At 36.3% G+C, this 111,072-nt stretch overlaps 4 protein-coding genes across 10 annotated transcripts; 3 read left to right on the top strand and 1 right to left on the bottom strand.

The window, feature by feature from the left end:
- The first annotated feature begins 7,926 nt into the window (after window positions 1-7,926).
- LOC134541482 (uncharacterized) lies at window positions 7,927-18,746 on the top strand. Of its 2 annotated transcripts, none has more exons than XM_063384966.1 (3): window positions 7,927-8,121; window positions 9,947-10,057; window positions 15,019-18,746. In XM_063384966.1, the coding sequence occupies exons 1-3, from the start codon at window positions 8,098-8,100 to the stop codon at window positions 15,277-15,279; spliced, it is 396 nt and encodes a 131-aa protein (XP_063241036.1). In that variant the 5' UTR covers window positions 7,927-8,097; the 3' UTR covers window positions 15,280-18,746. The 2 variants fall into 2 exon arrangements, with proteins under 2 accessions (XP_063241036.1, XP_063241037.1); XM_063384967.1 differs by having other exon boundaries at window positions 7,946-8,112; window positions 15,019-17,340.
- Window positions 18,747-25,586: 6,840 nt separating this feature from the next.
- On the bottom strand, window positions 25,587-39,353 carry LOC134541541 (cyclin-dependent kinases regulatory subunit-like). Its single transcript, XM_063385055.1, has 3 exons — window positions 39,162-39,353; window positions 32,569-32,696; window positions 25,587-26,425 (listed from the first exon to the last, which is right to left on the bottom strand). The coding sequence occupies exons 1-3, from the start codon at window positions 39,218-39,220 to the stop codon at window positions 26,334-26,336; spliced, it is 279 nt and encodes a 92-aa protein (XP_063241125.1). The 5' UTR covers window positions 39,221-39,353; the 3' UTR covers window positions 25,587-26,333.
- On the top strand, window positions 34,322-38,786 carry LOC134541539 (uncharacterized). Its single transcript, XM_063385054.1, has 2 exons — window positions 34,322-34,390; window positions 34,913-38,786. The coding sequence occupies exon 2, from the start codon at window positions 34,916-34,918 to the stop codon at window positions 37,142-37,144; it is 2,229 nt and encodes a 742-aa protein (XP_063241124.1). The 5' UTR covers window positions 34,322-34,390; window positions 34,913-34,915; the 3' UTR covers window positions 37,145-38,786.
- A 2,207-nt stretch (window positions 39,354-41,560) lies between the features above and the next one.
- LOC134541689 (nucleoporin SEH1) lies at window positions 41,561-110,279 on the top strand. 6 transcript variants are annotated; one of them, XM_063385309.1, is made up of 7 exons: window positions 41,561-41,821; window positions 44,545-44,701; window positions 48,025-48,286; window positions 52,572-52,805; window positions 54,491-54,648; window positions 58,795-58,930; window positions 104,944-110,277. In XM_063385309.1, exons 1-7 carry the CDS (start codon window positions 41,711-41,713, stop codon window positions 105,026-105,028), a joined length of 1,143 nt encoding a protein of 380 aa, XP_063241379.1. In that variant the 5' UTR covers window positions 41,561-41,710; the 3' UTR covers window positions 105,029-110,277. The 6 variants fall into 6 exon arrangements, with proteins under 6 accessions (XP_063241379.1, XP_063241377.1, XP_063241378.1 ...); XM_063385307.1 differs by lacking the exon at window positions 104,944-110,277 and adding an exon at window positions 96,674-99,405; XM_063385308.1 differs by having other exon boundaries at window positions 41,578-41,821; window positions 44,493-44,701; window positions 104,944-110,279.
- Window positions 110,280-111,072: the final 793 nt, after the last annotated feature.

Raw genomic sequence — 111,072 nt, 5'->3', positions numbered from 1 at the left:
TCTACTTTTTACATGTGGCCGTATTACTTTGACAATACGAATCAATTAACTCCCTTAAAAAAAACTCCCTTACGGGCGATAGTTTAACGTGAAAACGTCATAAAAAAACATTGATGAAATGATTGCATACTTTTATGAATAAAATTGAATCATTTCTATTGAATTATCACTATTTTGTATGGATACAAACAAGGAGTGAAATGAAATCTACAATTTAAATGATAAATTTACTTTTATTTGCACTCGTTAATTCAAATATGTTTATTACTTTAACGAAGAGATTATTTTAACTATAAATTTTATACATGTTTTCTATTTAACTTCTTCTAATCTGTGTTATTCTGTTAAGGATAGGACGATGATAGGAAAAGTAGGAAACGAATGGGAGTGTTTCAAGTTTAATGTGCCTCGAAAAAGTCAAATCGATGGTTGTTCCAATCGAGTGGAAGAGAGATAGATGCGACGCAAGCGTACAATGAGCGTAATGGGAAACAGCGTAACGGGACAATGTGCGTAACGGGACACTTTTTCGTGCGTGCAGCCGGCGTTCATCTATTTATTAGACGTTTTCACGTCAAAAAAGTTTAATGGCGACTTACAAACTAAAGCAGTGGTGAAATTCTCAAACCCAGGCCATTAGGGACATAATTATTCCTCATGCCGCTTAAACACAACTGTTAGTCTCACTTGAAATATACCAGTACAATTATGGCACCAATAAATCCACATGATTACTAATAGCATTATAAAATAGCTCTCAAACAAGAATTAAAATTATGAAAGAGTCATTTCATACCTAATAGCATCCCTACAAAAAAGAAATATTTCAAAGCGAAAGCAATTACCCAGGCATACATATAGTGCATCCCACACAACTTGTCAACCCCTCTACACCTCCCCTTCAGTTGGTAAATATATCCATGCCACACAATGGGCAGTCACCTCCACATCTCTCCATGAACCTCGTACATATCACCACATCACACACTGGGGTAAAGAGTCAAAGGTACACTTCCCCCTGGCTTCACACAGCACACTGTGTTCAGTCCCCTCCATACCTCAGCATGAACCTCGTACATTTCACCACGACCCCACAACCTGGGTACTCAGACACGCTTCCCCCTGGCCCCACTCACACATCCATACCACACACTGTGTTATGTCCCCGCCACACCTCTTCTCTTGCCCCTGTACCTAACTCCTCGCCGCACACTGGGATCAGTCACCTCTACACCTCACCATGCGCCTCGTTGCATATCACCACCACACACTGAGTAGAGTCCAAGACACACTTGTGAACACTCATTATGAATTTCGTGCATATCACCCACCAATCACTGGGTTGAGTTCCAGTAACACTTTCCCCCGGCACCATCAATATCTCTCCACCAAACACAGGTTCAGTCACCTGTACACCTACCCGTGAACATAGTACATATCACCACCACACCACACCACACCCTGGGAGGTAGAGCCCAGGCACACTTCCCCCTGGTCACTTACACATCTCCCCACCACATGCTTGTTCAGTCACCTCCACACATTCCCACGAACCTCATACCTAACTCCACGCCAAACATGTTGTTAGGTCCCTTTATGCCCCAGTGCACATCTCATCACCATACACTGGGTTCAGTCACCTCCAGGCATCACCATGAAACTCATACGTACACACGCTGGGTGAAATCACAGGAACACAACCCCCTACCCCCATACATATCTCCCCACGTCACACATGATTCAGACCCTTCCACATCTGCCCCTGGCTCCGTACATATTTCCACGCCACACCATTAAAAAAATATATTTGGAAGACTCGCGCGGCAACAATGTTTAATCGGGTAAATTTTACTATTTACACTGTTATATGCTTTAATTAGCCATATTTTTAAAATAACTTCCTAAGTTGCAAAATATTTTTTTTTACAGTATGACTAGTCAAATTCATTCGATTTAATTTTTTTTACCACGTAAGTCTTCCAAATTATATTTCCACCCCATAAATTATATCATGTCTAAATTTATTTCGAATTGTTATATATAGTAGAGTTATTTTGCGTCACAAAAATTTCTAGTAACAATATATAATAATATGGTGCAGTGTGAGTATTAAAACCCTTTTGAAAAAAATGCGAATAGCTCGAAAACTACGACAAATTTTAATTTAGTTCTTCGATACAGAACCGTGATTAATTGGCCCATCGATAATTTCCAGTTGACGCCGTTTCAATAAACAACGTTTGCATATAATTTAGTTAAAATTTTGTTTTTAATAAGACAAATTTGAACATTTTTATTTTTGCGTACCACTGTATGGTGGGTGTCAGTTATTTTCATAGTGGTATAAATATATAGAGAGATGAATGCATCATAACACTTTGTGAAGGAAAGCAAATCTAGTTAGTCAGCTTGTTGGACGTGTAGCAAGAGTCGTTGCCGTAGGCAAGACATTTGAAAAAAAAAATTTAAATGAGGGGTCCGTATAGTTAAAAATACCCTTAGTATGACGATAAAAAAAAGAGGGGGGGGGGGGGTTGTCTGCAAAGTCTGTTTACGGACGATAATTTTACGTGATAACGTCATATAAAAGTTTTTAAATTGCTGCTTTTAAAAGGCCCGCCTTAACCTGTTTGATATTAAAGAAGATTTTATCGCACGGTGGTCGGCCGGTTCTTGCACGCTCGGCACGGGCTGAACGTGACAATGAGTCATGATTTTTTTTTGTGCGTGCAGCCGGCGTTCATCGATTTATAAGACGTCATCACGTCAAAAGGCTTTCAGGAAAATTTTTGAAAGGTTATGATGTGTTAGATGGGTTGAATGTCCATTGTTTATCGTGTAAATGATCCCCTGTGACCCGAGTGGTAATTCCCGTCTCTGTGTTTGTCCTGGTGATAAGCTCGTATCAAGCGCACGAGCATCGAGGTCGGAGCTTCTGTGGCGCCACACCGCCGCTGCAATGCTGCCTCGCGGTTCCACCGTGACACTCTTCCGGGGTGACGTCATCGCTCCCGGCAATAAGGAAGGGTGCACTAATAACTAAAATAAATATATTAAATTATCTAACAGTAAAACATTTTTAAAAAGGGGGGGGGGGGGGGGTTGTCTGTAAAGTCGGTTTACGGACGATAATTTTACGTGATAACATCATAAGAAAACATTGATGAAAAATTGCATAGGCCTACTCTTTAATTTTCAAATATAATTCCCAGTTTTTGCAAATTTAATTTAAATAATTTGTTTAAATATATTTACGTAAAAAAGATTAACTGAGATAAGCAGTTAATTGATAATGTTTTTAATGTATGTTGTAACAGTTAGTATACTTAAGGAATTATAAACTTAGTTAGTGCTATGCAAACTTTTGATAGGGGAAAGTAAGTTCGTGTTGTATAAATGTAAATTTAAGTCAGACCAGATTGATTGAACCTCAAGATGCAACGACAGTAGGCATGAGTGACGGCACCAGAAGTCAGATGTTCATCTAGAGGGTCTTGGATCTGGTGTCAAATACAGCATTGGTGGGCGCTAGGCAAAAATAACACTCAGCTGTTAAAATCAAGAGGGGCGGCAGGTAAGTGATGGCTGACAGAGCTCTCGTAGCTGTGCGTGGCTGCATTAGAATTCAGCTGTACAGCTCAAGAACGGCGGTTGAGGCGTGAGTGCCTTTAACTGGTGGCAGATGAAGTGGTGGTAGATGCACTTGATAGAATGAGAAGTCAGATTTTATCTCAAAAGGGATGGCAAAGTAGTGTGTGCCTGACCTGGGGGCAGATGCAGTGATATTAGGCATGTGTTACTGCACCAAAAGTCAGCTGTTTATCTCAAGAGAGGCGGCAGAGGAGTTTGTAACTGTACTGGTGTCAGATGCAGTATGTGTGATGGCACGGGATTTCAGCTGTTATTCTCACGAGGGGAGGGGCGACAGGGGAATATGTAGCTGGAACCTGGTGCCAAACGAAGCTCTAGTAGCCGCGCATGACAGCATGAGAAGTAACCTTTTATCTCAAGATTTATATCTGAAGTGGGGCATCAGAGTAGTGTGTGCGTGGTATTGTTGGCAGACGCAGTGCTAGTGTGCGTGCATGACGGCACAAGAAGTCAGCTGTACATCTCATGAGGGGCAGCATGGGAGTGTTAGCCTGGACCTTGCGACATTTGCAACAATAGTAGATGTGCGTGACAGCATAAGTCAGCTGTTCATCTCAGGAAGGGTGGCAGAGAAGCGTGTGCCTGGACCTGGTGGCCAATGCAGCACTAGATACACGCATTACTGCACAAGAAGCATGCCGTTCACATAAGGAGGGGCAGCTTAGAAGAGTGTGCAATTCCCTGGTGGCATGTGAGCATCAGAAGGCATGCGTGATAGCATGAGAAGTCAACTTATCATCATTAAGTGGGGCTGCATGGCAGTGTGTGCCAGGACCTGGTGGCAGGCTCAGCTATAGTAGGCCACATTTCGGCAAAGGAAGCCAAATGTTAATCTCAAGAGGGAGGCAGGGGTGAGTGTGCCTGTACCTGGTGGTAGATGCAGTGCCTTAAGACACGTATGACAGCACGAGATTAAAGCTCTTAATGTCAAGAGGGGTGGCACGGAAATGTGTGCTAGTGAAAATACTTTGAGTAAGTGTATTTTGTTCGTATGGGGACACTGGGTCCTGGGTGGGGAGCAGGGAGCCACGGCGGCCATCTTGGATTATGTCACTTCTGGTGGCGATCTTGGATGACCTTTGACCTTTGACCCAGACGGCCATCATGGATCCACCATCTTGGATACCGCCATTTAGTTTTCTAGAACATTCTGGCATCTTGACATTTGGACTCCATTTTGAAAATTCATAATAATTAACCTAGAAATTCGGAATGTTTTTGAAATTTTATAAATAATATTTAATAAAATTTTTATTTAAAAATTTGACGACTTCAATTTTCAAATACCCACTCCCGTACGTTTAACTTTACGTTACGATGACAACATTTAACACCTCACTCCTGTGCGTTGCACTTTTCGTTACGATGACATCATCGAACACCCTACATTTATGCGTTAAACTTTTTGTTACATTCACCATCAAAAAATATATTTATTACCATGATAAAAATAAAAATGAATAAGCTCTGATTAAATTATACAGTCATCGTCTGCTAGAGGCTGCTTTTTTGTTTAGTATAGTCCACCATCTTGTTTTCGTCTGATGGATATCACCACTGAGTGTCGGTTCCTCAAGTACGTCAGTATATAAGGATGTGTTTATATTTCCTAACAGTGTTGTTATGAACCTTATGGACCAAAAAACCAAAAATTCACACCTAATTCACAGAAAATACACAAAATCCACAGTTATTTTGTATATGACCACCATTTTTACTTAAAGACATAATAATTTATGATGTTTACATGAATATTTTGAGATATCTGTAATCTATCAAATTAATGGTTTCATCATTGCGGATGCGATGTTTATAGTAATAATACTAAATAACTGTTCTTCCAACAAATATTTTTTTTTATTTACTCCATCATACTTGCCACAGAACCAGAAATGTTTCAGCGTCCTCACTCACAAGTAATAATCTATTATACCTAAGCATGATCGTGTTTGTGTCTTCATATTTAAAATCTGCATGGAAGCAAATGTTTTAATGTTTGCGTAAATATTTACATTTCTCACCTTACATAATATATATTTCAGACAGCTATCCTGTTTAGTAGAGTCCAACATCTTTATTTCATCTGATGGTTATCATCACTGAGTCTCGGTTGCTTAAGTACGACAGTGTAATAAGGACGAGTTTTTATTTCCTACTAGTGTTGTTATGAACCTTATAACCCAAAATCCACAAAATACAAAGAAATTTTTGTTTATGATGGTGGTTGTGTTCACCATTTTTTCTTAAATACATTATATATACATTATATATACATTATATATATGCCACATTAAATTAAATACATTATATATTAAATACATTATATATATATGTATATATATTAAATACATTAAATACATTATATATATAATGTTTGCGTGCATAGTCTGAGACATATGTTATCCTATATCAAATTAATCGTCTCATCGTTGCGGATGCAATGGTTAATGTAATAATGCTATTTTTTTTTTTTCAAACAAATATAAATTATTTATTAGGTCATCATAGACGACACAGGACCAGAATTTTTTAGTCTCCTAACACCCACAAGTAAAAATCTCTTCTAAGCATAGTATTCCTTTTTAAAAGTTGCATGGAAGCAGATATTGTATTGTTAGTGTGTGTGTATAAATATATATGTATATATATATACATATATATACATACTCATTTAACCCTTCTAAGCAGAAACGTGTTTTCATATTCCTGATCAAAAAGCTGCATTGAAGCAGATATTTTAAATATTTGTGAATATATCCGTATCCCTAAAATTTTTATTAAAAAAAACACACATGCATCTTTAATCGTGCACGATAATATTACGCTACAGACCAATATGACGACTCACATTTGTACAGTATTAGAGACGAGAGAGGCCATATCCATCACATAACACTTCACGTTTCAACTTGATGTCTGATGAAATTAATTGAAGAAAGATTAATTGAAAAATACATCATTTATTTACCTATACATTCGATTCTTGAATAGTTTGTTTAGACAGAATAAAAAAAATTGATATATTCTATTCATCTGTCAGTTAGATGTCAGCTATATTCAAGTATATAGCTGATCGAAAGTTAGTTATAAATCAATTATAAAGTTTTTATTAAAAAAACAAACAAATAAATACAAAAGCGAGTCAGAGCTACATTGTATCGGGTAAAAATTTAAATCGTTTAGTGAACGTAATTCATTTTTTTCTGCTGTTGGGTCTCTTTTTTTCGTCTTTTTCGTTTTCTTCATCTTTATCTCCTTTTTGTTTTCTTCTTTTTTTTCACATTTGTATGCATTGTCATCCACTTCTGAGCTAATGTCCAAATTTCAAGTATCTAGCTCATCGGGATGTTAGTTCAAAATCCATTACAAAATTTCACCCGGACAGACATACAAGAAAGCGAGTTAATAAAAACATGATAAAAGCGGCTTCGAGCAGTTAGCAAAATCGTAATTGTTGTAACAAAACATTGCACAAACTATTCCAACCATTAAAAAAAAGCAAATGCAGAAAACATGGGGGAAAAAAGTAGGTAGGCCTACATTCTAAATGGCTTAATTACCCGTATCACAAATGCGCTTACGCCGTAGAGTCAGACACTGTCGCTAGCATGCGCTGCATATTGGCGACTTTTCTTTATTGTCCTATTAGAGCCCGTCTACAATAGTCCGAACCTGTGCGTGGTCCGTGTCCTTATCCGAATGTGAGTGACGTCACTTTGTCTCACCGAAAACTGCCCTGTCCACAATTGCGATGTCCGATGTCCGAATGTATTGATTTATAAAGTTACCAGAGCGCAGTAAATGTGCCAAACCAAATGTTTTTGTTTATTGTTTTGATGCTTTGTAGTGTGAGATTGAACTTATGAAAGTTGTGGGAGTTCAATATTATATATTTATCCAGTAAGGCAAAGTGGCTCTTCTTGACTTACAACACCTTCCATTTCCTTCAATAACAAAAACAAACACCACGTTTTCAAACGGGAACCGGAAATTCCAATATCGTGAGTGTTCTGTTCTTTGGGACAAAAAGTTCAAATTGGCGAATGTCTTCGGACCAGGTAGGTTCGGACCTTCACCCATTTGACGCATGACGTCAGAGGGTCACGTGGACCAATCAGCGACGAGTGTCCTTCGGACACAGTTTAGGACATTGCTATTTTAGACGGGCCTTTTACACAATTTGATAACAGGCACATTGAAAATAAAATTGTAGTTATTTTATTGCTGCATGAAATTTTTTCTTTTGCAAGTGAGCTCCACACAATATATTCTTCTATGATAAATATAGGTAATCAAATTTAAAAAAAAATACAAAATACAAAATTTTATGTGCAATTAATTCATCTTGCTTTGAAATGTTTGAAAAATAAAAATCTTAAGTTTTCCAAAGTTTTCACAAGAATTTCAGTTAAAATTAGTGTTTTTTTTAAACACTCGGTTTTCACTATGAGAAGATTGAAAGTAAGAACTGTAAGTGTAGTTATAACCCATGTTTATTTATTTAATTAGCATTACTATTAGTTTTAGTTTTGTTGTCTGTACACTTGGCTTTCATTTTCTTAAGCATATTTCGTAAACACGCCTGAATCTGTAGAAGTAGAAGTTTTTTCCTCGATTAAACTGTGTAAATAATAAGCTATAATATATAAGTATAAATATAATGTAATATATGTAAACTATGATTTGGGTATAAGTCAAATGTTTCAGTTGGGTACCTTTTCCATTAAAACAGGATCGCATTTATTTTATATAATTTTTTTTGGTAAATTTTCATTATAAAGAAAAAAGTTAAAAATAACTCAGATCAGTGGCGTGTATTCAATAGACGCTAGGTAAGCAGTGCTTACCCTGTTGTTATGCTGCTTGGCGTAATGTCTGGTAATTTCATCTCGTGTGCCAATGCGATGCGATCACCGTAGCGGGCGCGTCGGGTAGCGTGTCACCCGGTTGTCATGGTAACGTGCAGGGGCATAGCCAGGGGGGTTTTAGCTTTGAATATATATACTGTATAGAAGTCGCGAGTGGATAGGATTTACTCTACGTTTTTCAAAAGCGTATGATGAGCAGCTTGGGAACTTCACCGCTGCAGTGCGCTGCCGTAACGCCCTGTATCGTCTTAGTTGTTATTTACGCGTTAGAGCGCAGCGCTGTCGCCCGCTGTCATTCCCCGCACCCCTCATCCATCATTGACTGCAGCTCAACGTCGTTCTACGGGAGGGGGAAGGGGTGTTTGAAGAGTTCGAAACTTGACCGCTAGGGACCACCACAAGTCGATGCCCTAGCGATGGTGGCGATTGCAGCGGTGAATTAACCAACTACCTCAAAGCCGTATTAGAAATTTTAACCTGGGCTGGCGACTTCTATACAGTATATATATTCAAAGGTTTTAGGGGTACCAACCCCCCCCCCCCCCCCTTAGCACCAATTCTTTAATGAATTTCTTATTCATCACTCAAACAAATTTCATATTAAAATTAATAAATTTTTTACCATTAAAATATTTTAATTTAAGTACTTAAAACTGCTAAAATAGCACTATTTTACACCTTAAAATCCAAAATTTCCCGGGGGAGGACCCCCGGACCATCCCGCTTTAATACAGGGGGGGGGGGGGGGGCATGCTTCTTAACACCCCCCGCCCGTACACAAATCCTGGCTACGCCACTGGAAACGTGAAAGCCGGGCGGGTGTGCATTCTGTTAGATGTAGGAGACGTGTCTTGTAGAAATGTACTATGAAATGCCCACCTGTGTGACGCGACTGTTGCAGCACCTGCCGGGCCACTCTGACGGAAAGCCCTGCACCCCGGTGTAGGAGACGTGTCTTGTAGAAATGTGCTATGAAATGCCCACCTGTGTGACGCGGCTGTTGCAGCACCTGCCGGGCCACTCTGACGGAAAGCCCTGCACCCCGGTGTAGGAGACGTGTCTTGTAGAAATGTGCTATGAAATGCCCACCTGTGTGACGCGGCTGTTGCAGCACCTGCCGGGCCACTCTGACGGAAAGCCCTGCAGCCCGGTGTAGGAGACGTGTCTTGTAGAAATGTGCTATGAAATGCCCACCTGTGCGACGCGACTGTTGCTGCACCTGCCGGGCCACTCTGACGGAAAGCCCTGCAGCCCGGTGTAGGAGACGTGTCTTGTAGGAATGTGCTATGAGATGCCCACCTGTGTGACGCGACTGTTGTAGCACCTGCCGGGCCACTCTGACGGAAAGCCCTGCACCCCGGATGAAGGAGACGTGTCTTGTAGAAATGTGCTATGAAATGCCCACCTGTGTGACGCGACTGTTGCAGCACCTGCCGGGCCACTCTGACGGAAAGCCCTGCAGCCCGCAACTGTGTCTGGTCCACGCCGCGGAGGTGGACAAGGTGACGGCCGGCAAGAGCGTCAAGATGGCCACCCGGGTACGTTATAGCAGCAGTTTTACTATAACCCGAGAGGGTTGGCTTGTAACAGTCAAATCACTAGTTTACTTATGAGTATATTTTTTTCAAGAAGCAACTATATTTAATGTGCGGGAAATTTTTGATGTCATGAATTTTATGTGCGTTATGGAAAAATGATGAGAGTGCATTTTTATGATGCGTGCGCACCATGCACAGATATATTTACTGGTGACGCCGTCCCCGTTGCCTGATCTGAATTTACGTAAATTTACACTAGTGGGTTAATTTTGAATCTCAAGGGTGGGGTTCCTGGCCTCGTGGCTGCAGGCAGGGATGCGGCGACAAAGGACTCCCCGGGCTGTTAAGGCCTCCCAGGACGCCTGATTAATGAAATGCACACGTGCTTGTAGTCGTTTTATTGCGTAGCACACTCTACATGTCGCACGATCACGTAACTGGCCGCTTCATCGTCGACCTAAGCTCCGCGCACGATGAACCTGTCCTGGTTTATGCGAAAGTCCGCGGACGTAACGCGAGGTGCGTGAGTGATAGGTCCCGCCAATTACTTATGAAAACACATTACACTATAAGGGTGGTAGGTCCCGCGAATTTACTTATGAAAACACATTACACTATAAGGGCGGTAGGTCCCGCGAATTTACTGTGGAAACACATTACACTAAACCACTGTGGTACGTCCCGCACTGGAGGATATGCACAGGCGGCTAGTCCGCGTGGTGGCGAGGGCCACGTTAAGCTGGGTACGGACACGTGGGGATCTTGAACGATATCGTACACGTGGCCGTGGCAAGTCCCAGTTGATGACTCGTCCGAATGTTTGTGGTCGCGTTTGGCGCAGGGCCGCCCTGCGTGGGCAAAGAACTATGTCCCGAGGTGGGGCGTAATAGCGTGAGGCGCAGGTGCCACTAGGGGTCACCTAATTAATTACGTAGGAAATAGAAAGTCCGTGAATGGACTACACACTTTATTAATAGACCGCGCGAGATCGCTAACGGCCGGTTTGGGCCGACCGGGGAGCTGATAGAAAAACGATTGGACTATAATTACCTATTGCAGTTACAGAATGTTGGCGCGAAAGTTGAAGGCTCCCCGTGCGTGGGCTGCCGGCCCGGGCGAGTGCTGGATGGCGACTGCCTAACCTCCCTGGCCGCCGGGGCCAGGGAGGGGGGAAATTCCGCGGGAAAACTGCGGAGCGCGGGAAGATGACTTCGGCCAGTTTTGTGAATTAAAACCCTTTATAAAATGATTATTACATTAACATTGATTATTGATGGTTTTAGATTTATTAGTTTCTGTTTATATTATCGAATGCATGAATAAACAATACCCTTGCGCAGTGCCACACCCGGCCGGGCGCTTTGCACACGTAGGAGGCCGTGACTGACGTCACGCCGTTCGGGGCACTGCACTACGTTGCGCGCGCGGGCGCGTTCGGGGCGCGGCACTTATCAGGTGTTGAGGACACATAACGGCCTGTGCTCTCAGAGGGAGCACTGACGGCGGCGTCACTGGAATATGGCGGATTATCGTGTGAGAACATAATTCAATATACAGATCTTTAATAAGGGGGGGGGGGGAGGCAAGGGTCCCTGACCCTGAGCCACCCACCAATGTAGGGGTAAATAACACATAACAGAAAAAATACATGTCTCTTTGCTCTGAACTGTTTATAATGATAGGAAACATCATTTAACAAGAATCTCTATACATTCTATCTTACTTCTCTAGCTTGATAAGAAATGTTAGTTAATAATCCAACTTTTTGACGTGATAACGTCTTATAAATCGATGAACGCCGGCTGCACGCACGAAAAATTGTCACGTCCCGCCTGAGCCGAGCTTTTAAACATATTTTTCGTGATTATATTTGAACAAATTATTTAAATTATTTTGCAAAAACTGTGAATAATATTTAAAAATTAAAAAGTACGCAATTTTTCATCAATGTTTTCTTATGACGTTATTATGTAAAATTATCGTCCATTAACCGACTTTACAGACAAACCCCTTTTTTATTTTAATTAGTAAAAATTATTAAAAATCATAATTCGCTTTTGTACTTGCCTGTTTTTCATAAACATATTAAATTTTGTTACAATTGCTTATAATTTATTAATTTACACAAGTTATAATTATTCACCATTAAATGTTTAGTATGATTTTACTTGAAAAACTCAAGTTTTACTATATTAAAAATTATTTATTAATACTGAATAGGAATATGATCATTGTCCTAGCATGTAGGTTTGATTTTCTAACTTTTTCATAGATGGCAGCAAAATCACAATGTCAAAACAGAACTAGTCTTCCAGAGAGTAGTGATGTTATGAGTTACTATGACAAGTAATACGACTCATTTATGTGTAGTGTACTTTTTTAAAAGTTGATTCTTATTAGTAGTACCTATATAAATGGGCAATAGCCGCCTGGCGCTGGCACACGGTGCCTGGTGCCAGTCCACCATCTTCGATTGTAAAGTCACGGCGGCCATCTTGGATGACATAGACTTTGGGCCTTGACCCCGGCGGCCATCTTATATCTGCCGTCTTGATCTGCCATTTTGTTTTCTGGAACTTTCAAGGCTATTTGGAATTCCTCTATCTTGCTTTCTTGAACTTTCCGCTTCTTGGAATCGAATGCCCTACTCCCTAATTTTTCATTTTATGTTATGGTCGCCATCTTCAAAAAACGTAATTTCTATGCTAGAAAACCAGAAAAAAAATTTAAAATTCATAAAAAAATGAATAAATACAATTAAAAAAACATATTTAAAGACACCATTTCACATAGAGCTATGGTCGCCATCTTAGATTCTAGAAACATTGTATGTTTCGTTATGCCTGCCATCTTGGATATGTACGATTTCATAGTTGCACTTTTCGGTATGCCTGCCATCTTGGATATATAATGTTGCAATTATCATTATGGTCGCCATCTTGAAAATGGGTAATTATTATTAGATTTTAATAGGAAAATATTTTAAAATTTAAAATAAACAAAAATGCATAAAACAATCCACCATCTTGTATTATGACATCATGGTCGCCACCTTGAAAATATGTAATTATTATCAGATTTTAATGGAGAATATTTTGATTTTTATAAAAAAAATTAAGTAATCAAATTTAAATTAATTATTATTTTTTAATGCACTTACATCATTGAGTCCATGGTTAAAACCCGGTAAGGGCAAAACTTTAAACAAATTATGACAGACCCTACCTCCATGGAAGCCGCCAGCATACTGACCTCCCACCACTAAACACTAATGCCAAGGTATATACCGTCAGCTAGTATGATGTCATGTCCACCATCTTGTTTTCGTCTGCTAGAGTGCACTGCCACCATGTTAGTTAAAATTTTACCCACTAGAGTGCAGTAGGTAATTATTTATTATTACTGTGGCACCTGCCATCTTGACATTTGGGTGCCATCTTAGAAATTCGTGATAATTTAACATTAAATTCGGAAAAAATTCCAAAATTCGTTAAATAAATTTGCAATCAATATACTGATAGGCCAGCCAGGAAACTATCTAATAGCGAATGGTATTGTGGAGGAACTGGGGGGATTCGTGGTACCAAGGTTCTCAATGCCGGAAGAGTGTTTCTTTTGGGTGGGCGGGTGGTTATCGCAGGACCATCTGTGCAGTGGCGCTCGGTGGCAGGGACGAATAACTAAACTTATTAGCGCCGACTGTAGTTGGCAACCATGTTGCTAGGTGGCGCTCAGACGCCGCGGTACATCCCATCGTTGAAAGACAAGGCCTAGGGGAGTGCGCTGCCTGGCGGTACAAAGTGGAGTTAAATGTCTTTACATTTTTTCCAGAGGGCACTGAGAACTAGATTAGAATGAGGCTTTGGTCGGGGGCCAATGTAGGTCAGTTGAGTGTGGTAAAGGGGCTGAGGCGGTGACTATGCTGGGTTGGTGGCCCCAGCCGCTGGTCGGTGCCGAAGCTCTAATACACTCCCGATCAAACAAAAAGGAGCGATCCCTAACAGTTCTGTTTTTCTTAAAGCTCTGGAATGTTATTAAAAGCTAACTGGAACGCTAGCCCCACCCTACCCTATTAGGGCGCATATGTGGGAGGGGAACATGAGAATGCCGGCCGTAAGGTCGGAATAATCAGTAGGTAAAGATAGAAAATCGCTGGGAGGGAGGAGTGCCAAGGAAGGGTTCCAGGTTCCGCGAAGCACAGTGAAAAACCGAGGTGGTGAAGGGGTGGGGGAGGATTCTTCCACCGGCAGGCATGCAATGCCTGAGGTGCTGCGGCAGGCCAACAGAGGATACGCGCGCCCTGACGAGAGATGCAGTGCCCAGCAGATACCTTAGCCACTCTCGTGCCCCGAGTGAGCGCACAAGTGCAGGAGCGTGCTGCTGGTGGCTAGGACATTAGGGACATGCAGGGAGACAGGGGGAAACAGGAATCACACTTCTCACACAGCTTGGGAAGAAGAAAACTTGGCAGGTCCATGTAGGCACAGTCCAGCATCGCAATCATCCTGCCTCACTAACACAGTTACACCCCTGACTATGTGGGCCACTTCGAGTCTATCTGTCGAACGATGTCTAACAATGCTGTTTCAAAGTTTTGACGAGGTTAAACCCAGAATTATTTAATCTATTATTCAAGTCTCAGAAAGGCATGTGAAAATGCCTCTTCTCCAATCAGAGAAGTCCCACAACATTCTGCATCTAGCGGTTCGCAACGTAGATTAATAATAGATTAAGACCACCAACAAAAGCTACACAGTTAATAATGTTTATCTCCAATACTGAACTGCTCATTTATCAAACTACTACCATAGACATAATGACTTCAACAGAGACCTGTGTATTTTATAATAAAGTTTTTATACGTATGCACATGGTATTGTTAGCATCATATGGAATTAGCAGCCAATCATAACAATTCCTCGCTAGTGTTGAGTTGTGCTAGGAGTGTTGGTGTGCTGCAGGTGTGGCAGATGTCGCGGCCACCTCGCGGGTTCAGCACGCCACCGCCCGTGGTGACAGCTCGCCAGGTGCAGGTGACCAGAGCCCAGCTGACAGGCAAGCTGGACCCGGAGGAGGACTTCCCCCTGCGGTCCGTCAGCAGCATCCTGGGCCATGCCTTCACAGCCACCTGCAGCTCGCAAGAGGGCCTGGGCATGTCCTCTGGCAGTCAGGCCACCGTGCTGTCGGTGACAGTGCACCAGCATGTCCCCTCGCATGACTAGACCAAGGCCCAGTACGCCAGCATGCTGGACCCAAAGGACGACTTCCCCCTGCGGTCCGTCAGCAGCATTCTGGGCCATGCCTTCACAGCCACCTGCAGCTCGCAAGAGGGCCTGGGCATGTCCTCTGGCAGTCAGGCCACCGTGCTGTCGGTGACGGTGCACCAGCATGTCCCCTCGCATGACTAGACCAAGGCCCAGTACGCCAGCATGCTGGACCCAGAGGACGACTTCCCCCTGCGGTCCGTCAGCAGCATTCTGGGCCATGCCTTCACAGCCACCTGTAGCTCGCAAGAGGGCCTGGGCATGTCCTCTGGCAGTCAGGCCACCGTGCTGTCGGTGACGGTGCACCAGCATGTCCCCTCGCATGACTAGACCAAGGCCCAGTACGCCAGCATGCTGGACCCAGAGGACGACTTCCCCCTGCGGTCCGTCAGCAGCATTCTGGGCCATGCCTTCACAGCCACCTGCAGCTCGCAAGAGGGCCTGGGCATGTCCTCTGGCAGTCAGGCCACCGTGCTGTCGGTGACGGTGCACCAGCATGTCCCCTCGCATGACTAGACCAAGGCCCAGTACGCCAGCATGCTGGACCCAGAGGACGACTTCCCCCTGCGGTCCGTCAGCAGCATTCTGGGCCATGCCTTCACAGCCACCTGCAGCTCGCAAGAGGGCCTGGGCATGTCCTCTGGCAGTCAGGCCACCGTGCTGTCGGTGATGGTGCACCAGCATGTCCCCTCGCATGACTAGACCAAGGCCCAGTACGCCAGCATGCTGGACCCAGAGGACGACTTCCCCCTGCGGTCCGTCAGCAGCATTCTGGGCCATGCCTTCACAGCCAGCTGCAGCTCGCAAGAGGGCCTGGGCATGTCCTCTGGCACTCTGGCCACCATGCCATCGGCTGTTCAACATGCTTCTGCCCCACTAGACCATCCACGGTGATGTTTCCATCTCAGTGAAAACAATATTAAACCATAAACTGGGTTCCCAGCAACACCGATACGTTCCTTTTTGTTTTAACCCATCTTAAATCCTCATTCAAGCCAGGTCATCAATTTGATTTAGCAAATAAATTCTTAAATTAGCATAGAGAGAAGCTAACCAATGCCATATTACATTCAGATAGTTTTAGATCACATCACTGTGTTATCCTTTGTTATTGGAAATACGAATTGGCCTAGGCAAACAGTTGAGTACACATGGATAAATTTTCTGTTAATCTTAATAATAATTAAGCCCTCCGATATTTCAAAGTTTTAGTAAAATTAATTAAATATCTAACTAGAATTGTAATCTGTGTCCCAAAATGGCTAATCATTTCAATAATAAACTTAAATTTATTTGTATGGCTAAAAATCTATTGTTTTCAACACACCACGTGGCTTCTCTATCTACACCAAAAATGTCGTCAAATTGGGCTCAGTAGTGTGGTATTTGGGTTTATAAATATAAATGTTCTTACGCTTTATAATATCAGATTTTTCTATTGTATTATTTAGTCAATTTATTAATCGTGACACATGCTGTAATAAGTCATAGAATTTATTACCTAGTTATATTTGTGTTAAGAATTGTAGTTCAAATATCTAAGAATATATGGGCACAAAAACTAAAGGATACTAATATACGCATTGTATGTTTATACCTATTTTGTCATAGACTATTGAATTCACATATTGATCCTTCTTAATGGTAAATAGCTATATTACCAAACACACAAGATAATGATAGTTAATAACAGGATCATTTAAACAAGCAAATTGTTCCATTATTACTAACACTCCATCAAAGAAGAATAAAATTGCATAACATTAACAAGCAAGTCAAACAATTCTATGTTTAATTTTTGAGTACCGTGTTTTCTCGTATAATCGTCGCACATTTTATTCTAAAATCAAGTTTGAAAAGTAGGGGTGCGACCATTGTGCGGAAAAAAAATTTTTTTGTTAGGTAAAGTTATTCATAAAAACAAAACCCGTTCACGGAAAGTACGTTTATTTAAAAAAAAAAGGCGGAGTATACAAGAGCACGCCAAACAATCTATATTAATAATTCCTTAAACAAAAACCTTTCTTCAACTTTAAATAGAAAAACCAAAACACTAACGCGAACGCAAGCCACTTGAATCTGACGTGAGTACACACTTGCCACGAAAGAATGTGGGCTATCAAATGTAGTTAACTCAGCACCTGACAGAGAGCGCGCGTTGTATGCACTCGGCGAGATATCAATATTCGACTACGTGCGCGCGCTCTATACGGGAAGCAACATAACCAAACATGAATGATGCACTGGCTAAATTTTTATAAGCGGTACGCCACGGCAACACAGACAATCAGATAAAGGAAATAACGTTTAAAAACGTCTTTAAAATAAAATTTACACGTCAAACAACTTTGTATTTCCGTTAATTAAATAAATAAGTGGTAATGACCTAAATTAAATTTTAGATTATACCTACACCGCGGCGACGCAGACGATCAGATAAAGGAAATAACGTTTAAAAACGTCTTTATAAGAAAATTTACACGTCAAACAACTTCGTATTTTTTCTGTTAATTTATTAAGTGGTAATGACCGAATAAATATTAGATTTATAATTTAAAATACATCGTTTTATACGGAAAAGATACCTACACAAAGCACTCGGCATCTACTAGCGCGAACAAAAACATCATGCGACGTTTACGCGAGAAGTTTTTTTATCCCAATTTGACAGCCTAAAATATGGTTGCGACGATTACGTGCGTGCGACCATTGTGCGATAAAACACGGTAACATTAAAACATTTTGGAAAGTATTTAATAAACATGTTTTTTAATTATTCAGAACAAATAATGAGATTGAATTGTGATGTGATTGGAATTGAAATTGTACCTACTCAATATTCAACATTAATTGTTTATCACTTAAGATTTAATTCCATCTGTAAAGAATCATGACTCATTTAAATCTGGAGTTAGGGTGGACCCAGATTACAAGGGCAAATGTTTTCTAATATACAAATATATTTCACGGTGACCAATAGTTTGGAAATTGTAGTATCGCTTTAGCACAATTTTAACTTTATCAGTACAGAGATTATACAATATTTCTCCAGCTAGTTAGTTTATCGGGGAGAAAAAGTATTAATCCTCAAGACTACTGGTATGCTAGTGAGTTTTCAGCCAAAACTATTTGTTATTAACCTGATATTAAGTTCAATTTTTAGAAGTTCTTGAAAAATAAGGATTATTAATTACTTATACATTCATACTTTTATTCACATCTAAGCAAGATATCCTATATTCAGTAACATTTGAGCTTCTAAATTATATCTTCATTAATAAAGTCTATGTACATAAGCATACATTAGAAACAAACTTACATACATTAAGGTAGATATATCAATTCGAACCTAAATAAAGTTATTTGTATAACTGCCCTATAAGTTATTCATATTTAATTATAAATAAAAATCATGATTAGTATGATGATATAAATGCAAATTCAGCTTTAGGCTAGTTTAGTGACACAAAGGCAGCCATAACAAAGCCTATCATTCATATTTCCTGCCTCTCTATACTTTCTCCACACCTTGGACAAGCTTATCTGTGTGAAATTTAACCAATTGGCAACATCTTACTGCGTATGGCCTGCCGAAAGTAAAGATACTATCTGAGTTCTCTCAAACATTTCTATTAGTCTATGTGGAATGTCACTGCAAGGCTGAACACAAACTGATTGTAGTGTTAAGTCAATAAAATGTTCGGTTGCTGGAGTTGGTATGACTGAGAAAAAGAGAGCAGAGTGTAAATGATGGCGGAATAAAGGAGTGCGGTGTTATCATGTGGACTGGCATTATTACTGTATTTAAGTCAACAGGTTATGGGCCCAGTCCCGGCGTAGATTCGAGTTATTGAATAAGTAACCGAATAAGCGAACGCTGTATAAAGTTTGTCACGAATGTGTGTAGAAAGTGGTAATTCATGAATAGGAAAGTCGGTGTTTACAACTGTTGACGAAAAGCACTTGCCACGTTTGTATATCGTAACTCCCGTCATGGAATCGGAAAATTCGGGTCGTCTTCTGAAGTTAGTGGATGAAAACAATTGGAACATTTGGAAATTCCAGTTAAGTGTGATTCTCAAATCGAAGGAGTTGTTTGATATTGTGTCGGGCGTGGATCCCAAACTGTGTAAAACAGCTGATGTTTCACAAAGTGATTTTGAGAAGAAATTGAAGACATGGTGTATCCGCGACAATAAAGCGCAGGAAGCAATAATTATGCGCATGGAGGCGGGCCCTATGACACACTTACTTACTTGTGAGTCTGCGAACGAAATGTGGGAGAAATTGCTGTCTATATATGAGCATCGTTCGGAGGTGAGTCTACACCAAATGCAACAAAAGTTTTTTAATGTAAAATATGAAGGCGAGGGTATAGCCCTCTTCATCTCGAAGCTGCAGGAACTGGCAGGTCGTTTGAAAGAACACGGAGAAAAATTGTCAGAACAGATGTTGATTACCAAAATTTTTATATCTTTGCCTGAGAAATATAAACATTTTGTTTCGGCATGGGAGTCGGTACCCGCTCAGGGTCAGAAACTTTCGGAATTAACCTCAAGGCTATTGATCGAGGAAGAACGAACTGTAGGAAAAACCAATGTAGAAGATGCTTTATTTACAAAAAGAGCCGAGTCAGGTCCACATAAATGTTTTTCATGCGGAAAATCTGGACACATAAAGGCTAATTGCTGGAAAAACAGAACTCAGAAAACCGGGGAAGGAAATGAGAAGGGAAGTCGGGCTTGTTTTTACTGCAAGAAACCGGGTCATTTCTTAAAGGATTGTAGGTTAAGACTTGCAAAGGACGGAAAGCAGACTTACAAAGGCTCCCAGAGAAGTCATGTAAATGCATTCATTAGTGCAGCATTGATAGAAGAAGGGTTAAACTCGGAGGACTGGTACGCAGACAGTGGCGCCTCGGAGCACATGTGTTCTCAGAGAAACATTTTTTCAGAGTTTAGTAACTTGGAAGAAAGGAGGGAAATTGTAATAGGGAATGGGTCCAAGTTAACAGCAATTGGAATAGGAATAGTTAAAGTGGAAACTTACACAGGAGACAGGTGGGAGCGGTCAGAACTGAGAGATGTTCTTTTTGTACCAGACCTGAAATTTAACTAATTTTCAGTCGGGGCGGTCCTAAGAAGGGGATTCGAAATGACCTGGACCGAGGAAAAATGTGAGTTCATCAAAGAGAATAAAGTTTGTGCAGTTGGATTCCAGGCAGGAAAGTTGTACAGAATGAAATTTAGAGAACCATTGAACTCAGCAGTCACAGCGATTAGTACTAAAGGAAAGTGTTCACTACAGGTGTGGCATGAAAAATTAGCACACCAAAAAGTACAACATATAAAATCATTCCTCCGGGAACGACAGATAACACTCCCAAGCTCAAATGATTTTTTCTGTGAACCTTGTGTCAGCGGTAAGCACCAGAGGCAGTCCTTTCCACCCAGTAAAACCAAATCTACGACAACATGTGAAATCATTCACGCAGATATATGTGGACCAATGGAGACCCCCTCTATGGGGAAGGCAAGGTTTTTCCTGTTAATTGTCGACGACTTTAGCAAATACAGAAGTGTTTACTTCTTGAAACACAAATCCGAAGCAATAGAGAAGATGAGAGCATTCCTGCAGTTAGCCAAAAATGATACAGGAAACAGTGTGAAAATTCTCAGGACGGGTAACGACAAAGAACTAACAAGCCAAGAAATGGTGAGAATGACAGAAAACATGGGTATACGCCACCAGAAAGCAGCTCCCTATTGTCCGGAACAGAATGGGAAGGTGGAGCGAGAAATGAGGACTGTAGTCGAAGCGGCGAGAACCATGTTGCAAGCCAAGAATATGAATAAGAGTTTTTGGGCCGAAGCAGTGAATACGGCGGTGCATGTGATAAACAGAACAGGCAAGAGTTCCGTGGATGGCAAAACCCCTTATTCGTTGTGGTTCAATGCCGAAGCGGAAATCAAACACTTCCAAACCTTTGGAGCGGTAGCCTATGTTCACGTACCAAAGGAGAGGAGGAAGAAATGGGATGCTAAAAGTGTCAAAGGTTTTATCGTTGGATACCAGGAAAACTCCAAAGCTTTCCGGATATATGTTCCTAGTCGGCGAAAGGTAGAGATAGCTAGAAATGTTGTGTTCCAGTGTGAAGAGGCCCAGCCAAGGGTAAATATCGAAGAGAACCAGGTGAAAGACGTTAACCAAGAGGGAGGAGGGGACGCAAACGAAGAGACTAATGATAACAGTGAAATGTGGCTGGAAAGTGGAGGCTGCCCACCTTCATCTCAAGAGGATGGAGTCGAAGAAGATTTCAAAGGTTTTGGGCCAATGCAACGGAACGCTATACCACCTGGACGCCGCGAACTGTATGAAATTTCAGTGTCCGGGGATCCAGCAGAAATGGCAAATAACCGTGGAAACCCATCAGCTGTGGATCAGTTAGTGCAAGTTACCAACCCTCAGACAAGCAAACTAAGGAATCGACTAAGCCTGAGAAAACCACAGAAGTTAGACAGTTACGAAACAAACTTCTGTGCTTCATCTGAACCGACCACCTATCAAGAGGCCATGAAGAGAAGTGATAGTATTAGGTGGAAGGAAGCAATTGATTCAGAGTTGCAGTCTATCGAAGAGAACAAAACCTGGACCAAAGTGATACCTCCGAAAGATAGTCATGTTATTGGGAGTAAGTGGATTTTCAAGATAAAGAACAACGAACGAGGAGTACAATCGCACTACAAAGCTCGTCTAGTGGCGAAGGGATTTGAACAAAACAACATGTCTGACTTGGGAGAAATATTCTCCGGTAGCGAAACTGGCGACTGTTAGAATACTGCTAGCGGTTGCAAATCAGCTAAGTCTGCCTATCTATCAAATGGATGTGCAGAGTGCGTTCCTGTATCGAAGCATAAAGGAGGAAGTGTATATGGCCAAACCGGAGGGAATGGAGTGTAATGGCAAAACCGTATATCGTCTGAATAAGTCCCTTTATGGCCTAAAGAAACCCCCCAAGTACTGGAATGATAAATTCAACCAGGTGATGGAGCAGGATGGATTCGTGAGATCAAAACATGATTATTGCTTGTATGTAAAGAATTCATTGGAAACAAGGTTGTACGTCCTTCTGTATGTTGACGATTTGCTGATTGTGGGAAATGAAGAAAAGGAAGTTCAAAGGGTTAAAATGAACCTGAATGAGCACTTCAAAATGACAGATCTCGGGGAAGCATCGAACTACCTAGGTATTTGCATAGCACAAGACAGAAAGAATGGAATACTCAGACTGAACCAAACGCAGTTCCTGAAATCACTACTGATGAAATATGGAATGGAAGATTCGAGACCAGTTGTCACTCCAATGGACCCATCCATCAAGATAGTGAAGGATGACCAACATCTCAAGGACTGGGAACTGGAAACAAGATGTCGTCAGCTGATTGGAAGCTTGATGTATGCAGCGGTAGGAACGAGACCGGACTTCAGTGCCACAATTGGTTTCGTAAGCAGGTACCAAAATAGCGCAAGCCAAGAACTTTGAAAAGCCCTAAATAGAATCCTACGATATATTAGAGGAACGTTGGATTTGACGCTAGTCTACAGGCGTCAGTCCGCAGTCCCAACTGTGGAGGGATATGTGGATGCAGACTGGGGAGGTGACGAAGGGGACAGAAAATCAACTTCTGGATCTGTGTTCTTAGTTCTGGGTTGCACAGTGACTTGGAGTTCAAAGAAACAACCCTCAGTAGCTCTCTCAACTGAAGCCGAGTATATGGCACTTAGCTATGCAGCTATGGAGGCGGTGTGGCTGAGAGGAGTGCTAAGCGACCTTGGTGTGTTAGGATCGGAAGAACCTGTGGTGATACACGAGGACAATCAAGCAGCCATAAGGGTATCAAAGAATCCGGAGAGTCATAAGAGATTGAAACATGTGGACATACGGCACCACTTCATCAGGGAGAAGATACAAGAAGGCGTAATTGAAGTGCAGTATGTCACCACCCAAAATCAGGTGGCAGATGGACTGACCAAAGCCTTGAACAAATCGTTATTTCAAAAATTTGTGTATAATCTTGGACTTGAGTAAACCCTTTTGATCATGTAATAAGTAGTAGTTGTTGTTGGTGTTTTGTGGTTTGAAAGCAACAAACCTTTTGTGGAAAAGCTAATGTGGTCAAACTAAAACTGGGTTCTCTAGTCGTACAAGGTGACCTACTTTGCAAGGGTCATGTAGTTCATAATGCCTGTGTTATAGGAAAATTTTATTGAGGGGGGGGGGGGGGGGGGGGTGTAGAAGTCAATAAAATGTTCGGTTGCTAGAGTTGGTATGACTGAGAAAAAAGAGAGCAGAGTGTAAATGATGGCGGAATAAAGGAGTGCGGTGTTATCATGTGGACTGGCATTATTACTGTATTTAAGTCAACAATAACCAACCTATATTAATGTGGCATGGAATATCTCAGTACATATACTCATTATGGCACATATCCAAACTTTTCTTACATATTCATAGCTTTAACCACCGTTTATATCCTAATAATGCATGTTTCAATGCACAGCAGAGGTATTCAGAGCAATACAGAAGTAAATCTTCTATTTGAACATTGTTAAACCACGAGAGCCAAGATAGTTGATTTTTCTTTGTTAGTTCAGCAATTAGGATGCATAGCTGCTGGGTCAGACCTCGTGTACTCGTAATGATACAGACATATTCTTGTATTCTGTGCATGGCTCGGACACTGGTGTGTGTGCCAACAGAATTACCAAAGTCATTTGGTGTAAACAATGTCAGTTGCACTTGTAGTGGCAAGTACACTATTGCACTATAACCACCAGTCACTAGTGGGCTCTCCAGGCATCCAAGTTGGTGTACATGTGGTAGCACGTACAAAGTACTCACAAGTTGAGTAGAAGGGTTTTTATTCACTGTGATTTATACAAGGCTGATTAACAATTATGTATATATAAAAAAGATAGCAATAAGCTGTGAAAAAAAGTTCCAACAGCAATTCAATCGGTTTAGTTGCTGACCAGGACACCTCATGGCCTGGCCTGAAAATTGAGAACTTATTTTTGTTTCAAACGCCCACTTAGAACAGTCTACCACCCGGAGTAGGCCTTAAAGAAGTAATAAAATGTTTTAATACGTTAAGAATAGCAGGTGTGAAGGGATCAGACAAGTACGAACATTGAAGTCGGCGAGGTTCATTGATAGCATCCTACCCCAAGACGGCAATCGGAAGAGCCTGGACGAGACCAAGATGTCATGGTGGCTAGACCACCATTAGGTCATTTTATAGTTACATGACAAAGTATTTAACATAGCCACCCTCTTAAACTAATTTAATCAAAATTATTAGGCATTAACACAACATAACTATTGATGTATTTTATATTTAAAATAAAATAAAAAATGATAAAAGATTAACACTTATATTTAAATTACATTATTACACGAGGGGACTGTGGTACAGATGCTAACTATGCCTATTGGCAGGAAGTTTGCAACGCTGGGCCATAGAGGGTGCTGGTCTGAAGTGGAGCGAGACACATCGCGCTTAGCAAGGGTGTAGCTCTAGCCGTCAAGTTTATGGTTTTTAAAATCTTATTACAATTGAAACATATTTCCTGTGTTAATAACATTTTGAAACTCAGAAATGTTGTTAGAGCATCTTCGGAATATTATGCCCAAGCCGTATTACATAAACAAAGCAGTCAATTTATTTTAATTTTAGGTTGCTTAATCTCAAAGCCGTTTATTTGAATGTATTTAGACATACATTAGTACTGTATATTGATATTAATGGGAATAGTGTATTGATTAAAATGTTTGTCAGCAATCACATTTACCTCTGGGAAAGAAAAATTGTTTTTATCGATTCTGTTTTTTCTGGGAATGAATTAAGAGCGTTACTTCAAGGGGCAGGTGTGAATGCATATTTTATGTTGTAATATACTTAAAACCACAAACCAAGAAGTTAAATTCCTGATATGGCATTCCTCTCTATGCTGTTTTTTTTACCACACTCATAATTTTAGTTCCCAGGAACTTATGTTAACAATGCATTTCAATCAAGTTTCTTGTAGTGCAAAAAAATGGCTTAATTTTTTCCCCTTACTATATTTGTATACACTGGCATATCCCCCCCCCCCCCCCCGAGATTAAAAACCCCTCCCTGTGGGGCCACTGGCCTGCTTGCTTGTGCTTGCATAATTGAGACTACGAAAAGAGATTGAAAAACAAAATAATGTCAAAACTATAGTTTATGGAGAATTTACCTTTTTTTATTTAATTTTTTGAGATTATTGTATGCTTATAAAACAAAACATGGGCTGTATACAACACACAAGCCCCGTATCCAGAGATCACAAGTCAGTTAATCCCACATACAAAACTCTCTAGTCGCACTATTATTTAATGTTCAAAAAAATACAAAAGAAATGACACTAATATTTACTATCAATCTAGCACTAGAATAGTGTTACAACCTTATCATCATCCATAATGATACACTTACCAACTACACTTTCTAAAAACAAGGTCCAGTGTCATTAACTTAAAGAAATAAGATTACATATCATTAACTATGTTCACAATATATACAATTTTTATATTAGAAAAAAAAAGCTAACAATTTCTTTGAATTATTGTCTTTACAGTCTGTAAAATTTAGAGCAGAGTACAGAGTCTAAATCACTTCCAATATTTGAAAAAAAAAATCAATAATTAAAAAACCATAAATTGTTGAAAGTTATGATGACAATTTTAATTTAAAAGTTAGCATCCCACAAGTTTGAGTATTAAATGTAAAACTCAAAATTTTGCCACATGCTTCAGCAGTAACTAAAGACACTGTATTTCACTTGCACCTGCGAGTAAAAATGTACAAAAAATAATGTGTGCTGTTAGAAGAACGATGAGCACAAGTATACATAAGACACGATTGATATATCTACAGCTGGTCAACAAACAACATAGGAACACAAAGCACACGCAAACATCATGATGCTCATTTGACGGACACACACTGGGACATGGGATCAACGCCTCCTTGCGATTCAGCTGGCTTGCGCATTCGCCGGAACAGCAGCACGTGTGGCTCTGGAAAACAAGGACGACCTCAGCTCATTGGCTTTCGAGACCAGTCGCTTATTACTCCTAGGTTAAGGTCACGTCCAGGGTACATTATCATTTTTACGGATGTGACAAGCTGGAAGTAAAGAAACCGTATGTCACTTACGACAAAAAGTAGTCGCTAAAAATTCAGGCACAATATAGCACGTGAACGTTTTACATAATTTTAGAACATTATTCTCTGAAATAACTGTAAATGTATTCTTCAGACCTATAATTTATCTTGTAATTTGATTTTAACAGGTGCAATGTAATGATTCAAATGGTAGTCAACAAACACACTCTACGAATGGAAAACTAATAATTAGTTTTAGCATGCATTCTTATGGGGGTAAAAACATATTTGATTAGCGCTCTAGTTTCATAGAATGAATTAAGAACATTACTTCAAGGACTATTATTTGCACAATAGCTTACTCCTTGGTTTATGCCGATCACTTTTTTTGTTTGATGTGAACTTTTCATTTAAATGTTTTGCTAGATGAAGTGAACATATTATAAACAAATTTCTAATTTATATTTATAGTTCCAATATTAATTGATTATATGAATATTTTATAATGACATAAGTTATACCCACATAAACATTTTATTAGAATCATTTGTGAGCACATCTTGAATGTAATGAATTCACCTTTAGCACTTTTCTAAGCTCTATGATAACTCCTGGCGAATGCAACCAACTGAGACCAGTGGCGTAGTCAGGATTTGTGTATGGGGGGTGTTAAGAAGCATGTCCCCACCCCCGTATTAAAACGGGGGGTCGAGGGGTCCTCCCCCGGGAAAATTTGGATTTTAAGGGCGCCATCTGGCTAGAGAGCAAACGCGTGACCGCGTACATAGCATGTCGTTCTTGCTCGGAGCTGAGTGGCGACATTCGGAACTACTCTTATCTCCTCCTTCTCATTGCCCCACCCCACTAGTACCCACCCTCCTCCCCACGCCGACACTGCTGGCCAGATAAGAGCCGCCCTGCCGCCTCGCCATGTGTCTGAATCACTCTGCGTCCTTTAGTTTACCGTAGCCGGCGTGCCAATTGCATCTATGTTTAGTGTAGCGATATAGCAAAATACTTATTTTAGTGGTTGATAGTAACGTGTTAACACTTATTGTGTATATGTCACACAGACAAATGTGACTGCATACGTAAAAAAAAATTCTGTCTGAATTACTGACTTAGAAATACATGTCTGAACACTACTTTACATTGATGGTTGATTACAATGTGATGTTTTCCCGGTTATTCGCAAAACTACTTGAAAACCTCTATGGTGCCACCAGTAGTCACACTGTGAATGAGAATTTTAATTTACACACACACACATATATATATATGTAATACCAAAAATGTTTAACGTTTTCTTTCTTAATTTTTATGTATATATTTTTTAAATTTTCATCGGTTACTAAATTAACAGCATTTCTGCACCAAGGGTGCGGGCAGTTTTATTCAGTCACAAGGGGGTCAAAAATACGTAGGCAAACAGCAAATTTCCAGACTAAAATCAGTAGTAGGGATATTTTAAATACAAATAATTTAAAAGGCACACATTTTTACTAACGGCTGTTACATTTTGAGTTTTCATAATGAAATTTTTTTTAAGTTTAAGAATGTTTGGTATGAAATAAAAAGTAGATAGGTAAGTTTTAAAAAAGTTTGATGACAAATGAAACGAATCTAAATCATCAAAGAAAAATATTTATTCAATAATATTAAATCTTCAAGTAACAAAATAAAAATATACCTTACAGCAAAAAACATTTTCTTCAATGCAGCTGCAAAATAAATTTTTATCATTCAACTTTCTTCATAAGCACTGCACTACACAGTTTTTCAAGTATGACAAATTGAGTAAACGAAATCCATCCCTCTCGGCACAGACTACAGGTTTAGGTAGATTTCGAAGTACCTATCGCTTTATGAAATGTTCAAAAAACTTCTATAAACTTCTGAAACTTTTTAAGCATCCTGTACGTTCTACAATATTCAAAATTGATCATATGAACACTGTCTTATTCCATGGCCCAAAACTATTTTAAAAGATTTAGTTCAATTCATCCAGGAATAACATAGAATGTATTTCATATTACGCCTTCACATTTATTACCTTCTAACACTACTTTTCATACCTTGCACTAATAAGTGGTAAAAAAAAAAATTTGCTCTGGATCATTGTTTATGATGATATGAAGATAGTTAAAAATAAATTTCAACATATTTGATAGGAACTATAAAACTTTTTTCAACCTCTATTATAACTGTAAATAGTTCGTCGTATCGACAATTGTTTCAGCCAAAGGTTTTGGATAATGTTTAGGAATTTTGCAATAAATTATTTCATTTTTGATAGTATATGAACTAAAATGTTATGATTTTTTTTGTCTTTTCACCATTTTTATTCCCACGGATTGCAGTAATGGCTGGCTACATAATATTTTACTTCATATAAACGTTCTTGACAATACGTATATAGAAAGTTAAATAAAAATATGAATGACTTTGATAGTGTACGTACATGGTACGGAAGTTTATTTAGTTCTTTTTATCTCCACATGAGTTTTTTTTTCAACTTCTTGCGGTCTAATCAAAAATTTTTTTAGACCAAAGTTTTAGATAAAAAATAAAAATTTAACATTAATTGTTATATAATTCATTTTTTAAGGTTTTACCATAAATAAGAACGTATTTAATATTGTACATGGTATGGGAATTGAGTTTTTTTTTATATTTCTACCCTTGCTATTTACAACCCCTTAAGCAATCGTTTGGCTTATCAAAAATTGTTTCAGACAAAAAATTGTGTTAAAAATTATTTCATTTACAAACAATACTAACAGATTTGATGATGTGTCTACTAAAGAAGTTAAGAACTTTTCTGTCCTCGAACTCATGTTTTTTTCCGACCCTTGCATTTATGGTTGGTCGTATCAAAATATGTATTCAAAGGTTTTTGGTATTACTCCTACGAGTTATAATACGTTCAAACGATGCAATATTTGTCATACTATGGGATTTAAAGCAATTGTTAAGTTAATCAAAACCTTCCCCATTGTACCGCTTTGGTGGGATTATGCCCATTAAAGAATTCGACCAAATTTTATTACTATATTTTATTTATCACTTTGGAAATTATTTGTGCACAATTAAGGCAGTATCCTGTCCATAAATTGTATATGTATATACACACAAACGTTTTATTCCACGATGGCTTCGGTATCTATAGAACATTAAACGAAAAATTATCTTAAAATTTTCCTGCAGTCGCACTTTGGAAACGGCTTCAATAACAATAGGTAGTCTTTCTTCGAAATACACCTAAGAATCCACAAACCAAACAAAATAGAAGAAGAAAATAATACATAGAGATAACCCACAAAATAAAATTGTTTTTAAATATAGAACTGTGTTAAAGATTATTTAAATTTTTGAATTTATTTGCATACAATCAAAAAATAAACATTTTTTTTCCAACAATGTCCACACCTTTACTTTCTTATTTATGCAGATACCAATTTTACATGTTCTGTTTGAAATCACCTTCTGCATTCAAATTTCTCAAACTCACCACACGCATATGCACGAGCACATTTAAACTGGTTTTCTTGTTAAACATCATTTACCTATCAGAATGACACTTGGCATATTACCTGTATAAATACTAGTCCTATAAAAAGTACATTGTAAAACCCAATATTTAAGTTGAAATTAAATTGCCGTGTTTTCTAAATATCTTCATTGAAGGACTACATCATGACACGTTAGTGTGGTTCTGACAAATAAAATGTAAGATTGAGCAGCGAGCTTGATAACATCTTCAAAAACTTGTTTGTAAATACATATCATAAATCCTTTCAACCCATTACAATCCCTCTACTTATGAATGTGTTAACTCTCTGTCACCGTTATGGAAAGAAATTCAATATTGTTTTTGTTTCCTTCTTAAATATATATATATATGTACGTTATTTATAAATATAGGAACTTATAATATAATTTTTAATACTGTTCTTCTTACATAGTCCACAGACGATACTGAACAAAATTTCTACCTATTATTTACTTAGGTTCTCTCTTATGGGAAGATTGCGGGTGTATCTTGGGTCCACCAACTCTGGCAGTAATGAATTCATGTAGAACTGTATAAGTTTTTCTTCCATTAAACTTTTCCAGAAATGGTCACCTTTTGTAATTTTCTGAAAAAGCATTCCTTTTGGAGTCCAAACGACAAAAAGGCAGAATTGGCGACCTCTAATATGGAGTTATCCCTGACTTTGGTACATGTACATATGACCAATCTTAAGATGCATTTTCCCATCCGTCAGTTCACAAAAATTAATTTTTTTCTCCAGAATTGCCGTTTCAGGAAGCATAGTCTTGGCAGTTGCAGGGTATTTGAATTCAATGATGCCATCACTACCAATGAGCCCATCAGGCGATGCTGCTAGAAATTGTATATTTTCGTCAATGAAAAGTCCTGAAGGAATTATGACTAAGCCCAGCTCCTGTTCCAGCTGAGTGACTGCATGAGATTCGTTCTCAATTCCATATTTAGTTGCTTTGTTTCCAGAGAAGGTTGAATATAAAATAGATTGAACTGTTTTAGAGTGCGGTGTTGTTTCTCTCATTCGACATATTTTTCCGAAATTTGAAGCCATCAGACGCTTTGCTCTTTCACATTTCCACAAGATACAGTGCCTTTGTCCAGTGGTTGATGACTGGATATCCTGAATTTTTTTGCTGTCACACTGCAGTCCTCTCAAAAATTCTTCTTTTTCCTTTTCGTATTCTTCAGGATTCATGTCTGGTAGCTAAGAAACATTGCCATATGTGAGTCTTCTGAAAAGTTAATTTTCTTTTTAGTCTTCTTTGTGGAGTTTTCCGAGCGCCTCTTTTTTTTTTCAGCAGAATTTTTTTTGCTTTTAAATATTTTTTTTGAATATTCACCAGGACTGTGATTTGTGAATTTTTTTGTGAATTTCGGCTTGTTCGTTACCATCTGCATTGCACGAAATCACGGAAAGTTCACTTCTGGTAAGGTATCCACAACGGAGAGAAAAGTTGACTCTTTTACCACTAACAAACTTTGCAACTGTATTATTAAAAGACTAAGCTCTGTTTGTTGTCATGTTTTTCAAGAGACATTCTGCATGATGAACTACCAGATTATTTGCTGACATTATTTCATCCCACATGCCCATACTTTTCATACTTGGAACTATATTCTCTTCTAGGCTTCTAGAACCATCACAATAGTATTCTCGCTCACTGCACTTTGGATGGTCCCCGAATACATGAAATGGTCCATTGTGAATATCACTCCATAATTCCTTTACTCGTTCTTGTTCAGTTATTCCTCCGACAGGGGGAAGAGGAGGAGAAGGGCCACTATCGCCCTGAGCAGGCAAGGCCTCGCCCCCCGCCCCCCCTCACTCGGTGGGAGAGATAGCAGCCGGCTGCCGGTACAGCTAGCTACAGAGGGCGCCACGAGGTGGCTAGCAGTTTCGCCCGTGCATACGTTTACCTTTATTAGTGCCTCAGAAGATTTTCCGCAGTTTCCGCCTGTTTAAATGCAGGAATCAATGCAAGAAGGTCTAGGGCGCATCTGACTGGTGAGTTCCTTTAATTCTGACGATTTTTACTGCACAAAAAAATAGGTTGAAAAAAGCCATTTTCGTGATATTGGCGGGGTCGCAAAAGTGTTAAGGTGGGTATAAAACAACTTATATCAACCAGACCGACGTCGAATGTTCTTTTTATTCCTTTCCTGCCCAAACAAAAATTGAAAATCTCAAGTTCTTTCTAAAGGAGAGATATAGAAGTAAATGTCTGCAGTGGCTTCTTTCCATCGTCCAGACGGCGCCCTTAAGGTGTAAAATAGTGCTATTTTAGCAGTTTTCGGTACTTAAATTTAAATATTGTAATGGTAGAAATTTTATTAATTTTAATATGAAATTTGTTTGAGTGATGAATAAGAAATTAATTATAGATTTGATGCTAAGGGAAGGGGGGGTTTGAACCCCTAACCCCCCCCCCCCCCCCGGCTACGCCCCTGACTGAGACGGCACACCACTACACAAGGACGCAGCGAGAGGCGGCCAGAAGCAGTTACCTGGCGTGTGCATCATGTAGTGCACCCAGCCGGGACTCTGCTGCACCCCGATGTTCCTCCACTCCGTCTCGTTCATCAGGTGTGTCCTGGGCACCAGCTTCGCTATGTCCTGGGGCAGGATCACGTGCCTGCAAGGACCACATCACAGTCGTCTGGCCCCTGGTTCACCATTACGGCGATGCAACTGTCTCTGGTCACATACTGATGGGATTCATCGCTACATTGGTCAAGCGTGGACCCTGCTCATCACGTAACAAAATCGGCCAAACCAATGTAAGGGAACCACGATGGCAAAATGGTCAGACCAGTCGCCTAGGGACAGGATCGCGGCGATTGGCACCGTATAAACCCTTAGGGTTAAAATTTTGAAAAATGATAAAAATGATTTGGTAGCACTTGTATGTTAGTATTAAACCTATCCCTTTAATATATTCGGTGATACAAATTTTTCTTTTTGAAACCTAACACAACTTTTAAAGAGGCAAGTTCTGGAAAATATTTATTATTCATTCGTAACTTCAGCATAATTAGCTTGGAATGTATGATTTATTATAATAAAAAAACCACTTAGGAAAAGAAACTGTAGCTGTTGTTTGTTTATTATTAATAAACATACCTTACCTCTTGCTTTACTAGCTTTCGAAATATTAATTTTTCTTCCCAAATCCAAAATTACACCTGCAAAATGGTAAAGAATGGGTTAATAGTTTTGGTATGTTTATTATTGATACCTACTCAATATCTTCTTATGGATATCTTAATATCTTTGGAGATATAATAATTTTAAAATCATGTTTACCCCTTTTTCACACTCGTAAGGGTGAAATTGTAATATATAGCCAAAAAATTATTGTTAAAAAATGTATTATCAAAATCTATCCAGAAGGTGTTATGTGATGCCAGAATAAACTGACAGACAAAAATTTTAAAAACCAATTCTTTTATTTCTAAATACACAATGTTAATAGTCTCTTTCTATTGATTTTTGATGAATCCATGCATGAATCCCTCATTCTATGTCCACGCAACAATTCTATGTCCACACAGCAATTCTTTTATTCAGATAACAATCATATTATATTATTCTTCATCACCTAATTTTTTTTTGTTAACTCCTTGTATTTACAAGGTCTTCATAAATATGTGGTTAACCAATTTAAATATTTTTAAAAACTTTTTAAAAAATTCTTACAAATTTTCACATCTATTATACATGGTGGGGAGGGAAGGGGGGGACAAAAAATGGATTTTTGTCATAAAAATGTTTAACCCCAATTTTGTTTAATTCCTTCAGACACCTTCAAAGTACTCTCCATTAGATGTGATGCACTTAAGTCTTTTTTACCACTGTTTCAAGCATCTCTGGAACTCTTCAACTTTGATATTCTCCAGTGCTCTTTGCGAAACTGTTTTTACCGCCTCCACGTCATCTCGGGAACAGGAAAAAATTGATCCATATACCGATATTTCAGTAGTTCACATGTAATTAACTGTTTTAACATACAAGAGGTTAGGTAAGCATGCATTCCACATTAAATGAGCCTCAAAGCAAAAAATTAAATTCAAGATTTATGAAACCACAGTCAATTCACATCAATTATTAGTGAATTAGGTATGTAGTCATGAAACAATAACTGCCAATTTTGTCTTTTTTGTTTATGTCTTGACTGTTAACTTTCTGTATGTCTCATTAAGGCTGAGATTAAAATTTTCTTCTCATGTTGGAAGCCCTGGTTTGGATAAACACAAACAACTCCTGCCATTTCAGAGCCATTAATGTATCAATGAAACATTGGACTACAACATCTGTGTACTTGAAAAGGTATTTAAAAAACAGTACACTTAATAATAGATCTATTTTGACAAGTATACACAGTGTAACACCCATTACACAAAATATAGAAAAGTTTATATAATACTTTAACCTCCAGGAGTAAATCATTTCCTTTCTGTGGGAGTGAGGTTAAGTCCATTTTCATTACATAAACTAAAGTATATGTTATACATTATAGTTTTATTTATAGAAAATAGGTGTAACGGGTGTTACAAGTGGCTGTAATAGGTTGTTACATAATAATTTCTCATGATTATTTACCCATGTTTTGGATAGGACATTTGGAAAAATATTTACTACAAAAAAATGATTTTTCATTAATTGTTTCAAATTTATTTGTTTGTTTTTTGTTATTGAAATGTAAAAACTAAAGACAGTATAAGTTAACCTTGCTGAAAACATGTCATCTTTTTAAATAAGTTTGCCTACATAATTTTTCAATGTTATGATCTTTAATTAGTTTTATTACCTATTATTCATGTTAATAATCATTGTGTCTCTTACTTTCAGGTAATGGCGCCCACTGAAAAGAAGCCAACTAGGATGGAGAAATACAGAACCAAATTAAAATCAGATCCAGAAAAATGGAAGCAGTACTTGATGAAAGAAAGAGAGCGTGATAAGGCAAGGAGGTTACAATTTAAAGAAAAGATAGGAAAAGACAAAAGACTGAAGGAACAAAATAGAAAGAAGATCCGAGACAGAGTGAGACTACACAGACAAAAATTGAAACTCCAAAAAAGCTCTTCATCTACAGGTACTATGTCAGAATCTCCATTAGGTAGTTTTAAGTGTCCACAGTCACTTGGAAAGGCAGTAAATAAAGTAAGACAAATGCTACCTAGCAGCCCTAGCAAAAAGGCTGCAGTTGTAAAAAAGCTAGCAGTAGAAGTAATTGGGTCACATGTGTTGACACATCTACATACGTCAAAGAGAGGCCCTAAGACTTTATCACCTGAAGCTAGGGTTTGTGTACAGAACTTTTTATGCAGTGACGAAATAAGTAGGCAGGCACCGGGTAAACAAGATGTGAAATCTGTAAAACATCCTCAGACTGGAAAAAGAAGGCTTGTGCAAAAGAGGCATATGGTCATGACGGTAGGAGAAGCATACCAGGAATTCAAAGAGAGGCATCCTGAAGTTGTTATTGGTAAATCAACTTTTTATTCTTTGCAGCCACAGTATGTACTTCCCGTATCAGAGACTCCACACAATGTGTGTGTCTGTAAGTATCACAGTAATGTGTGTTACTTGCTTGAAGCACTTTCAAAGTGTATTGTTAAATTTCCAAAAATGCACAAAGTTCTTCTGACAAAGTTATGTTGCAGTATCACTGAAGAAAAATGTATGATGGGGGTATGTTCAAGCTGTTCAAATATAGACTTTGAGAAATTGATTACACACTGCAAAAATGAGATGAAAACTACAATTTCTTGGAAACAATGGGAGAGTGATGACAGTGGCCACTACAAGCTAAACACTTTCTCAGGATACTGTGAGAATGTTCTAAAGCTACTGCTAGACAAGATACCACATTTCAAGATTCACTGCTTTGTGAAAAAGGTGCAGGATAATTATTTCACTGCTTGTAAAAATAATTTGTGTGCAGATAATGCTGTCATCCAGATAGACTTTGCTGAAAATTATGCAGTAGTTTCACAAGATGAGATACAGACAGCTCATTGGAGCCATAGCCAGGTTACAGTATTCACTTGTTGTGTTTGGCTTGCTAGTGGCATTGTTAAGTCTTACGTGGTAGTGAGTGATGACTTATCTCACAGTAAATATGCAGTGTGGTTGTTTCTTGGGGAAATCATTAAAGACATTAAAAAGCATTTTCCCAGCATCAAATATTTGTTCATTTTCAGTGACAATTGTGCCAGTCAATTCAAGAACAAATATACACTTTCTAACATTTGTTACACAGAAAGTGATTATGGTGTAAATACAGAATGGAACTTCTTCGCCAGTTCACATGGCAAAGGAGCTGTTGACGGCATAGGTGGGACGGTGAAGCGTTTTGTGTGGATTGGTGTCAAGGCCAAAAGAATACAGGTTGCTACAGCTAAAGACTTCCATGACTACATTGACAAGAACTTGAAAGGAATTACAAGTGTCTACATAAGCAAGGAACAAGTTGTACAAACATCCGAGTCCTCTCAGCTGTATGACAGATGGCAGTGTGTTTTACCTATACCCAACATACAATCATGTCATCATTTCAGAGTTTATGACCAGAAGAATTTACTGATTGCTAAGACTGCAAAGTCTGAAATGGAAAAAACAAGTATTTGTTATGTTGATGAAGACTTGGTAGAGTGCTGTGCTCCGAAGACACGACTTCACTACGATGACATTTACACCGATTCCGAGACCGAGCACAATACGGAAGAATGTGACATTATTAATGCCTCTCAAAGTGGTATTGAAAAAGAAGATATACACTCAGGTTTGTTTGTTCTTGTACAGGTGTCAACACAATCGAAACGAGCAAGAAATGAAAATAAATATATATATGTAGGGGTATGCCAAGGCGAGATAGATGATGAACAAGATGTCAAGATAATGTTTTTGAAATCTTGTGGAAATGGTAAAGTGTTCAAATCTAATGAAACTGATGTTGCTTTTGTAAACATTAAAGAGTTGATTAGCAAGTTACCGACTCCTGAAATAAAATTGAAAGGAAACAGGATATACTACGAGTTTAGAGACAAAATTAATATTTCAGAGAAAGTTGCATGAAATTGTGGCTTATGTTAGTGCAATTTAATATTTGCCTTTAAAATAGTGACTGATGTTTTAAAATCTGTGTACATGTTACTTCAGCATATAGCATAATGACAAACAATTTTCCTGAAGTTTTCCATCTTTTGTTTAAATATTTGTTGTATACGTGGTTTAGTGCTTTTTTAAAATATTACATCAATAGATATTAAGGATTTGAATTCACTTTTACATTAAATGTTAGCTAAATAATACCTAAAATAAGTATTTATATTTACTTGAGTAAGATTATTAACTGTTTGTACAAAAACAACAAATATTTGGAGTGTGTTAACACCCGTTACAAGTTGTGTAACACCCGTTACGTCTTTCTTATTTGTTTTCTTTATGAACTATTAAATATACGTGAATTATGCAGCATTCCTCAAGACTATTATTCATTTAGCTTTTATATTTTATTTATAAATCAAATATTGGTGTTCATATCTCACAGAGTTTGTTGATTCTTCACTTGCACACGTATAATCGTGTCCAAATTTCGTAACACCCGTTACACTAACTTTAGGCTATATTCCATGTTATCTATGACCCAATCCTTTTTCATAATAATTTGTATGTATAAATTTTAACAAATTACATCTCTTGGTACCATTAAAACATAATTTGCTCTAAATAGTTTCAATATATTTAGTTTTTAGTGTGTGCTAATGTAACACCCGTTACAATGGAATGCCTCTAAGCATTTAAAAAAAATTATAGTTTTTGTTTAAATGCCGTTGATCAAACTTAACCAACCTTTCACTGTCTAACGATTATGTGGACAGAACCTAACCTGACAAAAATATAACATGGTTACCAATAGTACCAAATACAAAATAGGATTAAATTACTCACCTAGGTCTGAGGTGGATATAATTTCTTTTCTACTATTAGAAAATGATAAAATTTTGAACTCACTTGAAAGGACCCCATGGTCAATAAAAAAACTCAATTAAAAAATTACAATTGTCAATCTGATGAAGTTACACGCATCCAGAGAACTATCTGCACACAACAAATCCATAACTCCTGACAATCAAGCTGAATATATCCAAATACACAAGAAAACGTACCATTTGTAATTCCAAAAGCATACCAAACCAGAAAGAAATGATTTATTACAGTATACCTAACTGAATTCAAAATTAACCTATAGGTACAATGAAGTTAAGTACCAACCTTTCATTACATTTGACACTATAAACAACCATAAACAAGTCATTACATATATTATTGCTATACAATTAACAATTATGGTATCCCATCATTTGGCACACAGTTCTGTAACATGTGAAACACAATATTCAACATTACTTATATCATTAGCTTCCAGAAACATCTTCTGGCGAAAAAAAACCTGTCTAAGGTAATAATTCTAAAAGTATTTTTCTTCCGATAATACAGAATAAAAAAAAAACTTTCAGAAACTTAATAAATCAATTTTCCAGTGCTTGTGGAAGATACCATAAAGCTATGGAACATGTCATTAATAAAATCAATGAATATTTTTGATTTACATATTCAAACACACCCTACAATAAAGTGAGAAATTGATAAACTGGGATATATATTTCTTTTTTGCAACGAAACAATCTGTACATGTATTTCTGTCAATGCAAAATGGGAGTGAATTTTAGATTTTGAGATTCAATAACTATTATTCATCCTAAAATTCACCCACGCTGCCTAGTTTAGCAAAGGCCTCATGTGATTAGCCTAACAAGGTGAGGTTAGCCTTATACCGTCAGCAGTATAAGCTTCAAAACCTTTACTGTAATTACGCCACAATTATGTTTTAGTTAATACCATGCTATTAAGCAGAATGCTTCCATTCTCCTCCCCTTCCTCAAAAAAGCAAAAAATTACAATTAGCTATGATAACCTAAACTAGAAAAATCATTTCGAAATACATAACTGTAATTTTAATATAAATAAGCATGTTACCGTTTAGGCTACCAAACTACATGATTGGTTTAATTGTATCATTTTGGCTTACCTGTATTCATACACATCATCATAATACTTCTCTGAGTATTGAATCTGATCTGCCGGCATTTTTATAACTCACAAATATCAGAAAATCACAAAAACCTTTCACAAATAGGCTTATGCAAAATCACCATACAGAGTAATAACTTCAAAACAATAACCGTCAAAACTACCCGCCAAATGTTTGAAAATAAAAAAAACTACACAAAGATAACCAACAATACTAAACACTAACATGTGAACATGATAAAATCGTTGTTCAGCGCTTATTGTGGCAAAAAGTAAAACATATGTCGATCACTCTTTGGAGAGTAAGGGCGCGGTTACACGGGAGTCTGAACTACTTCAGGTGAACATGTTCAGCTGTTGAGTGCGGTTACACACAGTCTGAACATGTTTCGTTCGAGGCCATTTCTCATTTAACTTAAACAGGTTGGCAAAGTAGTTCAGATCGACATATCTTCTACATTAGCCTCTGATTGGCTGGTTAGAATATAAACAGTCTTTTGCAGAAATTCTAGATGGAAAGTGTTTCTGGCACAAGTTCGAGTAATATTTTACAGAATGCAACAAGAAAAAACCAACAGATAATTACATATATTTTTTAATTTATCCTAACCTTAATTTTCTTAAAACTGAGATAGGTACTCTCGCTCAAAATATAATAATAAATTAGTTTAAAAATTTTACTGTGCATGTTTGAATTCCCGATTTGTAAAAAAATATTGAGCAATATGTAAACACATTTCATTTCTGCTGATACTGCTGTATAAACAAGTGAGAAAATCCCGCGTTTTCTGAATGCAATTAAAAAATAGAGATCAACAACACAGTCATTCGTTGACAGTAGACAATCGGTTTTAGAGCTAAACACACTTTTCAGCAACTACCGTGTAACCGCACACTTTCGCGATTGTAAACGTGTTTACTTAAACATGTTCACCTGAAGTAGTTCAGGGTCCCGTGTAACCGCGCCCTTAGTCACGTTTGGAGTAATGGAAAGTTCTTGTTTTAATATTTAAGGGCCTGACAATTTCAACAAATACTATTCATTTTTTTGGTTCATAAAAACTTATTTTATTTGGCGGATACCTGGGTGACTATTATCACAATGAAAACAAAAAACATTTAACAGTTCATAAAAATACTGGGTACATTAAAGAAGCCATGAACATATTATGTATAGGAGTTCAAAGAGTTAAATGTTACCTGTAAATATTTCTGACTAGTTGGTACATCTTACATCAACTTGTTTTGTTAAGTTTTAGAACGCTAATAACATTCCAGTATAATAATATTATTCTGATCTAAGATATGGTGAACCACATGTAAAAAAAAATTAAACCAACATACTAAAGAATCATCTACAGATAAAGAATATCTTGTATTCTTAAAAACACAGTATTAATTTTAGAGAAGAATCAAATTTATTTTGTTGACTTAATTACTTTAGCTGATGCTTTCAGCTTTTACCAATATTTCAATTTAAGTATGATAAATTTCATATAACTATTTGTAGTAGTTAATAGTTATGATATAACTGTTCAACAAAATAAGAGCTTGCCTTTACATAATTCATGACACATTACATCAGCATTAAACTTTAACAAAAATTTTTTTTTCAACATTCTTTAGTTACATACAAAAATAATGCAACGATTAAAAGCAAGGATTAGAAAAATTTTTGCATATAAATGAATAAAATTAGCATAAAAAACCTTATTATTTCTAAGTATCGTAATTTGTGTTCCAAGGGTAAAGTAAACGATGGCAATCTTTTGCCTTAACACGTCCCTTTCCTCTTGAACCAGGTTCGTCAACTTTGATTTCCTGTTCCAATCCTTTGTCGAGTCTGGTCTTCTGTTCCTTGAGTTACTAAATAATGACAAACACACTCACTTATTATGTTTCTAAAAAAAAAAACATAATTTTATTGTCATTCTAATTTCAAAGTTCAACTTATCAGCAGGCAGTACACAATTGAATGAGTGTCAAGTTAATACAATATTACTAAAAAATTTACAATTATATCTGAAACGTCCATCTAACACAATATTAAGACTGGGCTCATCAACTACTAGTGTCATTAATTCAAAAGCCGCTGTTCTCCTTTCTAGAGAAATTCGTTATATTCTCAAACTCATCTGAGTGGCTACTTGATTCAAATGAGGAATATTTACATATATAAGATGCTATGACTGAAAAATATATATTTTTTAGCTCCGCCCATTATGGAACACATTGTTTATATTTCAAATGATAAATTAATTGTCTAAGACTTCCTCATTAAAATCAACTGTGAATCTCCGGTGCACTGTTTGTCCAATTTTAATTTTGTTACTGGTTCTGCGTGTTGTCTTTATTTATATTGAGTCTTTGCTATAGTTGGGCTCTACCTTAATATTCACTCTACGAGTGTAAACAACAATGAACATTGTTATTAATAACAATCAAGCTGTGTAAAACATTTTGTAGAATGTGAGCGTTCTTTGGTTAAGGAAGGGAGTCTTATTTGTTACAGATTAAACATATTATTGGGTATTTTTATTTAATGACATGTTCGAAGCGCAGAGCATTACCGCAGAGCACAAAGATCTTATTCATGATGTTGCTTATGATTACTACGGTCAGCGAATGGCCACGTGCTCCAGCGATCAGTTTGTCAAAGTAAGTATGCTTTGTTGGGTATGATCTAACAGGGAGGGGAATCAGGGTAATATACTAACTTCGCGGCTTTCCCGGAAATTATTAATACAATTCCGAAAATACTTTTTTCGAACACAAAAGACCTTCCTCTATCTACCCCGAAAACAGCGTCTTTAAATTCCTACCGGTGTCTTAGGAATCACCATTTATAGCTTACATTGTAAAACTTTGGTATCGCGTATCCAAATCTATCCATTGATACTAATGGCATAATCTTGAATACATTGCTCGTGTGGTACATGATGCTTGCTGTCTTAAGTACATCGAAAGAAACTGAATATAACAACAATTTTGATGTAACAATAAATTATGATCATATTATCAGATCAAATTAAATTTGAAAAGGTTTTTTTGATTTACTTCCTAACAGTGTTAGTATTGCAATATTTTTTGTCCAGGATCTTTCAACTCACAAAATTAAAACAGCAAGCATCATGTACAACAGGATAATTATAGAGAATCATGCCATCAGGATCACAGTATAAACTTGGATACGTGATACGGAACAGTTCTGCTTACATTACAGTACCTATGCATTGACACAGCCGTTGTCATTTTTTTAACGTTTGTGTACATGGAGTGTCACAGGATGGACAAGCCTAACATTTACAACAGTATTCTGAGGCTGCATTTGTGCATGTTTGGTTTAAATATTACAAATTTATTAAATAGTGAGAATTTTCATTCAGATTAGGATAAATTTTTTTTTTAAATATTGTGGATGGTTGGTTAGGTTAGTAAGCTACATTAAAAATACTCTAAACTATGGTATTATGGTAGTTTAGGAATTCCAATGTAGCATAGCGACGTGTTCACACAAGTCCTTTCCAAGGCCTGAACAGTTCCAGAGTTCATCGAAGGTTACAGAAGTTCGCAGCTCGTATGAATAACTTCATTAGCGGATCAAAACATGCACAAAATGTGTCCACATTGTCTTTCATTTACTTAAGTGATGGAGAAATTAGAGAATAGTCAAGCTGCATTAAAAATACTTTTAAAAAATGTGGACGGTTAATTAGCTTAGGTTAGCTATATAAATAATACTGTGTGTGAAATCATGTGAATTGTTAGTTAGGTCAGGAGAGGTACATCTTAAGTTGGTAATATCTAAGCAACCATTAAAAATATTTAACAGTATTTTTAATGTAATTATACGAACCTAACCAACCATCCACAATGTTATTAAGTATTTTTAAGGTAGCTAACCTAATCTAATTGACCATTCTCACTATTTGACTAAAGTTCTCCAGAACATAAACATACAGACCCACAACGGAAAGTGGCAACGTCAATGCACAGGTATTGTAATGTAAGCTATAAACAATTATTTCTCAGAAACCAGTTGGAATTTTTCAATGCTGTTTTCAGGGTAAATACAGGGACATCTTTAGTGTTCGAAAAAGAATTTTTGGAAAATTCATTATAAATTTTTGGGAAAGCAGAAACGTAAGAATTTTACTCAAGAGGGACACTCCTGAATAATGTTAACTGTTTCGCCAGTGATGTCAGTCTTTGTAAAATGACGTTTTGTCTTCTTCGAATTCGACTTGTGTTAGCGGAACATCCCTGCACTGAGACTGTGTGGGTATGGAGTGCCTCCTACACTGGTCCTGGAGTGAAGTTGCTGCAGCACTCCAGTAGGGTGGTCACACTGATTGCACTGTTCTGGCATCTGGCCCTGGGTGTGTTGGCTGCTCACTCTGATTCCTCTGCTAACTCTGGGAATGTAGGTGGTTGGCGAAGCTGCACTTGCCACTCACCGCGATGACTCGTAAAGTCCTTGGCACGTGTCTCAGCTAGTGTTGATTTATACAGACACAGATATACCATTCTGAACATTTTGAATTTTTTTTTTTTATTTTGTATCGCACCTTTAAACTAAAAAAAAAGGTGAGTTGCACTGACCGACTTTGAACTTATAAAGTAAGTGTTGGAAGCAATCTAATTAAATATTGGGGGTACACATTTCAGATACACACTAGATAAGTGTTCTAGAAAGAAGTCTGAACAAAAGGGGCCTATCAGTAAGTATTCAACTAACAAAAAAAATTTGGTTGTCTGTAAAGTCGGTTTACGGACGATAGTTTAACGTGAAAACGTCATAACAAAACATTGATGAAATGATTGCATACTGTTATGAATAAAATTGAATAATTTTTATTGAATTATCACTATTTTGTATGGATACAAAGAAGGAGTGAAATGAAATCTACAATTTAATTGATAAATTTACTTTTATTTGCACTCATTAATCCAAATATGTTTATTACTTTAACGAAGAGATTATTTTAACTTTAACTTTTATACGTGTTTGCTGTTTAACTTCTTCCAATCACTGTGTTATTCTGTTGAGGATAGGATGATGATGGGAAAAGTTGGAAACGAATGGGAGTGTTTCAAGTTTAATGTGCCTCGAAAAAGGCAAGTGGATGGTTGTTCGAATCGAGTGGAAGAGAGATAGATGCACACAAGTTTACAATGAGCGTAACGGGACACAGCATAATGGGACAATGTGCGTAACGGGACCCTTTTTCGTGCGTGTATCCGGCGTTCATCATTTATTAGATGTTGTCACGTCAAAAAAGAAAATTTTTTTTGTGCACATGAACTATGAGCAGTGTTGTTTGTTGAGGTTGTCCAGCCGAGGGCACGGGGGCTCGGAGGTTGAGGCTCGGCTGCCGCAGGTGTGGGACCAGGACGAGCAGGACGGCTGGCTCATGACGGCCAGCTGGAAGGCCCACAGCGGCTCCGTGTGGAAGGTGACGTGGGCTCACCCGGAGTTCGGCCAGGTGCTGGCCACCTGCTCCTTCGACCGCACCGCCGCCGTGTGGGAGGAGATAGGTGAGGCGGCCCCCTTACCAGCTCCAGGACCAAGTTCCCACCTCTTTCGGAAGCCAGGGATTCCACTTGGAATCCGGCAAAAAATTACTGAAATACCTCGGTGATGATAATTTGAAGGGGGAAAATTTGTGCTCCAGTCGGCAATGAATCAGTTGTAGGGATGGGGTAGGCTGCATTTTCTTTGTTTTTAAGAAAATTGCATAATAGGCAAATCATTTTAAAATGTTAGTCAGGAAATTTTCAAAATTTTGTGTCAGGGTAATGTCAGGAAAATTTTATTACAGATTTGTGTGGATGCCCTGGAGAAGGAAAAAAAAATAAATGGATGTGCGTAATGCTTTATAACTTTTACTATTTTATAAACCACGTTATTTTGCAGTCTCGGCATTCTCACCATGAATAAAACACGTAAATTTTTTGTGTGTAAAATTTCATATGTTTATTACATTTCCTTCCCTGATTAGGACAAAATCATATTGGCACTATGTAAAGTGTTAGAAATAATGCATTGCGTTTGGTTATTGATTATTATCATGAACCTAAGTAGCCATGCATTGATTTGCTACAATAAGTGCTATTTATTTAAACAAAGCCAGATTTGACACTCTTCACGAAGCAGTTTAAGAGTGGGTTCATACATGGTGGCTTTCTATGCAGTGGAAGTGAAGGAAGGCGAGTAAATGGCTCCAGACAAATAAATGTAAAACATTTAACATAAGAAAATAAATAACGAATAGTATCAAAAAAATTGTGTGCGTGGATTCCACACGCAACGGAAGTGAAACTTGCTGCTTATATAGGTATAGATAGTGATTAATTATTAGTATCTTTTTATTGAACAAAAGTTAATAATTGAGAATAGTAAGGATGCGGGTATGTCCTCATATAATAAAAAAAAAACTCAGGTAACACTGTTAAACAATACTGATGTATGCAAGTAATTAAATTAATGTTATGCACGAAAGAACACTATTTTCCCTGCGAAGATGGCCAGTGGTGCGGTGCACTTCTATAAGCTCAAACCCAGTTGTGTTGCCCTCTGCCCGAGTTGGGGTCGCGTCAGGCCTGCAGCACTGTGTGGTTAAGCCCCACGTGGGGCCCGCCCGAGGCTGCTCCACAGATCACAGACAGCGCCGACGACCCCGGGGTGGGGATAACTCGACGCGCCACCCCCAAAGAAACAATTGCCCGTGTGCAAGAGCGCGAGGGTGCAAATGCTCTAATGCGTAAGATGGCAAGAGTTGAAGTGTGTGAGTGCACGTGTGTGCAAAATTTCGTGCTATCTCCTCTGTCTGTTCCCCCACCACGTACCTAACTACTATTCCCCTCCACTCCTGGTTCCCCTCATGCATTCAGAAATTTTGTAACGCTCAAAAATTGTTACCCCCTCGGGAAACATGTTTCGCTCTAAAAATCTGGTCAAGTTCACGTTGCAATACCGTACTGGGTAGGTACTTAACACTGGTTGGAATAAAGTGGGGGAAATGTACGATGTCATGGAAGTTGGCCAACGATGATAAATTGAATGGCGAAACAAAGTAAAATATAGTATGTAATATTGGCAACAGAAAAAGCCAAAATAGCACAGTGAAAATTATGGTATGAGTTATGAAGCGATAGTAGCGGTCGTAGTATAAGGAGAAATTAATTAATAGGTAGAACTGAATATATTTATAAAGTGAGTAGAAACACAAAATAAGTATTAAGAAATTTGTTGAAATTTATTGTATAAGTGTGATAATGAGTGTAGTAGCCACAAGAGAAGAGTATGGTCGTGTATATTTATATTGAATTAATATAACGGCACAGTGTAGAGAAAGTATGTGTGGTTGTGAGTATAGTAGTGAACAGGACAGTGATGCTATAGTTTTTAAATGTTTGTGATATTTAGTTGTGTTTTATGTGCATTTTGTTTGATGTGTTAGGTGAGAGGTGTGTTGTGTAATAGTTTCTATGTGTAAGTGAATCATATTAGGTAATATAAAAAAAGGCTCTTTTTTTATAGGTTAGTTTTGCAATTGTTAAAGTGATAAAAACAAAGCGAACGTTTTGGTGAGGGTGGTTATCTAGTAAAAAAATGTTATATACTTATACATTGCGATATGGTAGGGATATTTATGAAGTCGCTGTGCTAAAGTAACTACGACCTGAATGTTCTTACGGTATAAGTGTGGGAATGGGCGTTTTGGACGGGGAAGATTCACCTGCTTGTTTTGAAAAGTTATTGTTTTTGAAAAGCAAATTGGTGTACAAAATATATTTTCAGTATCGTGATCTATACTAGAATAGATAGGGCTGAAGTATATTTTACGATACCGGAGAAGTTTAAATCAGTAAAAAACATTAAACAATTAAAGTATACACATGAGGTATTGCAAAATATACTAAACGGGGCGGGATTATAGTATACAATATATACTGTAGGAAATATATCTTTGATATTGTTTTCTTTACTTGAATAGGTAGGGCTGTAGTATAGAATATGATACCCAAAACTGAATTTTTTTTTTTTGTATTTACATTCAGAGGCATAAAGAGAGCCATTGGAACATCACTTTGAAGGATTTCTCACTTAAAATTATGCATTTTTTGGATGCCTTCAAGATGCTTTGAAATTATTAACAGATCAGTTAACAGAACCTTATTATAAAGGGGCCCACCTACCTGGGCTCACATACGGAGTGCCGAACTCCAGACGAAACCATACGATTTAAAATCTGCTCAAGATATCTGAGTAGTGTCTGTTCACGAAAAGCGATTGAGAATGTACTGAGGGCAGACAATTGGTTCCTTTTTTCCGGATTCACTTTTTAAATCTGTAATTTTTTGGGAGAGTAAAAGGTGCTAAGATGTGATGTGGTTGTCAAAAGTGCTCAGGGGTATTTTATTGCACTTTGAACGTAGTTTCTCTGGCATCTAATGTTACGGTTACCGCTTGGATCTCGTATTTGCCCCGTGCATGACGAGAAGACTGTGTGCCCGTTCGGAGCCTTGTTCTCAGAGGAGACACCGCGCTAGAAGCACCGGCGAGCGTCGCACTCATCATCCCGTCCGACTGGGTGGGCCTCCTAGGAACTGGTTTTTTTTCCCCAGTACTGTAAAACGGGGTGAATAGAAACAGCGGGGTGAATGGAAACAGTCCATTTAGAGATTCAGGAAAACTAAATCTTCAATGAAAAATCATTCTTAACAGTGTTGGCAAATGACTTTAAAAATGTAAGGATTAAAAATTAATTGGTTTTTATTCATAAATGACCTTTTTAGCAGACTGTTTCTATTCACCCCGTGTTACGGTACACGATGACGGAACGCTGTGCGGGCAGTGGGCGAAGGCTCGGCGCCCGGGGACCGCGGCACGAGGCACTGGGTGCGGCGCACCAACCTGGTGGACTCGCGCACCTCGGTGACGGACGTGAGCTTCGCCCCCAAGGCCCTGGGGCTGCTGCTGGCCGCGTGCTCGGCCGACGGCGTGGTGCGCATCTACGAGGCCCCCGACGTCATGAACCTCAGCCAGTGGACGCTGCAGCACGAGATCTCCTGCAAGCTGCCCTGCAGCTGCCTCAGCTGGAACCCCTCCTTCAACCGGCGAGTACCACGCACACCACGCGCACCTGCTCCCGTACGTGATCACGTCTTGCGAATCGATGAGCGCCGGCTGCACTGAGCCGAGCGTGCGAGAACCGACCGACCACCGCGCGAGAGGCTGGCTTTTTAACTAATTGTTTGTGATTATATTCAAACAAATTATTTAAATTAAATTTGCAAATAACTGTAAATAATATTTTAAAATTTAAAAAGTATGCAATTTTTCATCAATGTTTTCGTATGACGTTGTCACGTAAAATTATCGTCCGTAAAGTGACTTTACAGAGTCAACCCCCCCCCCCCCCCCCCTCCTTTTTTATTTTTATTTTATCAAAGTCTGCATTTTGGTGGGTTTTCTGAAAATGATTGTTTAAACATTGAGCCAATTAATAACCTTATGTTTAGTTGTCTACACTCTTAGTTTTCCATAAATGAATTATAAATAATCTATTACTTAAATTAATATCTATAGTTATTTATAAGAAGTTGAAATCAGCCTGTGTTTTGTATTTTTTTCTTGTGCATCTTTTATGTACTTACATTCTTTGTGTGTGTAATTTATGTTTTATTGTAATATGAGGTTAATTTTTGTAATTAAATATTTATTTACATTAATATTAAAAAAAATTTTTCATTCAACTGTTCCCATCGACTGAGAGCACATTAAAGTGAAGGGTAGTTGGAGTTTGACAATAAAATTGAAATGGTTAAATAGAGTTTGACAATAAAATGTATATGTTGGTTTTTTTGAAGAAACCCAACTCAAACCCACATGTCGGGTACATGGCTACCAGGGGTCTGTGTCATGTCAGCTATATGCATAGCCCATTGTGAGGATACATCTCAGCATTTGCCTGCGAAGGGATTTCAGGAGACCAGTATTTTAAACTCAGATTCTCGAGAATGAGAATCGACGATTTGTCACCGCGCCACCTCACCCAGTCCGTAAGGAATTGAATCACAATGGAATTGCATTTTAGATTAATGAGGTCTGAGAGAAGGGTCTTGGCTGCTTTGTGATAAAAGTGGTGAAATTTCATGATGTGCATCGTTCCAGTCTGTGGCAGATCGAAATCATTCGGGAAATATGTTGGATATGGCCAGTTGGTCACATTGAGTCACAACAGGCATGTATGGTAGATGATTACGTCTCTTCTAGTGATGGGCAGAACGGTTCTTTTGACCGAATCGGTTCTTTTGGATCAGTTCCGTGAAATGATTCGTTCAGAACGATTCGTTCATCTCGTTCTTTTCGTTCTTTTCTGTGTATGGGATCTGGCTCTTTTGTCAGGTCTCATAACTCGTTCATCCTTTACAGCATTAGCTACGTGTTTTTGTATTTTAACATTGCTTTTCGTAGCCAGTGAATCACAGTTGCGTATATGAAACAAGATTATTTATATTTTATTACTTTTTAAGTTACAAATATTAATATACAGGCTATTTACACTCTAGTGACAGTAAAGTGTTTACATGTAGACCAACACATTTAGAGAAAATAATACAAAAAATGAATACTACTACTGCGATTCAGTATGAAGAGAGACAAATAAAGTACATTAATTAACCCAAAAATTTAAGTGTGAACATTTGTAGTTACTTTCCCTGTTATTTTTAATTCATACGTTTTTTTTTTTGTAGTTTTTGATTTCCAAATTTGTGTATGTGAATGTGAAAAAGCAATTTTAAACCACTGCTTAACAGTTGACATTTTCAGGTATAGATACTTTTCATGTTACCCTATTTTATTTGATCAGTTATCGTTTGCTCTTGTGAACATGCGCACGCTGTGATTACTAATTCTTCAGACTCCTGACGTCATGAATCATTTCACGAACGAATCAGACCGGGCGCGTGGCCGGTTCTCTCATCTCGTTCTCTCCGCGTTTTCGTTCTTCCGAATCTTTCAAGGTACCGGCTCTCAAAGAGCCGGTTCTTTACATCGCGAACGAATCGCAAGATTTCGTTCTCTCAAAGATTCGTTCTTTTAGAACGAATCGTTCACGAACGACCCATCACTAGTCTCTTCGCACCAAGGCGATCTGGGTTTTGATTTTCAGGCGGGTTAAAATCAGATTTTTCACTAGTGGGAAACATGGGGAGGATTTCCTTGAACTGGTGGAGTTTGTAAAGTACTCCAGTTTTCTGTGCTCTTTCATTCGTCATCCCTTCATATCTCATATGACCTTGATTAGAACAAGATATTAAGCCCTAATTATTTAATTCTATGCAGGCTTGTATTTTGTAAGTGCCAAGTGCAATCCTACACACAAACTTACGCTAGGGTGTCAGTCTTGTTTATCAGCACAGTAGTCAACATAAAAAATCTATTCATGGAAAAAAAACTTAGATAATTTTACAGACCAGAAAACTTTGTGTTAGTGATAAACACTTTGATTTTGATACACAAATTGCTGTTTTTTTTTTTTAAATTTGACACAAATTTCTAAGGAAATAGGTTCTTATTTGATGACTGTTGATTTTCATATCTTTCTTATAGAAACAACATTGTATGGATAAAAATTCTTAGAATAAAAATAGTTGCATATTTATTAATGAACTAAAGTGATCTTCAAATTTTATTGTCAAACTCCACACCGCCTGTTGTGCCACTGTTTTGTAGTACTTTTCCACTCCAACTCCCAGATGTTCATACCCTTCATTTCAATGTACTCTCAGTTAATGGGAACAGTTGAATGAAAAAAATTATACACTTTGCATCTAAACTGCTTCACTTACGTCACTTTTGACAGTTGTTTTTTTTATTTCCTGCTGAACCTCTGCAGGAATGGAGGGGGGAAGGGAGAAAAGAGTGCTAATGGAGTTTGTCGCAGAGTTCCTACCTCTTCCTTTCTCTTCTCTTTCCTGTGGCTGCTAGCAAAGGCTCTCCTCATTTGCCATCTTGTTGCCACGCCATGTTCTTTACGTCTTTATACGTTTGCTTTGTTTGTTTTCTCAACTTTGGCTTTGTGCTGGTAAAACTGTTTTTATAACTGTCAGTTGCTGTTTTGAAAGAGACAGTAAATCACTCTTACTGATGAAAGTGGCACCAGAAAAGCTCTCTCTACCTGAAAGAAGCTAATGACCGTATATTGTCTAATTTTACGTTGACAGTAAAATTATTATGCACCTGTAATTTTAAATGCAGTAAGATAAGAATTATTAAATATAATTTCTGTCAAGTTATTTATAAGCATTAGGCTGTGGTTTAATTTTTTTAAAACTATCTTATATCAGATAAAAGTGCACACAAAATGAAATACTTAACTTTTTGCTGAGAATATTCTATAAATAAAATTACACAGCTTGAAAGAAATAATAATTTTTCCCTTTTCAAGTCTATTAACTGACATGCTCTTTCATATTGGTTTAATATACTAAGATGGTAGCAACATACTTGACTAGTTCTTCAATGCCAGGAATCATTATGTATACTCTGTTAAATATTTTAGCATGTTTAGGTAACAAATGCTGTGGTTGAATCACAAAAAATTCTGACTACAGTGAAATCTCATTACGATGTACCTGTAAACAACCACAGTTTTGGTACTTAATTCTGAGAGTACCGGTAATTTATAATGAACTATTACTAAATGTAAAGCATCTTGTAGGGATATGAAAATTTATACTTTGAAGCGAGAAATCTTTTAATCGGATGTTGCCATGTGAGGACGCGCTGGTCAGTGACTCACAAATCTAACATTTTAATGAAGAGTTCCAACCTTCTCTCGGAAAATCATTTAAAATATTTTCGATTACTGATGGCAGCGTAGGCCTTCTGCAAGACTTGGCGTGCTACTTTTCGCACGAAAAAATGCAGTTAATGCACTGTATTGTGAGTTCAAGGTAACTGCGGGATTTAGCCAGCACATTTAGGTCATTTTTTAAAGTAAAGTAGTTCACTGTGTATAAATTGAAGCGACGAACTGCCTTGATGAGGTTAAAATTTTGTATGGAACTGTGTCATCATGGAATTATGGTTAAAAATAATAATAAATGAACAAAACTTTATTTTCACCTTTTCTGTTTATTTTTGCAATAAATAACATAGAAAACCCTAATTTTTGTTTACTATTTTGAATTACAACTTATAGTGCTAATCCAGTTCTTGAAGTGTTTTTATGATTGTGCAGTCTAGACCAATCATGAGCTAGCTGGAGGTCTGGATTGAAAAAAAAATGGCAAAATCATTACTCATTTTAGTCTCTGGGAAACACACCAGTATAAAAAATAGCATTACAGTTGGAAAAATGTTGTAACAAATATCATGGTTTTGATGTTACAGAAACCACCCTCCAATGCTGGCTGTTGGAAGTGATGATCCCAACGCATCCTCGGGCAGTAAGGTGTTTATCTACGAATACAGTGAGAACATGAGGCGTTGGAACAAGACAGAGAGTTTGTCGACAGTCACGGACCCAGTGCACGATATTGCCTTTGCCCCGAATTTGGGTCGCAGTTTCCATCTGCTAGCGATTGCTGCCAAGGACATCAGAATAGTTACCCTTAGACCCCAGCAGTAAGTTCACATTTAAGCAGACACTTCTTTGTAGGTGTGCGTGAAGCATCGGAAGTTCAAAGTCAAAGTTAAGACTACTTTTCTTTGACTTTGGTAAAATTTGTGTAGAAGAGTAAGATCTTGGACTTTGATAAAAATTAAAAAAAAAAAAAAAATGGTTTGCAGACCCTATTCTTCATTGCATAGGTGTGCAATATCTTTCAAAATTCTGTAAATTGCTCAAAGTATACAAATACATATTTTTGGAACCGAGTTGTTTTACAACCAAATATATGGAAAAAATATTATGCAATTTTGAATATGGGAGTTTTTATTTATTTTTTTTCCCGCATTTCAAAAATTATTTTTAATTAGAAGTAAATTACTGGGAATATATATGGACAGAAAAATTTCACAAATTTGTTTGGTAACAGGTTATACACTACGTACTTAAAATGGTTACAATGTTTACTATGCCTTCAACTGTACTTAAGTTGTCACCCACACACTTGTGTGCTTTATGCCAATGGAATCGCAGTTACAAAAAAAGCTTAATTTTTGAACAGTCAAGTAATGTCACAAAGTCAGTAAACGGAAGAAAAAAAAAATCAGTTTGTCTGTGTACAGGAGTATGGAGGTCTAGCCTAAAGGTTGTTGATTCCTCAGAATTATGTATTTGTGGATGCAGTCATGTTTTAATTGCATTTAAATAAGAAGCTTAAAATTCCAACACCATGATTGCAGTTTAAAAATTTTCTACTTAACTATAAAACTGTATTAACACTAAAATTTCTGCTTATCATTTTATGTAAGTTTATTACTTTTAGGATGCATATGAATATGAGCCATGCGTAGGGACAATATTATATGGTGAGTTGCAATAAAACCAAAAAACTTTGAAAAGCATGTCGGTACACCATAACACCGAAATGTAAGTTAATACAACAAAAATAATGAAATTAACTAGCATATTTAATCAAAAGTCAACTCAGTTTGTAATAATGTAAACTTTCAATATGATTAATGTAATAAATGTGAATTAATTAGCATGGAGTTACTATTAAATTGTATGAATAATTTTTTTAATTTGCAACTATTATTAGTAATAATTTTTACGTAATGACAGTGGTACTTTTTCAAACACACACATGCTTGCTATTTAGTTGTATTGTTCCCAGTATTTTGACATGCATCATCAAAATTACATCGTTTTGGCAAAGTATCATTGAACATGTAAGTGTCGTATTTGTTGAAAACGGTGCTATCTTTATGAATAAACTGAGTTCATAAAAAAAATAACACTGAAATCTTCTATTTTAAAAATAAAACCATAAAATCTTGTCTCTAGCCACGAGGAACATATAACAGAAGAAGGTCTTAAATCCGGCACGTTTGGGATGGTGGCCAGGTTCAGGTTAGCAAAATTTTGCCGGATTGTCAAAACGCCAATGAGAAATACTAGAGAAAAATTAGTAGTATGCTGTACAGTAGTAGTAGTTATACAAAAAGAAAAAAAAATCAGATGTGTGCTGGAATTCTTCAAAAAATCTTAATGGAAATGCACTCATGAAACCAGCTAAGAAACAGGACGCACTGAAATAAACGGTAAGCTGTGAACGAACTGCCGAGGTCATCGGCCTGAACGTGCCGGATGTGTGTGATAGTTCTTGCGAAGCAGACGGCAGTTGCTGGAAGTGGTTGTGCAGGGACAGCACGGAGGCCCAGAGCGGACTCCCGAAGCTGGACGTGGAGGTGGCCGCGCACTTCGACGACCACTACAACACCGTGTGGCGGGTGTGCTGGAACATCACCGGCACCATCCTCGCCTCCTCCGGGGACGACGGCTGCGTCCGGCTGTGGAAAGGTCAGCTGCAGCAGTTGTTTCCAGCCACTCCCCACTCCCACAGCTCAAAGATCTTTCTTTCTGGTTCATTTTATTGGTGATGAACACCTCCCTCCCCTAACAATTTTGTGCCAATCTGGTTTGAAGTTACTACTGATGTGTTGGTTTTCCGTGCTGCCTCTCAGCAATTTAACCCCGATTTTAACTAGAATCGAGAACTGTTTATATAAATCCTGTTGATACTGTCTTATTAATTTTTTTATTTTATTTCTGTGTATTTAATCTGTTGGAAACCAATATTCAGGTTTTTCAAGCAGTTTTAATGGGTGTGCGTAAATAAAATAAATTTAAAAAAATACAAATAAGTTTAGTTTCGTTAACTGTTGTTATGGCATGTACAGTTTAGCACAAACCGTAGAGGTGGGCTCAAGTGCTACTGATAGCATTTCTTTAATGGTTACAATTTTAATTTTCCAAGCATGAGATATAATGATATCCTAAATTTTGTGAGAAAAACCCAGGTTACTGTCCTTCCCACTATGTAAGTGAGTTTATTAAAGATTTATGATGTTTTATTATCAGAAATGATACTTGGTTAGGTTTTCCATCATTATGTAAATAACAGCTGTTTGTCTTTTTGATAATTATTTGTACAGATGCAATGGTTTTAATATTTCTGATGATTTGTTTACTTTATTATAAAAAATCACTTCAGGTTATTTTTATTTAAATTTGCTTACTCATATAACTCATTTAAGTTTTTATGTGCTTTCACATATATTTCTTTTATATTATTATTTGCTAGGGTTCTTTTTCTGAGGGCAGGCTAATTCAATAGTTTTGCCAGTTACATCATTAGTAGAGACAAGATTTTATGGTTTTATTTTCAGGCCAATTTCATTTTTAAAACAAGAGGTTTCAGATTTATTGGTTTAATCTTTTATGAAATCTGTTTACTAAAACAAATATGACACTTAAATGTCTCATGATAGTAATTTCTCCAAAACAGTGTGATTTTGACTGATACATGATACAATTTTACAATATAATGAATTGTAATATGCAAGTCTTAACTTTTCTGAACAAATAAAATAAATATGTTAAATAAAACAGCAAACTTTTTCAATTTTTTTTTGCAAAAATTGTGCTACAAACTTCATGCTAAATAAATTGCTTTCATTGAATTTAATATTTAAAAGATTACATATTTGATAGTTGTCATTAGAGGTAAGTTTTGATTGAAAACGCTGATTGATTTCATGATTTTAATTGCATTTCAGTGCTTTATGGTGTATTACCTTGAACCTCAAAGTTAAATAATATTGACATGCTTTCCGGTGTTATTTCGGTTCCATCGCAATTTACCTATAATCTTGTCTCTAAATCATTAGAAAGACACAGCTATAAATTTTGTGGGGGAAAAATTCATCACGTGATTGTCTTTTGTGGGCAAAATTGCAAAGGTTAATGTTCTGTTTTAACTGCGAAGAAGTGTTTTTGTTATTGGACAAAATTGTAAGTTGCTCTGACATCACACGAGGGCTCGTTATCCTTCCTCAGGAAGAAAGGTCACCCTGTGAGTCATCACTTGGACAACTGCGAGAATAGGTGTGTTGGATGGTGATTCACCAAATAAACTTTTTGTGTCGAGTTGAAAAGAATTTTACGCCTGTGGTCTAGGCCGCGCTGTTATCAATGTTATTTTGACAGTTTTTTTAGAAGTTTTTGACCACAGGCGACAGCGTAGGACCAGTTAAGAGCTGTTTTTGGTAAATCGGTAGCCGCGCCGAGCAGGTCTGTTGGCTCTTTGTACTGTGCGTCGCAAACATACTGTGAGTAAACATTGTGCCGGGTGTTCTTGTGCTATTTATACTATAAAGGTTACTGCATCCTATTATGCCTGCTGTGTTCAGTGTTTGGTAAACAGAAAAATAAATCAGCAGACTTTATTTGTGTTTTCTTTTATTAATGCAAAGCAATCTTCAAGGTAAACAGTCATAACCTTAAAAAAAGAAAAGTACAATTCTACGAAACTGAAATGGTTCTTGACACCCAGAAAAATTCTTCAAGTGTTTATGTATGTGCAATCTAGACCAATCATGAGCTAGTCGGAGGTCTGGATTGTTACATGTCTTTTGCATGGTTTTGACCAAATTTTGCATAAATTTGCAAACATTTTGCTATCATGAAATTTCCAGAACCTGACAATATTTATAGTTTGAGCCTACAAAGGCTGCTTACTTAGCTACTAAAAACTTGTAAGCAAACAACAAAATTAAAGTTGACATGAGATTGGCATTTCAATTAATAAACTTTGTGATATGTAACTACATATGTATTCTAACCAACAGAAGTATATACCAGGAAAATTTTACTAATTTCTATCAATATCTTTTTTGTGCAATCCTACTTTATTAACTACTTGCTCATCCTAAAACTGCTAATCCAAAAATCCAGCTAAAGCAAACAAGTTTAGGGTGGGGAAAATTTTTTTGTATTTTAAAAATTATTTTTGATGTCTTGACCCAATCATCAACATGCTTAGTTTTGACAAGTCACGATCATGCCAGGCTATGACGGCGATCATTCCTTGCACAAATAGAGAAAACACTTGAAAATTATTTAGTTGAATGATGTAGCAGGCTGCCGGATGTTGTAAAATTTTGTCTGACAATTAATTTACCCGAAACGTTAATGGTTGTTTTCAAATAAAAGAGTTAGAAATATAATTTGAAATTTATTCTTCTCCAGTTACAGAACTAGCACTAAAAAAAAACAACTTAGTTTTGCAGTTTGCTCCTTACTGTTGTGTGCCTTCACGAAAGAATGTCCTTAGCGACCCAGGTACTGTGTAACGGAACTAAGTCCTGGTGGACCATCTGGCCACCTTGGGCCCACGCTGCACATTGGAGGCCTAAATTTCTAGTTGAAAGTCCAAAACTAATCAAAACATTTAAACTTATTGTGACATGGCCCCGATCCCAGATGTTTCATTTTCCACCTTTATACTTGAATTTATTTTTGTGAGCCGGCGAACGTCACTACCTATCGGCACAGCACTCTAACAACGACTGACAAGTTGATGCAACTTCCTACAGCACCGCAGGGAGGAGTCAGCCGTGTGATCTCATCGACCAATCACTACACAGCTCTGACGTACAAGGACACAATACCACGTAAAATACATTACCCTCGTATCTAGGCATTTCTGTAAATAGCAAACGTACAAATCACAAGTCCTTTCAATTGGCTGGCACAATAACCTGATAAATTTACCTCTTGCGTAGAAACTATAATACCTGCCATTTTTCTCATCACAAGAATACATACAGAAAGCACCAGATAATATAATTAATTATAAAATTTCTGAAATATTGGGTGCAGTTGTGTTGCGCACCTGTCTTTCGTATTTGGTTTTACCAAAATAATACTTCTCAGTGTTCTAGAAATGTCACAAACAAACTATGAAATACACACGTAGAATTATATTTATAAAGATTTAAATGAAATAAAATACTGAAAATTTAGGTTTACCTAAATAACCCAGCAGGCAACGTGGACATCAATAAAAGCGTATTGAAATGGATTTATGAATAAAATAACCAAATATCAGAAGCTGTTATAAAAATATTATTGCCAATGAAAAACAAATACAAAACTAGGTCACCATTACCTTGAACCTACATAATCAGCTGATGTACTGCCTTACTAAAAATATTATGTATTAGTGGGACTTCACTGTATGTCTGTGAAATTAATTGGTGTAAAACATTTTTTTTTATGAAACGAGGTATTTATTAAGTGGTTTTCACCGAGTGTTAGTAGTTACGATGGGACGTGTGCAGTGATGTAGGGTGATGACGCCTTCCGTTAGTTGAATCATCTGTTCATTTCTGTCCCGGTATCTAATGACAATTGTATTCCCGCTGGTTCCCAGAAATAGTGTTATATAGAGGGTAATGTTATAAACATTTTGGATTATTTATCTACCTCGACCTCTACACGCCAAAAGAGAAATTTTTTTTAAAATTGAATCTGCGTCTGGCACGGAATTTACAAGTTTTCTTATCCATTAGTCCGAGTGTCTGCTTCGTAAGTGACCGTGGTCATGTAGCAGGCAGACTGGTGTGAGCTGCTGGCGAGAGAGGTGGTTGCGTGCGATTGCAGCCAACTACCAGAAGGCGTGGAAGTGCGTGTCGGTGCTGAAGGGAGACGGCACCCAGGCGCAGAGCGACCCCGCCACGCCCGCCGTGCCGCTGCCCGCGAGCGTCGCGACCGGCGCGTCCCAGGGCTCCGGCACCAGGTATCACCAGTGACCCCAGCCTCGTGGCGTGCCGTCACGAGCCCACCGCCAGCTGCTCGCGAATTTAGTGGGTGGCAGGGTACGCGTAAAAAAAAGAATCAATTTTTTTTCCGTTACGAAACAAACGTTCGGAAACGAAGCTCAGTTTAAGTTACAGCCGCAAACGGGTACAAAATGTGAACATGGCGGGCTTCAGGCTGGGGATTACTCGCTGGCCGAGCGGATGGGAGATCGGAGTGCAGTGGCGTTTTTAATCCTCGGCTAGAAGTAGGTGGAACGTAGATGTTTGTAGAGTTAGCCTTAATGCACTGGCGACCTGTAAATGGATGTTTGGTTTGTGTTACGTTCAGGCATTTGGCTTTGGGCGATTAGCGCGGCGTAGACTGTTAGTGAGTATGGTGCTGCGATTTACCGATTCCACTAACAGCGATAGCACATCGGATGTGACCGGTATGTTAATGATGTACGGCCAGGCAAAAAAAAACTGCAGCAAGATCAGTGCGCATTTAACGGCTTAACCAGTGACTCCCTGAACTGGTGGTTTCATACCACGAAGGGTGATGTACACCAAACTGCTTTGGCCGACTCTAAACGCCTGCGTCCGGCTTTGTACGCTATTGTTTGTGCCTGTAACTAACTTAACAGGATTTTTTTCTGGACATGCTTAATTTGGTGTACCATGCCACCCATTAAATTTATACCCTGCAACTAGCAAACCACCTGTATATCTAGTGAAAAAAAAAAATTCATTTTTGTCAAAATGAATTAAAAGTAAAATTTATGTAGACATACAGATATAAGGCCAGTTTCAATTTATAGGTGGTTTTGGGTGAGGTAATATCTTTTGTCAAATGAAATTATTTGCATCCTGCTCTCATGCCATACAGCTGATAATTAATTGGAGATTGATAACTACCATGCCCTAAAGGCCTTAGAATGCGGTGATAAAATGTGAGATCTTTTGTGGATGTTTTAAAAACAATTCTTCAGTCTCCTTTTAGAGTTCCAGAAAGTGCCTGGTTAAGTATGTGCCATAACCATAACATGTAGAAATAAAGACAGTTGTTTATTTTTTATGGTTCGACAAAGAAATATTAGTTGAATCAACATGCAGTATTCCTGGAAAATACTTGTTTCTTAATATTTTGACTATAGAATGTTGTATATCCATGATTGTAATTAGAATATATTTGGGTTTAATACCACAAGCGACCAACTGTCTGATTGGTAGTTTGCCCCCTTACATGAGAGAGGGTAACTTTCCACTAATTTTTTTGGTATGCTGAATACTTAAAAACCTAAATACACCATAAGAAGAATGGCAGTTTTAAAATACTGTGGGGCCTTCAAAAATAATATCTGCTGTTAAGTTGTTACAAAAATTTTTTGTAGCCCTAAACTTACTTACTGAAATTTTGTTTTAGGTAGTTACATATTACACTACCATTATTAAATGTACTGTTCTCATTTAAGGGTAATCTAATTGTACAACAAAAATTGTTTCAATGTTTTAACACCAGAGTGAAGGGCATTTATTTTTTCTATCATAGTGTGCATTTTCTAATTTTATGGCAAAAATTTTTAATACATTCTTGCATTATAGGCCCATTTCCCCCAGAACTTTTCAGGTTATTTATTAATACCCATATTAACACTTACTGGCAAGTTCCATTATATATGATTTGAAATGGCGACAGACCTTAACACAGATTGTAAACATTTCACCATCTACAATGGTGATAAAAATTATTCTAATAAGTGATTACAGCCTTGTATTGCAAACTAGTCACATCCTACAATTTTGTATTTAATTAGTGTAGGCAGTAATCTACAAATATGTTTAGTTTACTCTAGATACTATATTTTTCCAGAAAAAAATAAGTTTCTACATTTGATTGTGAGCTTCAACCAGGATAAAAATATTTTATATGGACACAATCATAGTTAGGTGAGTTATGTGACCACCATCGTTTTCAGTATTTATAGGGACTGTTATACAATCTGCATTAAAAGAGAAGAAGCTATTGTACATTAGTATAGGGCTGTTGTGTATCATATTTAGCTATTTACATGAACAGAACCTGAGGTTTTTATTATTAAAAACCACTTAAAGTGTGTAGGATTGTTATAGGAGGCATTTTAGCTTTTTTAGCTGCTTTCATGCTTGTATACACATTTTGCAAATTCCCCTGCTAGTGGCATTGGTATTTGAATCTGACACACTTTTCAAAACTTGGTGTCTTTTTTCTATGCTTTAGAATTTTAAAGTATGGTAGTTAAAACTGATATTCATTTTTCTTTATAAACAGGTGGTTGACAATTTGTAGGCATGGACACTTTCCCTTATATTTCTACAATGTTGGGATGAGGATTTGTTGGGGGGGGGGGGGGGGGGACTTTTACTCTTCTGTCCATAATAGCTCTAAGTCCTGACTTCTTTACATAGATTATCATAATTACCACATAAAATTACAGTCAAAAATTATTAGAGCAAGGGTATGCTAATTCCATGCCCAACACCAAGTGACCTCATATTTTATATGAATGTGGAATGTTATTTTCCAATTTTCATTGTTTTTTATTGGGTGCCAGAAACTACATTGTCATTTGATGAGGTGTTCAGTACAGTTACATATTAGTTATTACCAGGAAAAATTTACTCTGTATGTATAAGTTTATACCAGAATAAAGACTTAGGTATTTTTACTTATTTTGTTCTAGTGCTAACTATTCAACTCTGACATGTTTATGTTCAGAAAGATAAGCTTTCTGAAGTACACCTATCCCTCACTTAGCACTGCTTCAGATTGTGCGAATTCATTTAGCGCGATGTTAATTTTACTGCCCTAGTCTTGAATAGCACGTCTGTAAAATTCAGTTAGCGCGAAATCTCAGCAGGCAAAAAAAAAGTTGTGCATTACGCCACAAAGTCTGTTTCATTTTCTTTAAACAACAGATGTGTCATGGCATACAGTTAGCCTTATAAAGGGGGAAGAGATGCGCGCGCAGGTCTGTCTACGCTATCGGCTGTTGTACAAACATCAGCTATGGCAAGTTAAATTGCAACAATGGAGTGTACAGGATCAAATGTTTTTACGTCCGCGCGTATGCCGCCGTGCCGTACCATTGTTGCCTGGCCACAGACCGGGCCGTGAACTCAGTCTAGCCAGTGGTAGGGAATTCACTCAAACAAAAGCAACGTTTGTCCATTCGTCTGCCGGTAACTGTATGTGTGTAATCACCTGCTGTTGGAATCATAGTGGACATGGCTTCTAAGTAAGAGCATAATGCATCGTTTTCAAGTATTTGGGACAAAACTAGAAGTATTACGGCGTGCAGATTGTCATGAAGGCTACACTTATGTTGGTCGCACTTGAGTTTTAAGCACGTCAACTGTGCGCACAATCGTACGAAATAAGGACTCTATCAAAAGTTTATATAAGTCTGATGCTGTTGGTTGTACCAGCAGGAATATATTTTTCATTAGATACCGGGTTTGCCTGACAGGATTGGTGTGAACCAGGTGGTGATATGTGAATAAGCACTTTAATTTTTGAAAAATTAAAATGCATTTATCTGTACAGTAATATAGGTTTCACAGTCAGTAAAAGATGGTTTGTAAAGGTACGCGACGTGAGTTGAAGGTCAAGCCCGGACGGGCAAGTCAGCCAGCCGAATGACAATCAAGTACATAACCACGTATCTCCCGTACGCCGTGTCGTATTTGTCATACAAAGTGCGATGGGAGGCATATAAAGATAAATGGTGTTACATATTTATCATTGAGTGTTATTCTACACATTTATATTACGTAAAGTATATTTTCCTACACAATTTTGGAACACATTAAATAAATTAGCCTTGCTATTTATAGAAACTAATGCTTCGGAATACGTGATTTTGAATAACACGAGCATTTTTAGGAACAAATTAGTTGTGCTAAGTGAGGGATAGGTGTATTCAGGCAATAAACAATAATATATTTCACTTTCTTCAGCAGAATATTTCCTATGACGACATGCTTCCGCTTCCACCAAGTCACACAGTATATGTATGTATATAGTACAGGGTTCATATGCCTCCTTAATAGAATTCTTTAAAAAGTCCTTAATATGTCTTTAATTGAATAATAGCCCTTAAAAGTCCTTAGATATCATTAAAAAATCCTTAAAAACTACTAATAAAGACTGATGGCATGCTAATGAATATGCTGGTGTTTGAATGTTCCTTTGTTTCCGACTTGGCAGAAAACAACGCTTTGCACATGCACAGTACAATTGGTGAATTTCGGGCATTGAATTATATATATATATTTTTTTTTGTATCTCATCTTTAAACTGAAAACGTGTGTTTTACTGTCTTATTTGAACATATAAAGTAAATGTAAATGTGATTATATTAAATGTTTAGCATAAAATTTCAGATAGCTACACTATGTTCGGGTTAAATATGTGCTCCAGAGATAATTATGGACAAAAGGGGCGTATCTGTAAGAATTGAACTAACCAAGGAAGTAATTTTTTTTTTGCATTAAATATTTGACATTGTTATTTTCTTGAGGGATTGTGTGATTTTACAAGTAGTTTTCTTTCAGTTGATAGTGGTGAAAGTGATAAAGTTAATGGAGTCCTTAAGAAGTCCTCAATTTGTGATTGCACGAGAGGGTACGAACCATGTAATATCGTGGTGATGTAAATTATAACTAGACTGTATGTTTTTAAAATAAATACACTTACCTTTGCATGTTATGCCAGGGTGTCTACTTGTAACGGGTGTCACAACAATGCCGTAGAACTAAAAGTATCATCTGAGAGGTTTCATTTTATTAGGGAGAGACATTTACCAACTTTATGCCACTGAAGCGTACATTCCATCCGAGAATGCTTTCATGGTATGTAGTGAGATATTCCTTCCCCTTTGCTTGCCCCTCTGTTCTGGAGCTTCTTGTGAAGGCGCGGGGGGGGGGGGGGGGGGGGAGGACACTGAAGGGTTGAAAGGTCTTCAGGTCTCAGCGGCCACCTTGCCTCAAGGCAGTCAAGTTGCGGAAGGTATGGCCAAGTCGGTAAATTATACTATTTGAGACAATTTCCGTTGCAAGGCTGTCTATCGTGCCCAACGAACACAAATGACTGAATAATTGGTCTCTTGACACATTCTAGTAGCTGCCCCTACAGCATACTTGCCAACTGAATTAAGGACGCAAGAGAGGATGGTATTTGGAATCTTGTAGTCGTTCTGACCTGCGGGCTGCATAATGCTGCAGCGGGGCTTCTGCAAAGAGATGGATTGTTCACATCCGTGAACGGGCGGTCGGCAGTAGTTCTTGTCAATGACAGTGTCATGAACGGTTGAGAACGGTTACTTTCCAGGATAGGGCGCCCGCAAGTCGGGCTGGCTCTCTTAGCTGAAGGCCGCAAGTCTCAGAGTGTGGGCAGTTCCGGAGGGGCGGAGGCTGAAACGAGCCCGGGTGTTGAGTTCCGAGGCCCCCCCTCCCCCTCACGCAGCAGTCTTGCAGCAGCACTGGGCTAGGCACATATTGGGATGGTGACTACACACCCAGGTGCTAATAGATGGAGGACCTGTCGCTGCGGTCTGAAAGAGGGAGAGGGTACGACAATGAGGGAATTCTGTCGGCAGTTGCACAAGTGATGCGCGCCAGCAGTTTTGTTGTATCAAGTGGAATCGCCTACATCATATTTTAAAACTTTGATCGCTGTTGTTTCATCTACTTTACAGTGTAGAAAAAAAAACAATGAATGCTTGTAAACACTAGGTACTTCTTCCGTGGTGTTTCGTTTGACATAGCATGATGGGTATCTGAAAAGTAATAAACTGCATGTTTGTCATTTTTAGTTAACCAATCACATTTTCTATGTGAATAATGTCAAACGTTACAATGCTATTGTACCCTGTGCAATTTTTTTTTATTCTAACAAGTTGCACTGTGACCTCAGAGTTTTACATAAAGAAATCATGTACTTTTTATGTACACTTACATTGCAATTTAGTGACTTTACATTATCAAATTTTTAATTTAACATGCTTATTATTCATGTTGTAATTTTACACATTCTTTTATGTGATGTTTGTGTGCATTAGGAAACAGTGGTAGATTGTGTTGACATTGGCAAAGATATTCTTGGCAAATCAGTGATAAAATAAAGTAGGGCAGAAAAATGTACTTTTTAATATGTAAATTTGAAAGAGGGATGAAAATGTGCTAGAGTGCAGAAAAGGATGCATTAGGTTTTTGTTACTATGTATACAACATTCTGAGTAGTCTTACAATGACTAAATTTAACCAAATGACATAAAAATTACAAATCATTGTGAACTTACTTTACTAGCAGAAAACCTTTTTACGTATTTCATAGGTTCCTGTAATTTTTGATTGGCATAGCATCAAAATTAAATGGAATCTGAAAACTGTTGAAATTTGTACTAAAGGAATTAAAAAAATTATCCCCAAAATTCACCAAAATCATGTTGTAAGGACTTTGTAGACAATTCCATATGTGGAACATATAAAAAAAAATTTACCCAACTTAAGTCTGTGCACCATGTGTTTCTCTGGATGAAAAATTAGTCAAGTTGTAGCAGGGATTTTGCAAGTAAATGCTGTAACATTTTCAGGATCAAGAACTGATTGGAGGGGGGAAAAGATTTGTACTACTGAATTTCTGCTTAACATGAGAGAGTAATCTAATGTGATCCTGTGCATCTTTTTCAGGTTTTTGATCTAGCTGAATCAGTAATTATTTTTTTGACTTTTTTTGTACTCCTGCAAATATGATGCAAGTACCAAACGTGGCAGTGCTACTGATGAAATAATATTGTGAACTAATAAGTATTTGTACATAATTAATGTGAAGTTTCTGTTCTGGGCTTTGCATACTTTATACTGTATCAAGTTACATTTTTATATTTAATATTTCTATTTAAATGGAACATATTTACTTCTCCATTGAGTTGTGCAAATACTGATATTATGATAATGAGAGAATTTTTGTGACGGGAATGAAAACAAAAATTCTTTTTTTAAGGTCCACTTCTTAATAGAAACATTTTTCTGAACTTAAAAAAATGTTATTTTGGAATAAAAATAAATTCTCGCAAAACTCATCACAGACATAGAAAATAATTTACATAAAATTGTAAATAATTAACATTTTCATTTATTATTAAATATTTTTTAGATAAAAATCTAAAAATGATGAAATAAGAATAAAACGAACTAAATAAAATATTGTTTTATACTAGAATTATAGTATTACAAAGCTGATTTAAATTTTGTGGTGAACTTTTATTCAAGGTCCACTTTTTGTTCCAGGTTTCTAAAATAGATGAGATTATATTACATTAATGGTCGCCCTACATTCGAGAGCATCTTAAATTTTATGAAATATTAAACTAGAGCATCTTATACTATTTTATCAACCTTCAGTAAAAGTAGCATTTCACATCAAATTCAAAAATGAATCCCCCTATCTCCATTGTTTAAAGCCATGTCTTTGACTTATGAATTGTTATTTATGACAATTAATGACTTAATTAGTTTTTATATTTTCAGATATACTAGCTTAAAAAATTATTTAAGACATACAGCCCTCAATATACAGTACAACCCGGTTATAACATTCCCGTTTTTAACATTTTCCCGCCTATAACACCATAATTTCATGGTCCCGTCATTTCTCCATTTATCACAATGCTTTAATTTCCCGCCTATAACAATATTAAAACTTCTACATTCCCGCCTTTAACGTTCAAATTTACTTTGATAACTGCCACAATTTGCGGTATCCCTTCCTTCAAAGTCATAATTTAGAGCGAAACCATAGCTAGAAAATACAGCACGCATATACAAACATCAGATGTTTACATTTGAGTAGTTCACCATAGACGTGGTATAGTAGGGCCGCGACGTCTTGGCGGGTCGACTCCCTAGAGCTCAGTGACCTTGTAATCGACACGTACCGCCTTGTCTGCTCCGCTGATAGCAACGGCCTGGAAGTCTCCATGCCGTTCCGAAAACATTGGTCGAGAACAATCTCACGTACGGTGCAACACAGCGCAGATCTTAATGATACAGAGATGCGATAATGCTTTACAGTAATTTATTATTTAAAGGTAGTGCACCATTTGCTCGACTGGGCAGCTTAGTTAAACATAGTTAAACATAGCTATACAATTCTTTAAAGTTAAGAACTAAATTTGTAATTGTGGGTTGCTGTAGGAAACACAATTAATTAAGACTTGCATGTAACTCCCTCGCTGATGCTTACTTTTCCATTTGGTTTGGCTGAAATGTGAAGACGATCGACATGACACTTTCACGCACTTCAAGAACCTTAACACGGGTTGGTATTTTTTCCATAACAGCACTCTGAAAGAACCATTTTAGTAATTTCGAGGGGTCCGAAAACCATATTTATAACAAACCATCCTCGCGTATTTTATAGTCTCCTGTTGTTGTGCTTGCTTTATAAACAAGAGAGGCTCCAGGAAGGAAACCCTGCCTAGAACCAACGCTTAAAACTATCAGCCTGTGCGCTGCATTTCCTGTTGCCATTACCTACACCTTCAACGTCACCTTTCTTTTGCCAACATTTCTGAAAGGTTAAATTAGTGTCAACCCAGGATTCATCCATGTCAAATATATTCTTCCTAGTCTCCCTGCACTGTTTCATCTGAGTCAGCTACCGTTATCGCCAAGCAACAACGTCAGATCTTTCGAGAAGAAGCATTCGCTTATTTTGGCTTCTTCTCCACACAAAACCCATTTCTTTGAGTATTTTACGCAGCGATGTCTTTCCCTAACTCCATCCGAATTTTTTCTTTCAAAACTGGCAGTAGTTTCCTTGTCGTTTTTTTACTGCATAAAATTCGTGGCTAGTGTCTCTGATCACTCTTCTATCAAAGTCATCAACTGACAACAAACGTTTCCCAGGTTTTTTTTTGGCTTGAAATGAATAATTAAACATGAGAGGCTGTTTAACGGTCAAATAAAGGAGTGATATATATATGTAAATATAAACATATAAATTGTAAATAAATAATGTATTAATATAATATACATTAATATATATCATAAAATCATATATATCATAAAATATATAATGCAATATATAAAGTATATAATGTAATATAATATTATGTAATATAATGCAATATAATGTGTAGCAATATCGGCTACACTTGTAGATAAAAAATATTCTAACAAGCGGTGCAGAAAGTTTGGAAAATTGCCAAATGCAAAACAAACAAACCGCGGGTGAAATTACGGGGAATGCGTTGAAAAACTTATAATGTTGTTGTTTGTTTTTTATTTGGCGTCTCTCTGTTGTGTTTTCGGATGCGCGAAACTGATCTTTGGCTTATACCTGTGTATCGCGCAGCTCTTTCGGTTGCATTTGTTAGAGGTACTAGCGGACATATGTTGGCAGCTTCTTCATCACAACACTGGATTACACTACTTCTAATTTCCCTCTCCCCACTATGTATTACTTTATTGTATCTTGAACGTCCTGCGTCGGGCTCCATTGTTCACTTCAGACTGAGAGCGTGGCGCCTGATGTTTTTGCTATGAACCGCATAGCGGCTGATGTGCGCGCGCAGCTGCTTCCCCTCTCATTTACTCTTCCCCGCTTCCCCGCAAAACGACACGCCAAGACGTCGCGGCCCTACAGTACACACGCACTCCACAACTTGCACCGGATCGACTATCAATATGGCGTCCTGTTCGCGCTTGTTAGCCTATGACTTGTTCCTTTATACTTATGATGCACATTTTGTGCACTGATACATGGTCGGAAACAGTGCTACTATACTCTATGGTGCTGGTTTTTGTTTCAAAGGTTTAACACCTTGAGATGGTTAACTGTTCTATGGATATATTCACGGCTTTTGTTTGTGGTTAACCTTTACCGTAATTATTATTATTTTTTTACTTATTGTAGTCACGGTCGTATTTAATTAAAATACGCCGTATTGAAATTTTATTCAGGTTTTTGTACGGTTATGATGGCCGATAAATATAAGCGAAAATATATTCTGTAGCTGAAAAAATTCAGTTTATTAACCAAGTGGACAGGAACCCCAACAAAATGTGTGTTGTGATTGCAAAAGAGTTGAATATTTCTGTTTCGACTCTGAACTGTATTGTACAAAACATTTTTTTTTCTTTAGCATATTATTAGGTATTATCTATAAATAAAATTAACCAATTTTCCACTCTATTGCTGTACTTAGTGTAATACTCCTGTATTTTGTGTTGTTTTACCTATACTTTTTAATTTAATCAATCCACGTGTAATTTTTACAAAGTGAAGATGATTTCCTGCTTATAACATTTTCCTGCTTATAACATTTTTTTATGTTGGTCCCTTGGAGAATGTTATAACAGGGTTGTACTGTATTATTATTACGTACTTTTCAAAAAAAATGTTTGTTAAGGACTCATTAATCACACAGTAGTTGTGAATTTTGATCAGTAGTTACTATAATAAATGGGTAAAATTATAACTTTGTATATATATTTATGTATGTTTAAAGGTTTTACTGGAAGCCAAGTAGCAGATACTATGTTAAAAGAGAGTGGGTATTTGCACAAATATCCACATGATGTGTTGTTTTCTGGCCAGCTTGTAAGTGTATGAGGTGGGTTGAGGTAGGCAAAGTCTAACAGGGTGACCACAGACCAGGAAAACTGGGAAAAGTCAGAGAATTTAAAACAAGTCAGGGAAAACCTGAAAAAATCAGGGATTTTTTTGACGGGTCAGGGAAATTTTGAGATAAGCTTGATTCTGCACTGTAATTATTTCTGTAATGGTCATTCATTATAAAAATGTGAGTTAGCTGTATAATTTTCAATTTTTCATAATTGTGTCTGCACATTACTTTATTTACACAATAATCCACGAAATTTTTTCTTAAAATGTGTGTTGAAAAAGCACTGTGTGTGGCTTATTCAAAACTTGACAATGCTGCAAGGCAATGCTGCATAGCACAAGTTCCTTGAAGCTCCAATGTTGGCTAACCTGCTGTTGCTTAATTGACAACAGACATCTTGCATGTGGTTTGAAAGTGTGTTTTTTTTTTGTGTGAAAAAGACATTGCATAGATTACCGAAAGTTTGTGGTTGCAATAATTTACAACGGCTGAAAAACCCTAAAATGAATATAATTGATGAGGAAAGGGAAATCATGCTATGGGAAGAAAGTCGCGACAGGAGGGAAAAATAAGTTTGTGGCTTAAATTGTAATTGCGCTTCACTGCAGTAATCAAAACACTGTATGTCATAATAAACCTCAATAACGAATTGTTGCTTCTTTCTTGTTAGCTCACTGTGTTCGTTGTGCTGTCTCTGTTTTCTTATTTTTTGACATCAGCTGATTTTGGCTTGTTTTCTGTGTGTTTGCGTATTCATTTTTGCATATTCATCTTTTTTTGTCTGTTATTGAGGTTTCTTATGCCGTTCACTGTAACCAGCAATGGCTTATGTCCAAAAAAATCTTAAATCTAGGTTTTATTATTGTATAAAATTTTCTCTTTTGTGCCCTGGGTCCCACACTAAATCAACCAATGATCAAAACATGATGTGTTCAGATCTTTATGATTTTTTTATATGATAGAGTATTGGCTTAGCAGATAAAATATAGTTTGAATTTTTTATCACTTTTAGTTTTTGAGTTATAAATTTTTGAATAATTATAAAACTTAAGTTTGTAGGAACGTTTTGATATATTTAAAACCATGTAATTCTAAAACTGTTTGTCCTAGAGAGCTCAAATTTGTACCATTATCTTTAGAATGACAAGGGCTTTAATTTGGCATACAACTCGAATGTATCACATCACTTTATTTAAAAAAAACTCAAAATGTTTTTTATAAAAAACAAAAATCATATTTTTTAATTTTGATGGAAAAAGAAAAAAACTTTATACCAAACCTCTTTAGTAAGTTGTGTACAAAGTTTAATGATGGGATTCCAATGGTATCATATTGAAATTATTATTTTTTGTGTAAATATTATGCATATGGAAATTCTGTTAAGTTTGTTCCTTGTTAGCCTAAATACAATGATTTAATCTATTAAACAACACTAAATTTTATTTAAATTTCATTTAAACAAAAATTCAACTTACTTTACACTCAAGGAACAGTTTTTTCTTCTTCTAGCACTTCAAATTAGTAAAAGGTGAGTTCTCTTCTTTGCCAAAACTTGTGCTGCTTCGGCCATCTCATCTGCTGGAACTTGTAGGTTCTACCTGTTGCTGTGGGTGGATGTAATTTGCACAAAATATAGTTTATTGGCAGTGCTAAGGTATCTGCTCTCCTAGGATATGTGAGTGATGGCGGTGGTCCTTTTGGGTGAAGAAAGGAAACATCATCTTTTGAGTCAACATGCACCAATCACCACTCCTTATCGTAAGCAGAAGCTACAAAACCCACAATTTCTTCAAATGGAATGTCTTCATCACCAGAGCTGATCTGTTCCCTGTGTGTTTCTGAATCATCAGACATTTTAGAGGGATGAAGGCATGGATTTTCTAGGACCTAGGGACTGCCACAGCTTTTTCAAACCCTGGTTTTAGAATCTTTTCTTCATTTACCTATATACTCTTTCTTCATTGGTTATGTAAAAAAATGTAATGGATGGAAAAATTTTCACACCCCACTGAAAAAGCTAAAAAGGTGTTAAAATTTGGTTTTCTAATGGATTTTGGAGGCTGGCTTTGGCAGCAAGCCTTTTTACAATAGCCGTAACTCCATCACAAACTCCTTTCCCATGTGATGTAACATATAAGTGCCACTCAGCCTTAAGTCCATCAAGGTTTTCTTTGTGATAGCAGAGGTTCAGAAAATTATTATGATTTTTGTACTGTGCAGCTTAACAATCTGAAAAATAGTTCAGTTTTGCAAATAATTTATTAGAAATAGGATTAACTTTTTCTGGAAAGCATGAACAATGACAGTATTGTGTGTTAGGCAGTCTGATATAAATACAAAACTCTGGTGAACTAGCTCTTGTTTTCCTGTTTCTTAATTGCTTTCCTTGAAATGTACTACAAAAGGGTGCACAGTAGCCAAAGTATTGTTCCAATGAAACCCTTGAGTCTCATCTTTTAGATCAAACAAATAATTTTTGGCAAAATCCAGTGTTGCTACAGCTTCACTTTCTTCCAACAAAGATTTATTTTCAGAGAAAAACCTTTATTGTTGTCTAGCAACAAAATCATGTTTTTTAAGGTTACTCAATTGATTGTAAAATTCTTGAACAAACTCATCGAATGGTTTGGTAAATACTTCGAAATCGCATCGGTCAACAGTAATCCATTGTTTGTAAGTGATGTTCGTCAATCATTTCTTCCTCTAAAAACCTGGTTAAAGCTTCTTTGAATTCCTCAATGTTGGGACAGTGGTCATATTCATTTAGGAAGCATGCCTGTAATGGTCGATTGCACATAACTTTAGCCATACATTCCTTGTAACTCGATAGATGACTTTCAGAGTAAGGAAGTGTCAATATATCTAAGGTACCTCCTGAAAACATGAGTTTTATATTCTGGTGTGCAGTGCAAACAAAGAAAGAATGAGTGCTTCTGGCACCAGAAATAATGCAGTTCTTGGGCCTCAGTTCTGCAGACTTTGAAAATCCCATTTTTATATAAGGGAATTTTGATTTGAAAAAATTGAAAATTTCATACAAATTTCCCAAAATAAACCTTTTTTGAACATGGATTGGGTTATTTTCAGTATCCTTACCAAAGGAGACATAATCTTTTTTTCCAGGCATTTGCCTACTCACTTTGTCGTCATTATAAAATTACCAGCACACCTGTGTCACGAGGTAGAGTTTTCCCAGGTTTGGGATCAGGTGTCAATAGCACTCCTTTTCTTCAAGTTTTTTTTCTTTCCTTGACCAAATTCGTGTTCCATTCTTGCATAAGACCAACTGGTTGGTAAAATTGTTAAAATCTAAAGTTTTTCACTCTTGCTTGCTGTTGCATGCAAATTTTTCTTTTAGCTGATTAACAATTTCTGTATGTGAGTTGTCTGATGGATCATCATCAGGTGACTCTCCTATTGATGTCAATGAGGCATTTCAAAAATGTATACCTTATTGTACATCCATATACTCAGGATCATCTTTGCTGCATCATGAGTATTTGTATCACTTTCATAACTTGAGTATGGTTGTTTCTTACTTAACTCTTAAGTGGCAAGAAGTGAAAATTTTCATTCCATCTTTAATTTCATTTAGCTTTCTCATCCATAGTGTAAGATTCCTTGGGTTTTAGTCTTTATTTACCCCACAGTTTATCCATTTGTATGTTATGAACTTGCACAGAGCACTTGTTCACTGAGAGACAACTCACAACACAATGACTTGTAGGAGGAAGCTGACTAAGGGTTGCAAGTTGAGACAGGAAAGAAACATGTCACTGCTTGAGTACTCGCTTTTAACTCAATCTCTATTTACTAGTATCGCACAGTACACACAGAGCCGACATGGCTGCAACGATAACAACATTCGTACACATACAAAAAACAAGATGGCACCTAAACAAAGGAAGTCAAATCAAAGTCTATGTAGCAAATACAAATAAAACATTATTACTTTCGTGACTTATGTGTCTCACAAAACATATCCAACACTTCCCCTTGAGACACTTAAGGTTAGAGAAACTAAGATTCCTTCAGCACAGTATGTGTTCGTTGAATAAAACCTTCGGTGTGAACTTACAAAAAAAAACCATCAAACACTATTTGACTTAACTTCAGAACATATCCCAGTTCACGTCATTCATAGCTCCTAGTTAAATCTCAAAATTTAACAATCATGACAGACACTCAAGGAACACGTGCAAGATTCAGTTTTTCACACAGGTACTTGATGCGCGCACCATTCACTGCCTTGGTGAACAAATCAGCAGGGTTCTCCCTGCCAGTGATGTGCTTAACCTGTATCTTCCCCTTTTCCGTCATGTCCCTCACAAAATGATATTTGATATCTATATGTTTCGTCCTTTCAGACACTTCCCATGTCTTACACATGGCTATGGCCGTCTCGTTGTCCGAGAGGATCACGGAAGGGCTGGGCACAGAGCCATCTTGCCCCAATTCAGACATGAACTGCGATAACCATCTTGCTTCCTTTGTTGCTTCGTAGATTGCATAATATTCCGCAACTGCAGTGGAATCAGCAACACAGGTCTGTTTTCTCGAAACCCAGATAACAGGACCTCCCGCTAAGGTTGCCACAACTCCTGTTATAGACTTTCTGTCACGCCTATCATTGGCTAGGTCTGCATCACAGTAGAATATGGCAGCACCATTTTGTTTGGTAAATTTCAACCTCCAGTCTTTGGTTTGTCTCAGGTATCTGAGCACATGTACAATATCTTGCCAGTCCCGAAGGGTTGGGGTCTCACATTTTTGACTAGACCTGCACACTGCAAAGCTAATGTCCGGTCTTGTTGTTTGCGACAAATGTAGTAGGCTCCCAATCGCTTTGCAGTATAAGTGCTTGTCAAAAGCTTTGTTTCCAGCATCTGTTCCATCATCACGGTTGATCTCTATGGGGAACGCTTTTCCTCTTGCATTTGTCATTTGAAAAGTACGCAGCAGTTGCTCGATGTAGTGAGACTGATCCAGTAATACAGAGTCACCTGTGGAAATGATGTTCACTGAAAGAAAATTGGTCATCTCCCCCATGGCTCTCACTTCGATAGTCCCAGACAGCTTCTTTTTCATATACTCCACTTTCTCACGCGTCCCGAATATGCCTAGGTCATCAACGTAGACAAATACCACTAGTTCCTTGTGGTCATCTATATATACGCAAGGGTCTTTCTTCAACCTTCTCAAATCCCAGCCAGTTAGGATACCGTCAAGGGTGTCATGCCACTCCTTACCACTCTGTTTCAGGCCGTAAATACTTTTTAGCAGTTTACAGACCTTGTCACTCCCTTTTTGGTACATCGGCGGTCGCTCCATGTAGATTTCCTCAGTGAGGACCCCGTTCAGATACGCAGCCAAGACGTCCAGGTATTCCCTGACCCAGCCCAACTTCACTGATAAAGCTAGGAGGACACGAACTGTCTTTTTCTTCACCACTGGAGAGTAAGTTTCAGTAAAATCTATCCCCGGTATTTGGGAAAAACCACGTGCTACCAGTCTTGCTCTATACCGTACGGAGCTTCCATCCGAGCTCTCCTTTAATTTCAAGACCCACTTGCACCCTAAGACATTTTTTCCTTTGGGCCTGTCAACAATTTCATAATTGTTTTTGTTTGTCAAATTTTCAATTTCTTCATCCATTGCTCTTTTCCAATTTATCGCATCACTGCCCCCTAAAGCTTCTTCAGCACTCTTTGGTTCGTGGGAGCAAGACTCTGTAGACATAGTAATGCACCCATATGGACAAGAAGGTGCTTCCGAGTGTCTTGACAGGAGTCGAGCAGACATCCTGATTTCCACTACCGGTTCCTCTTCCCATCCCAAGAAGGGTTCTTCGTCTTCCGACAGGGCGTCATTGGAGTTTGGCTCATCGTTTGTTCTTGGTTCAGTGCCTTCTCTTACCTCCTCGTTCTCATGATGTTTCTCAGTTTCCAGCATGCCCTCGCAGTTTTCTTCCAGTACCACAATGGTTTTGTTCTCTGTTGACATACCACACGCATTGTACGGAAATTTGCTCTCCTGGAAAATAACGTTGTGGGCAATTTTGACCTTCTTAGCTTCTAATTGCCACAGTCGGTAACCCTTAATGTTTGTTTCATAGCCTATGAAAACGCACTCGACACCTTTGCTATCCAACTTATCTCTCCCATTCACATACATCCAGGCTCTGCAACCGAACACCCTCAGAAAATTGAATGTCTTCAGTTTTACCGTTTCCCCTCTCCACAGCTCCAAGGGTATCTAAAAATTTATGGCACGGGAAGGGCTTAGATTTTTCACGAATGCCACAGTATTTGCCGCCTCAGCCCAAAATTCCTTTGGTAGGCCTGATTCTGCAAGCATACACCTGGTGGAATTTATAATTGTTCTATTCGCTCTTTCTGCGACACCGTTTTGTTGCGGTGACGCAGCAACGGTTTTCCTGTGCACTATCCCACATTTTTTGAGATGCGCCTCAAGTTCCTTGTTGCAATACTCTCCTCCATCTGTCTGAAGTCCCTTTATCCGGATATCATGCTGCAGTTCAACTTCATTTTGGTATTCCTTGAATGCAGCAAACACATCACTCTTCTTCGCCAAGAATTTCACAGTAAGGTGCCTAGAGTAGTCATCTATGAAGGTTAGTAAATATTGAGCCTTTCCCAAGGACATAGGCAGTTTTCCCATTAAGTCAGAGTGTATTAGCTCCAGTGGTCCTTTAGATTTCCTTTCGCTCATTTGGGAAAGCCCATTTTTGTCATTTTTCCTTTTATGCAAGTGTCACAAGCATTAAGCATCTTCCCCTCAATCTCCAGTTCAGGTATTTTTCTGATACTTTCTTCATTTAGGTGGCCAAGCCTTTGGTGCCACACCATTACACTCTTCAACGCTGTAGCATCCCTAATTTCACCGTCATGGTTTGGCATATTTACTACATTTGCGATACTGTCCAATTTCTTTTCAGAGTGTAGGACATATAAGCCATTTGAAACTGGAGCCTTGAAAAACATTTCGTCATGATCGTAAGCTATGGCTTCTCTGACATTCATTTCCAGACGAATACCCTTTTTTGCCATCTTGCTTACCGAGAGCAGATTGAAGTTAAATTCTGGCACGTACAGTACATCCGATACAGTGAGAGTCCACCCCCCACATTCATCAGTGATTTTTATCTCTACCATACCACATCCACTGACCTTCGCTGTACCTTTACCCATCGTTATTTCCCCTTTGCAGTCTTTCATGGTGAGGAACAGTTCCCTTTGATTTGATATGTGGTCAGTTGCAGCGGAATCTACAACCCAGTCCACAGTGTTTTTCATGGGTGAAACCAAGCCACATGCACTCACTAATGCCTTGTGTTTTAGCTTCCTATCCTGTTCTTTACCAGTTGTGTTGTTATAAGGCTTTGACTGGTCATCCTCATTGCAGTCACTTGCCCAATGTCCATTATTTCCGCATCTGTAGCACTTTACTTTGTCACAAGTCTTAGCCATGTGACCCCACTCGTTACACCTGTAGCACTTTCTATCAGTGGGGGTACCAAATAACCTATCACTTCCTTGAGTATTTCTTTCAACATACCTGTTCTTCCAATACTCCGTTCCTTCATTTCCTTGTCTTCCTCCTCTTCCACGCCCTCTGAACGCTTGAGCACCTCTTAGATGACCATCGCCTTTTGCTGCAAGTGCTGAAACTTCATTTTCTTCCCGATCTTCATTACCTTCTTCTAAAAGTCTTGCTTTTACCAACCTGATCGATAGGTTAGGTTCCTTTCCCAACTCTTCCACCAGTCCGCCATATTTATCCCACTGGAGTCCAAGGAGGATGATACCCGCAATCTGTTTGTCCGTGTACACCCAACCAGCCGATTTCACTTTCTGGTATTGTGTTTGTACACGAGCCACATATTCATGCAGTTCCTCCCCTTCACTTTTAGAGATCAAAAACATAGCTTTTAGTGATCTCAATCCCTGCAAAAAACTAACCTTCGTATGTATGTCCGCCAGTATTTCCCACGCTTCTTTCGCCAGTACACATTCCGCAATATCGTTAAGATATGAATCGGACACGTTTTTGTACATAAATGCCAAAGCCTTCCTGTTAACCCTTTCTTGATCCGCATTCATTGGTGGCACAAATCCTTGTTCTATAGCATTCCAACAGTTAATTTGTATAAGTTCGGCCTTTGCCCGTAACTTCCATGCAAAGTAATTTTTGGAATCCAGCCGCGGGATGTTGCTTCTATATTCTGTATTTTCGTGCAAAGCCATCTTGAACCACAGTTTGCCACGCGCGCCGATCGGCAACTTTACCGACTCACTGCCAATCACAGTCACAATCTCATCACTCGCAAAAAACGTCCTGGGCCCATAACCTGTTGTAAGTTTCAATAAATGATGTAACCAACCTTTTGCTTTTAACTCAATCTCTATTTACTAGTATCGCACAGTACACACAGACCCGACATGGCTGCAACGATAACAACATTCGTACACATACAAAAAACAAGATGGCACCTAAACAAAGGAAGTCAAATCAAAGTCTATGTAGCAAATACAAATAAAACATTATTACTTTCGTGACTTATGTGTCTCACAAAACATATCCAATACTGTTAGGCTCAGTTGTTATATTTACCAAAGAAACTATTATCACCCTATTTAGACATAACTTCTATCACATACATTTTAATGCTATAATAGAGAATTAGTTATTAAGACAAGTTTAGATAAAAAAAGTTAGATAAGTTTTTATAATGTAATAAGTCATTAATTAGCAAAATTTTCACATGCATAAATTTTCATAACAAAAAAAAACATTTTAATATACTGTTACGAACGTGACATATGCCGGGACATGTGCAGGTGCAGAGCTGGCTGGCGACTGCCGCAATATGATATGTGCCGCGCGCGCCTGGAAGATAACAAGGATTGTCGCTTTCCTCCCTCCTTCCCACCACTCCCCGCGCGGCGCCCTGCCTTTGCCACGTAACTGACACCGGACAGCTGGGAGTTGCGCGAGCCGCCGACACGTGTTTTCGAGAGATTTCTGCCGTCGGGACGGCTCGCGATAACGCGACAGGCCCCGGCCGCTCTCGTGAGTTCTGGAATTGCGCCGGGGCCTATATATATGCCCGAGGACGCCGATGGAGAGTCAGAGTCTGAGTGAGTGAGTGAGTGAGTGAGTGGAGTTGGGAGTTCTCCCGTGGCGGAGTTTCTGGGCGATAGTGCCGCGGGTGCGGCAGAGTGGCGAAGTCCTTGGACGAAGGTTCCAGGGCAGGGAGTGAGTGAGTTCAGTGGAGTCGGGCGTTTCCGGGCGATAGAGTCGCGGGCGCGGCGGAGTCCCGAGTGAAGTTGCGAGCGAGTCGTCGTGTGGGATCTCGGCGAAGGGTGTGTCGGCGGCGGCGGAGTGTGGTGACGGAGTCCCGCGGCGGAGACCCACGAGGGGTGCTGCGGCGAGAGTTGCGCCGGAAGTGCGGCCCAGCGAGGTGTGTGGAACGAGTGACTGGGGAATAGGCATTTCTTTAAGTGTAGTTAATTATTTGCCATCTTAGAAGATTAATTGTAAGTGACAAGTAGTGGTAATAAATAAAACTGTGTGTGTGATAAAAATCTTTAATTGGGCTATCCTTTACGAACCCGCAGGTAAATCGTAACAATACCATTAGAAAACCATCATGAAACTTTGTAAACAACTTACTAAAGAGGTTTGGTATAAATCAAAATTAAAAATTATGATTATTGTTTTTATAAAAAATTTTTTTTTTCAGTTCTTTGGAAAAAATAGAACATAATATGATACACTCAAGATATATGTCAAATTAAAGCCCTTTTAATTGTAAAAAGAACTTTACAAATTTGTGCTTTATAGGACAAATGGTTTTAAGAGGTACAAGCTTTTAAATATTTTAAAACATTCCTACAAACTATCATTTTTTAAATTTTCAAAAATTTATAGATCAAAAATGAAAGCTTAAAATTTTTTTTAACTTTGTATTTTTGTTCGTACTGATGAGTAGAACACGATTACCAAAAAAGATACATTTTGAAAACCTAAAATTTTCAAATAATTATTTTATTGGTTGATTTGATATGAACTGCCGCCCCCCTCCCCCCCCCTAATTACTGTAAAGGTATAGAAATAACTCGCAGACACAGATATTAGGAGCAGGGAAGGTTTCCTATTAAACAAGCTTGCACCACGTTACCATAACTGGACTAACAGGATCAGCCATGAACATTTGCACAGTGTTTATAATTCCTGTGCTCATCATAGTACATCTATCATGTTCCCAAGCTTGTCCTCCTACTGCTTAAACTGATCTCATTTTTGTTAAGTTTGTGCTTTAAATATTTTTCAAAATTTTTTTCCCCATATATCTCTCAGACTACTTGCTGCAAAACATCAAAGCAGCTTCATATTTTTACATGTTAACAGTCTGTAATTTTGATTTTTTTTTCCAAAATCAATTTTTACAAAAGAAAAAAAGTTTTTTAGTTACAAACCTTTTGACAGGTTTACTCCTAAACCATTAATCTACGGTCTACTCTGAAATCGTACTATTTTTTTTCTATGCACATAAAAAAACTTGACCTGTTACACTTAACAATTTGGCATACCTGCTACCAAAATTCAATGGCTACATTTACTAACTACTTAATTCCAAAATGTCATTTTAATGATACTGTTTTAATATATTTGCATATAGTTTGTATTTAAAAAACATTAAACATTTATCTAGTGCGTGGGCATAGCTGTGACATTTATGAAATCTTGTAATTGTTATTACTAAGAGTTAAAAAAATTATCAATAATATCTGTATAACTATAACAGGAGCTAAATTTTGCTGTGTGAAAAGTTTATGCTTGAACCATATAAATCATTAGTGAAAATATTTATGTTGATGGTGTAATATTTAGGACATAATTACAAGACATTGTTTTAATGAGATATTTTAAACAAGGCCTAGTTGTGAAAATACAATAATGATAAAAACTAAGTTAATAAACCTTTTCCCTTGCTATTGTCTAAACATAAATGTATAAATTTAAAATAATTATATATATTAAGCATGTGTGAGTGTGTAAGATCTCCATCTAGTGTAATTTTTAACAATACTGCCAAAAAGAAAACTAGTTTTTAACTAAGATTAATTTTTTTTAAACCTTGGGTTTTTTACAATCTAGACTGATACCTTATTGACTTATCGTTATATAATGTGCAAGCATCAGGTCAATAATAATTCGTTGTAAATATTGTATTTTACTAAAAAAAATGTTCCATTAAAAATTTATGTTTGTGTTTGAACTTAAATTCAAATTAAAACTATAAATTTTTGTGGTTTTACAGCTGTTAGTGTTTGACATTCATTTGAATTTGTCATTATTGACTTGTATATCTTTGTTATCTAATGAAGTTGACCTAATTAAAAAAATTTTGTAGGTTGATTATTATTATTATAATTATTGCAAGGTAGCTACAACCACTGTACATATGTATCTGCATTTGCCTAAATAGTACCTCTTGTTTGAATATTTTGTTATTTTTTTAAATTTGTTTTTTTAAATAGTTAAATTTTCTGTGTATAAGTTAAAAGCTTTTGTCAGTTTTATGAAAATTTTTGGATTGTAATGTTTTCTTGTTTGGACATCACAATTAAAATCATTTTTGTTTGGTTAAAAACAAGTCTATTATTTCTGGCACTAATTTATTTCCCATCTTAAATATTGTCTGCAGGTTACATTTGTTATTTAGTCATAGGTAAAGTATCCAGGGAAGCAACTATAAAAATTAAAATAAAATTTTCTTTTGTTTGTTGAAATGGGGAAAAAGGGGAGTGGTAAAAGGGGGGGGGGGGGGAGGAATAATTAGGAAATAAATTATGGACATACTTCATTGCAGAGGTTTTGTCTCTTGTGGGAAAATAAGATTGAAAAATAATATACAGTTTGAAAGTGTACACAAACACAGAGAAAACAAGCTAAGATTGGTTTTTGTCAAAACAAAATAAGTACATAATTACTAATAAGGATATAAGGTATTAAAATAAACAGATGGAATTATACATACCTGGAAAAGATTAAAACTGCGAAAACAGAGCAAGTTGGCTCAGTGGTAAGATGCTAAAATCACACTCTGGAGATTTGGATTCTTATTCTGGTCTAACTACGTATCTCGATTTCTGTTTTCCACTGTTTCTAGAAATCATTCCAACTTCTTTAGATTGAAATAAAAAGTAAAAATTATTTCACATGTAAGCACTTGTCATGTAATTTTGAGTTGCGAATCACTACATAGTATAAAACAAAGTCGCTTCCCGCTGTCTGTCTGTCCCTATGTATGCTTAGATCTTTAAAACTGCGCAAAAGATTTTGATGCGTTTTTTTTTAATAGATAGAGTGTTTCAAGAGGAAGGTTTATATGTATAATACATGCATAATATAGTAGAGAAACACTGGTAATTTTAGAGGTTTCTAATGTGATATCGTAAATAAACACATTTTTTTGCGTTTACATTGCAAACGCTGGCTGAACCCTACGAGATAGATCATGTTGTTGATAATTGTTGATTATTTTTTGTTTTTAGTCGAACGAATAGTAAGTAAAATATTTTTTATTTAATTAACCAAAATCTTAGTTTAAGGTAAGGTATTTAAGTTCAAAAAATAACTGAAAAGGATAGGTATCTTTTGTTGTTGATTATCTTTTGTTTTTAGTCTATATTTATATTTATAATTAGTATATTTAGTATCAGCATTGCACCCGTGCGAAGCCGGGGCGGGTCGCTAGTGGTTTATAATTTGCCATTATAAGAAGAGTATTTGTTTAGTTCCGAACATTTTTTCACAACAAATCCATTTAAGAATGCTATTTTCATAAGTGGTTATGCATAAGCCTTTTAAATTTTTAGTATAGATTAGGTACCTGATTCCCTTTCCCGTTTTGTGTGTGTGTGTGTGTGTGTGTGTGGATATATTTTACTTTGATGAAATCATGCCTCATTTTCATTTCATGAGATAGCCAGTTCAAAAAAAAATAGTGAAACATGCACCAAAAATATTTTTTATTGAGAATATGCCATCGTTTACACTTACGCTGTCATTTAATTTGTATGGCTATGATTAAATAATTACACTTTATTACAGATAAATAAATTATTTTAAATTGTTGAAACAACCACATCTATTTGAAATGTAGAATACCGAAAAAATGTAAAAATGTAAAGAAACATTCCATGAATCATGTAATGTATGTTGTTCTTGCTCAATTTCGGGGACGCACCACAACGCCGAACGTACAATAATGCCGAAAACCATAACGCCGAATGCCAAATTCACTACAACGCCGACAGCTAGAAAACTGCTGTGTACCACAATGCCGAATTACCACAACGCCGAAAAAAGTCATTGCAGGACTGCCACAAAGGTTAGGTTTAGACTAGGTTAGTTTAGACTAGGTTAGGTTAGACTAGGTTAGGCTAGGCTAGGCTAGGTTAGGCTAGGCTAAGATAGGCTAGGTTAAGTTAGGTTAGGTTATATTACGCTAGGTTAGGTTAGGTAAGGTTAGGTTTGATTGTGGTATTTTGGTGTTAAGATACATTTAAGAAACACACACAAATATATTCAGTTGTTATTTCAGCATTGTGGTACACAGCAGTTTTCTAGCTGTCGGCGTTGCGGTCAATTTGGCATTCAGCGTTATGGTATTTCAGCATTTTGGTAAAGACCCCTCAATTTCTTACCTCCAGCTAAATTGGCTTGGCTAAATGATTTATTACCATTAAAACTAATTTTCTCCCCCTCCCCTTTTTCACTGCTTGGAGTCAAATGTCTAAATATGGTAAATTCAACCCACAAAATTAATTATTTAAGTTAACCATTTTTAGTTTCTTACATTAGGTAACTTATTGGCTGTGGAGATATAAATTTTTCATGATGAAACAAAATTTCCCCCTTTTTCACTCTCCTTAGTTACAATTCTGGAAAATTTATGTGAATACAATTCGTAACTGTGTATGCTTGTTCAGTCTTAATTTATTACCCTTTGATATTGTACATTTGGAAGTATGTATTTTTTTCTTAAAACCAAACTTACTCCTTTTACACCCCTTAGGGGCAAAATCTTGAAAAATGGTAAAATAATAATGCACAGTTTATTGTTTTTACTATTCTTATCAAATAATTTACCTAGTACTTTATTAGTTTCAGAAATATAATCTTTATAAAATAAATCAAAACTACCACCTAAAAAATGGATTTTGATAAATAATAAAAATTACAGTATCAAACTACATGCAAGTTGTTCTTTTTTAGTATATTACCTCTAGTTATAATGGATTGGAAGCATTTATTTTTTTTTGTTTTAAAACCATACTTACTCTTTGTTTCACCCCTTAGGGTCTGAATTTTGCCAAATGGGAAATTGTGGTTAGTAGTTTTTGTATGATTATTTATAGTACTTTTTTAATGCTTGAGTAGATTAGGATATATCATTATTTATCTAAAACCCTTGTTAACATGTTAGGAGGCAAATTTTTTCAAAATATAAAAATTGCTGTTGGTAGTTTTTGTATACATATTTATTATTTGTACCCATTATCTTTTCTAATACTTTATTTGCTTTGGAGATATAATTAGGAGAGGGGCCAATCAAATCTTCAAATACCATCAAATCCTTAGTTTCAAGAGAATTCAACATTCAAGGGAAAATATTTGAAGAAAAATATTAAAGGAAATAAAGTGAATTAAAAAAAAAAATCCCTTTCGGCATAGCCTACAGGCGTAGGTAGATTTCAAAGTACCCATTTCTTCTGGAAATATTTTGGAAACTTCTATAAACTCCTGGATCATTTTAAGAACTTAATGTAGCCTACACACCATCCTATATGTTTGCCAATATTCAAAAAAGATCAATTTAATATTTTCTCATATTCCATGCATAAAAATATTTAGAATGTTTTTAACTTAATGCTTCCACCATTGAATGTCCGAACGAATTTCATATTATGCCTACTAAGATAGTACGCAATTATTTTTGATCGTCAGACACTATTATTCATCCCTTGCACTAATACTTGGTTTTTTTTTGACAAAGATTTAAGGTAACATTAACAGGGTTATTAATAAATTCTGACAAATTTGATACTAAGAAAGTTTTAATATATACATTTTTTTTAAATTTCAACCCCTGTCTTTACGGTGATAGTTCGTTTCATCAAAAATTGTTTAACCAAAGGTTTGAGATAAAGTTTTTTGTGTTGTACAATAAATTATAATGGATCTGATGGCATAGATATTAAAAAAATTTAATGACATTTTGTCTTTCTACTCTTGTTATTTCCACCCCTTGCAGTATTGGTTTGTATTATCAAAAATTGTTTCAGACAAAAAATTTTAGGTAAAAATTATAAGATTTACAATGAACCGATTTGATAGTGTACCTACTGAGGGAGTTACAAATCTTTAAAAATTCTACCCCATTATTTCAACCCATTGCTGCAATGGTTCATCTAATCAAAAATTGTTTCAGACAAAAGTTATAGATAAAATTTATATAAATTCGATGTTGTGCATATGAAGGGAATTATGATTTTTTTGTTCTCAAACCCTTGCAGTCATGGTTGGTCGTATTAAAAACTTATTCAGACAAAAGATTTTGGCATTACTTCTACGAGTTATAATACATTCAAACAGATGTGATATTTTCCATATTATGGGAGTTCAAGCAATTTTTCTGTTTTTTCAACAAACCACCTCCATTTCCACCCCTTAGGTCAGATATTGCCCATTAACGAATTTGACCGAGATTTTCCACTACTTGATTTTATTTATCAGTTTGGAAATGTTTTGTGAAAAATTGCGGTAGTTATTAGGTCCACAAAATATATAAACTTTTGAGTTGAGTCTAGGGACCATGAAATGAAAAACTAGATAAAGATTGTCCGAAAGTTGCATCATGGTAACAGCTACAATAGGTAGTATTTCTTTGAAATCTACCTATAATTTAACATTTATAACCTCTAAAGATAACTAGGTCAACTTTTTTCTGCATACCTATCCTGTTACCATTTTTCAAGATATTGTACTTTTAACATTAAATTAGTATTACAATATGAATATATTCCGGAAAAAAACTTAGTATATGAATAAAATATTTAAAGGGTAAAATGTTTCAACACCATAATTAATATTTTTCTTTTCTTGAACATTGTTTTATTTTGCAACCAATATGTTTTCTTATGCTTGATTAGATTTGGAGATGTATTATGTATATTTAAATCATTTTTCATCCTTTATCAGTAGAATTTTGCAAAATGTTGAAATTGTGGTTGGTTTTTTTTTGTATATTTATTATTGGTACTCAATATCTTTGCTTATGTTGATCAACTTCGGAGATACAATTATTTATCTTAAAACCATATTTACCTCCTTTTTACCCCTTAGGGTTGAATTTTGCAAAATTGTGAAATTGTGGTTGGTTGTTTTGGTATGTTTATTATTGGTACCAAATATCTTTCCTATACTTGATTAGCTTCAGAGAAATAATTAATTAAATATCTTAAATTGTATTTCGCCCTTTTTCACCCACTTAGGGGCAGAATTCATTAATTTTATATACACATACACTAGTTTTTAAGTTAACCAAAGACCTTACTAATAAAAAAATTTCTATAAAATCCATTTAGTAGTTTTTGACTGATGCCAGAACAAATGGACAAAAATTTTACAAACTATATTTTTGAGTTAGTAGCCGCTTCCAATAGTTTTATCATTGGTATACATAGGTATTTTATTTTTGAAGTTATACTTCTTTAGGCACGTTATGAAAAAATGATGAGAGTGAAATTTTAAGATGCGCACGCATCACTGTAACACAAAATTAACAGGTTGAAGCTGCCCGCTAAACCGTTCATTAAAGTCTCGAAAAAAAGCTACCAACAAAATAGAAATAGAACCTCTATTAGTCGCGCATGTTGGCACGCTCGTCGCCTCTGATCACTGTTTTCATATTTATAATATTTATCCACATGTTTCTAGTTTCTACATTCACAACACGTGTTTTAGTTTCATACAAGTGTGAATTATATATGTGCTGATAAATTATATTCAGTAGTGATTGAAATTGAATATTTTGATTAATATTATTTACTATTCGTAAATATTAGTAAAAAAAATTGTGCCTTATACTTTTTCAAGTGCTCCAATATAATTAGGGTTAACTATCCGTATGTATTATTTATTGATATAAATTAAAATATTATTTAATATAATTAATAATAAATATTTATAAAAATAAATGAACAAATTTAATGAAAATTTTTGATAAAAAGAAAAAAAATATTAAATTTATTTATTTTCTTTTAAAATATTAAATAATCAGTAATAAATATTTAAAATTAAGAATCTTATAATATTTAGTACAAATTATGTCACATATATTTATTATTCTCTAAAATTTATTTATTAAATTTTTCAAATTTAAACTGAACTTTATTGACTGTGTTGACTATCTTTTTACAGCCCAGATATACCTTTTATTCTAGGTCTCCCTTAAATTTAAAGGTGATTTTACATTCAAGGTCTTATTACATTCAAGGTTGTTTTATATTTTAGGTATTCTTATAATAAGGATTGTATAAGTTCATGTTCATTATTATTTTATGTTGTTCTGCATGAGATTATTCTATAATAAAGCATCTTATATTTTATATCATCCTGTATGTCTGAATGGATGCTTACATTAAAAATTAATGGTTTAAATTATAATTTTTGTATAAAATAAAATTAATGACTTATAAGTAGTATGCTAATTTCATATAAACCAAATAAACATTCTTTAGGGATTTTATTCAACCAATTTTGTTTCACTGACATTCATTTAGGGAATTTTTTATGGATTTTGAAAATGAATTTTCAGAATGTTTCGATGTTGATTGCACTGCTGAATATTTGCACAATCCTACACATAAAGCAAGTTACAAAAGGGTAATAAATTTGCATGATCAACATGGAGCACACAAAATTAAGTCATCGCAAAGCGTGTATACGTGTAAACGTATCGTAGGTTCGAATCCCACCTCCTCTTCTCCATAAATCCTAGTAACCATGGCATACTAATATTGAATATGCGGCAAATTCCTTCTAAAGAAACTCTTTATATATATATATATATATATATATATATATATATATATATATATATATATATATATATGTGATAGTAAATTGTTTCATTTTAGAGTGAAAATTATTGTATCCAATTGAGTTTTAATTTTTTTTTCACCCAAGAGTGAATATCACTATAATTAAACAAAAATATTACAGTAAGAAGAATCATTTTGAAGTTTAAATTTATTTATTTGAAAATATACCATGACCAAACTATTTAATATTTTATAAACTAGAAAGAATTATGAATAATAGCTCTTATTTAAATAACCACAATTTTTAAAATTTATCTTCATGGTTCTGTTGTAAGACAAGAAAATTTCATTAATTGACGTCTCGTTCCCTGTAAAAATTTAAATTTCATAAACAGGGTAAATTGGCAGGACATTGATTACATGCTGTGCTTGTATTATATTCTGGTGGTCTAATTATCATTCCTCCAATAAAATGACATAAATAAAATTATCAATACTGGGATAGCCAGAAAAGCGTAAAGGTTTTTAACATATATGGCCTGGGCATCACAGGAGACCAGCAAAATCGAAAGCTATTAAGCTACATCTTAAGCCCAGTACACACTGACTTCTTTTCATTCTTGAGCATAAAAGGAAACATGAAATGTAGATGGTTAAAGGAACCAAGGGCAAAGTGAACCAACATTTTAAACATCAGAAATTCTCACATCGGTAAATGGCTCTTAAGACCGTTAAGATAAATAACTTTATTATTTTTTAAAATATTGTTCTGTTTTATTATAACATTATAAGTATATATGTATGTATATATATGTATATGTATGCATATATATATATATATATATATATATATATATATATATATATATATATATATATATATATGTATATGTGTCAATAATATGAATGTGTAAATATTTGATTTTAACAATTAAGTATTGCACAACTTACATATATAGAAAATTATACACACCAATATTATTAAATCAATATTATTAAATTAATGTCAGCATTACACGATGCTACAGTAAGAAATACTGTAATAATCAAATACATCCTCTTCTCATTAGTGCACGTTTAAACAAGGCTCAAAAATAAAAAATTAATTTTTGTTCCCAACTCGTAAGGCATTAGTGAGAGGTGTAAAATCTTATTTTAAAATGTCTTTAGAAATCCCTGATTTTCAATTTAGAATGAGTAAACACGTGCATAATGTCAGGAGCTGGTCGTAAACATAAAATTATAGAATTTTCATTGTCAGATATCTTACTACCATGAGATTTAGAGTGCAACTTTTCTGACGCATAGTCAGTCGCACCGGCTGAATATCTTTGCTACGGACTCTTCCTCCTGCCCCCATTCCCCCCACCCCATGTTTTCTCCCCGATTTCCCCTCCGCTGCTTGCATGGCTGGAGGAAGCGAAGCCAGCTCTCGGTACAACCCGCATTTCAGAGAGATTAGTTTACATTTTTCACTACTTTTAATACTATTAATACTTTCTGTAATAAGTTGTTATAAAGCCAATGATTTTACACCACACTGTTATTCAACTACAGATAAATTTGTGATAAAGACACATTTTAATTTGTGATACAAAAAAGTTTATTGTTGGCGCTAGTGAAGCGGAGCGGTGGTCTGGTTCCCTAGTTCGGTCGCGTGGCTTCGGAAACTCTCGGAATAAGCGAAGATAGCCAAGCGCTGAGTTTTGGTGTAAGAAGCGGACAACAGACAATAGGTCGTGGAATTTAAGAGATGAGTGAAGAATAAATGTCTCAACAACGTAGTGTCTAACTTGATGTAAGCTTTTGGACATACACCATTGCAAGCTTTTGGACATACACCATTGCAAGCTTTTGGACATACACCATTGCTAAGCACATGTATGTCTGTAGAAGAAAACTACAAAAAACCAAAAGACAAAAAACACAAATTAAGCAAAAATTGCTGTTGTCAACAGGATATATACACCACATAATATTCCATAACAGTTTCTGTTTTGAAAAACTATTGTGTTTGTCTCGTCTTTTCGTTTTATTGTGTATTTGTCTCGTTTCAGCTGTTGTGCTGGCTTGTTTCTGTTTTGGATAACTTGTGTTTGTTTCGTCTTTTCGTTTTTTTGTGTTTTTGTCTCATTTCAACTGTTGTGCTGAATTTTTTTGGGGTTCAATTCATCATTTGTGGGGATTTTTTCATTTTATTAGTCCATTTTTATTTGTTTTTCTTTGTTTGTTGACCATATTCCTGGTTATTCATAAATTTGAATTTCAAGTATTTTTTTGCTGGCTTGATTTTCCTTCATTTTTTCCACGACCGAGGCTTTGTTTCACACGCTAGGCGTGTGAGTCACTGTCACGGGAGTGCGAGAAAGATACAAAATCGCTGCGTCGTTGGAACAGAAGTAAGCATTTCGTGGAAGCCTCTGTTACCACGCGCTGTGATTGGCTGAAAATTACGTCAGTGAGCCCAAGACACTGCCCGCACGAAGGGAAGGAAGGCTGTAAATTCAGTCATTGTCCGAGCACCGGGCCGAGCGGTCGTTGTTCGAGCGATGGCTCCGGGTTTTATCTTCTTTTTAATGTACATTTAATTATATTTGTTTTGTTGTGCTAAATATTTTGTGATTTTTAAATGTATAATTAAAACCAGGTAATGCATTGAACATTGTATATATATATTTCTTCTTTCTTCGTGACCTGTAACCTGTATGTTCCACTCATTACCTAATTTGAGCTAGCCGGAGGTGGTGAGTGGTAACATTTGGCACCAAACGTGGGGCTGGCACGGACTTCTACACGCCCTGAGTTAGCAACATTTTCTAAGAACATTTTTTTTTCTCAAAACAAATACGTCAAGAACTTCAAGCTATGTTTACATCTATCAATCATCGGCCGTGCTGTTTACCGCCGGACTGTTTCAACTAGTGCTTTGTCCACGCGTCGTAAAAACCACGGTAGACCGAAGCTGCGAGACCCAGGGGTGTCCAGTACACAGAACTTCGTGATCATCGTCACATGCACAACTTCGAGATCGTCACATCACGGAACTACGCAAAAAATTGAGATTGTCGCATCGCGGGACATCGCATAACTTCAGGATCGTCACATCGCAGAACTCCGTAGAACTTCGAGAGTGTTACATCACGGGACGTCGAGATTGTCGCATCGCGGGGCTACGTGGGACAGAGCAACAAACACAAGTCAACTAAGTTTGTAATTTTGAAACTTATTTTTTTTTAACTATCACTGAAGTGAAGTGTAAAACCAACTAAATTTAAACACAGGATTTTCCAGGTCTACAAGAAATGTCTGGTAAGATGGAACATCTTGCAGGGCCTATTCAAAGTGAGGTTATGGGGGGGTCTGAACAGATGATGCAAATGTTAATTGCCATACAACAACAAATTGCACAGGGGCAACACAAAATGGAGTGCATGCAACAGGAAATACAACATGATATAATGCTTGTAAGGGAAGAAATGTTTAAACATATACAACTTGTGCATGCTAATGTAAACAATCAAATTTCAGCATGTGAATCAAGGGTTGAGAGTTGTGAATCGCAAGTTGGAAAGGAACAAGATAATTTGGAAACTGTTGAAAGGGAAGTGATAGTGACAAAAGAAAATATTGAATTTATTGGGCATGATGACGAAAAAATAAACATTGGAAACACGTTTGAAAAGTTTCGTGATGAGGTAAACAGGGAATGTTCGGATAATGTAGAGGAAACATTTTGTAAAATAAGAGGTAATGGACATGGGATCAGGAGTTTGTGTAAACATATGACAAAAGTAGAGACTGAGATGAAAGCATTCTCGGACAAACTTACAGATAAGTTTGCCGAGGATGTAATCACGGAATTAAGTTCTGCAGATTGCAGGGAAGTGATAAAAAGACATTTTTTTTCAAAACCTAAACAGTAATGTGCCAAATGAGGGTTGTGTGTACCGAACTGTCGCCAAGAGTGTAAACAGTTTTTGTCATGTGCACAGACAGTAGTAATGAGTGAGAAATGTAAAGGGGTGATGCAACATGTGCTAGCAATAGAGCTTTTGGAAACAGTGTGTGTAGACTTGTTTGGCCCACTGCCTAGATGGAGGGGTGGAGTTAAATATAGTTTTGTCTGAAATTCATAATGAATTGGTTATGTTTTCGGGAATATGATAAAATTTTGAAAAGGTTTATGTTTTAAATTTAAGTGCCTCACATGTTTAATGGTAAATATGTAGTTTTGGATTAAATGACAGGATGTAAACATCCTATTTTAAAGGTGTGAAATGTAACGCTATACGTTAATAAATAATAGTCGTCGAGTTTTGAAGCTGCAGAAGCAGTTGTGTGTTGATGGCCAGAGTCTAAGCGAATTTTTTGTATTGCCCTTAATAAGCAGCAAATGTTTTTTTTTGTTGTTTTGTGTTTGTGAGGCAGCTGGGGGGCCAGGAGGTTAATTTTAAATATGTTTCCGGCATGGTATCCGATGTTTTTTTGCAAGGGTGCGTCCCTTCTCCTTGGTCGCTCCCACCCCTCATCAAGGTTAATTACATGTGGCTGCTGCTGAAAGGGGAGATATGGTTTGAAACCTAAAGAAGGGCATTGGTTCATGTAATTTGTTTTTGAAGAAGAGAAGAATACGACTGTATCTTAATGAAGTGTTTGTCATGCCATGACTGTAGAATTGTGTCAACTTGTTGTTTGTTGAAGATTATTTTAGAGATTGTTTTTAAATTTATTTGAGCAAATTGAGTAAACCCATGACAGTTTGAAGTAGAACTTGTAAGTTTCGAGACTTTTTCCTAAGTGGCAAGGAAGATAAATTTTGGGTGTCACCCACTTTTGTAAGAATTGTTATTTAAGTGCATTGAAATGTTTATGATTTATGTAGGGACTTCAGAGGTTAGGTTTGGACCTCATTTTTTTTTGTACTTTGGTAACTTCTCAGTGAAAAGCTTTGGCTTTTAACTGAGAAGTTGGAGGGGTAATGTTACAACCCAGATTACAGCCTTCCACATGCAATCCAGCAATAATCTTTTGTTATAAATTTTTTTGTCAAATTTTAAGTTAGGTTTTCAAATGATGTAAAGTTTTTTTATTTTTCAAAGTTAGACGTAAAGTGTTTCACTGGGTTTTTTTGTTTTTATTTTTTAAAATTCATAAATTTATATTTCAAGTATTTTTTTGCTGGCTTCTTTGTGTGGGAAGGCATGTCGACGTGACTTTCCTTCATTTTTTCCACGACCGAGGCTTTGTTTCACACGCTAGGCGTGTGAGTCACGGTCACGGAAGTGCGAGGAAGATACAAAATCGCTGCGTCGTGGGAACAGAAGTAAGCATTTCGTGGAAGCCTCTGTTGCCATGCGCCGTGATTGGCTGAGAATTACGTCAGCTAGCCCAGGACACTGCCCACACAAGGGAGAGGAAAGTAATATCAGTCATTGTCCGAGCACCGGGCCGAGCGGTCGTTGTTCGAGCGGCGGGCTGAGCAGGCCGTGGTCGGGCGATGGCTCCGGGTTTTATCTTATTTTTAATGTACATTTGATTATTATTTGTTTTGTTGTGCTAAATATTTTGTGATTTTTAAATGAATAATTAAAACCAGGTAATACATCGAACATTATATATATATATATTTCTTCTTTCTTCGTGACCTGTAACCTGTATGTTCCACTCATCACCTAATTTGAGCTAGCCGGAGGTGGTGAGTGGTAACAACTGCCATCACCCGACCTCTGTGAAAGGCCCGGTGGGTACCTGACGGGCGCTACGGGCGTCGCGATGCTCTTGTTGTCCGGAGGGGCGCCAGGCTAGCGGGCTGCTAGGCCGTTGGTGTGGGGTCGTGGGTACTCTGCCCCCGCGTGCCACGCCAGGTACACGGCTTGAATGTAACCTGAATGGTTCTACGCTTGACTGTGAAGGCCGCTCGGCCGTGTGGAGGACGGGGAATTACGGAAAATGATATACGAGTTGGCGAGAATACATTTAATTTGGGAGTTTCACCGGGGGTCCATGTGGGTACACGGTACACTCTACAAGTCCGCTCCGCGGTTCAGTCCCGCTACATAAATTCTCACCAACACTAACACAACACTACGTGACAATGGTTACCGCGGCAGTCTCGCGGGACGTGGGTCGATGCTCGCTGGAGACGGCCAGCGCCGAAAGTTAACGGGTGCAGGGGGGGGGGGGGGGGGGGGGGGTAGATGAGCGGGCTCCTAAGTTCGGCGAAACACTTACGTGAGTGATACGATCCGCAGCGCGGTATCACGATGAAGACGGTCGGGATAGGCTCGGTTCCGTAAAATACGCGCCGAGTCGACGTGGGCAGCAATGAATTAATAAGAGGTTTAAATTTAAAGATTTAGTACAGAATAAAATAATCAAAGAAAGAAAACTTGGATGCTGCCCACGGACACACGTCTGTTCCCGGCGCGGAGTGGTTGAAGACTGCCGAACATGGCCGCCTCGCAAGGAAGAGAAACTTTCTCTTCTTTGTGAGTCGGCGTCAAAAAACTTATATTAATTGAATTTACTCTATGACCAGTTAAAACATGTTCCAGGTGCCCAATTAAAATGTAGCACCTGGTAATTGGGTGCTTAAGGCTTAACAATGGTTTTAATGTATTTAATTATTTAAATTGTGACATCAAGCTGGCGACTGTAAATTTACTAACATATTGTCCCACTGTGAATTGTTTTAGAGGGACTTCTCCTATTCCGACTTGATCATAGTCACGAGCATTTTAATTAAGGCCAGTGGCCGCGGTGACTGTTAATGAGGTTTGTTGTTTATTGGGGTCACGCCCGAGGCGCTCGCCTGACTCAATCCGGCTGGGCAAGGGGCGCGCTCCGAAAACAGGATACGGTACTGGTGGTGCGGAGCACGGGCTTAAAGGCCATGGTCGGTACGACGTCACAACATATATTTGTCAACAGTTTCTCTCTTATTAAAGTTAAATAAACTTGAATTTACTTTTTTATAATTTTTCACTTTACTCATTTTATGTTGACTACTATATTTAATTTAAATAGTTTAAACTGAGAAAGTAATTTTCTTGACATTATCTGAATTTAATTTGTCAACTGGAAGATGTACAAGAATTATGCCACCTGGAAGATTTCACGGATTACCGCCATCTTGAAGATTTACGGCTCACATGATACAAACTTGAAGATTCGCATAAACTACTATACTAATTTAGACGTTGGAGTGTTTTAGCTAATTGTCATAAGATAGTTTCAAGAACACAAGAACTGACCTAAGTTGAGTTGCGAAGAAAATTCTCCTGGTTGTAAAGTGGTTTATAAATTAAGTGTTTAGGTAGTTGTGGCCTTGTCTCTGTGTGTCTGCATGTTTTTGTGTACATTGTGCCATCAGCACCCATATCATTGTATGTTTTCGTTGTGATTCTTGCCCCTGTTTTGCCACATGCAAACTCTGGACTGCCCTCCGAGGCAAGCCACTCGTACTGGGAAGTGTCTGTTGGGCTTCTACATCCACACAATTTGTTGGCGCAGCTGGTCTCTCTGTTTTTTGGGCATTTAAGTTTTATATACAATGGCTATTTTTAACAGCCATCTTAAGAAACTTTGTCGAGTAACTGTAACCTGATACTTGGGTAAAAAAAATTACCTGTTTTTTGTGTGGAGACTAGTAACTGATAGTGGCATGACCTAATCACTAGTTGGGACGTCGCTTTACTCTCACCCATTCTGCTTCGGCAAGGCACATCTTCTGTTCGTACATACGCACACACTTTTCCTGTTTATGGCATGCTTCTGAAGCACTGTGATGGTGGCAGGGCCGGGCTGCCATTAAGTTCTCTTAAGTTGTTTTTATTGTAGTTTGTTATTTTTTAATTCAGATATTTTCACTTCGTGTGAAAGTAATATTAACTGGTTTTTGTATGCGTTTATGTTCAGTTAGCATTCCTACCAGTCTGGAAAATCTGGGAAGTCAGGGAATGTGGAAATGGTCTGGGAAAACGATAGGCGGAAGTTAAATAATTTATAATAAAGTTATAATTATATTGTGTTTAACCGCAAAATCAATACCCACATATTTAAACTATTTAATAACAGTGATTTAATTTTGATTACAAAAGGAATGCCCATTAAATAAAAAAAAGTTATAAGAGCTTAATAAATGTTTCTACCCTAAGCAAGGAGACTTCATAGGGAATTCCCCGCAAAAATATTCTAAAAACACCCATGTCTGAGTTGCGACTTGAACCCCCAATCCTAGGGCTAGAAGTCAGGTAGGTTATTTCCCTAGACCAATGAGGCAGCATTGCGAGTATTTCCTTATTCCCCCCCCCCCCCCCCTTTTCCCATTTTTTGTCACTAATTGATTAAATCATTTGCAGTACATGCAAATAGAATGATAAAAATGCATTCAATAAGACAGTTCAGTTTTGTACTGTAAAAATGGACATCCATGTGATTTGTGTTCCTGACACTAGTTATTTATGACTTGCTGTTTAATGGGAAGTGACTGATGAGGCATAGGTTGTTTTTTTATTCTGTGTCTCATGTTCTTGATGAGCAAGAAAAATGTTAGGAGAGTTTCCTATGAGAGTCTTGGCCATATCAAAAATATTTTGGAGACTGATATTAGGAAAGACATTTTGAGAAGATAGCACACACACACACACACCCCGGATTCAACGACTACATAGTAGCCTTTCTCAGGAGTAGAAGGCAATTTTATATTTGAAGTGGACTGATAATTATGTCTAAAATTTGAGTGTTCATTGTAATTTTTCCCCCATGCATGTTCCATTTCTTCTCAAGCAAAAAGGTCAAAACGTGAAACGAATATTAGCGACCACCAGTTCACATACCACATCCTTGAAGGACGTGATCACACGTTGCTCTGGGGAGTGCTGGGATGCAGTGGTGCTGACGTCCTGTGTGAGTGGCGGGTGTGTTGGTGCAGGCCGGTGGAAGAGACCCCTGCCGCGGCCAGCAAGTGGCAAGCCCCCGTCATCAAGGGGCGCTTCCAGAAGATGACGTGGCTGGGGGCAGACCCCCCGCCCCCAGTGCTGCCACCCTCGCACAGGGGGAGGGGATTAAAGAAATAGATACCCCCCCCCTTGTCGTCACGGTCCTGACCTTTCCTCCCGAGCTTTTTTTCACTCTTTGTAGCTGTGTAGTACCGAAAAACTTGCTGTTAAAAAAATTTCGGAACCCAAGTTAGCTTAGCAGTTAGCTGCACTTCTCTAGTGCAGGGAAACATTAAATTGCATGTGGGTGATATATTTGTATTAGGTTCGTTTTAATAGATGGTGCACACATCCACATGCAGTACCTTGCACAAGTACAAGACACTCATTTGCATACCAACCAGTGCGCAAGATTTATTTTTCAGTTAAATTTTTAAATTAAATGGAGAGTTACTTCCTTATGCCAGGGATGCCAGGGACACGGGAGAAATAATTAGATGAACTGAACGCAGAAAATGATGTTTCTTATCATAGTAGTTTGTTCTTCGAGCAAAGGAATTCTGCATATTGGGCGTAAAAAAAAATTGACTTTGTTGTTGTGTTGAGGAAAAAATAACAACTTTTTGCCACTTTGTAAAATTTTTTGAGTTTATACAGAGTTTAGGATGTTGAACAACATTTATCAGTAATATGTTTCACATGGCATATAAATATGATTATTAAAGCCTAATTGCATAGAGGATGCAAATTTTTCTTAAATTATTTTGCTTCATTAATTTTGTGTTTATCCTCATGGTTTGAAATTAATTCATAATATAATTGTTGTTTACTGTTAATGAAAGATTTTATCAATTTAATAAGTGTTTATGTATAGGTTTTGAGAAACTTAAAGACCAACTTATATTTCATGTGGTACACCGTTTTGAACTAACAGTTCATATATAGTCTTTATCGCAAATCAATAAAAATTTGTTTTCCCAATATTGTAGAAACCTATTTTTTTTTCTCAGTGTTTTGGAAAAACCAAATCTTTATTGATTTATAAATGAGTCTTAAAAAATATATATATATAGCTTTATGATAAAGGCTTCACATGAAAACATTTAAAACTGTACACATGAATTCATGCTTGGTTTGAAATATAAATTTGCTCTTTAGGTTATCAAAACCATTAAATAAACCCTTATTGAATCAATAAACTCTTTTATAAACAATGATATTTATTTTATTTTAAAGTTTTTTAAAATCATGAGATACTATGTAAAATCAAAGAAGCAAAATAATTTAGTAAACTACCCCTTTAACAGTGTATTTCAGCTAATCTTAACACATTTGACTCATTTCAGTGAAGAACGCATTAAAACATGAAACCAATTGTCCTAATGTTATGTCAAAAGAGGTGAGTTGAGTTTAAGTTGTGAGCAGTTGTTGATAGAAATTACAATCAGTTGATTAAAAAATGTTTATACTAACTGGAATGCACTATTCAGTCTGAAATTCTTGCTGCTTTGTAGCTTGATCATGGAACTAAAAAAAATCTTCATTTATTGATTTATTGCTATAGATGTATATGATCAGTGTATACAGTGTTATTTTATTTTTCCATTGTAATGTACTATACTTAACATTGTATTAATATGCACCAGTATTATTGAAATGAAGTTGTATTAGTTTGATCTGATTGAGGAGAAATAATTGTTACATTATGTTATATATAAATTGTTGGGACTGAGTACAAATGTTTTTCAACATTGTTTGAAGTTGAACCATTTCTTAAATTTTTAGCAACATGGCAGTGTTTATAAAGTACTTCCAAGTGTTTCACTGTTCAAATAATATTTTTGCATTATTTTTGTTAGTCATTGGTGATTCATTTACTTAAGGTTTAATTATAAATGTTATAATGTGTAAGGTAGGCATTGCTTGCACTGCACTTCTGAAAAGACTGAATTTTTGTTTGAGTAGTATGTAATAGTTGTTTAATAGTAATAAGTTATAATTAATGGTAATAACTATTTTGGAATTGAGCATGCAGATTATTGTACTTGCATTTAATTTCCAAGCTTTAATCACTGTATCACAGTGTCAAGAAATGAATATTGCAGTCAAAGAGATGTTCAAAATATGTTTAGGAATCTCTCTGGATTGTGCAAGAATGTACTACTATTATTTAATGAAAATAAAACTAAGTGATAGAGAACTTTGTGAAAATAAAAAAAATAATTCATTAAGGACCATCTCTTAACTCCCAAAAATTTTGAAATGTCTATTTTTTTTAATATAAAAAAATAGGTGGTGGAATGAAATATTCTGTACTATATTCTAATACATAAGGAACTTGTAGATAAAAATTTATATAAAATTGCAAATCAAGTAATATTAATGCACTTTTTTTATCAATAATTTAGAATTCATGGAAATTCATAAGATTGGAATGAAAAGGAAACTTATTTCATGTTTAGGCTTGGCTACAGTGTAATTATGACGACATTTTGAAGTACTAGCTAATAACCTATGGCTTCACTCTCACAATTTATGAGTATTGCTAAAATCTTACCATTAAAAAAAGTTGTGTGTTTAATTCCTAACTTTTTACTGAATAAATAGACAGAATAATTTGTCAGAAGCATTAAATATTTATTTCATTTCATAACATGCTAAATAATTTAATTCGGAGTTATACTTACCATTTTTTCCATTTATTATGGGCTGAATTTTGCAAAAAAATAAAAATTGTGGTTAGTAGTTTTCGTATGTTTATTATTGTACCCAAAATCATTTATTACACTTAATTAAGTTATGAGATATAAGTAATAATCTTAAAAATCATACTTCTTTTTCACCCCTTAGGGGTTGAATTGTACAAAAAATTGAAACTGTGGAAAGTTTTTGGATATTTATTATTGGTACCCAAAATCATTCATTACACTTAATTAAAACCAGAGTTATAATAATTAATCTTTAAATCATACATATCCCTTCTTCACCCATCGGAGTTGAATTTCGCAAAGTATAAAAATTGTTGTAAGTTTTTTTATGTTTATTATTGGTACCCAAAATCATTCATTATGCCTAATTAAATTTGGAGATGTAATTATTAACTTTTAAAACATACTTGCCCCTTTTTCACCCCAGGATTGAAATTCGCATGTTTGTTACAGTTATGAACGTCCAGTGTGAACCTATATTGTGTAATTTATTTTATTTATTTATTATTTTTTACATACCAAACTACGCTGGAAGCCTTAAGGGGCCTGCCTAGTCAGGGGTGTATTTGTGTTTGTGAGGCGGGATGTAAGTGTGACGCTTGCTGGTGCTTGCAGCTTGGTATCACCCTTAAGTACAAGCTCTGAGCTGGCGTGCAATCTTCTCGTCATACATTGATCATTTATGATATCCGAGTGGTAACCATAACATTTACATGGTGAAAAAATGAAGATAAAGGTGTAAAACAAGTCCTTTGAGAGCTTTCAAGAATCAGTACCGGGTGTTACACACCTAAAAATTACTCTGAAAACATACTTTTTAGCCACTTTTGCTCTTCTACATGGACAAATTCAAAACAAAATCTGGAAACAGGACTACTCATCCGGTGTTCTTAAATGCTTTTCATAAACAGACACCACTAGGATATCTTAAGTAGTTTTAAAATCATACTGTTTTTTGACGTGATGTCTAATAAATTGATGAACGCCAGCTGCACGCAGAAAAAAGTCTCCCGTAACACACATTGTCCCATTACGCTCATTGTACGCTTGCGCCGCATCTATCTCTCTTCCACTCGATTGGAACAACCATCAATTTGACTTTTTTGAGGCACATTAAACTTGAAACACTCCCATTCGTTTCCTACTTTTCCTATCATCGTCCTATCCATAACAGAATAACACAGATTGGAAGAAGTTAAATAACAAACATGTATAAAAGTTATAGTTAAAATAATCTCTTCATTAAAATAATAAACATATTTGAATTAATGAGTGCAAATAAAAGTAAATTTATCAATTAAATTGTAGATTTCATTTCACACTCCTTCTTTGTATCCATACGAAATAGTGATCATTCAATAAAAATGATTAAATTTTATTCATAAAAGTATGCAATCATTTCATCAATGTTTTGTTATGACGTCACATTTAACTATCGTCCGTAAACCGACTTTACAGACAACCAATTTTTTTTCCCTGAAGTCTGCACACGGTATGTGCCTAGGTATGATAGGCTCTTGAATCAAATGACTTGACAAAAACACAGATGGCAACAGTAGTCGATGGGTTGTTTGCGTAACAGCACTTTCACATAATTGTGCCCTTGCATACTTGCCCACTTGGATTCTTGCACTCGTTCTCATACACACTCATTCTTGTACACTCGCCTGGACTCGTGTGTTCTTCGACATGTGTTTCAAATATTTGTGTACCTTAAATATTTCCTATCCCTTTATTTATGAAGTATCATTTCTAGCATGGTGGCCATGCACAAATTTTTTTTGTCAATGAGCTATCTCCTTTGGAAAAGCAATCATGATAACTGCTTTCTCTCAAAAATATTTTAAATTATTTGGTAAATATGTCAAGAGAATTATTAAATCTTGTCTTTCCCGAAGAATAAGAATATGAGAAAATATTTATATGAAACACTTACTTCACTGCAGGAACATAAGTTTTGTAACAGGATTCTGTCACCAGGGAAAAAATTTGAACTTAAAAGGAAAAATAATGTTTTTATTTTATACTACATAAATTATGAATTTGATAGCAGAGTACAATCATTGCAATGTCAAAGTTTTGCAAGAGTCTATACACTGCTTAAAAAGTACCATTCACGACATTTGTCATTAGTTTGTGAAGTCTTTTAAGTTAGATTGTCAAACTCCTGTGGTTTCACTAGAACCTATGTAATTCATGAGGGCTTTGTTTTCTATAGTTACATAAAGGAGATGTATCCAATTTAAGGTCATTATTTTATCTTTATATTAAGCATTTTTAAACTCGTATAAATTTTGAATAGCTTAAATGTCACAACTTAAAAAAAAAAGAAAGAAAAAGTATAAAATTATATATATCACATACTTTGTGCATAATTAGTTGCCAAAGTAAACTTGTAACTTTTTTTTTTGCAGTACCAATAAGGAGAATTAATAACAGGTTGGAAAATTTTTAGGTTTAAAGGCTACTGCAGGATTTAGTTGGAATTTTTTTTAGAAAAAGTTACTTTTTTTACTTGGCTGTCGAAATTGTCAGAAATTTGAAAATCAAATCAAACTTTCTGAAAGAAATTAAAATAAATATTGAAGTAGTCAGTAACAATGCTTTAAAAACCTTCAAATCTTAAGTTCTGTAATACATTTAATTCTTTTTTACATGACCCATAAAAGTTCAAATGTTATTTTGGCACCTAATTATTTAAAGAGAGAAAGAGAGTGAGTGTGAGTGTGTATACATACACACACACACACACACAATATTGAGTGTAAAAATAAAATAATGAACATTCATTTTCCTGATAAAATGTTTATTTAAGGGTAATTCCTACAAATGTTTAATTATATAAGCAATACATAAGTATGTAAATATCTGCTATTTGCACAAATTCAGGCATGTTTTCACAATACAATTTTTTTTAGCCTGTTTTGAAAGTTATAGCCACTCATTACATTTTCATTTTCACGTTTTCCCAGTTAGTAATTATTAAAACTTCTTTTACAGTCCCATTTTCAAAATACATCTTCCTAAAAATCTGAATGGAAGGGGATGAAATAAAACCCAACATGGCAGGTGATTCTGAGCCTCAAGGCTTTGACTCACACACCACATGGATTGTTTTAATTTATTGTCATTACTACAGTTGGAGCACTTTTCCTGTGAATTTATCACAATAACTCTATTGCTATTTTCTCATCAGATATTTTTATATTTTATAAAATAGTACAAACGTTCATAATTATGATCAGTTTCATAACTTTTTACAGATCAAAAATAACGCTTAGAAAACATCTTGTTAAAATTTGTAACAACAAATTCAAGAGAGCTATTGCAATAAATTTGCTGAACTTTCCTTAGTTAATAATAATGTCAAGCAAAGTTTAAATAATAATAATAATAATAATAATAAACCAACTCTGCAAGTGAGTCAGAGCTTAAACAAACCGCTCATCAAAAATGCACGTGTGCTCACCAAACAGTAAGTGCTAGAAGCTTGCGAATGTTACCGAGGAGCAAATTATTTATAGCAACCTGGATGCTTGATTGATCTAAAAAATATGCTGTTCCAAACTCGTAGTTGTATTTTGGAACTTTTGCATATTTTGCTGCATAGCTATAGTAATTTGGGCAAATAACATATATTAGTTGAGCAAGCTGCTTTTACTGCAAATAAGTTTAAATAAAAATAATAAATAAATAAACATGAGAAACTTTAAATAGCATAACTAAAATATAAAGTATGCCTGTGTTTAAGGTGTGTCAACCAAATAAACTATTAATAATGTTCGCAGGCTTTCACGGCCATTGTCTGAAGTAGCTTGGCTTCTGGGTTGTAGCCGTGTCCTTGGTGAATAATTCACCAACGTTTCGGTCGACATTGCAGTCGCCATCATCAGGGTAACTGCTCCCTGATGGCGACTGCAATGTCAACCAAAACATCGTTGAATTATTCGCCAAGGACATGGCAACAACCCAGAAGCCAAGCTACTTCAAATAAACTATTGTCATCTCTTTCTTACCACAATTTCTCCACCAACACACACACTTCATCTGTACTTGTTTTATACTGTCCATGCCAAACATCTGGCTGGTGGAAATACGTGGTAGACAAGCATTTGCCACTCAGAAGACTTTTAAGGTGTTCATCCGACAATATTTTTACTGTTGTATTTTCAATAGAAATAAATATACAAATTTTTATGGTTTAGCCCTATATTTCCATCCTGACAGTCCATTGTTATGTAAGAGAATTTTCAGTAATTTTCTAATACTTTATGCTATGAAAGGATTGCAGGTATAGATTTAAAATTAGTATATTGGATCGGGTACAAATAATACTTGTTTTGCCTTCACAATTTTGGCAACAAAACAAACAGTAATGAATTGGCAGCAATGCGGACTGTGTTCCTTTCAAATTATTTCTTTAAACAAGGCGTACAATATGTTTTAGTAACTCATCTACTCACTTCAATAAATAGCACTTGAAGTACTATAGCAATAATTAACTTAGTGTTATTCTTGGGATTATAAATATACATATATAGTATTATCAGTAATTGGTCAAATCCCGATTTTCTCTAATACGAATGAGTACTTTGAAAATACCCCTCGATTCCAAACCTAGGTCTCAAGGGTCAAAAAGAAAATAGTACATAACATTATAAAAATGTTAACTATGGTGAAACATTCAACACTGTAAATGTTTGTTTTACGAAGTTTCAACTATCAATACATATTGTAATTTTATTTAGATAAAATTATATATTAAATTACAATAATTTGGGGAATGCTAACAAGATAGGTACAAAGAATAAAATTGACCTAGTAAAATTCATAGGTTATCAGTGTTGAATTTTTTAAATTTACTTTATTTCTTCTATTATTTTCATCAAATCTTTTTCCTCAATTATTGTATCCTTTGATTCTAAGGATATGATGGTATTTGATTATTCAAAGATTCGATTGGCCCATCCGTAAGTATTATAGATTTTATGTGATGACAATGTAGGTTGACTAATATTTGAGACTAATTTATGTTTGAACTAACATAATTTATAATTTCTCATGGCAGCGGTCAAAGTCAAGTCAATGTTTGCTGGATGTTTGTTCTGCAGTTTCTGTTGCAGAAACTATTTGTACAAAATGTGTAGATAAAAAATGTTACGACTCTACACATAACCAGTACTAACAGACATCAAAACAACATATACTTTAGTGTTAATCATCTTGAAATGTAAGGGGCATAAATCGGTTCCAAGTAAAGATTTGTATGTCCGTTATGTACTTTCATTGTACAAAGTTGGTCCTAGTTAGTAAAATTGTATGCTAATATTTTTTAAAAATAGACTTTTAAATAAAAAAAAAAATTCAAAGAATGTTTTGTAGTGACTAATTTAATGCTACTTTTATTTTGCATGATGGCACCCAAACTTTAATTTTTTACCTAACAGAATGGATAAAAATTTGCTTTCCTTTGTTAGACTTTTGTTTGCACCTTGATTTCTGTTATTTTAATTTTTTTTGTTGTAACATTTATGCAATGTTTTGTTTTGTTTTAGTGTTGTTGAGGAGGAAACGACTACCACAGCACGTATGATGCATCCCTACCTTTTTAGACTTAGGAAGAGTTTCAACTCTATCTGAAATTAAAAAATATATATATTACATACTCAGAATTCTGTGCACGAGATGCTCTCGTTGTACAGAATTTTTTAAGGCTGTGACCAGAAAACTATTTCTTTAAGTGTCAGTATTATTTGTATACAATTTTTTTTAAATTTTTTCTCATCCCATTGTTGTTGCGTGTATCATTTACACAAAATGTGATATTTACATATAGTTATGTCACCTGGAAAGTAAAAACAGCAGTTTTGCTGCACTTGAAAAAATACTGAGGTAATATTGTTCAAAGACAAATAGAAAAAACTATAACAATGGTACATGTTAAGTGACACAAAATACTTACATATTTACATTAGCATCAGCTATGTTACACACATGTGTTGTGTATAGTGAAATGTTTTTTTGGAATTACCCTGAATACAATAATATTCAAGGACTCTTATCGAAGTGAAGTTCCTGAAAATGGCTGGTCTTTATAACCAGTGATGAAGCATTTGTAAATATTTTTTCAGTCTATTTAATTCAAATGGCTGTGTAAGTCTAATTTAAAACAGACATACAACACTGTTGGGTTTTTTTTCCCACATAATCATACATTACATGTAGATCTTGCGAATTTAAATGCTTAAAAGGCTATATTTATTACAGTTAGTATAATTTGCGTGCTTAAGTTTTTATTGGTTCATATTATAACTAATATTCAGAGTTATATTAAGTATTTTTTAAAGCATATTGCTTGTATATGTCTTAAGCGATGCATGTATAACATATATAACCCCATTGTGAGCATTAGGCACTGTATCAGTATTATGTTTTAAAGTACAGTATTACAGAATAAAGCACAAAGGGAACATGGAACCTATGCAATGGTGATAACTATGTTTGCAAGTGTTTTTTTTCCAAACATATTTCTGCCATATGTTTTGTAATTTACTATCAATAGGTAGTAGGTGTGGCAAAGTAAAAGTAATAATAATAATAATATATATATATCATAAAAAAACTTTTTTGGATAATATTTTAAGAGCTATGTAATATGTAGTACCAAATATGTAATCTGATGTATATTAATATAAAAATGACAGTTTGAACTGAAATACCAAGACAATTTACTATTACACATATCTTAAGTTAATTAAATTATATAGCTGAGATACCTAGATGTAGGAAGACAAGACCAGCATTTACAACAGATCATTATATTTTCTAAGCTGAACAACATAATTACCTTCATTCATATAACATCATTAGCAACAAGAATTTGCACTTCAAAATATGTAAGTGAATGTGTTATATGGTTCAATTATTATGATTATTATTATAATAATATTAAATTTTAAGTGCTACAGCTTGAAAACTTGGTGACAGTACTTGTGAACAATTTCAGCCTGAAGATTAGTAAACCCAGAGTGTCCACATTATTCCCTGACTTTCCATGAACAAAATTACAAATTTCCATAATTTAGTTAAATAATTTTCTATGGTCAGTTATTTGAAAGAAATAAAGAAAACCTGACCTCCACTATCTCCACAGCTGGCGTAGTTAAAACATAACCTTGCATATGCCTTTTTATAGTGTGTATGACTATGTAGTAGAAAAAAAAATCCCTTACACAGTCTAAGTCTGTGCAAATGCAGACTGAAGCATAACATTGTCCACTCAAATTACTATCACTGGAGAATTCACATGGCTTTTTTCATGATTTAATGTAAAATCACTGACTTTTACAGACCAATTCCAACTTGTGGACACCCTGGAATGGAGAAGAATTTAAACATTTGCATTTCTAACAATATTTATTTAATACTATAGCATTTGTGTGATTATTGAGTTATTTTTTAATAATAATTTGCTATCAGTTTATCTTTATTCATGTGAAAAACACATAGCTTGATTATTCAACTGTTGTATTTTTTTAATTCTAATCCAAGAAATTAATTTTTGGTGAGGGAAAAGGGGGAAAGGGAATAATGTATCTCCTTACTCTTCTCTTTCCTGTGCTAGTGATGGGAAATTTTGTGAAGTTATGTGAATTAGTAGTTCATGGTATTAAAACTGACCTTTTTTGTTTATTTTGTTCTTCGTTTGGTTACGAATTACATAGTTTCTTTGAACTATTAAAGTATCATTTGTTCATCAGATGGCTTCCTTTTCATGGTTTGCCCTGTGCTGTCTAGTTCAAATGCTGCTGTACTGAATGCACATTGTTTGTTTCCTTTGTTTTCTAATTGAGCTCAAAATGTTTTTTTGATAAAATATTTATGGTTATAGTGTTTAATTTGCTTTGTTTTTCGGCATTAATATATAGGATGCCATAAACAATGAAGCAAACAAAATTAAAAGGAAATGATTTGTTGAAAATAATTACTAACATGACTAGTATTTAAATCCACTATTTTTTGTTAAATTTAAGAAGAAAGTTGTTATTTTGATAAGTGAATATAATTGCATTCGATCTTAAAATTAGATTGATAAGATATTAAATTTTTACACAAATAGAAATATAAATAGGAGGTATAAATTTTGTCACAATATATTAAATCATCAGCAATATTTATAGACAGAAATACTGTTAACGTGTGTGTTCTTTATTAATGGTTTATAGCAAATGACGAAATGACTTCTCATTGGTTTTATACAGTTAAAATTAGTTCTCATTGAGCTATACGTGATAGGATTACAGTATCTTGTTGTTCTTCAGCTATAGTTTCACATTGCTTAATTCTCTTATAGCTGTAGGTTTACATTGTCTCATTCGTGTTCAGCTGGTGGGTCATACATACGTTGACAAGTACCAACACTTAATCATTACGTTTGCTAGCATCATTGTATGTTTCGAGTTTGTTCATTCACATTCCTCTCTATCTCGTGTTTGTTTGCTTCTAGTACTGTATTATGCTCTCACATGCTTTGTAAACAAACGTCTTTGTGTCTGTCAAGTACTTTTATGGTTATTTGCACGATAATGGACTGTTTAACAATCAGAAGAAATGTTAATACAATTGGCATAAACTAATGGTTGACACTGATTACTAATTAATATTCACATTTTTACATTCCCATTAAAATACAGTGATGTGACTAAAATAATTCTTTGATGGTATTAACTTCCGTTTATACAATATTTGGATAACTCTTTCACAGCATCAGCAGCAGTTTAATTTGAACCATATTCAAAGTAAAGAAATGTAAACACAACCTGCAGGGCGAAACTAGTTTGCTAACTATTTCACTAAACAAACTAGTTTTAAAAGAATGATTGGTTCGTGAGCAACTCATCACTACTAACTGTTGAGGAGTTGTGGTGACCATGTTTATCACATGACTGGGTTTACGCAGTTACTAAAGAGTAGTCCAACAATCTTTTAGAATGTAAGAAAAGTTTTAAATCATTATATATTTTAGGTTATTCACAAGAGATACATGTAATTTTTTTTTGTAGTTTCACTGCCCTAAAGTTCTGATGTCATTAGTATTTATGCTAAGGTGTGTCTAATCTCCTGCCATTGCATTAAGTTGTGGAAAACTGCCAGTTGTCTTGTCCAATAAATATGCTCCACCCCTACTGAACATTTTAACATTTATGGCAAGTGTCATCAGCATTAGCTGAAATCCATCCAAGCCCCAACTTTTGTTAGCTCAATCATGATTGTAGGTGGAAGTCAATTTATGATCAATTTTTTTGATATTGTTTGGAGTTAAGTTTACTTCAGCAAGATCTATCCCTAAGATTTTTGTAAGGACAGAACCACAATCTCTGCTTGGATTGGATTGTTGAACACACTGTCACTAGAAAACATAAAATAGAGAATTGGGCTTAAACTTAGATATACTTCAATATGCTTTTCTTTATTGTATTATACTCATATGTCATAACAAAACTATACAGCATCAATGAGATGTTTTGATGATGAAGTGGTCACAGTTTCAAAGACCTCTGCTAGGCAGTGCTGATTGTTTTGAATCTATACGTTTAAAGTGTTTCGTCTAAGTTAAAATGCAAGTTAGGTTTTTTTTTAATTTTAGCCTTAGAGTAAAGTATTATGTAAAATATTAGTAGTTTTAAGAAACATAGAGGGTAGATACCTAAAATGTCAAACACATTTGAAAAGTGTTCTTTTAAGTATAAGTGTTAAAATTGTCATGTAAAAAAATATTAATTATGTATTGTGTTTAATGTATATTACAATTGTGTATGTGTTGCACAAGTGAAAATCTAACATAAAGAATTAAAAAATATTATTTTTGAAATCTACACATCTATAGGTTTAACATTTTTTTGGGTATTTAATAATGTTTCCATACTTTCAAAAGCTTAAGCTACCCTTGTGTTTGATGATCCTGTGTTTGTGTTTTTGATGGGAATGTAGTAGGAACAACAATGCTATATATAATTTTACCATGAACTATATAATAACTGTGTAAAGCCACACACTATAGATATGTTGCAAATTTTCAATTATAATATTATATGGGTGTTAATAACCTGGTTTTTTCTTGCCATTATTTATACTAAGTGTTTAGTTGTAGTTGTTTGCTAGTTTATAATCTGCTAGTAGACAGGTTCATGATTCCCTGTATACTAACTGAAAAGTATTTACCGAAGATGCCTTTCTAATTCTCTACAATTTATTATATTTGTTAATTTCATTGAACATTATTTAGTCCAGCATTTTATTCATAAAAAATGTTTTTATTTTATTTTATTACATAGAACGAAAACATGTAGGTTTCAGAAATGTCACATTAGCAGTGCTGCCAAGTTTTACTGATTTTATGTCATTATTACTGATTTAGTATCCAGTTATGAAATTACAGTGTGTTATTCATTACAGAAGTAGAAAAACCTGACACTTTCATCAGTATTTAACTATTTGTGGCTTTAATTATGTTTTATATAAATGATAAGTTTATGTGCAATAATTTTAAATAATTTTAATTTCATATTGTTAGGTTATTATTTAAGCTATGACTAAAAGTCCTGTAGTAAAATTACTACAAATAATGTAGAAAGAGTATAATATATAATATCTCCTGGAGAGAAAATTATATGATAAGTTTTACAATACATATTTTCTTTTCTAATTATTGGCCGTGTGGACATTGATATAATAAATTGTATTAAAGTGATAATTTTTGTGTTACTATAACATTATCCCCACACCCATTTCCTCTACACAATCCTCTTAATATTTATTAGCCTTAGACAGTTAATTAAACCAATTTCGGAAACTTATACAAAATAATTTATATTTCCTTAAGACAGACAGTAAACAAAATAACTATTCCGCCATCTTGGATTTAGAATGATGTCACACACCATATCGTGCATTGTCATCCAAACTAAACGTGTATACAAAATTTCAGCTCAATCGGTTCAAAGAGTTCAAAGATTCCACCCGAACAAACATTCTTGCATACATACATTGCAAGTTAAATAAAAGCTTTTAAAATAAGGATTTCCATTAACAAGGAAAGGAAAGCTGTTTTGAGGCAATTTTTTTACGAAGTCAACATTGATGAAGCCAAGACACCTGATCAGTACACTGGTTTTTCTTGCCCATTTTAAAGAATCTGAATTCACATGGACTTCTACTGGACTGAATGCAATACCTAATGTAATTTTTTCCGTGAGCTATCACTTGCTAACTGTTGCTGTGTGCTCATTCACTCTCAAATTTTAAAAGAAATGCTGCCAATATGTATTTTTTAACATTTTACAGCAAAAAAAAAAAACTATGTCTTTACTGTGAAGATGCTAAGAAGTCTAAAAGAGTTAAGGGTTTGTCATAGCTGAAGGCTTATAGAACAACAGATTTTTTAAAAGTTGAAATTGTAGTCTATGTTTTGAAGAATATTCAATGTACAAATAAAATTAGTCCGCAAGTAATTTCCTTTGCAATGAATTTCCTGTTCAACCAACCAAATCATGTCTCCGACCTGAGATGTAACAAGGTTAAAATCTATTGAAAATGTGTTAATAATTCATGTTTGATTACTCTTTCAACATTGATGTTAATTACAATGCATTGAGCTATGGAAAGTAAAGCATAAGAACGGTCGG

Source organism: Bacillus rossius, assembly GCF_032445375.1.
Source record: "Bacillus rossius redtenbacheri isolate Brsri chromosome 4 unlocalized genomic scaffold, Brsri_v3 Brsri_v3_scf4_1, whole genome shotgun sequence".
Lineage (NCBI taxonomy): Eukaryota > Metazoa > Arthropoda > Insecta > Phasmatodea > Bacillidae > Bacillus > Bacillus rossius.
Note: the sequence above shows the minus strand (reverse complement) of the source record. Positions and strands in the feature narration are given on the sequence as shown.

What these genes read in the sequence shown, in the direction of transcription:
- LOC134541689 (XM_063385306.1), top strand. Translation starts at nt 41,706, where the DNA reads ATGACATGTTCGAAGCGCAGAGCATTACCGCAGAGCACAAAGATCTTA. An exon ending in TGGAACCCCTCCTTCAACCG is followed by an intron (nt 48,287 to 52,571) that starts GCGAGTACCACG and finishes TTGATGTTACAG; the next exon opens with AAACCACCCTCCAATGCTGG. An exon ending in TCCCAGGGCTCCGGCACCAG is followed by an intron (nt 58,931 to 96,673) that starts GTATCACCAGTG and finishes GTGTTGGTGCAG; the next exon opens with GCCGGTGGAAGAGACCCCTG.
- LOC134541541 (XM_063385055.1), bottom strand. Translation starts at nt 39,220, where the DNA reads ATGCCGGCAGATCAGATTCAATACTCAGAGAAGTATTATGATGATGTG. An exon ending in GATGATGTGTATGAATACAG is followed by an intron (nt 32,697 to 39,161) that starts GTAAGCCAAAAT and finishes TGGTCCTTGCAG; the next exon opens with GCACGTGATCCTGCCCCAGG. An exon ending in CTACATGATGCACACGCCAG is followed by an intron (nt 26,426 to 32,568) that starts GTAACTGCTTCT and finishes CTTGTTTTCCAG; the next exon opens with AGCCACACGTGCTGCTGTTC.
- LOC134541539 (XM_063385054.1), top strand. Translation starts at nt 34,916, where the DNA reads ATGGCGCCCACTGAAAAGAAGCCAACTAGGATGGAGAAATACAGAACC.
- LOC134541482 (XM_063384966.1), top strand. Translation starts at nt 8,098, where the DNA reads ATGAGAAGATTGAAAGTAAGAACT. An exon ending in GAAGATTGAAAGTAAGAACT is followed by an intron (nt 8,122 to 9,946) that starts GTAAGTGTAGTT and finishes CGACTGTTGCAG; the next exon opens with CACCTGCCGGGCCACTCTGA. An exon ending in GCGTCAAGATGGCCACCCGG is followed by an intron (nt 10,058 to 15,018) that starts GTACGTTATAGC and finishes GGTGTGCTGCAG; the next exon opens with GTGTGGCAGATGTCGCGGCC.